Source organism: Silurus meridionalis, chromosome 27, assembly GCF_014805685.1.
Source record: "Silurus meridionalis isolate SWU-2019-XX chromosome 27, ASM1480568v1, whole genome shotgun sequence".
NCBI classification, from domain to species: Eukaryota; Metazoa; Chordata; class Actinopteri; order Siluriformes; family Siluridae; genus Silurus; species Silurus meridionalis.
In genome coordinates, this window is record NC_060910.1 from 14,864,239 (window position 1) to 14,997,066 (window position 132,828).

At 37.6% G+C, this 132,828-nt stretch overlaps 6 protein-coding genes across 7 annotated transcripts; 3 read left to right on the forward strand and 3 right to left on the reverse strand.

Annotated features, from left to right (window-relative positions):
- The first annotated feature begins 20,183 nt into the window (after window positions 1-20,183).
- On the forward strand, window positions 20,184-69,450 carry ank1a (ankyrin 1, erythrocytic a). 2 transcript variants are annotated; one of them, XM_046842093.1, is made up of 43 exons: window positions 20,184-21,124; window positions 23,429-23,527; window positions 23,688-23,786; window positions 23,921-24,019; window positions 24,328-24,513; window positions 24,752-24,850; window positions 24,942-25,040; window positions 25,353-25,451; window positions 25,719-25,916; window positions 26,036-26,134; window positions 26,890-26,988; window positions 27,246-27,344; window positions 27,780-27,977; window positions 28,095-28,193; window positions 28,314-28,412; window positions 28,531-28,728; window positions 29,261-29,359; window positions 30,423-30,521; window positions 30,633-30,731; window positions 31,157-31,249; window positions 33,526-33,598; window positions 33,748-33,768; window positions 35,123-35,219; window positions 35,450-35,519; window positions 35,623-35,738; window positions 36,524-36,748; window positions 37,006-37,160; window positions 37,297-37,508; window positions 39,238-39,442; window positions 41,417-41,513; window positions 46,570-46,798; window positions 47,875-48,003; window positions 48,146-48,265; window positions 48,382-48,466; window positions 48,603-48,677; window positions 48,944-49,075; window positions 49,538-49,675; window positions 54,592-55,222; window positions 55,486-55,825; window positions 60,032-60,115; window positions 61,202-61,342; window positions 63,183-63,280; window positions 64,998-69,450. In XM_046842093.1, the coding sequence occupies exons 1-42, from the start codon at window positions 20,936-20,938 to the stop codon at window positions 63,255-63,257; spliced, it is 5,898 nt and encodes a 1,965-aa protein (XP_046698049.1). In that variant the 5' UTR covers window positions 20,184-20,935; the 3' UTR covers window positions 63,258-63,280; window positions 64,998-69,450. The 2 variants fall into 2 exon arrangements, with proteins under 2 accessions (XP_046698049.1, XP_046698048.1); XM_046842092.1 differs by lacking the exons at window positions 20,184-21,124; window positions 23,429-23,527; window positions 23,688-23,786; ... (34 more) ...; window positions 54,592-55,222; window positions 55,486-55,825 and adding an exon at window positions 57,364-57,839.
- A 2,676-nt stretch (window positions 69,451-72,126) lies between these two features.
- Window positions 72,127-73,797, reverse strand: spaw (southpaw). The gene is made up of 2 exons (XM_046841994.1): window positions 72,806-73,797; window positions 72,127-72,513 (listed from the first exon to the last, which is right to left on the reverse strand). The coding sequence occupies exons 1-2, from the start codon at window positions 73,529-73,531 to the stop codon at window positions 72,361-72,363; spliced, it is 879 nt and encodes a 292-aa protein (XP_046697950.1). The 5' UTR covers window positions 73,532-73,797; the 3' UTR covers window positions 72,127-72,360.
- Window positions 73,798-80,814: 7,017 nt separating this feature from the next.
- On the forward strand, window positions 80,815-85,585 carry sftpbb (surfactant protein Bb). The gene is made up of 10 exons (XM_046841567.1): window positions 80,815-81,059; window positions 81,780-81,838; window positions 82,677-82,751; window positions 82,944-83,069; window positions 83,189-83,329; window positions 83,537-83,617; window positions 83,699-83,882; window positions 84,761-84,894; window positions 84,989-85,069; window positions 85,360-85,585. The coding sequence occupies exons 1-10, from the start codon at window positions 81,002-81,004 to the stop codon at window positions 85,384-85,386; spliced, it is 966 nt and encodes a 321-aa protein (XP_046697523.1). The 5' UTR covers window positions 80,815-81,001; the 3' UTR covers window positions 85,387-85,585.
- Window positions 85,586-86,430: 845 nt separating this feature from the next.
- On the reverse strand, window positions 86,431-100,801 carry usp39 (ubiquitin specific peptidase 39). The gene is made up of 13 exons (XM_046841566.1): window positions 100,611-100,801; window positions 98,876-98,957; window positions 98,694-98,788; window positions 97,802-97,938; window positions 97,457-97,609; window positions 91,294-91,519; window positions 91,088-91,162; window positions 90,857-90,924; window positions 90,151-90,339; window positions 87,167-87,309; window positions 86,902-87,037; window positions 86,735-86,821; window positions 86,431-86,654 (listed from the first exon to the last, which is right to left on the reverse strand). Exons 1-13 carry the CDS (start codon window positions 100,657-100,659, stop codon window positions 86,601-86,603), a joined length of 1,494 nt encoding a protein of 497 aa, XP_046697522.1. The 5' UTR covers window positions 100,660-100,801; the 3' UTR covers window positions 86,431-86,600.
- A 148-nt stretch (window positions 100,802-100,949) lies between these two features.
- On the forward strand, window positions 100,950-107,273 carry c27h2orf68 (chromosome 27 C2orf68 homolog). The gene is made up of 4 exons (XM_046841568.1): window positions 100,950-101,381; window positions 102,071-102,186; window positions 104,964-105,109; window positions 106,303-107,273. Exons 1-4 carry the CDS (start codon window positions 101,272-101,274, stop codon window positions 106,423-106,425), a joined length of 495 nt encoding a protein of 164 aa, XP_046697524.1. The 5' UTR covers window positions 100,950-101,271; the 3' UTR covers window positions 106,426-107,273.
- Window positions 107,274-110,454: 3,181 nt separating this feature from the next.
- Window positions 110,455-117,342, reverse strand: mat2ab (methionine adenosyltransferase II, alpha b). The gene is made up of 9 exons (XM_046842395.1): window positions 117,127-117,342; window positions 116,572-116,649; window positions 116,374-116,496; window positions 114,715-114,827; window positions 114,278-114,421; window positions 113,068-113,286; window positions 112,544-112,726; window positions 112,278-112,411; window positions 110,455-111,340 (listed from the first exon to the last, which is right to left on the reverse strand). Exons 1-9 carry the CDS (start codon window positions 117,215-117,217, stop codon window positions 111,238-111,240), a joined length of 1,188 nt encoding a protein of 395 aa, XP_046698351.1. The 5' UTR covers window positions 117,218-117,342; the 3' UTR covers window positions 110,455-111,237.
- Window positions 117,343-132,828: the final 15,486 nt, after the last annotated feature.

Here is a 132,828-nt window from a genome sequence, read left to right on the forward strand (position 1 = left end):
CAAAGCCAACTAAACACAGTAACTAAAGAAAAACTCAAATACCGATCCCCATTATGGTGACTTAAATTAAATGTACAACATCTAAAATCTCAATTAGAGCTTTTGTACACATATGACAGAAATAAATTCACACTGGTTAGTAATAATTGAAGCTGATAATGCTGTTTTGGGGGTTGTTTAATCATCCTCTGCTTAGATCATGATATATTAAATGTGTTTTCTTTTCAGTTGACTTTATTAATGGCTTTGACCGAAAGTTGTGTTTCTCTGCTCTCGTTTTTCTTTTCTTCAGTGATTCTGCTTTTTTATAGGTGTTCATCACTAACACTTAATCTTCATTTAATTAGTTACATCATTATTTTAAAACCTTCATTACTGCTTCAGTGTCACTTTGACACTCTGTAGTCTGGACATATAAGTACTCTGTTAAAACTGGGGATTTTGCTGTGGGTTCAAAGGAGTTAAATTTGTGAAATAAAAAATAAAAAAATAAACACTGTGAAATGCATTTTAACAGTAATATACTGTACATTTAATTTACAGAAGTAGATTACAGTAGATTACTGGCAACCCTGCTTCTGTAAAATCAAGAATAAATCTGCAAAAATAATGTCAAACCTAACAGTCAAATTCCTGTTGTGTGTTTTGTAGGTTACCATTGTGCAGGAGAGCAGAGCCTGTGTTTACCTCAGAGAAATGTTATTATGCTGCCTGTTGCTTTATTTAAAGGCATTAACTGTAGTAGTTTGCCAATTTTAGCCAACAATCTTCATCTGCAAATAAAGAGTTACCTTGAGTATTTTTTACAGTAAAATTCTGTAATGTAATGAACTATAAAATTAACAGTAAATTACTGGCAACCGCAGCTGCTAGTATTTTACTGTTTATTTAGAGGACAATGTTTTACAGTGTACATTATTACTAGGGGTGCATAATGTTCTTTCAGAGGTACAAAAAAGAAGGTACAACAATTGACCAATGTTTAAATGTACACGGCTCTGCCCTGTTAAGGTACAGCTGGAGCAACAAAGCATTTGTACTCTATTAGGTACATTCCTGTACCTTAATTTTTCTGTGTGTTGGATAGTAATTTATAATGTATGTCGTTTAACAAACACAAACTTTCATATTAGTTAAACTTGTCAATTTGCTAATTCCTGAGAACAGGATTGCTGCCATACAGCACACCCACTTTCAAACTGCATCTGCTAAAAGGCTAGACAGATCTCAAAACAGATCAAGTCTATTACATATGATTTCTACTTGGGTAGATTCTATCGCTTAATTGTGACAATCCTCCTAGAATGTGTTATAGCTGGAAATAAATGATGTGGTTTTATCGCTGCTCAGATTAGCACAGCAGGGTGCATTACAACTGTTTTTGCACTTATCTAAATATTTAACTTTTTTGACCAAGCCTAGAGTAAACCATCAGAAACAAGATCAACAGTTCAACAAGTATTAAAGGGTAACTGTGACACGTCTATGATTTAAAACTGTTCTTACTTACTTACGCTAATACTTCATTGACACCTTTTTGAAGTGGGAAATTTGACTGTGCAATAAATTCAGAAGGATTCATCAGAAACAAGAAACTTGTAGTTACTGTGCTTCATGCTTTGCTTTCATTCTTTGAGTTCTTAATTAATTATCTATTTACTAAAAGAACTGCTGAATTGTTTTATATTTTACTGTTCTAGAATTGTCTGTAGTCTGTAGAATTGTCTTAATGCTCTTTTAAGAAAGATGCAATCCAATGTGATACCCTCATTCTCACATTATTACATAGAATAAGAAACATTCTGATACTGCTGTCTGATTAAAAAAAATCTGATTTAGTCAGATATTACCTCAGCTTCAATACTGAGTATGTTCACCTACGCTGGCAAAGTTTTTTCATAGACATGAATAGTCTGACAGGGGTGTTGGATATTTATAATCATATCCACCTCATTATGAGAATGGAGCACAATGAGTGAGATGAGCATGTAATTGACTACAGTGGAGTCATAGTCATAAAAGACTGTTTAGAAATGACTATTTATATACCTGTGAGTCCTATAAATTATTTTATAGATGCCGGCTTTGTGGAATTGTATCTGAATACTGATTTTCTCTTTATATTGTTGTTTGGTTAAATGTATTAACTTGTATAATGACACATTATTTTCAGAATCAGGAAAACGCTGATGTGTGTTAACAAAACCGAAGTGCAGTGCAAAGCTGTGATGCTGGTAAACTAGGGGTCATCTGGCATTCCTGTTTTTTTCTGACCTGGGGTAGTCAGGCATAGGCAAGTTCTGTACATGTAATATATGTGTTTTACAAATGACCATGCTTGCAACCAGAATGCAAACAAAACCATACAAGCTTTCAGTATATTCTTCAGTGACTTGTCAGTTACTTTCCCCTTCTGGGTGTAACTCTCTGGGGTAATATGAACTAAGAGCTCTGGAGTTTCTATCTGCAATCAGGGAGTGATGTTACCATCAGATCATCCATGAATTCTTGAAGGATGATCAAGTTGGTTGATGGTTGGCTGCTAAACATCACATTTGGACAAGGGGGCACTGGTCAGGGAGCACTCTACTTCTGACAGCATGGCAATATATTCACACATATTTTTTTTGCCAGAGCAAAGAGGTCATTGAAATCATACACTCAGTGGCTTTTAGAATGAAGTAACTGTAGTAATTCTGAATGAGGTCCCTGATCTTCCTTGAACATTATATTTAACCAATGCAGTTTCCAATCAAGTTGCAGGAACTGCCAGAGAACAACAAGGTATTTATGTATGGCACTCTGATTCTATTCTGACAGCTCTATTTCCTGAGCCCCCTTAATAGTAAAATGTAATGTTCTAATATCCCTGCCAGGTTCCAGCTCATATTCCCATGCTCTGTCATTATAGGAGTCATGGTGGTGTTGGTCAAACTCCTACTTGGATCAAGCAAACTCTCAGCCATTTAAACTGGCAATGGTAATGCAGACTGTGCTTTTGATTAAGCTCCTTGTTTCTTCAACAAACCCCATAACCAATCCCCCCTCCATCAACTATTTCATTTTTGCCTGCTGGATCTTCAGGCCATGTGTTTTATCTATGAATATTTGTAGACTTTTGTGACATACTGCACTTGTAGTCATCACTCTGTTAGCTTGGGTCATTTCCTGCATTTCCTTTCTTAAAAGTTATTCCTCATGTGAGATACAGTACATCTTCCTGTTACTGTCATTCCGTGCTCTCTGATGTCTCTCCAACTGTTGCCAACTGCTTGTGGTAGTCATCCAGCCTGTCCCACGATGTCACAAGCCTAGTCAGCTTAGACTGGTTTTATCTATTTTGGGGAAGAACCCTTAGTCTGATCAGAAGGTCATTAGTTCAGATCGCGCTGCCACTGCTGGGAACCTTGCAAGGCCGTTAACCCGCAATTGCTCTTTTGTCTGAATGAAGTCACTCTGGATAAGAGTGTCTCACAAATGACGTAAAATGTAACATACCAGGTGAAATTTGGAGAATTTAAATGGCTAACTAATATATTCTATCTGTGGTAACAAGTCATGTTTTTTTAGGTATGATTTTGGAGCTGGGTTTTAAGTTGTAAATTAGTAAGTAAATTATGAGGATCTATGGGTCTACTGAAAAAAATAATAAAACACTGTAAATAAAGTAAAGCCACCCTTAGTCTAAGTGCAGTTTGTGTAAGATTTGTGCATGTTCTTGTCTATGCCCAGAAGCACTTTATTATCGTTGTTCTCTGCTGATACAGGTGCTGCTGACTTGCTCTGTGAATGTCTGTTAGGATAATTATAGAAGTGAAGCCCTTGTTGTAGTTCCTACAAAACTTTTTGGTTATTTTTAGCCTTATTGTTTAGCGTACTCAGAAGACAACTGCATCAGCATTAAAGGTCTACTCCACTTTTCAACTCTTCAATTCTTTAAAGTTGTGCATTAACAGCAAATGTGTGTGTGTGTGTGTGTGTGTGTGTGTGTGTGTGTGTGTGTGTGTGTGTGTGTGTGTGAGATTTTTATATACTTATATACTGTATATACACTCACACACAAATAAATGTTTATGGTTAAAACAGAATCTGTCCTAATAATCTGTCCTAAACATTAGGGTAAATTTGGTATGTACAAGGTCAAGGACCTTCATAGTCATGCTCATATGAAATGTTTTATTTGATATATATAGCTCTGATGTTTCTAGTTTACAGTCATTTAGCTACATTAAGAGATGTATATTTTGGCGAGGGTCACGCTAGATCCTGAGCATATGTCACCCCGGATGAGACTTTTGCATGTTACTAGTATAATGACACTAGTAGAATGCTTTTGGACAATGCGTGGAACCCATGTGAATGCAGGGAGTTGCAAAAAAACTAAAAGATTACACACAGACAGCAACCCTATCTCAGAACTGAACCACTGAACTTAGCGCTGAGAGTGCTAACGGTACCCACTGCTTTATGATTTTTTAGATATTTAAAAGTAAAAAGATCACAAGGCACATAGACAGCCAATGTCAACTTAGCGCTTAGCACCACACACACACAGAGAGAGAGAGAGAGAGAGAGAGAGAGAGAGAGAGAGAGAGAGAGAGAGAGAGAGAGAGAGAGAGAGAGAGAGAGAGAGAGAGAGAGAGAGAGCATGAGAACAATGTCCAAAAGCTTTCTTTAAGGTTTACCCACTTCAGTGGTGCTAGAAATGATAATCCTCTGTTTGACAATAATTTTATACAACAGTATCTTCAGTGTATCATAGACTATATTGTCACCTAATGATTTTCATGTCCATAACAAGAAGTTCAGTGTAATAGAGACACCCCATGTAAACACTTTTGAGTACACATTGACTGCTTTCCATTTATGTTCAGCTTTACAGAATTTAACTTTAGTAACAAAAGAGAAATCACACAAGAATAGGGATGGCTAAATCTTAGGTCTTTGTTGCATACACAGTGAGACAAATTATGTCAATTTGCCTCTTCAGGCCATTTGTCTCCTGCATGGTGTACAGTGTGGCACAGGGATGTATGCTGACAATCAAGTCAAGTCAGGTCAATTTTATTTCTATAGTACTTTTCACAACAGACGTTGCCTCAAAGCAGCTTTACAGAATTTAACAGTTAAGGTAAACAATGTGTATTTATCCCTGGTGCCATGCCATTTGTTCATGCCATGGTGACTGTGGCAAGGAAAAACTCCCTTAGATGATGTGAGGAAGAAACCTTGAGAGGAATCAGACTCAAAAGGGGAACCCATCCTCATTCGGGTGATATCAAGAGTGTAATTATAAATCTTTAAAACAATACAGAACACTGGAGAGTGAGAACTAGCATAAGCACCGGAGTGTAAGATTATAAGTAAAGTCATTTCTACAGTCTTCTCCATCAAGGAGTTTGTCCCTGGATGGTAGCAAAAATATTTATTATAGGAAAGAGTTGAGAGAGTTGCACTCAAGATATGTAGCTGTACCATTTCTTAATGTAGGATAATGTGCAAAGGTTACTGGTAGAATAGTGAATGGTTATGCCTATTTTATTGCATGAAAAGTTATCGCTTGCCCATGGCTGAGTCTTACAGCAAATTGGTTAGTTTTAGAGGGTTCTGATGTGTTTGCAATAAGACTTACATTAATTAATCCTTAAGAGTTAATGAGGATGTTCCTTTTGTAAAGTATAACATAAACACTCAGAAGTGATTGGATGGTAAGAAGGTAAGAGCATTAGCTTGGCTTTAAGGTATCAATAAATACTGGTGGATGGTGAGGTGTTATTACTCACTTGTCTTCTGCTTATCTCCATCCTTTATCCTAATGAAATAATACTGTAAAAGCTTCTGAGATGAAAATCTGTGCTTTAATGCGTAATTCCAATGCTGAAGGAAGTACTGGAATAGGTATAGTGAAGTATAAGTACTCAGGATCTATAATCTGAACTACACCAGAACAGAAAAAGAGTAAGTATACTTAGCTCTAACCCAAGGCATCCTAGATCCTGTTTCCTAGTTTTCCGTGGTTATAAATACACATATGCAATAACTCTTTTTTTTGTCTATCATCACAGGGAAAACTGAAAAGCATTTAACTCAAAAAAGATAAATGACCAACACTAGTCAGATACTGTGTATAAAATTATTTTAAGCACAATCTGGAACATAATCTTCTGCTATTTACTGCAGTATTGCAGTAATTGTGTATTGTGCAATCTAAACTTTAAGGTTGTACACATTTTGGCATGTTTTTTTTTTGAAGCGTTATGAAAGCTAGTGATCCTAGGTTCCCTGGTGGTCTAGTTTTTAGGATGCGGCGCTCTCACCGCTGTTGCCCAGGTTCGATACCCGGTCAGGGGTTGTACAAGCCTTAGTGCCGGTCCCAAGCCCAGATAAATGGGGAGGGTTGCGTTAGGAAGGGCATCCAGCGTAAAAACATGTGAAAGAAAGTTTATGAAAGCTATTGATCCAGGGCTCCTGTAAAGATGAATTTCTCAAACTATTATGGTGCAACCAAGAGATTAATGCCTTAGAGAGAACTTTCAACAACATGCCAAACATGGATCAAAATCAATGGTTTATGGTAACTTTTTAACAGCATATAAATGTAAATGAAACTAAATATAATCTGCTTATTTTGAGGAACGAAGATCTTTTTATTTTTATTTTAGGAAAATCTTTAATTATGAGTGTTATTGCCATACACTGATGGGTTATTCTGATATTAGAGGATACAGCAATTTTGTAAACACTATATATATATATATATATATATATATATATATATATATATATATATATATATATATATATATATATATATATATATATATTTATTCAACAATTAGTCCACGCTTTTTATTTTGAAAAGCAGCATTTCAAGATTGCATATATTTTGCTTATATCTGTCTGTCTTTGTTGCATAAGATCCACTTATTGTGGAAATAAGTTCATTAAACTGAAACACTTACTACAGGCTGTCACTGAGTCTTGGTATGGCATTGGTCATTTTTTCCTTTAAAATATTTGGCCATATTGTTTCTGAAAGGTTTTTCTATATGCATTTATTGTGTACAGAACTGTTATTCAAAAGCAACATTTTTACCACAACAGCCATTTTTACTTGCATGTTATTACTTAAGTAACCTGCATTTTTGCTTTGGAAACCACTTTAATATACAATTGCTAAAAACAATATTATAAATATGTGTGTGGACTAAACAGAGCCTTGTGTTATATAGGAACACTAATAAACGCATTGATTTCAGTCAGATATTCAGACGCAGGATGTGTACATTTCTGGAATCTAAATAGCGTCATTTAAATCGTTATGAATATGCACTTTGACATGCAGGCAGCATGAGTGATCAATATAAATATATATTAATGTGGGAATTGGGTCTACATGTTCTCACTCAGGTGTTCCTTCATACAAAAGCTTTAAGCAGCATTATTGCCTAAGCACAGTCACAAACTTCTCAAGGGACACTGAAGAATAGGCACTGGGCAGGATGCAGCACTTTTAATGTAAATACTTTTGTTGAGGTTCTCAGTATATAGAAAAGCAATACTAAACACTCCCTGACAAGATTGATGATCTAGTTACCAAATGTAATTAAATAAAATGCACCTTTTTAAGTCACAATCATTCTGCCTATTCAGACTGTTGTGTAGTGGATCCACTCTTGCGTATCCAGCTCTATTGTAGGTCATGCATTATTTTTTTGCGTTGCTGTTTTCTGAAAATGAGCCCTTTCTTTTCTTTACTGGATCGACACCTGCATAGTCTCCCCCACTTCTTTCCCACACAAAGCTTCTGCCAGCCTATTCTATAATCCAGTTACATTCAAAATCTGACACGCTTTACAAATCAGCCCACAGCCCAAACACTACAGCAAGATGTGGTCTGTGTCTCTGTGTACCATGGTGCACACACACACACACGCGCGCACACACACACACACACACAATATTCGTTCTGGCGCTCTTTTTCTAATGCTGTTATAATTGTGAATGGCCACTTTAGACACACCATATGTTTTTATCCTTCTACAGATGATTGCCGTTGGGTTCTTTTTTGTTCAACACAGTGCTGTAAAAAAAAAATTGTTTGTTTTTACATAAAAAAGCAGATAAGAATTTATTTCTGCCTATAATATTAGTTCATGACAATATGTCTAACAATGTTTATCATTATATTGAGATATACAGTGGATGACTGATTTATATAAGAATTATTTGCATTGTTGACTCCTAATTGATTTGAGAAATTAACCATAATAAAACGTGATTGACAAGCTTTAATAGTCATTTATTTAACTATTTTGTACCGTGATCATTTCCCCTTAATATTGTATGAGGTAGTTTTCAGGTGTCTGTCTGGCACAGCTCACTGAGTCTGACATAACCTGAGATTTGGTATTGATATCTTGAAAGGTTGCTCTCAGCCATTGCTGGCTTGTGCAAAGGAATGACCGAGTCTCACTGCTACTGTATGAATGGGCCTAAAGCTAACATTTTATCTCAGTTGCAGCAAGAAGGGGAAAGATTCTATTATCTCTGCTACAAACATTTTCATTCCATATCGTTTTGACCATCTGTGTCTTTGTCCTTTCTCTTTACTTTTTCTCTTCTTTCTTGACATAAAAATGGTTCATTTATCACATTCTCTTGCAATCCATATAAATACATGCAAATTCAATGTACATTTTTCACCTCTCATTGATGTCACCAGTGTGAATGCTTAAGGGTTGGGTTAGTAATCCTATAAATAATTATATAATTGCTAAAATTTTCTTACTGGATTCATATGGATCTTATATTCATATCTATTACAGTATCATCACTTGTTAAAACTCTTGCTAATTATTCATGAAAACCTTAAACTATATTTTAATAGAGGACATATTTAATAAGCCAGTTTCCCACGTGAGAGGCTAATGTAACTAGGAATTAGAAACCCTATAGAAATTCCTATATATGAATTTATATAGGAATTTTTCCTATATAAAAAATGACAGTGAAGGAACACAGATGGTAAGCTACAGTATATATCTTGATTGAGGCCCTGCCCCCTTCTTTCCCTCTCTATTGTCCCTGTAACCTGTTAAGATTTAATGGCCCTCCTGTTTTTATGTCGTGTGTCCTTTTAGGCCCACGCTGTTCACCGCTGGCTAATCGATCAGGACAGTAGTGTGAACTCTGAGCCGCCGGATGGCCAGGGAGTGTGGCACTATGATGAAACAGTAAATATCTGCAACACGTATATCTTTTTTTCATTTTTCTTATAATTTTTTCTATGTGCATATATCTATGCCCATTATGTATCTGCCTCTAGATACGCCTTTGTCATTGTTAGTGCTTTTGTTTGTGTGTGTGTGATTTTTAAAATGTCATTTGCCATTTGGTTGCTTTTTGTGCAGTTGTGTGTAGCTGTAGTTTCCTTTAGAAGTTCTGTGTTGCTATAGTGTGCTGTTGGGCTGGCTAACTTACTAACTTTAGTTGTGGTCGTGGTTTCAAGTCAGACACTTTTTTGTAAGTGTTTATATTTTACTTAGTCATATTTGTGGAACAAATTCAGTTATCTGATTTTGTTGAGATGTCATTTTGATTTTTGCTGTGACTGTGTCATTTTTCTCATGTTTAAACGTGTCTATTCATTATTACACAGCAAAAGAAAGAGCCCATAGGCAAAATATTATCATTTTAACTCTAATATAGTTCCTGCCTATGTGAATGCATAATATGAAAAATCATGAGGAATACAGTTTACGGTCATTCGAATAAGTTAAAATATAATATATTCATTTTTCCTGTGGGTTCTTCAACTTTCCATTGTGCTGTCTTTACACTGTGCTTACACACTTTAGTGTCGTGCTCACACATTGTGAGAGTTTATTCGGTTCTAAACAACAATGCATGCAGTGATGTGTTTTTTCTCCATACAATCTTCATGCTGTATTTGTGCCTAGAAAGAGCTGAATCTGAGTGGTGAGTGAGGTTCAGTTTCATGTCACATTCTTTATTAGTGATTTGGTCATTAAGATTTCATTCCATTGTGTTTGTGTGTGTGTGTGTGTGTGTGTGTGTGTGTGTGTGTGTGTGTGTGTGTGTGTGTGTGTGTGTGTGTGTGTTGTCTGATTCACCTGCTTTTATTGTTGATATTTAATCTTCACTTAAATTTTAAAAACATTGTAGTGCTTTGTCACTAACTGTGGTAAGTGTGGAAATGTCCTGAAAGTTTGTCGAGTTTGTCGGGTGTCCACTAACACTGGGTTGTTAGAAAAGAAAATAACAGCTATCTTAACATGCATCACACAAACATTCGAAAAACATTTTAAAAAGCAAATAAAAGTTTACTATACTTATTTCTCCCAGAAATTCAAATGAAAGGCAATGGTCTGCCATTATGCACTCAGCTGGCTCCCTGTCCATGTGTTTCTCCTAACAACACTACGTGGAGAGGGTCAGGGATAGGTGTTTACTCATTCTCCTATCCAGTCATTTAAGTGCATTGGGCTATGGCTAAATTCATTCTCACTTTTCAGAATTCAGAAAAGGTGTGTGTGTGTGTGTGTGTGTGTGTGTGTGTGTGTGTGTGTGTGTGTGTGTGTGTGTGTGTGTGTGCGTGTGCATGTGTGTGTATGTATGTGTGTGCGTTTGTCCTAGTCAAAGGGACTGAAAATTATAATGTTATAGAGTTCATGCTTTTATATGTGTGCTCTCAATGTACAATGTTTGTTTTGTGTAATGATTTGCAGCAGTTCATTAAATAGTTATTCTAATATTAATGAAAAAACTGAATTAACCATCTAATTCAAAGTTAACAATGAAATATCTCCTATTAATAATTATATATTATTATAATTGTATGCTATAATAGTTAAGTTAATTGCATGAAATTATAAGTATTGTTTTTCATTATAATTATTATTTATATAAGAACAAATAATATTTAAGTTATTGTTAACATCTATGTTGGCTTTAGTTTAAAGACCAGTTCACCAATGATGCATTAAAGCAGATTTTACAAATACCAGTGTGCTGTGGCTGAGGATCTAAAGAAGCCAATTAGCAGACAGGACATGTTTTCACCCTTTGATAACTTTGATATTGATTTAATTGGATTTTAAGTCTTTGTAAAGCTTTTTAAAAGTGTTGATTTTTTTCACAAAGCAGCTTTTCAGCTTCAGCTTTACATAACATACATTCTTCACCAAAAGGGTGAGTTTCCAAACAGAAGGCTGTTGTGTGACATAGATAGAGCAATTATAAATACAGTGGGTTAAGGCAAACAATAATAAATGTATTGATATGGATAAGACATACAATATCTCTTTACATCATATCCAACATTCTATGACCACAGGATAGTCATTATGATTACAGCATTAGTAGTTGCAAGTAGGTGTAAGTCTACTGGAGCAGGAAGGAGTACATGAAGTTCCAGATAAAGGAGCAGAAGTAGAGCATCATGATGACTCTGGCAGGTCTGCAGGACAAGAAGAACCACAGCAGAAGAAGTGTGTCAAAATCTGGTCCAGCATCATATTGGGAAGCCCTAGAAGAATTCGGCATCCAGTCTCTATATAGTCCTCAACTTTATCTAAAGATTTATACAAAGCTGGTTAAATACACACCTCACTCAAGTATTCAGCATAGCCATTTTACCACAATATCTCCAAAGTTCTGGGTAATAATTGTGATTTACAAGATGGTAAGTATTAGTGAATTACAACAAAGTACTACTAATATGATAACCTTTTAAGCAGGTAAGTGTGAGGTGTAAGAATCACTTAACTGCTTTGTTTTGGTTAACTGAAATAAGATATAGAAGCTAATTTGCAGTATTATGTTTACTCTAAATTTCATTCCAATAGCATAAAGTAAAATTATAATTGTGATGTAAACTGTAAGAGAGCAAACAGTTATCTGGTCTGCAAAAATCTAAATATAAATACATTATTTGGATATTACACAAATATTGTACCAATACTCCTAAAATATTTATAATCCAATACATTCTTTGGCACAATTTTGATTACATTTTTTAATTGATATTATTAATTATTTTCCATCATAAAAACAGTGACCAATATTGATAAAGTGTCAAATCTTTTTGTGGAAAATAATCCCTTTTGCAGATTCATTTTTTTCCCTGTATTTTTGATAGAGTAACCAATAAAAAACAATATGAAGAAAAACTAGATGGTTTACTAGATGGGACATTAAAATTCTTATTCATTTAAAAAATGTATATTCAGTGTTTACACTTTATACATGGTTTAATACATAAGCTATTTTAATATAATATAAATATATGTATTTGTGCTAGCTCAGTGCTATTTTTCAATGTTTTTTTAAGAATGTCGTTCATAGACACAGTTGACATTGAGCTTGTAAGTAAGTAAATTGTATATATTACTGCCTGTCTAACGAAACACAATTCTGTGTTTATCTGTTCTCAACTGGAAGTTGGGTTGCAGTCATTTCAAATGTTAACCTAATATATATATATATATATATATATATATATATATATATATATATATATATATATATATATATATATATATATATTTGCAACAATTTAGTTTGAGTTTTACTGCATTTTGAATGCTTGAATAGAATTGATTAGAATTGATAAATCACATACTAAAATCAATTTTTAATTAATTAAAATCAAAACACATTCAGGCCATATTTGATATATACTGTAAATAAATAGAAAGCTGTAAATGTCTATAAAACATGTTTATAGAATTTTTTTGTCAATCTTAATGAACAAACATAAAAAAGAGCATCATTTGCCCTTATATATCATCAATGAATGCAAACTATTTACAAGTAAGTATACATGCAATAGTAATAAATTTATTCTCTTGCTGTTTTTTATAATACCCTGCAGGTAATGTAAAAATAAAATAAAACACTTGTTGAAGAATGTTTATTAATGCTATTAATTCATATTTTTAATCAATCATTTCTAAAAGTACTTACTTGACATGAAAATGGAATATACTTTTGCGTGAGTTTTTCAGTGTAGTATCTCATTGAATACTGACTTTAAAGCTTTTACTTTGGAATATACATTTTGAAAATACAGAAAGCATATTCAAGTTCATGAAAAGAAGAAAATGCACTTCTAATATAATTTACCTACTTGAAGTATTGTCATACTTAAAGTACTATTTAAATGTGCTTAATAGATTTTTACATGTTTAAAGACGATACTTACCTTTGTACTCAAATTAAACACCCAGTACTTTGGAGTGTGCCACATCCTCACTTTATAAAGAAAAAAAGAAGTAACAAAGATTTTTGGTTCAATTTAATGCACTAGTTTAAGTTTATTTATATAGCACTTTTCACAGTGGGCATCGTCCCAAAGCAGCTTTACAGAATGTAAAAACAAGAAATTGTAATATAAGTGAATTAGCACTACACTGGTTGGTCACCTGGAGTTTGCATTAGCTGCTGCAGGATTCATTATTAATTACAGATCAAAGTAACAATTGGGTAAATATTCATTGAAGGTATATAATGTAAATAATATAATTTGATATCAGCCATAACCTTACCTTATATTGTGTAGGCCCCCATTTTGCTGCTAAACAGATCTGACCTGTTGAAGCATGGACTCCACAAGACCTCTAGAGGTGTGCTGTGGATGTTGGCACCACCATCATAGTAACAGTTCCTTTAAGTGGGGCTTTCATGGATCAGAGTCTTGGCATGGCAATTCTTGGTGCTCTTGTCACCATGAAAACAATTCCTGAACAATAGTTACAGTGTGGTTGTGCAGGAAAGAGGAAACTCCTATATACTCCTTATACTTCTATATAGGGGTGAAACGTTCTGCAACGGTAATTAGGTAGGTGGTCTATATGTCAAAATAACATCCAATGGCAGGAAACAAGGCTTCCCAGCAGAATCCTACTGCCTCTGACAACTTACCTTTTTTCAATAGTGCATCCTGGTGTCATCTCTTCCCTAGGTAAGTGGCACATGCGCACTTGGCCGTCCACATGATGTAAAAGTAAACATAATTAATTAGACCAGGCCACCTCCTTCCTTTGCTCCATGTCCTAGTTTTGATGCTTACATGCCCACTGTAGGCATTTTTTGTTGTGCACAGGTGTCAGCATTGGCGTTCTGACACCTTTCTATCAGAGTCAGCATTAACCTTTTCAGCAATTTGTGCTACAGTAGCTCTTTGTGGGATTGAACCAGATAAGCAGACTTTTGCTCTACACACACATCAGTGAGCTTTGGTTATCCATGACCCTGTTCCTTGTTCACCGGTTGTGCTTCCTTGGACCACTTTTGGTAGATACTAACCCCTGCAAACCAGAACCATCCTGGTCTTCAAGAATTAAATCACAATAATTTAGAAGAGAATAAAATCTCTCATTTAGCATACATGATATATATTTCATAAATGCATTACTGAAAAAGTAAACTATTGATATTACACCTAGTTTATTTCTCTCTAACTACTAGCATGTCAAATTTAAACAAATGCACTTACCTTAGTATGCATGGAGGAAACATGTTTACTGTATTTCAATAAACTTCAGCTTGGCATATCTGAGCACTAACTATGTTAAACCTAATGAATTTCAAGAGCGGGGCATACAGTGTATATATCTAATGCAAAGCTGTGTAGGGAGAAAGGGTTTTCTTATTCATTTATATGAAGAACAGTTTGATTTCATCCTCTGCAAGCAGCATCAGCAATAATGCATAATCAGAAGATGGGCACTGGTTTATGTAACAAACAGCAACCTCTTTGCTCTCTGCTATCCCTCAGTAGCGTAATGTCTCTACAATCTTTATTGCATGTTTTCACTCCTTCATGCTAATAATTTGATAAATTAAAGAGTAGAGGAACTGGTGTTCATGTAGTTAGGTATGATTATGGAATAAAGTTTGTGGAAGTGAGACACTACAACATGTTTGTGTCAGTGGTCAGTTTTTAAGCTTCTAGTCAAGGGCCTTACGTAGCTTACTGCCAACAGATTCCTCATTAAAGAGTTTTGCCACAATTTTGTTTATTAAATAAATTAAAAAAGGACAAAATCCCCAAATCACCAAAGTGAGTTGGAAATGCTTACTACTTATTAGGAAAATTAACATTAAATATCCAAAATGCTAATTAATTATGACATTTTCAATAAGATCTCTAAGCTAAAAGAATGCCACTAAATGTAATTTTATACAGTTTTCATTGTATTTTCTACCATATAAATGATTGAAATCAATAGGACACTGATCTTTTCTCTATTAAATATCTGTTGTCCTTCTATGACCTTAATGACTTCTCCTTAACCTTGGACACCAGAAACTGAAAGACTTCTTCTTCATACATACAGTTTTACTCTTCCCACAGTCTAGTGTTGCTGAGCCACAATCCTCAACCCTTCCTCATCTCTCCTTGTATAAAACACGTTTATTTGGGTGCATGCCTTTGGCTGGGATGTGCTTTTCCCAGCGTTGGCTAGGAGAGAGAAAGCAAGGGGGCCTTTTCAACCAAGGAGTGACGGATCTTTTATTAAAAGAGGCCGGGCCCCTTGCACACACACTCGCATACACATCCACCCTCCCTATCCACGTCTGCTCCATTGTCACCAGGCTTGCTCTTGCTGTAGTGCCTCCTCAAACCCCCCTGCTGTGAGCTTTCTCACTGTAACTCCAAGTGCAGAGTGAAATCAGGCAGAACCCCAAGAAATGTGCACACACCCACTACTTTCTCTTTTTTTTCCCACAGACACTTTCTCCACACCATTCAGTGTAGGTCCTTCGCTTGTCAGAATGCATATAGCAGGTCTGAGTAGACGGGATATACATTAGTGAATACATAATACAGTGAGCAAAGAAGTCATAGAAAGAGAGAGAGAGAGAGAGAGAGAGAGAGAGAGAGAGAGAGAGAGAGAGACAGAAAATGTGTTGATATACACAGCTATCTGTTTGAGATAAACCCTTTGGCCCCATAACATCCCCCAACCCCACCCACCTCTCACAAGTACTGCTTAGTCGAGTGTGCGTGCATATATATATGTGTGTGTGTGTGTGTGTGTCGGGGTGGACCCACAGCCCAGTACCCAGACCCCTGCGCCTAAATATTCAGTGCATCACTGCACAGCCGTGAGACAAGAAAGAGACGAAAAGACAAACTAGAGAGAGGAAGCAGGTGATTAGGCATGCCAAGCAAGATCACTTGGGGAGTGAGTAATAGCTTTTATGCTTTCTTTTAATATTTTTTATTTAAAAACATCTTATTTTTTTTGCATGCAGTCAGACCAAATTTTTTAATGCAGCAGTCTGATTGCAATTTCTCATAATTTCTAGTCTTTTTGACATTTCAACCAATAATCCATCACTTTCACAAAAGGTAAACTTTTATCAGGACAGAATTGAAGGCTTACTTGAAAGTGTTATGAAGCAAGTTTAAATAAAGTTTTCGCTATTATTATTATAATATAACGTCATCCTGTGATGTAAATTAAAGGGAAATTAGGGGGTTTGAACATGAAGGCGTTACATAGGAATAGTGGTGTTTGCTGTTTGTACACATTGGTTAAAAGCTGAGTGAGCCTTGTGGATTCTTCACACATTTGTTAAAGTGAAACCTGTAATTTGGATACTTCTGGGTTACTATGGATACAGAAGTATTAGATTGAAAAAATAAACTAGCTTGATATAACTTAAAAATTGTTTTAATGAAAATAGTATCATGTATATGGCATAAAGGTATAATATTTTGAAGATTAATTAAACACATTTTATTTCTTAGTATTGGACTGATTTTTTAAATAAATATCTTTATTATATATATATAGTTTTCTATTCAGAGGTAAAAACAACTGAATGATCTTAGACCTATTTATTATACAGATTTATTATTTCATTTTTGCCAATCCGTTTTACAGAACTACATTACAGTATCAGTAAATACTCAATATTCTAAAGATAAGGAACGGTCATTTCTCACACATATCTAGACAGAATACTATTGTGATTTCTCTACTTTCATTTTAGCATACAATTTAGCAATAATTCATTTTGTTTTACTGCTATTTTTATTGTCTAAGTTTGTTCTCTTGGTTATAGAGAAAAAGGAACAAAAGCACAGTGGCAGATCTCAGATTAAAGACACAAACCTGAGGCCCTCTGGGCCAAGTTAAGTTTTCCTCTTAAACATGGTTGAGACTAAATGCAATTTTCAATCCACTGCTTAGTTACTTAGTTACCTCCCCCCCCCCCAACACACCCACCATCAATACAAAAACAATTTAGTTTTTCTTCAAGTTTTCCTGCACATTGTTATAGAAGCCAGACTGTGTATCCACATTAGAGATAATGTCACCACATTATCTGTGTAAAGCTGCTTTGAGACCATGTTCATTGTTAAAAGCGCTATACAAATAAAGCATTTAATAAATTGAAATGTATTATAATATTCAAGAATTAAGACTCATTTCAAATCAATCTTAGAGTCTCAAAGTCAGCATGCAATGCTTTGTTATTTGTTACACCCCACTGTGAACAGAGTGTCAGTAATAAATATGGTATAACTACTCAAACTTCTCAAACTACTGCAACACTCCACCCATAGACTGAGGGAAGAGAAGGAATGAGTGCGGAAGCATGCAGGAAGAGAAAGGGAGCGGAGTCAGCAGAAAAAAATACTGATGCATCTCAAATCCATCCACGGTCGGAGATGTTTAAATATCTTGCAGAAGAGTTGATCTAAGCCCAAGCGAATGTGATCAGTATTGCCGGACTTCATTTAAATGTGAATGCAACCATAAAGGTAAACTTGTTATTGCACATTTTTGTGTAGTTCATGGTGCAAGGTGCTGCAGTCACTTCCTAAGTGCAAGCTAATCGTTAGTTGCATGTCAGCATTATGCTCAAAGCCCATGGAGGGAGTCTAAATCAATAGCCGGCATCTGTAACTTTATACTTAAGGGGGATGCTGCAGAGTTTTAGTTAAATCAGAAAAGACACGTATTTCTGAATGATGCAGATGTTTAATGTCAGAGCAGATTTGTTTGGATGAAGGGCACGGTCTGGATTTTTTAAAACTTTTTTTAGTTTTTTTGCTTGTTTTTCCTTCAACTTGTTTCCCTTTGCACATTGACATGATCTCATTTTATTTTATGCTGGAAAATCTCAGTTTTTAGAACTTGAGTTTCTGTTCATTTTAATACAATGATTTTTGCTCAATTGTTATTTTGTTGTGCATTGTCACTGTTTACAGCGTCACCTGTTTACTTCAAGATCAGTGTGTCCTCGCTCTCTTTTTCTCACACACTCTATCTCTTTGTCTCTGTCTGTCTTTTCTGCCTGCTTTCATTCAATTTTACCAGCACACACACACACACACACACACACACACACACACACACACACACACACACACACACACAGTTACAGAAGCATACACTCTAGGCATGCACCTTGCACATTCACACATGTATCTGTTACACATGCACTCCTCCTGTAGTACACAAACACACTGCAGTGTGCAGTCTTAGTGGTGATGTCATTCCGTCTGCCGCAGCACTGGTGCACAGAGAGAGAGAGAGAGAGAGAGAGAGAGAGAGAGAGAGAGAGAGAGAGAGAGAGAGAGGGGGAAAGAAAGAGAGAGAGAGAGAGAGAGTATGAGAGAGAGAGAGAACAAAGGGTCTGAACATAACAATAAGAAAGATTTGTTTCAGGTTATGTGATCTATAGGTGCAGATTGAAGGAAAATCATCTGAATGGGTTTAGACAGAGAAGAATGCAAAGAAGAATGTTTCTTAGATTTGGGTTTTTACTGCACAATGATTAATATTCATGATTTACTTCACAGCATGCTGGGGAATTATAAATGCTCACACAGACTAATGAGAGCAAAGCAGCCAAACCTTTTAAAATCATTCAGAAAAAGAAAACAAATGCTTCATTGTCATAATGTTAAAATCGCAAGGAATTAGGTGCGGTGGGCAAGTCTACAGCGCCTTATCTTTTCCAGCCAAACACACTCGTGCACTGACGTCAGCAAACACCCAAATTCGTTCTTCACAAATTAGAACAGCTTAAAGTTATGCCTTAGCAAAACATGTTATTCAACCCAATATTCTGTGCTTAAGAGTATATCATGTTTTTTTTCCCATCTTCCTAAAGTAAATGTTCAGTGTTACCCTTAAAATTCTTAAAAACAGATTGACATGAAACCCTGGGAGTAAAAAGAAATTGATCTGGAAACCATTTAGAACAAATACTGGACCTTCTGAAGTGATGCTTTAAGTGGAGCTTTATAGTGGAGCATCTTAGTAGATCAGAGGCAAGAATATACAGTGAGAGGAAGCTGGCCAGTGAGAAAGTGTGTGAAGTGTGAAGTGTGTGTGTGTGTGTGTGTGTGTGTGTGTGTGTGTGTGTGTGTGTGTGTGTGTGTGAGAGAGAGAGAGAGAGAGAGAGAGAGCACTATTATAACAAATGGGGCCCTAGCAGGTCACTAAGGCGTTACCATGCCAGCTCTTACTGTGTGGCTATGCATGCACTTGAGTGTGTGTTTTTGTGGGTGTGTGACCATCAGCTCTATCTGAACACTTCGCCATCACCATGACAGACTCATCTACACGTCCGTAATCACCAATAAGCACTACCTCTTCAAATCCCTTCAAAAACAGATGCTACTTCAAACCAGCAATCTTTGTTTAGGTCGTTTTATTCTCAAGTACTTTAGAAGCTGTACTTTAATATTGAGTAATTTTGGGGAGTGGTACCTGCTGCGAGTGCAGGATACAAACACCGACTGTATTAAGTGATGGTGAAGGTCAGTGCTAAACATGCGAGAATGTCGAATTGACTGACTTGAACTCAATACCTGTTGTTTTCTAAAATCATGAATGAGCGGTGAAGCAACAGCCCAAATCTATACCCCTTGATCTGCAGACTGTAAATGTGTGTGTGTGTGTGTGTGTGTGTGTGTGTCTGTGTGTCTTCCTGCTTTTGGGGTGCATACTAAATCTTCACTTCCTGGACACTCCAGGAGTCCTTACACTGTCTGAGGGAACCTCTCTACAAGATTTGCTGCCTCAGACTTCTGTAAATAGCTCCACTGATTCCTCCTTCTCCACACACACACACACACACACACACACACACACACACACACACACACACACACACACACCACACAAGCGCACCACTGAAACTGCTCAGTCCTCTGATATAATAGTGCAACCACAGACAGATGTGTATTCTATGTTTGTGCAATATTTTGATAAGATTTTCCTCTCAGGCAAGACCTTTACAGTGAACCTATATCAGTTGTTCATGCACATTTGGGCCGGCATTTGTGTTATTGTTTGTTGGTTTACATAATGAAATGCTGCATATCAAATTATTATGTCAAAGCAAGTGCTTCTTGAATAATTTCTTATTAAAATAAAAGCGTAAATAATGATTGCATTTTGCCAATGCAAATTTGAGCCAAACAATGAATGAAATAAACAAATCAGATTTAACCCTGTTGCTACCAGGGGCACACGCTGGATCATTGTAAGTAACACCCTGACCTTTCAAGTGTGGCTTGGTTTTTTGACTGACTGTTAAGTCTTTAATTTATATGATTCTTCGTGTGGTGTCTATACCAAGGTCTTTCAGAAAAGTACCTTGAGTCATTCTGAAAGCACCTTGTGTTGTGCTCGTGGCTCATTCTCATGTTTAACCAAATACCCTGTGTCTTAATGTTAGAAATAGAGATGATCACACACCTTAACAGTACTGTTTTCTGATGTTTGATTTAATTTTATTGTTTGTGAGTGTTGTGTGGTTTCTGTGAATGTTAGTTGTGAAGTATTGGGTCACCACATCCTAAATGTCCTAACGTTAAATATTTAAACATGTACGAGTTCTTTTGTCTTTGGGATCTCAAAGGTAACGTAACACTATGGGATCCCTTAATTGCCTCACTATTTACACAATGACTTTCACTCTCATTATTCCCACCTCTTGTATGTCTGTATATCTGTCTCAGACTGATGCTGCTACCAGTTTCCTACGTGCTGCCCGCTCAGGTAACCTGGAAAAGGCTCTTGACCACATCAAGAATGGTATCGATATCAACACAGCCAATCAGGTGAGAGTTCCATCAAACCACTAAGCAAAATTAGCTGCTTCATTGCTGTTGCTTAACACTGATGATTCCACTGATCCAGTCTGTTAAGCATGAAAGGTTGCTCTTTGGTTCTTGTATCAGATAATAATATTCTACAACAGAACTCTTTTCCCGCCATGTTTGCTGCTAAATATTTCAGTATGTTGCATCAGTGAGAGTTTGCTGAGCTGAAATACTGAAATCCAGGCAGAGGATTAAAGGAACAAGCAACAATGGAAAGGAAAAACAATGCTTCTTCATAGAAAATGTAAATGCTTATAACTGTTATTGCTGACACACCAAAATACTCCATTTTCATTTTCTACAGCATATTCATTTATTTTTCATTTCTCTTAATCATCTGTCTCAAAGGTTCTTGAACTTATTAAAACATTCCTTTGTTTTCAGTCACAGTGCCTGAGGTTGAATTGTTGAGTTAATAGATAGATCTTGAAATAAGTACAGTTTGGATTACAGTGAACACTAAAATCGTTCACTTAGGTAATGATCTGGGGTGTGACACCTCTTGAAAAAGTATTGAGCTGGTGAAATGGGGAGTTCCCCCATTTCTACATCATAGAGAGCCTCCTGGCACACGTGTGTCGATAAGATGAAAAACAGGGTGTGAGCCTGTGAAATGTAAGTCTTATCATTACTGAGCAGACACACACCATGAAAAAACAAGTCAGAGAGTGTGTGTGTGTGTGTGTGTGTGTGTGTGTGTGTGTGTGTGTGTGTGTGTGTGTGTGTTATAGAGAGATGCCTATATTATTCTTAATGAAATGCTAATATGTGATGTTTGAGCATAGAGCTATTCCCATATATATGTCTAGGTGGATGTGTATATGTGCAATTGTTTTACTTTCACCTCCACCCTCACCATGGCCTTTAAATCTTTGTGGTGGTTCAGCACAAATCTGGAGGGGTTAGAAACCGTGTTTGTGAAGATGAAAACATACAGGTCCTCTGAGCTTTATTCATCTCTGAGCTCATTAATCACACTCTCAGTAAGTACATTTTACAGAGTGGGTTATACAGCCTGTTCACTCAAAGCTTAAACACCTCATAGTTGAAGTGTTCAAAGTGGTCTAGAAAAGAGCTATGCTAGTGTGAACAACAAAACGGAGTTTATGTTGTCTGTTGACTGTAAGCGTCATGCTCAGCAGCAACATAAGTAGCTATCTTAATTAATAAGTAGCATCAGTTAGTTTTAGACTCATTGTATACGCAACGTGCACGCTTAACGGTGTATCTAAAGGGTTTCGCACAGTAAAGTAAAGTAGACTTCATTAGTATGCAGCATGCAGAAGCACATGCTCAATTTAGTACCAGCAATGAAATGAAATCCTCATGACATGCCAGAGACACGGAAACAAAGTATTGACGTTTTCCAAGGTCGTGTAAAAACAGCTGACATAGACGTGTAACTATATACACATACAGTACTGTAAAACATCTTCCTATGGTAAAAATTTTATTTCAAACCATTGTCATCTGAAATAATACGACATTTAAACAGAATGAAAATATAATAATAATTATTATTATTATTGTTATTATTATTATTAAACTGTAAACACTGATTACTTGATGATTACTGAATAATGGGAGAGACAATCCAGACGTTTAAGTGATGATACAATAGTCTTTTTTGCTTACAAGAATAACTCTCAGCATCAAGAGACCCCTTCTGGTGGTGCTCATTTACTACAGCTGCCTTTGATAACATGAAAAGTGCATGTCACACAGCCTTGTTGCTACTCCGGGTTGATCTTCAGCAAAAAGGAACATCATCATTGTCAGCATCTATTATAGAAAGCTGATACAGTCACTGCAGCACATCTGCTTAAATCTTTGCAGATTTTTCTTGGTATGTCTCCATCCTCCCTTTGTTTTCCTTTTCATTTCTTTGTTTTTCATTTCATTTCCTGATGGGGTGAGTGGTCTCTGGACACAGAGGGGGATAATATTAGCGATGTGAGAAAGGTCCAACCTCACATGTCCGGTGTCGATGAAGGAAGGCTGTGTGAGGTTAGACCTATCCCACACGGCTTGTATTCTTCCCGGCGGAGAGACCACCAACCTGCCATCCCACTCTTCATCACCATCACGATCAGCATCCTGGACGTTTATGTCCATGTAGGGAAAAGATTGAATCTTTTGCCAACACCAAATTGTCCCGACAGTACCAAGGACATCTTGTGGATCTGGTTCTTTGGGGTGTGTAATGCAACAAAACGGAGCCTCCACTGTGAGGTCTACTCTGTTCTTTTTTTACCTTTACAGAATGGACTCAATGGCTTACATTTGGCCTCAAAAGAAGGCCATGTTAAAATGGTGCTGGAACTACTGCACAATGGCATTGTACTGGAAACCACAACAAAGGTAAAAAGTCTTCTGCAAAGCCACTCACACTTAAATTAAATAATATTCAACAAATATATATAAAATCTTTTAATTAAAATGTGACATTTCATCTTTAGTTTACTTTAGCCATATGTCTTAGTCTTGTTTGTAAAAACACATTTTGTCTGTTCCTGAGCAGAAAGGAAACACTGCCCTCCACATTGCTGCATTGGCTGGACAAGAGCAAGTGGTCGCGGAGCTGGTTAACTATGGAGCGAACGTCAACGCCCAGTCCCAGGTTAGATTTTTTTAAATGCATTTGTTCAGTAAATGACAATTTTAATGCCCAGATGACAGCTATGGATCAAATATATTCACAGTCAGTATATATAGGCTCATATATAGGCATATTTGTTCACTTGTCTACAACAGAAGGGCTTCACTCCACTCTACATGGCAGCACAAGAGAATCATCTAGAGGTCGTGAAGTTCCTTTTGGACAATGGAGCCAATCAGAGCATTCCAACTGAGGTAAATCTACAGTTTATGGATGGCAGTATTGAAGGGTGCAGTGTGTAGCTTGAGAGTCATCAGTTTGCTTAGTTCATGTTACTGTTACTGTTCCTATGTTTTCTCTGGGTTCTTTGCTTTAATCCCACTTTCTGGAAACGTCAGTGAAATTCCAACAGTGGTGAATGTCTGCCTCATGCTCAGTGTTTCCAGTATAGGCTCCGAATCCATTGCAACCCTAAAAATAAAGCTGTTGATGAATAAATGTATGTTGGTGAAATGCTTGTAAAATATTGATGTTAACACGCTTTTTTCTCGCCGTCTCTTAGGATGGCTTTACGCCATTAGCTGTGGCTCTTCAGCAGGGTCATGAGAATGTAGTGGCCCTGCTTATCAATCATGGTACCAAAGGAAAAGTTCGCCTCCCTGCGCTGCACATAGCAGCACGCAACGATGACACCCGCACTGCCGCTGTGCTTTTGCAGAACGACCCCAATCCTGATGTTCTAAGCAAGGTTTGTGTGTGTGTGTGTGTGTGTGTGTGTGTGTGTGTGTGTGTGTGTGTGTGTGTGTGTGCGTGCACTGTCAGTTTGTTTTTTTCTCAATCCAAGGAAAAACAAATGTCCATGACTAAGCGACAATTTCAAAAACATGCAGCTACGACTGTTCTCAGGTCAAAATTTTTCCTTTTGTCAAAAGTTTGTCAAATTGTATCTGTTTTATATGGTTTTATTTCTCCATGACTCCTTGCAGACAGGCTTCACCCCACTCCATATTGCAGCACACTATGAGAATGTGAATATTGCCCAGCTGCTGATAAACAGAGGAGCCAATGTGAACTTCACTCCCAAGGTATCCTTCTTGACTACAGAACTAAATCTCTCAATTTGTTTTTTGCATTGTGGTTTACGGCATGATCCTACCTGAATTGTGTTTCCTGCAGAATGGGATTACACCTCTGCACATTGCATCCAGGAGAGGGAACGTGGTCATGGTCAGGCTTCTGTTGGATCGTGGCGCTACAATAGATGCCAAGACTAAAGTAATGATAAACTGTTCAACAAAAGCAGAACATGGACAGTGGCTGTGATGCATTACGTTAACAATGTTCATTTATTTTTACAGCATTTGCCTCTCTTATCCAGAGTGGCTTACAGAAACACTTTGTAGTCCTAGTCATAGGTCAGGGAAAGAAGAGTATCAGGCTAAAAAAATGTTAGACAGAGACAAAAGAGAGACACACATATAAAACACAAAGAGTAATAACAGATTCTGCTTTTTTTCTGATCTCAAATGACCTTCATATGATTTTTGCAGTTTATTTAAGATTTCTTTTTTTTTCTTTTGCATACAGGACGAGCTGACTCCGCTTCACTGTGCTGCCAGAAATGGTCATGTTAGGATAATTGAGATTCTGCTGGACCAAGGAGCCCCCATTCAAGCCAAGACCAAAGTAAACATACAGACTGTATTACAGTTTTAACATTCATGCATCAAATACACAAACTTTCATAGTTAATCATCATTTCCTGCATATGATCGTGTGGTAAAGCTGTGCCTGGCCCATTTTTCGTATGTAAGCAGTGAATGCATATTTAAACTTTTTAATGATTTATATAAAGTCACACTGAGTAGAACTGGGTTTCACTAAGCAGAAAATATAATAACAATGCCTACCTTCATGCATGTAATTTCTTTTTCTTTTTTTACCTACATACAGAATGGTCTCTCCCCAATCCACATGGCGGCTCAAGGGGACCACATGGACTGTGTGCGACAACTCTTGCAGTATAATGCTGAGATCGATGATATAACACTAGATCACTTGACACCGCTACACGTGGCAGCACACTGTGGGCACCACCGCATGGCCAAAGTGCTGCTGGACAAAGGAGCCAAGCCAAACACCCGTGCATTGGTCAGCTCTTTTACATTACATTAACTTACACTGCAAATATATACAAGTTAATATAATAGTTTTTAAAACGACAGTGTACATGCTGTTCATATCTACTCCTGCTTTTATGGTATATGCAGAATGGCTTCACGCCTCTCCACATAGCCTGTAAGAAGAATCACATTCGTGTAATGGACCTACTCTTAAAACACTCGGCGTCCTTGGAAGCTGTGACAGAGGTAAGAAATGCGAAAATCTTTTCATCAGTAACAAAGTATTTTGTCCTTAAAGAGCAGGTACAAGCATGAGCTACATGTAGGTTTTAGGATGTCAGGTTTCCATCATGTGCAAAGTGCTGTTCCATAACTGTGGTGTTAAATGGAGCTTTCCAGATTGTTTGGATATGGGATTTATATAAGTCTTCATACACATGTTTCTGTTCAAAATACTCAGTGTAAGTACTGCAATATTATTTTGGACATTGTGTGATAGCAAGTGCCACAGCACGGCCAAGAGCTATAAAATATACAGAATTTTGGCTGATGCTGTAGCAAATTGTTTCCTAGTTTAGGCTGTGGAATCATGAAGAATCAGTAAGTCTTGTCAGGTGATAATGCAGAGTAAAACACCTTTTAGGTCTGTAGATTTGACGTTTTTCGTAGCTGTAGGTGCCTTCAAGTGTATGTGTAAGTATAATAATGACATATCTGATATCATGAGCTATATAAACCCTGGATGTACATATTTATTTCTTGCTATACATTTTAAATTAGATTTTATTTGTATCATTGTTTAATTAATAGAAATGTATTTATATCTTATAATGTTATATATTATATTCATCAAAAAGGAAAAACTACAATGTTAAAACTATGGCAATGTTAACTCTCATGATAAATCCTATTACCTTATAATGTAAAAAGGCTAATCGTTATTGTTCAGTCAGCCATTTTTTTCGCTTGTTTGTGTATGTGTCTGTGTGTATATGTAACAGTCCGGGCTAACCCCACTTCATGTGGCCTCCTTCATGGGTCATCTAAACATAGTGAAGATCCTGCTGCAAAAAGGAGCCTCTCCAAATGCGTCAAATGTGGTGAGTCATGAAATCTCATTATCAAGTGCTATTAATGTGTCTCATTTTGATTATCTAGCAGCCATTCGAAAATGCAAATAACAAATGTACAAATGTACTGCATTTAATGGGAGCTTTTGCTCCTACAAGAAGATTTGTTTTTATTTTGGACACATTAGCTGACAATACTGCAAAATCTGAGCTAACACCCATGCTGTTCAGTCAAAAACTATTGTTTCTTTATCGCTGAACCAGATTATTTGTGTTTATTTTTGTAGAAAGTGGAAACGCCCCTGCACATGGCATCCCGAGCAGGTCACTGTGAAGTTGCAGAGTTTCTGCTGCAAAATGCAGCTCCAGTGGATGCCAAAGCCAAGGTACAGAGATCCTTCACCCACACACATTCCTAATAGTTTTATTTTGTCAGAACTTCACAACATAACTTGTAAAAGCTGGTAAAAATGTGTTCATTTGTTTAGGAATTGTGAATTGCAAATGTGTAATTATAGACAGGATAATACTGACGCCTGTTATAAATATAGAGTTATATATCAATGTATCTTCTGAGTGGCAAATGTGGTAGAAGATACAAAATGTTCACTTGATTCAAAATACTTTATATTTTAATGGTGCCATAATTGACAAATGGAGTCTTCACTGTAGTCTTCACTGTATGTTGATACCAGAAAAAGATTTACTCAGGACTCTGTATTATCTAAGCCTTTTTTCATATTACTAACTGCAAATTCTGGAGAGTATGGTCTTCTATTATATGAAATCCAAATGGTTTAAATTCTCTATTCTTCCTTCAGGATGATCAGACTCCACTTCACTGTGCTGCTCGCATGGGCCACAAGGAACTAGTAAAGCTCCTGCTGGAACATAAAACTAATCCAAATTCAACCACCATGGCTGGACACACTCCACTACACATTGCTGCCAGGGAGGGGCACACACAGACTGTCCGGATTCTCCTTGACATGAATGCCCAGCAGACCAAGATGACCAAAGTAAGCTTCAGCTCCTTCGTGCTCTTTGCAGCCTGTTGAGAATAACAACTGACAAAGTGTTTGTTAACCTTTTTAAATAGCTATATTAATTTACATATACTCATGCTATCTTTGCAGAAAGGTTTTACTCCTCTCCACATGGCAGCAAAATATGGAAAGGTGGATGTAGCAGAGTTGCTTCTTGAGAGAGGAGCAAACCCCAATGCTGCAGGCAAGGTGTGTATGCTTTCTTAATCATTAATGTACATGGAGTTTCATAAGTTACCAAATTACATTATTAATGATCAGGTTTTATGAAAATATACATGTAAAAGCTTCATTCATTTTTTCCCTTAGAATGGACTCACACCATTGCATGTAGCTGTCCATCACAACAACCTGGACTTGGTAAACTTACTGGTTAGCAAGGGAGGATCTCCACACAGTGCAGCGAGAGTAAGCAAATCTTTACACTGACATCAGTAAAGTCTAGAATCAATAAACTTAAATATAAATCTGTTTATCAAGCCACAATGACTTACAGAGAAATAACTAAAGAGTTTTCTTACCCTAGAATGGCTACACTCCTCTCCACATCGCCTCCAAGCAGAACCAGTTGGAAGTGGCCAATAGTCTGCTGCAGCATGGAGCCTCCGCCAATGCTGAATCCTTACAGGGCATTACACCACTGCACTTGGCTTCCCAGGAGGGTCAAGCGGACATGGTTTCACTGCTCATTTCCAAGCAGGCCAATGTCAACCTGGGCAACAAGGCAAATACACTTTCCTCAATATAAATACACTCCTTTCAATATTTTTGTGAAATTTAGGAAAATGGATCAATTCAAATTCTATAAACTATAATCTTAACTTGTTCTCATGAAAAAGTCTGTGTGAATTTTAGCTATTTATATGGAATTTTTTTTTTTTTACAATTTATGTCATGAGAATAGTATAAATAGAATATAAACCCTTATCTTACCCCTAAATTGAACTCCAGCTTTCATATCTTTAACATACTAGGACCTGTGGAAAATTCCCAAAGCTACTAAGTGGATCTTTCAACCCAAATTCCTTATAGAACTGTTCCAAGTGTTCCAAGTTACCTGATCCTTAGACCTCCTCACACAACATAAGTGATCTGAAGCTGAAGCTGAATGAGCACAAATGTCCAGAGCAACACAACAAAAAACACAATGTTTAAAGCAACATTTAGAATGCCATGTACATACATGCATTGTGCATTTGTACTCTATGTCATTAAATGAGTAAGTAAATTTGATCTTTATTGTTGTCTTTCTTCAGAGTGGCCTGACCCCACTTCATCTTGTTGCCCAGGAGGGTCATGTGGGCATTGCAGACATCCTGGTGAAACAGGGGGCATCAGTATATGCTGCCACACGGGTAAGATGTCATGCCATTTAAAGTGAACATTGGCATTGTTATGGACTGTTTATTTTGATTTGGCCTTATAGTACTGCATTTCTCATAAAGCATTTCATCATTCCCTGACAGCAAGAATGTTTGGTCTACATAAAGTCATGAAATAATCCTGGCATTCACATCCTTAATGCAGACTTGTGCCAAGTTTTGTCCTAAGCATCTGTTAACGAAGATAAACACTCAGTACACTCAGAACACATATGGGCCCTATAAAACTATATGGCAAATTTCATTAGAAGAAAAGTAAAAAATAATTATAATCATGTTGCATTTTAATTATAATATATTACTTTAAATACAGGCTATATGTTTAAACACATCCTGAATATGTTGTTTGCTACCAATAAATGCATAAAAACATAAAAACACAGAAAACTGGCCTCAGCTCAGGTGGTGATTTTCAAATTTGAAGATTTTCAAATTCCTCAGTTGCTGAATATTACATTCCAGCACACATTAGTTGTTCATCTAACAAGCACAGCAGCCCAAAATCCAACTCAGTAATCCAAAGTAAAAAAATATGGTGGCTTTGTAGAAAACAATAAACAAAAAAATAAAGCATAAAACATAAAAAAAAGTGTGGCAGCAGCCTTTAAAAATATGAATAATTTGATTGATTGATTGATTGATTGATTTATTAATTGATTGATTTGTTGGTTGATTGGTTGATTGATTGAACTCATTAAAGTTTAAAAATTTGCACTGGGTCTGTGCCATATTTGGGTCAGATATTAAAAATAACATTTGGACCGGCAAAAGCTCTGGACCAACAATATACTTTGTTAACGTGGGCCAGTTCTATATCTGTTTTGGCACAGATACATAAAACACATCAGTTCCAGTATTGGGCTATTGTGCAGAAATACAGCAGGTCAGCTCTGCTCTGTGGATCCATAGTGGATGCAGCACAATAGTGTTTGCCACTAATATGGTGTAATATACATATTTTATCTGGGTTATGTCCTCTCTGTGTGTAGCACTGCCTGTGTTTCTCATTAATGGATTGAATGTCATGTTGTTTCAGATGGGCTACACTCCACTTCATGTGGCTTGTCATAATGGCAACATTAAAATGGTTAAGTTCCTTCTGCAGCAGCAGGCAAATGTCAACAGCAAGACAAGGGTAAAGTTGAATAAAAAGCATTTGGCATATTTTAAAGTATAATTTTCAACATATTTATGTTTGAATATGTTCAAGTTCAAAAGGGACCAAAACCTGTGTGTCATGTTTCAGGCAGGATATACGCCACTTCATCAAGCTGCTCAACAGGGTCACACTGATATTGTGACCTTGCTTCTGAAACATGGTGCACAGCCAAATGAAATTACCACTGTAAGATTGATTTTTTTATTTATTTTAAAATCTTTCAGCATTCTTAAATGCTTTATGGCCAGGTGTACATTGGTTAGTCAGCTATACATAGCAAAGAACAATAAACACTGATACAGATTCAGAATTTTGTTTTAATTTTCAATATTAGATTTTTTTGTGGTAAATTAACAAACTCTTATGGTCAGTTTAGCTAATTATGCTAATTCAGGGAAGTGGTACCTCAGTGGTTAAGGCTCTGGGTTACTGACCAAAATGTTGGGGGGGGTCAAGCCCCAGTATCGCCAAGCTGTGCATCTTGGGCCCTTGAACAAGGCCCCTTACCCTCTGTTATCACTTATTTAAAGAAATAAAAAACCTATTCCATTCTAATTGTTTCATTGTATTTAAAGCAGCTACAAGATTTTCATATTCTGTTTCCCCACCAGAATGGCACTTCTGCACTGGCCATTGCAAAACGTCTCGGCTATATTTCTGTCATTGATGTCCTTAAACTGATTACTGAAGAAACAGTGACCATGGTGAGTGATCTGTTGATTCAGGATGCTCGAGGAATAATAACAGCAGAACTGTAGTTGCATTTGCTGAAATTCTCAGCTTCAGTATAAATCATTTTGAAGCTCATGCCTGAAAAAAGAATATACAGTATATAGATGTTAATTAGATTTACTTGAGGATTTTTTTCTGCTTTTTTAAATATGTATTGTAGTCAGCTCTAAATGTTATGTGCATGTTTAGAATGCTCCATCAATCAAGTTCCAAATCCCATAATTATCAGTCAATGACAACATCACATGACACTCATTCAAATACTTGTTCATGCAAATCTCTTAATAATTACATATATAAAACTTGAAAAAGAAATCTGTGCAAACTATTGTTCAGGCATTGCATGTGAAAAGCTGCCGATCACTGCCTGTTTGTCTCATTGTTTAGACCACTTTTTGTTTACACAGTGTTTGTTTACAAAGTGTAATTCCAGCATGTACAGTGAGGAAAATAAGTATTTGAACACCCTGCTATTTTGCAAGGTTTCCCACTTAGAAATCATGGAGGGGTTTGAAATTGTCATCGTAGGTGCATGTCCACTGTGAGAGACATAATCTAAAAAAAAAAAAATCCAGAAATAACAATGTATGATTTTTTGACTATTTATTTGTATGATACAGCTGCAAATAAGTATTTGAACACCTGAGAAAGTCAATGTTAATATTTGGTACAGTAGCCTTTGTTTGCATTTACAGAGGTCAAACGTTTCCTGTAGTTTTTCACCAGGTTTGCACACACTGCAGGAGGGATTTTGGCCCACTCCTCCACACAGATCTTCTCTAGATCAGTCAGGTTTATGGCCTGTCGCTGAGAAACACAGAGTTTGAGCTCCCTCCAAAGATTCTCTATTGGGTTTAGGTCTGGAGACTGGCTACGCCACGCCAGAACCTTGATATGCTTCTTGCAGAGCCACTCCTTGGTTATCCTGGCTGTGTGCTTCGGGTCATTGTCATGTTGGAAGACCCAGCCTCGACCCATCTTCAATGCTCTAACTGAGGGAAGGAGGTTGTTCCCCAAAATCTCGCAATACATGGACCCGGTCATACTCTCCTTAATACATCGCAGTCGCCCTGTCCCACATGCAGAAAAACACCCCCAAAGCATGATGCTACCATCCCCATGCTTCCTAGTAGGGATGGTGTTCTTGGGATGGTACTCATTATTCTTCTTCCTCCAAACACGTTTAGTGGAATTATGACCCAAAAGTTCTATTTTGGTCTCATCTGACCACATGACTTTCTCCCATGACTCCTCTGGATCATCCAAATGGTCATTGGCAAACTTAAGACGTGCCAGGACATGTGCCGGTTTTAAGCAGGGGAACTTTCCGTGCCATGCATGATTTCAAACCATGACGTCTTAGTGTATTACCAACAGTAACCTTGGAAACGGTGGTCCCAGCTCTTTTCAGGTCATTGACCAGCTCCTCCTGTGTAGTTCTGGGCTGTCATTGAGACCCCACGAGGTGAGATCTTGCATGGAGCCCCAGTCCGAGGGAGATTGACCGTCATGTTTAGCTTCTTCCATTTGCTAATGATTGCTCCAATAGTGGACCTTATTTCACCAAGCTGCTTGGCAATTTCCCCGTAGCCCTTTCCAGCCTTGTGGAGGTGTACAATTTTGTCTCTAGTGTCTTTGGACAGCTCTTTGGTCTTGGCCATGTTAGTAGTTGGATTCTTACTGATTGTATGGGGTGGACAGGTGTCTTTATGCAGCTAACGACCTCAAACAGGTGCATCTAATTTAGGATAATAAATGTAGTGGAGGTGGACATTTTAAAGGCAGACAAACAGGTCTTTGAGGGTCAGAATTCTAGCTGATAGACAGGTGTTCAAATACTTATTTGCAGCTGTATCATACAAATAAATAGTTTAAAAATCATATATTGTGATTTCTGGATTTTTTTTTTTTTTTACAATATGTCTCTTACAGTGGACATGCACCTACGATGACAATTTCAGACCCCTCCATGATTTCTAAGTGGGAGAACTTGCAAAATAGCAGGGTGTTCAAATACTTATTTTCCTCACTTTATGTGGATCATATAACAAATTTGAGAATTGCATAGTCCTTTTGGGTTCTTTGTCATGACTGTATCAAATATATAAAACAAAACAGTCCCTTTTTTTTCCAAAAATCACATGCAACACATTTGGCCTGTAATTCACATTTGTATAGAAATAATCATAAAAACATTTAGGCTTTAATCACTTAAACATGTGTTTATATCCAACGATTTGTTTTGCAGTCGACCACGGAAAAGCATCGAATGAGTTTTCCTGAGACAGTTGATGAAATCCTGGATGTGTCTGAGGATGAAGGTAAAACAATGTTGGGTTTTTATATGGGGATATAGGGATATTTGTGTTTGTTGTTTACTGGAAATAGAAGTATTATTTTAACTGAAAGGCAGGAACACATCCATCACAATAAAAAAAAACCTAAATTGTGCTCCTTTTGCTTTTCGTAGGAGTTGCACAGCTAACGCTAGGTATGAATGTCTGTCATCTTCTTTGTTCTGTGTATACTCACCATTATACCCTTTCAATCACACCAATATAACAGACTTGTTCTCACTCACATTCTCACTAAAGAAATAATACAGTTGTTATGTCATTGGCATGTGTCCATGTACCAGGTACCTTTAGCACTAACCTGACACTAACCTTCCACTAAACTACTAGATCTCCTGCTTCAGTCTTCAGCCCTAACTACCATGTTGAAGAAGAGGAATGTTTCTTTAACTTAATGCTGAATGTCAATTTTTTAAATAATATAACTATGATTTTTGACTATGATTATAGTAGGATTCCATTGTAACACATAACAGTAAAATTACCTCACCATGTATCTGTTGCTAAACACACTGTAACAAGTCCTCTTGCTTTTTCCGATAACTATATATAGATCTCAGATTTGTATTTTATCATAGTATAAAAGTTGATACAATTTCTTTTGAACAGGTAACTCATTTTCTTTAGCTTATCATAACTGAAGCACAGGTAAGTGGGTCAGCAGCAGCAGACTTAAAGAGCATAGCACTTAAAAACTAGTACAGAGTGGCATATTATCAGCAAGTCATTCTTTTGAATTTTATGTGTTTGATTACATTACAAAAATGAACAAATAAAAGTATGTGTGAGATGATCTAACTGCTGAAAGTTAAAACTCTATATAGATCTGAAATCTGAAGCTGAAAGACGTGATGTTGTTTATTTGTCTATGCTTATATGGTCTGGAATCTCTGGGATGTTTCTGGAGTTAAGATGGTCCTGATAATTCTATCACCTTTTTATGATCTTTGTAACAATGCTAACAAAATTAGGATTTCGATTACATCACAGTTAACACAATATTCCTTGCACAACAAATTGCATTATAAGAAGATGCATTCATTTCATAAGATTGTGTATGTAACATGAATGTTACAAAGCACTCCATCATTGTCCTGTGGTTAGGTATTGGATAAGGCCTCATTTATGAAATAGAAGCAGATTGCTTGTAAATGTATACCTTGCTGATATTATATCAGTATATATATATACAGTAGATATTCTCAATCAACAAACACATTATTGCTTTGTTTATTTCTTTGTATTTATTTTACAAAGAAAGCAAGCATATTCAAAAGCTTTTTCACGAATGAGGCCGAATGTGTTTGTGTTGTGCTTGTGTTGTGTTTCAATCTCTCACTTTACAATGTCTTTACCTGCGTCTAACATTTTCTTCCATTCTTACTCACTGGTTACTCATAATCCCTTTAACTTATCTTCTGTCATTTTTCCACTTTTCATGCTATTTTACGGATTGTGTTTCTTTTTTTCAATTCTTTCCTCATGCGGCAGGCGAGGAGCTACTGGGAACAGAGTTAGCCAGGTATTTGAAGATGGACGGCATGAGGGACCATGATGACGATTTCCTTTCCTACAAGGCAGTCACTGAGTATGAGAGAGAGGGCTGCAATAATGTTGTTGGACATAGTTCAAATGTGATGTGAGGCACAAGCAAAGTACAGCAGAAGATAGGAATAGATGCTGAATTAATGTGTTGAAAGAAACTTTTTAGAAAAGGTTTTGAGTCAAAATTATAGTGGGCAAGTGGGAACGGAGAAGAGATTTTTAGCAGCATATCACCATTGGACCTAATTTCAATTTCTACTTTTTGTTCAACAGAAACTACTCACCTGCTGTTCCAAGGATCCCCTGTGTTTCTCCTGAAACTGTTCTGCATGAAATGGACCAGGTGAACATTAATCATACATTTGTTCAATACAGAAATTGTAAAATTAAATATTATATTTTTGCCAAAAAATAAATTTATATTTTTTCTAATTCTTCCATAACAGCATCACACTCCTATCCCAATGCCCAAAGAGTACGATGATGACTCTCTGATTCCTAGCAGTCCAGCAACTGAGACCTCAGATAATGTCAGTCCAGTGGCCAGCCCTATCCACACTGGGTAAGTACAGATTTCTCATAGCAATCTAATAAATATTATACATTTTAAAATATTACAATATTACCATCTAGTACAAAATCAGCTACTACTGACATAAGGCATAAAAACACAGGTAATTCCTTACCAGTAACAGTTTAATAATCAATCATTTCCTATAAATATCCCAATATTATATTCTTATTTTACCACAGCAATTTGACATTTGTGTGCTAATATATTTCAATATATTTTTAATTCTGTATTGTTCTAGCTAATTCCTGTTATAGCAGCTATAAAACTTTGCTTCTGTTGGTTTCTATTTCTCTTGATTAGACAAAAAATGAAGCTTGTCATGTAACCGAGAATTTAAAAAGTCTTCTGTCTAAAAGACAGAAAAAGTCTGTAATGAAGCACTGAGACTCCTACTGCAAAGGTTAAACATGCACAAAGCACACAAACAAGCATAGTTTATGTGGATTACGTGCAGTACATTGACATCTAAGAGCAAGTACATTAATATAAACCTGTGAATTTCCAGAATATATTTTAAACCCCTTGGCTCTCAAAATTGTTCAAATTCTAATGTGCAAAATTGGATTCTTTGCTGAATGTGCTATAAAAAGTCTGGCAATTTGTAATGAACAGTGGCTCATTTATTAACATATGTAAATCTAAATATGTATACAGTATATTTAAAATTAGACCAGTAATGATACTTGTTGTATCGTAACATTGTAATGTCTATTTGTTTAGGTTGGTTTGTGTTTAACTTTCTATTAAATAATGTTTGTACTGTGGACTTGCAGCTTCTTGGTTAGCTTCATGGTGGATGCACGAGGAGGTTCAATGAGAGGAAGCAGACACAATGGTCTGCGTGTTATCATACCACCACGAACATGTGCAGCCCCAACACGTATCACCTGCCGCCTGGTGAAGCCACAGAAGCTTTCCACTCCACCTCCTCTGGTGGAGGGTGAGGGTTTAGCTAGCCGAATCATCTCACTAGGTCCAGCTAGCATGCAGTTTCTGGGGTGAGTAAATGATCCTGACCACCTTTTCCTAAAGACTTTAGTATGGGTTTGGTTTACATTATTAAGATTATTTGTAATTGCTTGCAATATTAGTTAAAATGTTTTAATTCCCTCTTGTTCAATCTGAATTCTTGTTAATTTCTGTCATAAATCTTCACATGTGAGAAATGTCTTTAAAAAAATACTTGAATAATTAATGTGTATTGCTATAACTTTGATGCAATAACTCAGTAACTTACCAAACTCTGGTTTTGCAGACCTGTGATTGTAGAGATCCCTCATTTTGCAGCACTTGGTCGGGGAGACAGGGAACTGGTGGTCTTAAGGAGTGAAAATGGCTCTGTCTGGAAGGAGCATCGGAATCGTTACGGTGACGAAGTGTTGGAGACTATTCTCAATGGCATGGATGAAGGTGGGTGCCAAGTTTGGTTTAGATATCATGTCATATCATGTCGTAAATAAGTTGCTCCTACAAGTTTCGTATTTCAATCATGAATTGATCACTCATTATTCGAATCATTTACATGGTGAAACAATATTTTATGTAGAATTAGAAAGCCAGGAGGAGCTTGGGAAGAAGCGTATCAGGCGCATCATCTCCACTGATTTCCCGCTCTACTTTGCTGTGGTTTCCCGCATTCAACAAGAGAGTGACTTGATTGGCCCTGAGGGAGGGCGTTTGACCAGCAAAATTCTGCCACTGGTTCAGGCCAGTTTCCCTGAGACATCTGTCACCAAGCGTGTTCGCCTTGGACTGCAGGTGAGCTTGGATAAGGAGGATAAAGAAGAGTTAGGACTATTGTCACCATAACACATTACTGCTTGCCATTTTAGCCATTTAGTCACATGCTACCATTTCTGCCTTAAAAATAAACTGAATTGAAAAATGTCACAAATTAACCTTTAAAACTTTAAAACATGAAGTATGACCATAGTTATATAATCAGGCTGAGTTTGTGGAGGATTGATATCAGTATGTATGGTATGTCCTGAGAAGTACGGTGTATTGGTTAAATAGGAATGTCAGAATGAAGGAAGGCATGAAGTACAGCACTCATGAATGCTTAATGTATTTACTGCATGTGATGTCTCTCCGGCTCTGCTGAGGCTTAAATAAATGCATTCACTGCAAATGTAATGAAATTTTGCAAAGATTGGAATTGCAACTCTACAAATATTTTAAGCCTTTGTATCGAATGCAATAACACTACATCACCAAAAGTTTATGCACACCTGACCATCAGACTTTTTGTGCTTCTTGAGCTTCTTGTTCCACTCCTTGCTGAATTTGACAGTATCTTCATGGAGCTCATGTTGTGCTCAAGAACACTGTCAAGATGGAACAAGGAAGCTGTAAAGCTACAAAGACAGAGATGTTCTTTGTGATTATGTGCTTCCAACTTCGAAGCAACAGTTTGGGGAGGAACCACATATGGGTGTGACGGTCAGATCATAAACTTTGGATGCTACTGTATTCCTGTTTTGCTGCACTGAAAGAGATTTACACTTTGCCTTATTGAGCTGAATGATGGATGATTTGATTAGCATGTCAAAGTGATTTTTGAGGAAAGTGAAAGTAAGTGCACAGAGATGAAATATGGCTGGTTTTATGCGTCTGGAATGTGCCTTTGTGATAAAGCTTAAAATGGCTTATGCCTTAGAAACAGATTTTGCTAGTTTAAATGTAATGAAAAGTGCCATACCTTTAGTTTTAGATTTTTTAGGGTTTAGATTTTTCATACGTATTTAATTATAGCAGGTTAGACTTAGTTTAAATGTATGCATGCTCTTCTTCTGCTTCTGTAACAAGCTGAAACCAAAGTTGTATACTTTTTTATGATGAACTGAACTGAACTGCACTTTGCATTATTTCCTTTCTTTGTACACATTACTATCCAAACCCAGTACAGCCGTTGTAACTATAGTTGAAACTGATCTTTGTAAATAGATTTAGGGGTGACACACACTCATATTTGAAGTTCTTCATAATATAAACAGGGTCATATATCACAGGGTTAAATCTTTATTCTTTGAATGTGAATGAACTATTATATTAAGGTTTGTTTAAATGAAACATTTTTGTAACAATTTCTTTTTATAATAAATATTGCTATCTGACCAGTTCATTTGTGTCCTGTCTGTTGTTCAGTTGTAATATGAATTATCATTGCTGCTGAGAATATATTCAAATTTTCTCTGTCTTTTTCCTCTGCTTCATCCATTATTTTGTCCCATTTGACTTCTTCATTCTGGTTTCTCCACCAATTATGATTTCATCTTTTATCCCCAAAATGTGCGATTTTTCATTTGAAAAAATGTTCAATTATGTGCGCACATTCTGCATTTTATCTTTTCCCTATGTTCTGCTTCTCTCGTTGGCATTTACATTTGTTTTCCTTTGTCAACATCTCCTCATATTTCTCTTTTACACACATCCCTGAACATCATTCCCTACACCCTTTTCTTTTACTGCTATACCTGGTGCTCAGGCCCAGCCGGTCCCTGATGAACTAGTGGCCAAGCTGCTGGGGAACCAGGCCACCTTCAGCCCTGTGGTGACAGTGGAGCCGAGGCGCCGTAAGTTCCATCGGCCCATTGGCCTGCGCATCCCACTGCCTCCATCCTGGAAGGAGAGTCCACGGGATTCTGGCGAGGGGGATACTACCAGTCTTCGTCTGCTCTGCAGTGTCATTGGTACGACAAGACAGTTCTAAGGGAAAAACTTTGTTAAGATTCAGAAGGGTTCACGTAAACAACGACAACGGAGATAATAATAATAAAATAATAATTACTATTATTATGTTATTATTAATATTATTATTATTATTATTATTATTATCGCAATTTAAACAGTGATAATAATAACAATCATAATAATTTCATTTATTATGTTATTATTATTATTATGTTTTTTTACTTCACATTATCTTTATTTGCTCCATTTTAACATTTAAACTTAATTAAATAAATCGTGTATTACATGATAACAGATTTAGGCATGTAAAAACATGTAACATTTAACAAATATGGTATACAATAACACATTTTATAATAATAAATTATATAACATTTCCATTTTGTAAACAATATTTTAACAAATATTTAGTTTTCTCAGAACGATTTTGATCAAATATGCTGGCACAGTAATAACAGAATATATCATTAGCAGAGTATATAATTATATAATGTTATGATCCTGCCTTGTTAGTCACAGTAGCTAGCCACAGGAATGACTTGATTTAAACTAAGAATATCTAATGACTATTAATCAAAAAGGTCAGGTGTGGAAATTAAAAAAAATGTTCCTCAGTCAAAGAAACAGTTCAGTATCCACACTGTAAAAGAATCATAAATAAAAAAGAAAATAGTTTAAACAGTGAAAGAATGTAAAATAATGACAGTAAAATCCTGTAAATTATGAAACATAAAATTACTGTTTATTTTGTTTGTAAATATAAATCAACGTAATACTTTTTTGCATTATTGCTTTGTAAAATTTCCCTGCATTTATTTACTAGTTTAGTCCACTTGACAGTGTAAATGAAAACAAATGAGTGAATTCAGACACTGATGAACGCCTGCTGTTAAAAAGCAGAATCACTGAATAAAGAACAAGAAACAAAACTACATACAGTTACAGCCTTAGATGAAATCAACTGAATTAAAACAGGATGATTAAACAACCCCAAAAACAGAATACCAGCTTCACTTATTATAGTTTGACTTTATTTCTGTAAAGATTTCCACGACATTCTTTGAGACTTAACAGGGGTTTATATTTATTTAAAATGTTTCATTTGAAAATGTTCACCATTTTTGAGATCAGTGTCTGCTGTAGTTGGGCTCTTGATCCTCGACTCTTTAACAGCAGGTTTTTTTTTTTTTTTTACCATACATTTGACATTATTTATTTTACAGTGCACTTTATCCAGTGGTTGCCATGGATTGTACCCCAGGAACCTTAATTGTGAGGCAGGATGGCAATAGCTGTGTTTCATATTTATACACTTTCATTAAAATGTAATTCAGTCAATATAAATATGGCCTAGGAAAACTGTAATACAGAATCTCACAAAAGTGAGTACACCCCTCACATTTCAGCAACTATTTTAGTATATCTTCTCAAGGGCCTTTTGTCAAGCAGACAAAAACATGAGCATGATGAATAGGACATGTGACTTTGCATGGTTATACGACGTACAGCTGTTAACACTTTTGTAGCCAGTTATTTCGATAATAATGGCTGTATGTTGAGTTATTTTTAGAGGACAGTAAATCTGTACTGCTATACAAGCTGCACATTGACTACTTTAAAATATATCCAAGTTTGATTTCTATAGTATTGTCCCTTAAGAAGATACACTTAAATGGTTGCTGAAATGTAAGGGGTGTACTCACTTTTGTGAGATTCTGTAAATATACTCACTCGTAAAAGCACTCCTCAGCGATACTCAAATTTAGATTGAAATTGTCTAGACCTGTCCTTATGCTACGTCCCAATGATCTTGTGTGTGTGTGTGTGTGTATAACTGCATGATAAATGCAATGGTATATCCTATACTGTTTGTTAGTGCATGTATAGTATAGATATTTTTAAGATTGGCCTGTTGGTCTGTTTCAATTTGTAAATTTTTTTTCAGTTAACATCAGCTATTCTACATTTCTTAGGTGGCACTGACCCAGCACAGTGGGAGGATATCACTGGCACAACCAAGCTAATATATGCTAATGAATGTGCCAATTTCACCACCAATGTCTCTGCACGGTAAGATAACAATGGGCACGTTCTTGGAAGATGTTTTTACACAGAGACAGATAAGACCAGGATATAAACAGAAACACAAACATTTAAGGCTTAACATTGTGAGTCCTCTTAGTTTTTGTCAGTATCATCATGTCACACTGAAATCCATAAAGGTGAAAGATTCTGAAAGTTCCTGAGATAGAGATCAGCTTGCTGCTTGTTTACTGGTGGTTCCCACTTAAAATTTGTGCAGACAAGGCCATAAACACACACTGCATCTGAACCACTTATCAATCACTCATCTGACATGGCTGGCTGATAACCAATGATGCACTGCAATGTGACAAATGAAACAAGGCATTCTGCCCACATTCTGAGATTTTACAGCTGCCCCCTGGTGGTTTGGCACTAACTGTGCAGATCCTAGAATTGTTCCTTGTATTTTTCTTTAGATTAGATTAGATTAGATTAGATTAGATTAGATTAGATTAGATTAGATTAGATTAGATTCAACTTTATTGTCATTACATATATACAAGTACAAGGCAACAAAATGCAGTTTGGGTCTAACCAGAGTGCAATAACAGCATACTGTCTATAGATAGTCTATATCAGGTTACTGGTTTTAGAATAGTGACTACAGACAATACCAGATTCTTACTTGGATGTTCAGTAACTGGATCAAATATGTGTGAGTAACACAACATTTATCAGTCATTATCTTCAGGAAATTTCTGCAGCCTGATATGCAGTGAGACGATCTAAGAAAAGGACCAAATCACCATTGCCAATTAAGTGTTATTAGCTTCATAAAGAGATTTGTGACAAAGTCAACTAAATGTTGATACCCTGGCCATTGTAGTGTGTGACTGGTTGTAGTCACATCAAGTTAACTGCTAATTATTATGCCAAATCTAAGAAGTCAGATCATAGCAAAGTTGGATAATCACTGTGTGTATGTATGTCCATATTTGTGTAAGTGAATTGAAACCATAGATCAGAGTCAATGTGACTAACCATTTCCACATTTTTTTTATTTTATCAACCCCACAACTGGCCCAAAAGATGTGTATTTTGTCTGAGTGAAAGGTCCCTTAAAGCCAGTGTCTACAATTCCCCCCAGGTCTGCCTGCTGTCAAGGATTTCCTAGTTGACAATCAACTTGGGACAGCTTACTGTGTTCATTTTAGATCTTGGGCACTTCTCTTTGCCAACACCCTGATGCTTACTTCAAAGACTACCATCTAAGCACAATGGGATTTTTGTACATGATGATAAATATAGAGTGTTTTGAAAAATCAAGGAGGGCGTGCATGTGGAAACTGAAGTTCCTGATAATGATTAGTTTTTGTGAACTCCCAGAGCATAGCTTGATTTCAGCTGCTTGCATTTGGCAATAATACATTCCCACATTCACAGGTGATAGAACACAAACCAAATAGGAGACAGTGGTAAGATGAAACTGACACTTTTCTACCATCACACCCATTTTGTTTTCCACCAACCAGTTCAGAGTAGTCTTCAAGTGATTTAAATGCTGGAAGCCTACACTAACATACTGTCCAAACTAACATCCCTGAATGACATGTGTTTTGTGTTTACTGTTTACTGCAAGACCATTGACATGAATATTGACAGAACACCTGTGGAGCCTTTCTTTCTGGAGACAAAACTCTTGCATCATTACCAGAGAAGACATTTATTTAACATTGGATTCATTTTAAAAAATATATTATTATTATTATTATTATTATTATTATTATTATTATTATTATTATTATTATTATTATTATTATTTTATCCAAACAGATCTTTGGTAGGACTTACCAAAACGATTATTTTAGTTTGAGGTCCTGCAATGCATGCATAACCCAATATCGGACTCTCTCTATCAATTTCATGCATTCTTAAGTACCAGTTGAAGACCATTAGAGGATCTGGGTACTAATGATGATTGTATCTTTTTTGTTCCAACTGCCAGAGGTGTAACGTGAAAATCATACATGAGTAAAAGGATAGATACCATGCTGCAAAAATTACTCCATTACAAGTTAAAAGTCACCAATTCCAATATGACCTAAGTTAAAGTCTTAAGAGTATCTGTTTTGAACAGTACTTAAGTATTTGACTTATATTGAACGTAGGCTCAAAGATGCACTAGTCCTCGAGACCAAGGTACATGTTAGTGAAAAGCAAAAAACGGTTGATTTTTAAAGTTTTATTTTCTAAAATACAAAACAAATTGTACACCTCAACACTGCATTAAACGAGATCAACACAACAACCTTTTCAACATGCCAGAATGAAACCGGCTAAAACATGCAGGTCATAAAAGGTATCTTCAATTAATAAATACAATTACAATATCATGTCACAAAGTAGAAAAACCATTTGTATTGAATGGACAAATAAAATCAATGTAAATACGACCTTTTCTGCAGAAGAAATAAGTCACGGCAGCTGTCATTTGTATTAGTCATTGTCAATAAAAAAATAATGTATGTTTAGTGTAATAATAAAAAGTACATATATTGAATCATAAATGTAGTTGAGTAAAAGTTGCTTAAATCTTTGATACTCAGTATAACTACAAAGTAGCCAAAAAGTTACTTAAGTACAGTAACAAAGTAAATTTACTTATATTCTTTAAACCACTGCTGTTTGAAGCCAAAGGCCATGGTATGCAAAATAAACTGTGTACAAGACTATACAGGGAGTGCAGAATTATTAGGCAAGTTGTATTTTTGAGGATTAATTTTATTTGAGGATTTAATTTGAACAACAACCATGTTCTCAATGAACACAAAAAACTCATTAATATCAAAGCTGAATATTTTTGGAAGTAGTTTTTAGTTTGAGCTATTTTAGGGGGATATCTGTGTGTGCAGGTGACTATTACTGTGCATAATTATTAGGCAACAACAAAAACAAATTCATACCCATTTCAATTATTTATTTTTACCAGTGAAACCAATATAACATCTCAACATTCACAAATATACATGTCTGACATTCAAAAACCAAACAAAAACAAATCAGTGACCAATATAGCCACCTTTCTTTGCAAGGACACTCAAAAGCCTGCCATCCATGGATTCTGTCAGTGTTTTGATCTGTTCACCATCAACATTGCGTGCAGCAGCAACCACAGCCTCCCAGACACTGTTCAGAGAGGTGTACTGTTTTCCCTCCTTGTAAATCGCACATTTGATGATGGACCACAGGTTCTCAATGGGGTTCAGATCAGGTGAACAAGGAGGCCATATCATTAGATTTTCTTCTTTTATACCCTTTCTTGCCAGCCACGCTGTGGAGTACTTGGGCGTGTGTGATGGAGCATTGTCCTGCATGAAAATCATGTTTTCTTGAAGGATGCAGACTTCTTCCTGTACCACTGCTTGAAGAAGGTGTCTTCCAGAAACTGGCAGTAGGACTGGGAGTTCAGCTTGACTCCATCCTCAACCCGAAAAGGCCCCACAAGCTCATCTTTGATGATACCAGCCCAAACCAGTACTCCACCTCCACCTTGCTGGCGTCTGAGTCGGACTGGAGCTCTCTGCCCTTTACCAATCCAGCCACGGGCCCATCCATCTGGCCCATCAAGACTCACTCTCATTTCATCAGTCCATAAAACCTTAGAAAAATCAGTCTTGAGATATTTCTTGGCCCAGTCTTGACGTTTCAGCTTGTGTGTCTTGTTCAGTGGTGGTCGACTTTCTGCCTTTCTTACCTTGGCCATGTCTCTGAGTATTGCACACCTTGTGCTTTTGGGCACTCCAGTGATGTTGCAGCTCTGAAATATGGCCAAACTGGTGGCAAGTGGCATCTTGGCAGCTGCACGCTTGACTTTTCTCAGTTCACGGGCAGTTATTTTGCGCCTTGGTTTTTCCACACGCTTCTTGCGACCCTGTCAACTATTTTGAATGAAACGCTTGATTGTTCGATGATCACGCTTCAGAAGCTTGGCTATTTTAAGACTGCTGCATCCCTCTGCAATATATCAAACTATTTTTGACTTTTCTGAGCCTGTCAAGTCCTTCTTTTGACCCATTTTGCCAAAGGAAAGGAAGTTGCCTAATAATTATGCACACCTGATATAGGGTGTTGATGTCATTAGACCACACCCCTTCTCATTACAGAGATGCACATCACCTAATATGCTTAATTGGTAGTAGGCTTTCCAGCCTATACAGCTTGGAGTAAGACAACATGCATAACGAGGATGATGTGGTCAAAATACTCATTTGCCTAATAATTCTGCACTCCCTGTATGTTATCTAAGATATTAAAACCAGAGAAATCCAGAAATGATAAAGGGTCAACATGAACAGAGCTGATGTTACTGATAATAAATTAGTAATGGTTGACAGTAAGGAAGTAAAAGTAATTACTGTACTTTAGTAGCTTTTCCGTGTATCTGAACTTTACTGAAGTATTTCCATTTGGGGAGACTTTTACTTTAACTTCACTACATTTCAATGTCAAATTTTTAGTCAACTCCATTTTGCAAATTAGTCATTCCTTATATAAAGACAAGCCACCAATCAGGGTAGAACTCTTTACAGCAATACATGATGGAAGAAACTCTTGGACTTGCCACAATACCCGTGGCCTTATTTCCATGATTTTTCTGAAGTCATTAAAAAAAAGGTTATGGGCTCATTATTATTTAAAAAGATATCAATCAGAGTCTGATTAAATAATATCATTCCTTTAATAGGGTGGTGTGCTAAAAGTAACATTAGAGTCTTTTCACATAAACTGAGTTGATAAAGCAGAGAGTTTTGTGACAAAAATGACAGCCATAATAAATCGTAGTACTTTGGATACTTAAGTACATTTGAAGGCAAATACTTTTGGATTTTTGCGCAAGTGAAAGTTTAGAGCGAGCACTTTCGCCGAGTGTATCAATTTGACTCAAGTTCATGGGGTGTGTACTTTGTCCACCACAGGTTAAAATTATTCTATGGAAATCCATATACCTCTGGAAACCAGAGTGTTGGTTGTATTTTTTGCAAACACTTTCTATCCAACAAATTCCTTTGCTCTTTTTGCTTTCTTTTCTTGTTTCCCTCAGTTTTTGGCTAGCAGACTGTCCACGGACTGCAGAAGCAGTTACCTTTGCAAACCTGCTGTACCGTGAGCTGTCAGCAGTGCCATACATGGCGAAATTTGTGGTGTTCGCGAAGATGAATGAAGCTCGCGAAGGTCGATTGCGCTGCTACTGCATGACTGATGACAAGATGGACAAGACCCTAGAGCAGCATGAGAACTTCACTGAAGTGGCCCGCAGCAGAGACATAGAGGTTAAAAGTTTTACAGTATGTTAATTAGAAAGCTGGAGCTAAAATAGAGATTCATGTTAATAAAGTGATAGCTCCTGCAGAGAAACTCACAAGCTAACAATAAATACAATATTAACACTACTGTAGAATTGATATAAAAATCAGTAGGAGTAAGACACAGTACATGTTTGTGAATGGGAGGGAGGGCAGTGGAGTGGTGCGGTTGCAGGGAGAAGAGGTGGAGAAGGTGGAGGAGTTCAGGTACCTGGGGACAACAGTGCAAAGTAATGGAGAGTATGTTAGAGAAGTGAAGAAAAGAGTGCAGGCAGGGTGGAGTGGGTGGAGAAGAGTGACAGGAGTGATTTGTGATAGAAGAGTATCTGTGAGTGAAAGGAAAGTTTATAGGACTGTGGTGAGACCTGAGATGTTGTATGGTTTGGAGACAGTGGCATTGAGTAAAAGACAGGAGGTTGAGCTGGAGGTAGCAGAGCTGAAGATGTTCATATTTTCATTGGGAGTGACGACGATGGGTAGTATTAGAAATAAGTTTATTAGAGAGACAGGTCATGTAGAATGTTTGAACAAAGTGAGATGCCCGATTGAGATGGTTTGGACATGTGCAGAGGAGGAACATGGGGTACACAAGTAGAAGAATGCTGAGGATGGAGCCGCCAGGAAGGAGGAAAAGAGGAAGGCCAAGGAGGAGGTTTATGAATGTGGTGAAGGAAGACATGCAGGTAATTGGTTTGTAAGAGGCAGCTGTAGAGGACAGAGTAGTATGGAGACGGATGATCCGCTGTGGTGACCCCTAATGGGAGCAGCCGAAAGATGAAGACTGTAGAATTGATACCTTGAACTGCTAAGCTAAACTTAAAGACTGTACTGTGCTTATTCCAGATCTTAGAGACCTACGTATGCAAGTATATAACTATTAATGTCAAGATTCAAGACACTGTATTAGTTGTGGTCACGAGACTGATTTACATGAATGATCTGGGTTGCTTTTAAAGTGGCAGTTGAGAATATTTGGGACCTGTGTGACTCGCTTGAAAACCATTATTTAATGCTACTCTGTAATACTGTGCCATTGCTCACAGGTAATGGAGGGCATGCCATTACACTTGGAGTGCTCAGGGAACTTGATTCCCATAAGGAAAGCTACTCAACAGCCTCGTTGTTTCAGCTTCCAAGCTTTTAGAGACAACAGACTTCCGGTCTCTGTGAAGGTACTTTTGCTTAAAGGCAGCTACACAATTACATGTCACTTGTATCTAAATAATTGTTCTTTCAGACTTCATATGTACTTCTCCTGGGATTTAAATGCCTTTTAAAGGCCTTATTTCACAAAATCTTCTTTTTTTCTTGCAGATAAGAGACAGTAGTAAGGAACCCTCTGGCTTTTTGTCCTTCCTACGCAAGTCTACCAAGTATGAGGACAGTCAGCAAGTACTCTGTAACCTCAATATTACCATGCCGCCATGTATAAAGGTAATCAAAAACATCTACTCAAATGTTTATACGCATTTATTTTTCAAATGTTTATAGTGACTTATGCAAATGTATGACCATTCACTACAGTACTGATTAATATGTATTAATATTAGATTGGAGGGGGTGAGGACAGAAGGAGGACACTTACCCCTTTGGCTCTTAGAGAGAAATATAGTGCTCTCAATGAGCCAACTATAGGTAAGGACAGGCCTGAATATAGCTATTCTGCATGGCTATCTTAAACGTTCCATACTACTTTTGCTTGATCAGTAAGATTTGAGCTCTAGCATTAGACTGCAGAAGGTCTGAGTCAATGATGGTCTGATTTCTGCAGCATCAATGAGCTCCATCGAAAGGACAGAGTTAAAGATGGCATTAATAGCTGAGCAGCTGGGACTGAGCTGGGCTGGTGAGTGAGTGACTGATTGACTGATTGTTGTATTGGTGAAAGAATCATATTTTTTAATGATTATTAAGGTATTACATTTCATCATTATTTATATACATCTATTAAGGCATTGCATTTATTAAATTTCAAGGACTTTTTAATTAATTCATTTTAAGTTATTTCAAAATATAATAATAAGATGCTTTAAAATAAATTAAGATAATAGTTCTTAAGAGTATGACATGAATCATTATTGCTATATAATATCATTTCTAATCCCCATGCAGAGTTGGCCCGAGAGCTCCAATTTAATGTGGATGAAATTAATAGGATTCGTGTGGAGAACCCCAATTCACTCTTGGAACAGAGTTCCACACTGCTCAATTTGTGGATTAGCCGTGAAGGCAAGAGGGCCAAAAGTAAGTTCTCCATCAGCTGTAAAAAGTAGGATTAAAACCTGAAGTCCTTTTTGACTTCCAAATGATTTGGAAATAATAGCAGCTGTTACAGTGATCAAGGTTTGATCAACATATTGCTAATTCCTTCTGTAGTTCATAGGGTAATCTCTTATTTGTATATCTAGAAGACAAAGACCAATATTTTAAGTATATTAGCTTAAAAAAGCATAAATAAATGAATTAATAAATGGCTGAATGAATGAAATTAGTGCTAAACTATCTTTCTGATAAACATACTCACCACTGTCTGGCCCATGACATATTTGCCAACCACATTGCAATTTCAGCATAGAACTCAATAATAACAATAATATCAATAATATTGAATAGCACTTTTAAATTTTATTAGAATAATATTTTAGATCACATAAATCTAAAAGAAAGATTTTAAATCTTCTCTCCTGGTTCTCTGCCATGCTGCAGTGGAGAGCCTGTTCATGGCACTAAAGAGCATTGACCGAATGGACATTGTAAACATGCTGGAAGGTCAACAGTGTAACCAGGAACAAGAAAGGCGCAGACACAACGACCGAGACCACCTTTCTCTTGGCATATCAAATGGTAAGAGATCCTTTAGTGCCTTGACCCTCCATAATTCCCTTTCCCTTACCCCATGTGAGTCCTTTTACCCCGAAACCAGGCTTCTCCTCACCTCCAGCTAACAGCCGTAGCCATTCCCTGTGTAATCGCTTATCCTGGATAATGTAGCTGAGAACATTTACATCATCAATTCTGCTGTCACCAGAACCAGGACATCCCTACAAACCTGCTTACATCTTTCTTTATATGTTTGATATCAAATTTCATGGCATTATTTCACCCAGCTAACAGCTGTTTATGTGTTCTTTCAAATTAATAAACACGTAATAACTTTGCTCATAATAACTTTCATTTACAAGGAGTTTTGACTGTCCCATGAACATTCTTTGCTATGTCCATACTTTACCAGTAAACAGAAATAGCATATTCATTATGAACAACAGTTATACATTCTATTGTGGTGCATTCAGAACTGCATAAAACCGACTGTGATGATTTGGCCTGCCTCATGTTTGTGTGGTCATTATTATAGCATGACCATGATGGAAAATGCAGAAGTGAAGGAAGTAGACAAACAAGATCTCAAATCTGTGCTGAGTTGCGGTGTTGTGACAACTGGTTTAAGATCAAACATCAGTTAGGCCACTTAATGCTTCTAATGCATAATACAATATATAAAGTATGGTGAAAAGCAAAAATATAATATTGCATAAGTGTCATATCTGTTACCCAGTTTGTAAACACCATTGAATAGCTTTTGAGTGCATGTACATACAGAATAATGTCCTTGTCTTGTCAATGTAGTAGCTCTTTACATATCAAAACTCTGAGCTACTTCTGTTTATTTCGTCCTGTGCGATAACCTGCCCTTTTAAGAAAAAATGGCAAACCAAGTTATTCGATTCCAAAAATCTCAATATATATATATATATATATATATATATATATATATATATATATATATATATATATATATATGAGAAAACTCATATAAGTAACATATAAATCATTGTGCTAAATAAATCACCTTGAATGACCCTGAATTTGTTTTTTAAAGATTAAGAACATACAGTCTGGCACACCAGTTAAAGGCATACCGCAAGTCCAAACAATGTGTCATCCCTCTTCCCTTTGACCCCTCTCTTTGTGATCACTGGACATATCATCTGCAGCCTAGCCTCTTCCTCCTCCACCTCCTCCTCCTGCTCTGACCTTTGACCTCATACAGACATCATGTTGACCTCTGGCCCCCACCTCTTTATCCTTAGGCCTGCATTTTTGCCTATTCCTTTTTCACACAAACACGCCACCAATCTTACTTTTTTTTTTTTTTTTTTTGTCTCTGATTAAAATTCCCTTCTCATTAGCTGTACACTCAGTGTCCACTGCAGGAGGGAGGTGTTTCTGACCCTGTCACCTTCTGTGTCTGTCTCCTGTTCCCTCTCTCTGTCATCTTCTGCTGTCCTCTATCTTTCTCCTTTCCTGTTCTGTTAATTTTCACCTACACACCCCCTGCTCTCCACTCTTCTTTCCTTGATGCCTGAATGCATGCACTTGAGGGCCATTGCTGTTTTGACTTTATAACTGCTTGTGCATGTAGAGGTTGAATGCAGATCGATGAAGTTTTTTTATTGTTTTTAAAGGGTTTTGCCTGGGGACTTAATAACACATTTAGCCTCCTCATACTTTAACATAAAAGCCTATATGTCCACATGTATACAGGTTATGTAAACACTCAATAAAAGCCTGCAGATGAGTGACATTAAAGGAAAAACATGAATATTTCAATGCATAAACAAAATAAGTACAGATGCTTAAAGGCATATTTAATACAATTCATCAATGTAAAGCCATGCTTTGTGATACATGCCTCTAAAAGCCTATTTGACTGTGAGTTTGACTGTGGATCAACATTAAAAAGGCATTCATTATTACAAAGCTGTTTAACTGGCCATGTTTCAGAAGAAACACTGACTGACTACAGTGATTTATTTTACGTTGAGACCTATGAAAGAGACGTCAGTAAATAGAGCTGGACATATTGCACATTTAGTGAGCATTGCACATCGACTTGTGTAATAACATATTTAAGAAAAAAAAAAATCGGGAGACCGGGAATGTAAATGCAGAACATAATCATCAGACTGTCAATAAAACAACTTAGACATTTCCTAGTGGTTTTTCCTTTCATTCTCCACCCGTCTGATATAGATTTTGAATGGATTAGTGCTGTGTGTACTCTATGGAGACTGGTACACAAGCATTGCCAAGAGTGTTGTATCCTCATCAAAACCACTCTGTATGTTCCTAATAATTCTAAATTAACATAGGAATGCCCTTCAAATAATGTGCACGGTGGCATGCTGAATGTTTTGCATGTAGAGATGAGCTGAGTTCGCTCAGCACGACATGCAGTATAGAGACTAAAAGCCTTTTTTCCACTTCTCCTGCATTAAGAAGAGAAAACAAAATGGTGTTGTGGTTTTATTTAATGCTTTTCGGTTCCTGTACTGTAACATTCTTTGTTTCTTGTCTGTCCTTTTTCTGTGACCTGTGCATTACCAAAGCCTTAATTATGTCCTTTTGTGTTCCATGCTAGTAATAAATATCTGTTATTTTGTACTCATGGCAACTCCATTAGCAGTTTGTTTTGGTTCGATATGCAAAGTGTCCGTGTGTGTATGTGCTCAGCAGTCAAACCTGTGTTTGTGGTTCAGTGGCTGTGTTTAACTATTTATTTATGTCGCTTTGTGTTTGTGTGTTTATCTGTCCGTGTGTATATGTCTGTTTATGCACAAGAAGCCCAAATGTCCACTGCAGTCCTACATATGACGTTACGCCACATTATTACATCTTATTTGTATGTTGTCCATTCTATGTTCTTAGTTAGAAGAACTAACGTTACCTTTCCTCAGCTGCATATGTTACATGAATCTTGTCGGTATATAAACGAAAACATTCTGCTATGTTAAAATCATTATTTGATATACCATTTAGAGGATTGGCAGACACTGATCAGATGCAGCAGTATCTCTGGAGTGAGAATGTTGCCAGCTGGTGTTACTAATATCCCCTGCACACTCAGCATATTCCTAACTACCAACTGCATTACACTCATGTTCTGTTTCTGATACTAAGAGACGAAAATACAGTAGTCCACCACTGAGCAATCCCTCATATACCTCCACTACCAACACACACACACACACACACACACACACACACACACACACACACAAAAAACACATTTACTACAAATAAACATACCAAAAGGAATAAAACTAAGCAGTGTGGACTTACAGTCCTCTGAACTTCCATCCAACACATATTTCATTTGAACAATCTACTTATATCCTTAATGACCATCTTCTTCTTTATTTTAAATGCCTAATCATACTGCCTTTTTGTTATTATTAGAAATATTACCATTTAGGTAATCAGTGTAATAGAATTGACATTTATAGTGTTTGGCAGACACCCTTATCAAAAGCAATGTACTACTGAGCATTTGAAGGTTAAGGACCTTATTCAAGGGCCCAGCATTGGTAGCTTGGTGATGCTGAGATTTGAGCTTGTGACCTTCTGAGCCAATGCCTTAACCATCGCGCTACCACCTCTTCTTTAAAAAAATGAATAGAAAGCATTTGTACTTTGGAGAAATCTGTAAAAAAAAATACTTTGAACTATTGAGTATACCAAAATACAAAAAAGTATGCAGATTAATTGTGCCTAGGCCTTTTTTTGGTTCTTGTTACATTTTTTTTCACAAAATAATACAAAATAAATGCAACTTTGCTTAGACATTGAGGTCATGTGAGAAAGCATATTCTTTCACTGAATTCGCATTCCAGGGCCATGTGGTAAACGAAACCTTGTGTTGTGTATTGGACAAAGTTTTATCAGCACAAGGCTGTAAAACAGGTCAGGGGTTACAGACTGGTCAAACAGTTCAATTGCTTTTTTAGTGTTCTCACATTCGGTCACCCAATATACAAAATGTCCTCTGTACTTGTATAATTATTTTAGAATGTGGATCTTTGAATTGTAAAAAACTTTTAAAGAGTTTTATTCCAGTAAAAATGTATTCAATGCTTTATTAGATGCTTAGTAGTAAGACTTTGTTAGATGCTTTTTATCTACATTAGTGCAGTTCGTTCATTTTATGTCATATGTATTCCAAAATCATATCCATGTAATTCATATTGCCTCTTGTATGTTTTATCAAATGTGTAATGAATATGACTTTAATGGTAAAGTATATTAGATCGTTATGTCAGTTTAGATTTTCCATTTTTGTTCTTTTTTTTTTTGTTTGTTGATGGTGACGGCCATGTTTTTCAGTCATTAGTTGTTCTGTTTCTGTTTGGTTACCAAAAAAAGATTATTTCACTCAAATTGGCATTTGGACAGTTTTAACATATTGTGGGGGGAAACCAGACAGGTAAACCTGAGTATATGATTGCTTGCATGCATGCTCTGCAGCTTGACATTAATTAGAAATTATATGACTTGAAGAATAAGTGCATGACAGCATTATGCACGTGTGTCTATAAGCAGGTGGTGTGTCCCAGGTCTGTAGGGGTGTCTTTGCTTCCTGGTTGCTAACAAACAAGATTTAACCTTCTGCCCTTTTCTCTGGTGGCAGTAACCTGTAAAGTGTCAGACAGCGGAACAGCCTCAGTATTATTAGATAACAACTTGTGTATTGAATGCTGTTCTCCCGCTGCCTGTACTCTTGCTGTTGGCTGGAATGGCTTGCAAGAACTTTCCCATCCCATCTTTCCCTCCCACAACTTCAGGTTATCCTTACCTTTTCCCCTCTTGTGACCCTTCCTACCCCACCCTTCCCTGGTTCAGAGCACACCCCTCCTAGGGCCCTATGGAGGGGATAGGGTGGGGAGGCGCATGTCAGTGTGCCTCTCTTTTTGTCACTCCAGGTTATGGACTGGTGGTTCAGGACGTGTTGGTCTCACCAGCCTCATTGCAGCACAGCCTGGCCTCACCAACGGGGCTCGAGCCCTACTGGCAGGAAGTGTCTAGCATGGAGGGTGCTCCCATAGCCACCACTGAAGAAGATACACTCATGGAGATGTCCGAGGTGCAGGTGTGGCCATCAGGCAAAAGCCCATGTCTGGTGGCCGTGGAGGACTCCTCACTTGAGTGTAGCAACGCTGAAGACTCAGAGGGTCTGTCCTATGGGAGTATGGGCAGACCAGGCAGTGCCACACCATGTACAGGGCGTGGTCCCATTGGGCTAAGTGGGTCCATTGAGCTGCTGGAGGACCAGTCGATTGGGGCAGACTCAGAACCCAGTGCCACCTCTCCTGGAACAGGGGTCAACATCAATGGGCTGGATGGAGGTCGAGGGTTGGAGTCGGATGAGAAGGCAGTGGAGGTTGCGGTCGGTGCAGGCAGCAAAGTTTCAGAAGGAGACACTGGAGGTTTGGGAGTAAAAGATGACACAGGCTTAGTGGAAGGCTTGTCTGTCATTGCAGGACAGCAGAGGGTTTACGCTCGAATGTGTGAGTCTCCTGGGCTTAGCCGATTGGCTGATCGCAACGGTGACAGGTGAGTTGCCACTGGTATAAATTTTATAATAATTTTTTTTATTTTATTTTTTTTACTTTCTGTCAATATTTAAAAGTCTTACATTTTGGGACACTTCCAAAATGAAATTATTGCCCTGCTTTGCAAATGAGAAAAATAAAACAAAACAAAAACTTTTAATAATGGCTAAAACAACTTTAAACTTTAAACTCAAGTGTATTGACATTTGCCCAAACAAACATATGTTGCCATTGCTTTTGTTAATAGTTTATTTTTCTTCTTAGATCAAGTGGTGGTTCTTTCCTGTCCTACCTCCAAGAGCAGACTGGCCCTGGATGGCATCCCATCCCAGATCCCACACAGAACTGGGCAGGAACCTCACAACCAGCCAATTTCAGACAAACCAAGGAGTCAATGATGTCATCAGTAAGGGCAACAGTGGATGGAGATTTGAGCCAGTCACACTTGTCCCAGGAAGCTTTACTCCAACCAGTGCGAGACATGGGGCACTCTGAGATCCTGCGTGGGCATTTTTGGGGAACCCAACCATTTGAGAAGGGCCTAGGCTTCCCACACAGAGTTCCTGATCTGCGAGGATGGGAAGATATGCGCCTCCGAGGACAAGTAAGAGCTTTGTTGGGAAGCAAACACTGACATAAAATAATAGGGTTTGGGGAGTTACCAGATTAAAAAATAATGCAGCCATAAAGTCATCTGTCAGTTCACTTGCACTTCTTTGGTTTAGTTAAATCGGAAAGTCTTTCCAAGGGACAGAGTATATTATACTGGCACACATTACCTGATGTAAGTGACTGAACTTTAATGGTAGGCAGAGCATTTAGCACATGGCTACATGTTTTGAATTGTCAGGAATGATGATTTTGTTCGGTACTGATGTGAAGTTGAGGTGTAACACTTGGAATGCTGTGTAAGAGGTACTTGAATCTGCAATCTGTGCAATGATGCTGTTCCCACCTGGGCATGTTTAACATGCAAAGTGGGAGAAAACATCCCTTTCTTTTCTTATTTAGTTGCTCTGCCAGAGCATGTAAAGCTCATAAAAAGCTCATACAGCCTCAGATGGCTATTCTGTACTGATCTAATGTAGTGAACGTAAAACATTCATGTGCCATGTTGACTTTAAAAAAATTTACAGCAAAGTGGACAATATTGACTAGCATTGCGGACACTAATATATAACGTTAGCAATAAGCTAGCCAGATAGCATTAATGATAATATTGATGACTTGTGTTTTGTGTAATGTTTTAGATTTACCAAGATATCATGTCTGCAGTGGTCCAGGAAGAGGAGCAAAGGTCATTATTTAGCCATTTAGCCATGATTAGCCAGTTTGACTACTAACTTGGATTGAATAGGTTCAATCGAAACCTTATATACTTAAAATTGCTATACAGGATGTAACAAGAGCCTGATGATGTCAGTAGAAACAAACTCTGTCTCCATTTGAATAATGAGTCCACATTCAAAATAATGAGTCTAATATTTCACAAAACAAAAACATGAACTCTCTCTCTCTCTCTCTCTCTCTCTCTCTCTCTCTCTCTTTCACACACACACCCACACACACACACACACACACACACACAATCACAGACATCCCAAGAAGGACAGGAGCTGTTGGTGCCAGATATAGCATCTGTCATTTTGCCCTCTCTCACCCTCACTATGGCCACTGCTGCTACATTTGCTGTTGGGGGAGGGATTATATAAGATATATTTAGATTTTAATAAATAGAATGGACAATAAGGTCATTAAATATAGTTGCATCCAGTTGAGAGGATAAATGTTCTATTACCAAAATTCCTCATGAGGTTAACGCTACACATAGTCGGAACAAAGCCGGAAAAAGCTCACCTCTCTTGTCATAACTGGCTTTGTTTCAACCATGTCAGAAGGTTGAATTTGATGTTTGATATTAGAGACAGTCCAGAGAGTACAATTAATATCTACAGTACATGTTATTTCTGCTTCTGTCCTAAAGATACTAACAGTCTTACTGAGCCATTCAGAGGTGGTATTAAAAAGCTTCTTGACTTCTCTAAAAGTGTTGCTGTAGATCACATGTGCAACTGGAGACAGGGGGTTTGGGGGGTGGGGGGTTTTAAGAGAGAGAGAGAGAGAGAGAGAGAGAGAGAGAGAGAGAGAGAGAGTGAGTTTGTTCTTTTTTGGGTAGACACTTCCCACCACCCAGCTGAGGGAGCTCAGAGGAAAAGAGGGACGTTAGACCACCAGGAGCGAGAGAGGGAATGGACTCTGACAAATGACCCTCACAGCCCTTCAGATAAGAACAGTAATGAGGAAACGGAAAAGTTAACAAACCCGTGGCATCTCTGGGGTTGGAAGCAGTGTGAATTGAGCAGTTACCCTTGTATGTGGCTGTGATTGTGCGAGACGTGATGTGGACTTTGATTACCGAGCTGCTCTTCAGCTTTGTGGTGCTGGCTTTCTTGGTGCTCAGCTGCCAGAGCGTGTTGCACATTGCGAGTGGCACCGTGAGATCAGTGCTCACTTACATTCACAAGCAGCTCGATCGTGAGTTGGGGGAGGATGAGAGCATGCCAGACCAAGAGGAGAACGTCACCACTCGAGTGGTGCGCCGCAGAGTTATTCTGAAGGTATATCAGAATGTGTGAAAGGGGAGTGGCGGAGGTGGGAGATCGTTAGTATGAAGTAAAGCTTATTGCTTATTCTAAAAAAAATGCATGAAGTCAGAGCTAGCAGGAAATCTAATACAGTACTATAATATTTCTAGCTGCTAGTGATGTTGGGATGATTTTTTTTAGAAAAACAGACTAAGGAACATATAAGGAGATATTAGTTGGACAGGAATGCAGAAATGGAGTTGGACTGTACTGCATCACTCTTACTAGGTCACTACACTACACAGGTAGTTGAAACAATGTTATAGGAAACTGTTACCCAGAGTGAAGCAGACCAATAAAAGAATTGAGGTTTGAAAAAGTGTTAACTCAAACCCCAGTCTCTTCAGGGGTGTTGTGTTGGGTGTCTTATTGAGACTTTATTCAATTACAAATTAGAAATAATTTTAGTCTTCACCTACCATCGCTTTAGAGTCAAATGCAGCGTGTCGCTCATGTGTGATGTTGCTTTTTTGATGCTTTGTGTCTATTGTTTTTTCACTCCTCAGTAAAAAATAAACAAAAAAAATCCACTGAAATAACAAAATAATAAACTTAACACAGATTAGCATAGGGTCTAATATAATAAATTGAATATTAGATATTATTTAATCTTAGATAGCTACGTGAAATCCGACCTGAATGGCATTTCTACACTCTAGCAAAATAATATACAAATGTACAGTGTTTCTCAACCAGAGGCCTACATATTTCTTGCCATAATAGCAGAGGGAGATAGGATTGTTTCTTAAATTATATAAATAATGTATGTGGTATTGTATATCCTGAGTGCTATTTTAAAAAATGTATTTTAAAATACATTTTTAATCATCAATTTTAGTGCCTGAGACGGCTCAGATTTACTGTTTGTTAACCTTTATGCATAGTCGTAATTCTATTGAACTGCTCCAAATGTTATTTAGCTTACTTATTCTGAAATGCTCAGGATGCCTGTTTGCTGTAATATTCTGTTCAATGAAACAAGCATTCAGAGATAATATAATTATTGGGGAAGTAAATATGAAAATGAATTAAAAGTGTCCATATTTTATTGAATTTCATGTTTAACATTCTGGAGTGAGTGTGTATGGCGTATTCATGCAATATGACTATATGTCAATTTTCTAAAATAAAATAAAAAGTCAATGTCAATAGTACATCAAATATATTATATACAGTACATTTTACACATAACATACATTATAATCATATACTGTTGGTCCATATGTGGGATGGCGATGATGATCTATGCCCAACATGTTAGGGGTGTGTTGATCAGCAGAGGGTTCTAGTAGTAATCTAGTAAACTAACTGGATTAATTTCATTAATTAATAAACAATATGGAATGCAGGAGCCCCCAAAGCAGATTCAAATTAAAGCTGTGTAAGAAGTAAAGATTGAATGTGTTGCTTTTTTTTACCCATTTGGCATCGGTTTTAATTACAAAACAATCTGAGATGCTATTGCAGGTTGTGGATGCTGATTAGAAAGATCAGTGAGGGACTCTGGAGGGATTTCTTTTTTCTTTTCTATTAACAGTGAGTTCTTAACTGCTCATTTAGATTCTTATTTTATTATTAGGTTAGAATGATAGTGATGTAGTATTAATGTCTGTTAAAATAACGCCTAGTTATGTCAGTTAGTAAGAGAGTGATGTAGTCATGATTCAGTTGTGGGAAAGGTGAGGGTCTCCTACCTTAGACACTTAATACAGTGTGCAGTGTTTTAGTAGTACACATCAAAAATGCATTATAATGTGTGTTTCACCTGCCATGTTTTCTTTCACTGTAAATGTTTCTCATTCTGGATTAATCCAATAACTGGAGACATGACGTGAATACACCTCAGTGGCTTTATCAAGGAAGCACTATTTGCAGTTACAAATGACAAAAGAAAAAATATGTACACTGTGTTTCTCTATAATGTGAAATTTTTGACATCTAATGGCTTTTGCATGTTCAGTATATTATACTCATCTTAAAAATGACACAAACCATCAGCTGAGCTATCTTAAGCAAGACAGCACTGCATTTGGCTGGTACACTTGCTTTGGAAACCGAGGCATTCAGTAGCTTTTCTTTTTTTTCTGATCTTCCTCCCGAGGCTGTTTTTTTTTCTATTACTTTTGGATTTTCTCACTGCTTATATGCTGTCATATATTACATAGGGTGATGAAGCTGTGGATCTTCCTGGAGAGCAAGTGAGTGAGGAGCAGTTTACAGATGAGCATGGCAACATCGTCACCAAAAAGGTCAGCTTTCCCATCCTACTGCCCGTTGCTTGCAGCAAAGTCACTTCAACATTCATTAACTCAAATGAAAGGATCGTCTTTGAACAGCTCTGACAAAATGATTATTGCAGTAATAATTGTTTTGTTCACTGTTAATCTGTTCTGTTAATCAGTGACTGAGTGACAATTTCAAATGTGTCTCCACAGCTGCTATAATTACTCATCCAATGCCTGGTCCACACTAAAATATTTATAAAGGCTTCAAATCTAAGTGGTCCCAATTACCATGACGGATTTTTGAACCTGGGGAATGAACCTGGGCAAAACCCCACATTAAAAAATTCACCCACTATTCTCAGAAGGTCCAGTCACTGATCCTGATTAAGTCCAGCAGAATTTCTCATGCAAGCAACAAACAACAAATACACCCAGCAGTTCAGTGTAGCTGTTTTATTTTTGTTTTTGTTTCATGCACGGTCTATTGTGTTTTTACATCAGATTTTCTGCATTCCTTCACACTACAGAAACTACACTGAACATATAAGTTTAATATTTGTTATTTTAGATCTACTGTAAAATTGTGACTTCAGGTTCAGTTTTTCTCTAGTGTGGCACAGGCATTTATCAGCCCTGCAATGTAGAACTGGCACTGATGCGCCTTTTGCCACGTTTCAAACATTTTGCTGTATCATTTTCATTTCTCTTTGCAACTGTTTGTCCAATCAAATATTGCAAAGATCAAGAATGCCAAAGATGACATGCTAAGAGCACCATGGCAAACCCGTTTTCACTTCCATAGTTCAGATCTAATAAGAATGAAAGAGCAAGACAGAAGGGTGTGACTATAAAGAGTGGCAGTACGGTCAAGGCATTGAAGAAATGATTCTTTTTAAATGATTTGAAAGTAAGTGAGAAAGGGAACAAGAGGTTCCTGTTTAGAGTCCTCACATCCTCTTGAACGCAACAAAACGCTGTTTTAGATTATGCCCATTTCCATTTGTACCTTTATTTTATGTAAAACTTTTAAGTTTTTGTCATTTCATCTATTTCTCTTGTTTGCTCCCTTTGTTTCCACTTCGATTCCATGACTCTCATCGGGTGGCGTAGGTCGTGAGGAAGGTGGTTCGGAGAGGAAAAGGTGAGGGTGAGGGTCAGGAGTTCATTATAGATGGGCAGCAGGAAGATGATGAGTTGGATGCTGATGCAGAGCAGTTCATGGGCTACGCCATCCTTGGCCGGGAAAGCAAGGTGGGCTCCTGAGCAAACCTGGATCTAGCTTCCAGTTATGGACAAACCTTAGCTGCCTTGAGTGGTAATAGCTAATAGCTGGGCATGTTGGAAAAGCACAGCAATATTTAGTCTTTATTTGCTTTGAAATTTGATTTGCTTCAAATAGAAAATAGTTAATAGGTCAGTTTTTAGAAAAGAACATCCAAGTAAAAATGTGTTTTATTTATTACAAAGGGGCTTTGTGTTATAAGACATACAAGCATAACGATTACAAAGATCATATACACTCAGCGTCCACTTTAGTAGAAACACCTGCACACCTGCACATCTACTTGCAATTTTCTAGTTAGCCAATCATGCATGTATGCACTGAGGAGATTCAAATAAACTTTCACTAACTAGCAGTTCTGCAGGCAATAACATCTTACTGATGAGAGAGAAGAGAATAACTAGCCTCTTTTGAGCTGACAGGAAGGCTAAGGTACCTCAGATAAACACTCTTTATAACCATGAGCAGAAAAGCATTTGAGAATGTACATGTCTCTTGACCTGTATCTGTGTGAAATTAATCTGTGTGGCTGCTGTGTGATTGGTTGATTAGATTAGAGACCAAATGTGCAGGTGTTCCTGAGTTCCTACTAAAATTGACAGTAAATTTAAGATAGAATAAAAAGCTGATATGAAATAAATATTTTGCCTGTTCTGTTTGACTGTGTGGTTTTTATTTGGTTTCACAAATTAAAGCTAATTTGAAGAAAACCTGTCTTTCCTAATTAGCTAATTTATTAATGCTGCCTGGAATAATCAAAAGCCCTGAGAAACTTTATTTCCAGTGAGGTACTTATGCTTGTTTTTACAAATATTTAGTTTGTAGATTTAAATGAAAGAAAAAAGACCAAACAGAGTTATGTAATAATATTGAAATCCCTCATTAACACACACAATATTTCACTTTTACCAAACATTGCTGAAGTGAAACTTAGCATTGTGTGAATAGATTCTTAAATCCCTAACCAAAAAAACATTTAATCCGTTTTAATATGACCGTTTAAAAATTTTCCTAAACATCCCAAAGCCATTATGGTCATGTTTTCCCCAGCATGCTTCTGCCATTCATTTTTCATCACCTCGTTTTCATTCTGTCCCAAAAGGAGGAACCTTTTACAGCAAAAACTCATAACAAGCATATTTTCAAATGGTAAAATATGTTACTCAATAAGACTGTGGACTCAACACTGTGTGTACATTATGAATAAGGCAAGGGAGTCTTAAATCTGCCTCCTAAAAGACAGTGAATGTGAGGTAATGACAACAAGTGACCTTATTTATTCATAAGTCTATGAATCATGCATTATACCTATTGTGTAATAATGGCATCTGATTCTTGTTTTTTAATCATAGATTTTATTCAGTTAATCTGTTCAGGTTCCTCTTTGTGGGTTTTTATTTCCAGTGTTCTTCATTAAAACTCTTCTTTCTGTAAACTATAAATGTGTTTGTCCTTCTGCGTGCAACACTGCTTTTTACCTGTACACATTTCTGATGCTTCTTCTTTCTGTCTCTCCTATTTCCTTTCCCATTTTACGATGAACTTCACAATTTCTCTATCTTTCCATTATTCCCTTCTGACCTTAACTGTATCTTTTGGCTTCACCTCTATTTTCCTGATGCCTCTCCTTCTTTCTTTTTCCAATTCACATACTTCTTCATCAACTCTCCAATTCTGCATCATTTATTCCACTTTTTCCTTGACCCCCTCCCCCCCACACACTTTCTGGACTGTCCCATCTGCTGCTGCTGCTGTTGCTGTTGCTGTACTCCGCTGCTCGTCACCCCACCTCTTCCTCGCGCTTGATAGCCGGATGTTGTGGATGTGAAGAAGGGAGGGGCTCAGATAGTGAAATGTGCCACTTTGCGGAGAGTAAAGCAGTGAGCGGCGCTTGTTCGGCCGTCCAGGTACAGGCTAAAGGCATGCCACTGGTTTACTTAATCCTGCTAACCATGGGGATTAACTGGCCTACTGTGTACAACCTGATGCATATGTTTACGAAATTATTACAGTATTACAGTGGCTGCGAAGTGACTGATGCTGATTGCAAATTACACCACCTTCCAAATCTCAGAATTGCTGACACAACACGAATTTAAATGTGTGATCTTGTGTTTTGGTGTATCTACGGAAGTGCACACTACATGATCGCTTGCATAGGAGGCACACATACTACACAAACTACATATTCAGGATGCAACCTTCTAACAGTAGGTTTCTGGAGCTTCCACTAAAAGTCACATAAGTGTAAATGTTACGCCTTCATCTGTTTATTAACATGAACCTAAATTTTAGCTCCATTTACTGACTAATTTTGGAGTTTAGTGACTATCATAATCTAATGGTACCTAGGAACTTAAAAAATCCCACGAAACATGACAAACAAAAGAAGATTCTTATAAAAATGTGTTTTTTTTTTGGCCTGTAATAACATTCTTCTCTGACTCCAACCGCTGCATTCTACACACTTCTCTTTTCTCTGTTTTCCTATAAAATAAGGACTTTCACATCATAGACAGCTTCCTTGTTTATTTGTATTATTAGCTGCACAACATAGAAAACACCTAATGCTAGTAACCTAATAGTTTTTTGCTTTTTTTCTATTTCCGTGTCCATATTTGTTATATATATGAAGTGTCATTTTGCAGTGACAAAAAACGTTACCCATGCACAGTATTAAGAATGAGAAGTGTTTTTGTAGCATTGCAGCATAATATGAACTAAAGAGGAAATTAGATGGTACTATTGTCCAGGCACAGCAAACCACTTCCCATTAACACATGGGAATTTAATCAGGTTTCAAGCAGCAGCAATAAACCTACAAGAATACTTTTACAGAATAAACCAGATGGGATGATGCAGAGATAATTACTACTAATTAATTAATTTAGTAAAATTGTCACTAAACATTTTAAACCTATTTCTTTGTTCTTTTAGATGTTTTATTTTATCCAATGCAACATTTAAATCATTACAGAAAATAATTCCGTTGTTTTTGTTTTCAGTGAATTTTAATGAATGGTGAAAAACAATACCTCCTAAAATACAGTGGGGTTCAGAAGTCTGACAGCACTAGTGAACTTTGTTTTTGTTTTTGTTTATTTATTATCTTAGAGTTTCTTGGTGTTTGGTATGTACCCTTTTTGCTTTAATGACAGTTTGAACTTGAGCTAGCATGGACTCCACAAACATGTGTTTCCTGTAGGCAACTTTATGATCCATTTTAGATCAAGTGTCCATCAGAGTTTAATTAAGAATATCTGGACTTTTGTTAAAAGAATGTGTTGACATGGACAGTTCTACACTCAGTATTTACTTACATTTAAAGTACGGACCTAGAAATAGTGTAGAATCCTGAATGTAGGATTTTTGATATGATGCAAAAAAAAGACATGGATAATCACATCCCCATTGTGGTTTGTAGCCAAACCATAAATCTCAATAAGGATGTAAAATAATTGGTAAGACTGTACTAAATAAAGACAATAATTAATAAAAGTGAGATGCAGACTGTCCCTATCATTTTTTAAACGTATATATTTATTTATTTGTTTAAAATATTGGAATTATTACATATTGCATATGTTTAATGCCTTATCTGAAATCTTTCTCTCTTCACTTTAGGACTTGTCTCCCACACCCAAACCTTCTCTCATAGACACATGATGAGCATCAAGAACTGCAAGAACGTGGAAAACCAAGCAAAGGACATCATTGCCAATAGATGGCTTTTAGGCTTCTTTTTAAAGCAAATCTACAATGAGAACTAGGCTAAAAGCATGATTTCATATAAAAATGAAAATGAAACCTAGAAGAAGAAAAAAAAAAAAAAAAAAGCATCCAAAAAGTGCTTCCTGTAATCCCTGTATCAGCATGCGAGAGTGCTGTCGCATGGCCTGCCTTTATGTGCACCACAGAAAGCAATGGATTTTGGGGCTCCTGGTGTTATAAGGGGCATGAAATGCAGGAAGAGTTTGTTGATATGGGGTACACTGAACCCAAAGCTCAGCCCTGAATACTGTATTTCAGAACACTTGTGGTTAATAACATATATGCAAAAGCCAACACACATGTGTAGTCACATGACACAACCGTTTCCCTCCAACTCTCACAGATTTTCAGTCTTCCGATACAGTGCGTTATTCATAAAAGTTCGATCTACAGATATGATCTCACAACACAATGGTTTTTTATTTCAGTACTGGTTTTGTGCATAATGCGGTATATGCACTGAAATCTTGTGTATGTGTGTTCTCTCTGTGATTAACGTAACAGCCCAAAAGAGGAACAGAAAAAAAATCGCCAATGTATGCAAACATATGCTGCTACTGATATCATTATTTGATCATGCTTTATTTTGCCAGATACATCACATTTATAATATCAGTGTCAAAGCGTCAATGTTACACCAAGATGATTTATATTTTCCTGGTTTCTTTTCTCTGATTCTTTTTTTCCATTGCTGTCTCTCCACTCATGGAGAACAGTGGAGCTTTTGGCCTTCGATAAATTTTTATTTTTGGTATTAACAGATTATTGCTTTTTTATACCTGTCATCTTTGGGGGGATTTATGACTTAAGACTTACTGAGGCACTATAAAATGCTCATGGCATAGTGAATATGACTGAATGCCAGCCGTTAACCGTTGAGTGCACACACACACAAATACACACACACACACACCTGCCTGACTTTTACACTTGTGTTAAGTGCAAATGTAGCAACCAAGTCTTCCATTTCAAATGATATCACTAGCTCAGGATTCGTTTTGCTGTAAGATGCTGTGGCCTGTTTATGAGGGAAATGCCTTCTCCAGGAGGCTGGAGTTTATTTCCCTTCCTTATTCATCTTTCATAATTTATTATTTAATGTGGCATACAAACATTTTGATCCCTCTTTAGAGCTTCTATCACTTTAAATCTAAATCCTCTTGTTATATATGAATACTAGGAGCTAGGAATTATAGTGACGAGAGAGCCGTGCACACACAGTCTAGTCTGGACACAAGATCCCGCATAAATGCTACAATAACCATCAATATGAAGCAATAGATATGAATTTTTAGGTGTACTTTTTATATCCATCTTTTAACGGTTTGTCTTCAGTAATTCCTACTACTTGTGCATGAATGAACGTTATGTCAGTAAAATGGAAGAAGAGGAGTGAAATTTCCTGAAATTCCCAGGCTGGGGTGAAATTTTGCTTTTATTCTGACGCTAACTGAACCTTATTCTGCAGCATTCTGGTGTCTTCTGGTGTTTCTGTATGCGTGGGACATGTGGCGAAAATCGGAATTGGAACAAAATTCCAAAAGTGTTTCGCCAAAATGGAAACTAGAGAAAGACAATTGACAATAATAACCCGTTTGCTCGCACGTGCAAAGCAATAGACACCTGACAAAGGTTTCTCTTCTGTAAAGTGGTTTCTAGCTTTGTACTATGGTTTTTGTTTTGCCACATAGTTTAACCAGCCATTATTCAGGACAGCGAGTTTCAAGGATGATGTATGAACAGAATATATTAGATTTTGTGTAGTCGTGTTCAGAGCCCAACAAAGACACTTTGAAACACTGTGATTAGACTGTAGCACTGTCCAAGCAACTTTCCCAAGTACACATAAACACATGTTCCTGTTCACTGGTTCATTTAATACTGAAAATTTTGACTGTATGTTTCAAACCTAGAATAGATCTTAAGGTTACTTGTTTAAAGAAGATGCACCTAAACCCAAAAAGACCTTTTTTGCTAACTGCTTCTCAATGTTGTAGGCTGAACCTATATGGTGCATTCATGAATGTCTAGCTATAGTCTTTCAACTTTTTTATTATGTCATAATGGTATTGTTTACTCAGCCCTTGTGAAAAAGACAAGATATAGCTACACATTTGCCGTGTCATTGCAAATTCACTGAATTCAATCAATTTCAATAATAATGCCATGACCTTACAAGCCATTATTTAACCATTTCCAAGCCCCCGATACAGATCCAATTTAGATCCCAGTCCCAGTTTTCAAAGTTTCTCAACCACCTGTATTTTTGTGTTAATTCCAGTCATCAGCCAGATAACACAAATGAGTTAAGTCAAAGACAATGTATTCTTTTAATTAATATGGAGTATATGGATTATAAATACAGATCAATCTTTGCTAGCAAAGATTCTTACAATGGGTCAAGTTCATAAAATGAAGTGTGTCTAAGATCATCACAACTCATTAGAGATAATAAAATAGTGTCAGAGAGAAATGTAGTATAAACATATCATGGTGTGAATCTGAAATGAGCAAACTCTCAGAATATTATGCAAATAATCCACTATCATGTGGTAACGTAGCATCACCCGGGAACAGAAATGATGATGTCAGAGATATTTTGACCAATGCTCGTTTTTTTAGCATCATTCCTTAAAACACAAAGCTTAATTTGCATATTAAAACATTTTTAGTTATCTTAGTTGAATGACATTTAAAGACTGTGAGCTTATGTGCTTGTGTCATTGTGTATCCGGTGGAATTCATAGCATTTTAGCTGTAATGTAATTCCAAAATAGTTTTGGGATTAGAAACACATTATAGAAAACAGATATGATATCAAGATCAGTCAAATCAAGATGCAGTCAAATGTTATTCAAACCAAAATGCGCCAAAGTTTACGGTTAAATATTTTAAAATACACAGAAGTGTATGGTTCCTATAAAACTTACCACTAACAGCTATGCCAAAAACTATTGTTGAATAATATATATAATGATTTTGCTTTTTTTTTTTTAAACATTATTTTACATTAGACAACCCAAGACATTACCACACAAAAAATGTAAAAACGTTGCAGAAGTGTGATTAATTAAAACAGTTGTAAAATGCAGAGAAATCTATATATGAACTTATAGAAACATAATATCTGTAAGTCTACCTTTACAATTTCCACAAAGTTTTCAAAGTATTTTAGTGAATTCATTTGCAAATGGTTAATTGATTGTTGTCATTGTTATATTTTATTTTTGAAATGTTTTATTTTATTATTATCTTATTTTCATTATATAAGTTGAATTGATGTCTCAGATGAAAAGGCCATGAACCAGCAATGTGCAAAAATATGAGCCACTGTTGAGATTACTCAGTCATTTTGTAATGTGGTAATGTGGTATTTATTCTCATTGTCTCGGCACGTGGGCCTCCACAGAGAGTGAGATTCGGTTTGAATGCCATTTTGGTAGCAGTGTTTAGTAGTATTGATTAGGAGCTAAAGAACTATACATCACCAGAAGCAGCTCTAAATGGTGCTTGCTTTTGATGGATTTTCAGACGTTAGTGAAACACTGACCTGGGGTTTGAAACTAGTTGATGTGGCAGTGTACGATTTGAAATATCTAATCCTTGTGTTCAGTAGCTTTCTCCTTAAATTCATTTCTCTGTATTTTTTATTTTAAAAAAAGAAAGGAAAACAAAAAACAGTCGCATGTGAAAAGTAAGACTGTTAAGAAAGTCTATTATAGTGTAAGAGAGGGGGGATTCCAAACAAACTACACAGTTGGTTGATGTCATTGCAGTGATCAAATCGATGAAATACAAATAATGTAAACTGTTGCAAAAACTAGAAACACTTATACTCGTAACTTCTAGAGAACGGATTAAAATTAGTCACTCAGTAGCATATTAACCTCGAAAGGAATGCGAACTGCACACATGCACAGAACATGTTTTTGATATATACAAAGAAATATATATATATATAAAAATATATATCCATATTTATTTAATTAGAATGCTTTGCAATTGCTAATGGGGATTTATAACCTACTATTGGGGATTACAGATCTATTATGGATGCACTTGTAGCAACTGAGACTTCAGACGTATGCCTGCAACCTGGGAAATAAAGAGGCCTTGTGGGTCTTTTGATTTGTTTTATCTTATTTTTATTGCTGTTGAAATGGAAAACAATTAAATGGTACCTATACACAGGTCTATGGTTTAGAACCGATGGGACCTGAGATATACTGTATGTATAGATGACACACCCTGTACACCAGCTGAAAAAAAATATTTACAGGATTAATAAAGAAATGATTACTCACAATCCCTTCGTTGTATTTTATTCCAGAGATACATTTTCTCATTTCCAAAAAACCCAAAGCACACACTCAGGTAACATGGTCACCTACGTTAATTAAAACATTTTGATATTGGTCAGAGTGAATCTGCATCAACACTGCAGCCTGGAGGTAAAGTCCATCACCAGGCGTTGTGTAGATGTGTTTCTGGGAGGTGGGAAGAAAACCAGAGAACCAGAAGAACATAGACATGGGGAAACCTTGCACACAAGCACCATACACACTCCCAAACACATTAGGAAGGAACTTTGAGAGGAACCAGATTCAAAAGGACACCATCTAAAATCTTTATGTGATTATGTCTTTAAGACTTTAAGAGTCAAATAGTGCAAAGAGTGTTGAAAGGATCTTCTGTGCGAGCATCAGGTTGATTGAAGTCCAAAATAAAGTCAGACACTCTGTCAATCTTCACAGTTTCAGTAAGATAAATGGAAAATTGCCCACTGGTATCACACATGGTTTATTATGACTCCTGTTTGTCACTTTCTGTTACAACCTTTTCCCAGACCACCCAACTGAAATAATAACCACTTTCTACGATGTTTCACACACCTCCAGATACCACCTATTCTTCAAATGCTGCTAACACCTAACCCCCAACCCCACCCCCAGATTAACAAATGTTTACACCTTCATTGTCTCCAGGCTCTGGGTCATTTTGTCAGGATTTGCACTTGGCTCTGTAATCCTAGACACTGACACTGTGCAAATGGGACCTTTAAAAAAGACTGACAACCTTCAAAAAGCTTCAAATACCATTAAACAGTAGCTTTGACACTTGCCAACAACAAACAAGTTCAATGCGGTGAGTGTTGAGCTGCAAGTTTTTGTGTTGTTTTGATTTCTTTGTCACTACTTTAATTGCCAACAGTTTGTAGAGGATTTTATTTCACAGAATTGACCTTTTGTTTAGTGGCTTCCTGTGAAAACTGCTCACAAAACTTTCACTTCCTGTTCCTGTTCGCTTATCTGTTCTTGATTTCTTTTAGAGTACAAGGTCAGCTGGAGTTTAAGAGGGCTGCAGTTAACCGAGTTGGCAGGGCCAATCAACATGTGTTATTGGGGCATTCTTGACAGATTTATAGCTATAGTCTAGCATATACAGGCACTGGTGTCTTCTTGGTTCCAGTATTTACAGATTCCAGATTTTGTTCCCTGATTGCTGTATGAAACACATAATTTATTTTGCCTCCTCAGCTCCAACAGCTTAAATATCTCTACTACATTTGGGAATTAGGGAATTATGCTCATTTGCAGTAAATGAAAATTGTCATGTTTTTCTAATTAAATTTTAGTAAATTGCACTGCTTTTTAGGTCACCATTTATAAACAAAGAGACTGCAATGAATTTGTAAAGGTTTTTAAATATATATTTTAACAATGTAAAATATTAAACAATGATACATTTAAAAAAATCTGAAAATGTATATTTGGGATGTTGATTGATCATCTTGCTCGTATAACCTGCTGTCTGAGACAGAGGTTTTTGGCCAGGCTTGTCTGATCTGTTAAAGTGGCTGTTCCAGCTGTGTGGGAGGGGCCGGGGTCTCCAGCATTTTGTGTATCTGCTCCAGTTTGCAACATGCTGAAGGCAGGTTTTTCCAACCAACCTTCTTTTGATAAAAGTGACAGCTCATCAAAAGGGTCAAGAGAAAGGAGCCACTATTTATTAAGCGTCCATCCAGTCCTTATTCACAGTTACATAATATTAAAATTCTGTCTAAATACTTTGTAAATTAGTCCAAAAAATGCATTTTTGCTATTAAACAGATATGAACCCGATGATGTGCTGATTTGTTTACGTTGCTAGATTTGTGTTGTGCTTGTGCAATCATAATGCATAACACCAGAGTCATTAAGGAACCTGAACAAGTTTCAGATTTCTGCTCTACTGGGGTCAATGTGTTGGAAAGAATCGACCAGATTGGATTAGTTTAATTATACCCAACAGCTGCTAAAATCTTGATTGATACCTTGTTATATGAATGAGATTCCCAACAATGAGGATGTGAAAAATGTTTATATTGTAATATATATTACAAACGTTGGGTGTGGGACAGGGGAAGTGTGGGTGTACAATGTTTGTACATAGGTTAAGAAAAAGAACTCTTTATCCCAAAATAATGATTAACTGTTCAAGTTGGTTTAAGATATATTGTGTGGTTTTTAATATGTGGTTGTGGTTGGGCTGAAATAGTTAGCTGAAACGCAGTTGGTGTTAATTATATTACCTTGATTACAGTTGAACTAAACAACTAAAAACAAGCTTCTGGACTTGTGTTGGATTCCCAAATGTTTTTAACTGGGTGACTCCCAACCCAGTAATAGCCGACATATAATAGACAATTATATGACAATAGAAAATTATGATGGACTTCTGGCTTAATTTAGAATAAAGCTATATGGCTGTTCATGCTTGGATGAATTGAAAAGTTACACAAGCTTCACAAACAAACATAAACCCTACTTATAGATCACAAATGTTTCAAGTGTCATATCAAGTTTCAGTGTCTCCATGTTTTAACTTTTAATTTATTCACAAAAGAAGTATCTTGCATTGTACAGACAGTATATAATAGATGTTGACAAAACAATATAAAAGAACAGAAACATTTACAAAGGAAATATTTTTTTATTAAAATATATATATTTTGTTAGTATGAACTAGTCGTATATACATTTTGTACACATATAAAAGATTATAGAAATGGTTCCACGTCCAAAATAAAATATTAAACATTTTATTTAAATATTAAATATTCAAATTCTCTCAGTAGACCAGTGGCTTTTGTCTTGACTCCATTTAATCACAATTGCACAGAAAAATCAGCATCCAAGAGCGCAAGAGCTGAAAAATTGTCTTTGTCAGTGCAATTTCACTGGCAGCCACATTCATCCACAATCATGTCCTCGTGATGACGCAACACTACGTCATCACCCTCGTAATACAGCATGGAGAGCGAGCTGAGGCGCGTGGGCGCGCACGACGCGCAGGTCACGCGCTCGGGATGGTAAAGTTTCAGCAGGCTCTGTTTTACAAAACAAATAGAAATAAAGTCAGAAAGAAGAAATAAAGTTAAATTTAACCATTTAATAATGTCTTACAAACAGCTATCAACTCTAATGCAGGATAAATAAAGAATCGTAAATTTGTCTACAAATGACGTAATGGTTTAAGAAAGAAAGAAAGAAAGAAAGAAAGAAAGAAAGAAAGAAAGAAAGAAAGAAAGAAAGAAAGAGTTAAACTGGCCTTGTTTGTTGGCTCAAGTTTTTGTTATTATTAAATCAGGTTTTAGATGAAGGTGAAGGATGAAGTCTCACCTGCATGTAGGCGTGATTCGTGGGTTTGAAGGTTTCATCCAGGGGAACTGGACAGTCTCCTTCACATCTGTACGCATTGTAGCGTTTTGGATGCACAATCCACTCATTCCATCCGATCTGATCAAAATCCACCCACATGTCCACGCGCCTGCACAGCGGTTTGTGTCCGGACTCTGCCCCGGTCATGGTTCCGTTTTCACTCGCCACCTCTCGGACATGTCCCGGTTCGACCCGGTTCCGTTTCTGTCTCCTCGTGTGAACAGGTCTGTTGAGAAGGACGTGTTTGGAGTGCTGTACTGTTTGTAGTAAACTGGGGTTGATCTGGTGATCCGGAGACGAAGCGCTCTTCAGGAACACCACAATCAGCACTCGGTCCGTGGTGAGGTGTTGAATTTTGCGGTTTGGAGAAGATTCAGGACCAGCATCACTGCTGCCCTCTTCCTCAACGCTCAATGCATCATCTGATTTGTTGATCAGCCGCTGCTCTTTGTCTCCATGTCGCAGCCAGTGTGTGAGGAGATCAGTTATGTTCAAGACCTTCCAGGAGGAGGAGGAGGATGAGGAGGAGGAAAGTCCCGGAGTGACCCTGATGGTTCCGACGTAAACGCGTTGCTCAGGTGCGCTGCTCCGCGCGTGATAGAGCTCCACCACGGAGGCTGAGAAGGAGCGCACGCGCAAGCGGAGTTCAGAAAGACGGATTTCTGGGCTGCCCGAAAGTGAAGACATGTCGAAAGTGACCTTCCACCTCTCACCGACATGATGACAATCTGATGTGGGGGAGAAAAATCATGCAAAAGTCAGACAAGCAATCAAAGTTTTCACTTGGAGAAACCAAGAAACCAAAGCACGAGCAATAAACATGAAGGCAGCTGAAGTCCAGCTTCAGCTCGAGCAAAGAGCCTGTGAGCCAAATGTGAGCAGGGGGGAGGTGGAGGTGGAGGTCGAGTCGGGGAGGGATGTGTATTTGGTGTCTGATGGTCTAATACACACACTCGAGCACATAAAACAGAGCGAGTCTTTAAAGTGAATCAACACTGACACTAGTGAGATGTTAAAAGGGGAGGATCAGACAACAGATAACGTGTGCGCGAGCAGCTTCACGATACGCGCCGTGCAGTTTCTACCAGGGGTCTTCAGACCACCAGAGACATAAAGAGTATCTGAAAATGGCTTTAGAAATGCGTGAGTCAGAATACACATTTATTTGACTATAGAATGTGTGGTGTCTGACTGGGGGGCTGCACTGAACACAATCAGAACCTGGTGAAGGAACTGTGCAGCAATGAATTAAACACTGAATGAGTTAAAGCAACAACTTTACAGGAATTACATTATTTATCCAGTAGTTTTACACCATGATCATGCAGTCTCTGAATGCACACAATGTGAGTGACGTCACAACGTTTTGTGAAATTAAAATAAAGTAAAACGTACCTTTGGCCACTAAACTGAGTACAGAGTCAGTCTGGTGCACATCATCAGGCTTTGCACTGGTAGTGGTCTTCCTCATGCTCACTGATCTGTAGTCTCGATAAAGCTGCAGCATGTAAAACGGGTAAGTGTGAGGATGATCTCCTCCAACCCTGTCCCCGGGGTCCCTGTGATGATGCTCGGCATGACGGCTTTGCCTGCTGTGCTGATGTTCGACCCCCAGGCAGCTCAGACTCATCAGAGCGAGGACCAAAACCAGAAGAAAAGTCTGCATGTTCTCAAAAGTCGATGGTTCTCAGAGAGAAGGTTTGCTGCAGTGGTCTGATCGGTGTTGAGCTCTTCTCAGCAATGCGCGTTTTTGTGCGCAGTCCAGGTCTTACACAGAGCTTTTAAAGGGTCCAGGTGGCCTTTGATGACCCCTGTCATCCTGCAGCCTCCGAAGAATCCCTCTGATCCTTGAAGCAGATCTGAGGAGGAACACGAGACGAGCTGTCAAGTTCACCGTCTCTCGAAACCGCGCAGGTTTTAATATGCGCGAGGCGCGAAGCTCCACTGGGCTGCTGGAGGCTCTGGGACCTGGTTTAAAACGCGACCACCCAAAGACAAAGCAGAGCAATTCTGCAAAGCACTGAACACCAAGTGTCATTAAACAAGCAGGACAAACTGCTGTATAAATCGTGTTTAGAGAAGCTAGGGTGAAAAAAACAATTATTTGATGAAAAACTCCCAGTATAACTCCCAGTATAACTCCCAGTATAACTCCCAGTATATCTGAATAAACTTACTGAAAGTTTTTATTATTATATATTTCAGCATTTTATTTTATGCAACTCACAGTATATGTGAATAGATATGCTGAGAGGAAATATTCTAAAAATAATAATAATTTTACCTTTTTTATATTTTTATAAAATAAAATCTCTGTAATCTGCAGATTAAAAAAAAGATTGATTGGTACATTGTGAAACTAAAGAAGTCAAAAGTAAAAAAAAAAAATTAAGGATGGATTTGGACTTTAAATTATATGGTCAATCTACACACAAACATAGAAAGGTATAAGAAAATACCTAAAAGAGTACAAATGCTTTGTCACTTGATCTGTATCCTACAGTACAGCAATGTATCTCTGAACATTGGTAAATTATTCTACCTTTTATTTGTAGCTCTTAAAGAACATGTATGCACCCCTATACATTGTAACAAAAAAAAGGTGTAAAAAACAACCACATTCTGACTGTAACATGCTGTTTTATTACTGAAACAAAAAAATCCTCTATAAAACAATACATTGTGAGTAATTTAGTTTTTTTTTTTTTTAGTTAAAATACAACAGTATATTGTGAATTACTCTCACATTATTGTGAAATTCACTCCCAATGAAAACCTCAACATCTTCGGAGCTGGAGGTAGCAGAGCTGAAGATGTTGAGGTTTTCGTTGGAGTGATGAGGATGGACAAGATTAGAAATGAGTTTATTAGAGGGACAGCGCATGTAGGTCGTTTTGGAGACAAGGTAAGGGAGGCGAGATTGAGATGGTTTGGACATGTGCAGAGCAGGGACATGAGTTATATTGGTAGAAGAATGCTGAGGATGGAGCCATCAGGAAGAAGGAAAAGAGGAAGGTCAAGGAGGAGGTTTATGGATTTGGTGAGGGAAGACATGCAGGTAGTTGGTGTGAAAGAGGCAGATGTAGAGGACAGGGGGGGTGGAGACGGATGATCCGCTGTGGCGACCCCTAATGGGAGCAGCCGAAAGAAGAAGAAGAAGAAGAAGATATTGTGAATTACAAAACTGCATCTGACATACAGCCACAGCCTTAAACACAATTAACTGAATAAAACAGGATGATTAAACAAGTCAAAAAACAGCACAAGCCACCAAATCTGTGACTTAACAGAGGTTTATATTTGAGAAAGTCTCTTTTGACTTGTCATTTTGGAGATCAGTGGTTGCTTTAGTTCTGCTTGTGACTCTTTAACATCAGTGTGTCTCTGGGGATTGTGGCTGTATTTGTAAAACACGTGAAATAAAAAGTCAAGAGAAATTATAACAGATGGATGATGACATCTGTAGACCTTGTGACATGATCTTGACCAGTGTGTGATGAGTAGCTTCTAATTCATTTAATATTATAATCTGAGTCTCTAAGAAAAGCTGTGGACTTTTTAAAACTGTTAGAACGGATTACAAATATTTCACGGAGAAAGCAACAGCATTATTTAGACACACACCAGGAGTCAGCACACAAAACTCAACCATGGCAGCTAGTAACAAACTTTTAAATCTCCCAGCATGCATTGCAGCATGAATAAATGATGTAGCTGAATGTTCTTACTATTTGCTTTTATTCTGGTGGTGTTTGGTTTGTTGTGACTTTTCACAACACATACTGTAGCGAATAACATCTAACAATGATTTCTTTTGGGTTTTTCTTACAATAAAACCTGCACTTAATAACCACTGTTACTATAGCAACCAAATGAACGCTAATTTTAGAATGTCATGGTCTAAGAGCCCAACTACAGCAAACACTGTTCACTAATATGGTGACTTTAATTGAAGGTACAACACCTAAAGATATATTTAGAGCTTTTGTATACATATGACAGAAATAAAGTCACCCTGGTTAGTAATAAGCAAAGCTAAAAATGCTGTTTTGGGGTTTGTTTAATGCTGAGATCATAAAATATTGAATGTGTTTTCTTTTCAGTTGACTTCATCTATGGCTTTGACTGTAAGTTGTGTTTCTCTGCTCTTGTTTCTCTTTCCTTCAGTGATTCTGCTTGTTCACAGGTGTTCATCTTCTTCTTTCGGCTTCTCCCATTAGGGGGCGCCACAGCGGATCATCCGTCTCATACCCCTCTGTCCTCTACATCTGCCTCTTTTAACCCAACTACCTGCATGTCTTCCCTCACCACATCCATAAACCTCCTCCTTGGCCTTCCTCTTTTTCTCCTTCCTGGTGGCTCCATCCTCAGCATTCTTCTACCAATATATTTCTCTTTTGTGATCCGCATATTCGATTTGGCACATGTTTTACGCTGGATGCCCTTCCTAATGCAACCGTCCTCCTTTATCCAGGCTTGGGACCGGCACTAAGAGTGCACTGGCTTGTGCATCCGTAATGGCACTAACACTTAATCCTCATTCAATTAGTTACTTCATTATCAGGAACTTCATCACTGCTTCAGTCTCACTTTAACACTCTTTAGTGCGGACATATAAGTGCTCTGTTAAAACCAAAGATTTTGCTGTGGGATTAAAGGGTCTAAATGTGTGAAATGCATTTGAAATTTATTTTAACAGTAATATGCTGTACATTTCATTTACAGAAACAGACTGTAAAAATACAGTAGATTACTGGCAACCCAGCTACTGTAAAATCAAGAAAAAAACAGCAACAATACTGAAACAGTCAAACTCCTGTTGTGTGTTTTGTGGGTTACCATTGTGCAGGAGAGCAGAGCCTGTGTTTACCTCAAGGACGGACAGAGAAACGGTATTATGCTGCCTGTTGCTTTATTTTAAGGTAGTAATTGTGTATTTTATAAACACACGCAGTTGGTCAATTTAAGTGCACAGTTTCAGCAAATAAAATCAGTTAGCTGGAGTTTTAATTAGGAGGTATTTTAAAAATAAATTGCTATAAAGAAGAAGACAGTAAAAGAACTATAAAATGATTTGCAACTTAATTACAGCTCTTGAAACTTTTTGTCAAAACTAATATGCTTTACAAACACAAAAACAACAAGCAGAGAATAACATTAACATTAAAGAGGCAAGGGTCATGAACCCAACTAATGCAACCAATGATCTCCAAAATGAATAAAAAATGTTCTATCAAATATAAACCTCTGTTAAGTCTCAAATAATGTTTTGTAGATATATGAGAAAAATAAACATAATTTTATAGTTCTTTACCAGTATTTTACTGTTTATTTACAGGACAATTTTTTTTTACAGTGTAGGGGTGTATAAATGTAAACATTTTTCTGTAAATAAACTTGTAATCACTGGGAGCTGCAGTTCATTTAGTCTAACTGAGATTTTAGGTGTTGTACCATAATGTGTACCATATGTCACCATAATGTTGATTGCTGTAGTTGGACGCTTGAACCTTGACAATTAAAAAGTAGTTTTTCTTTGGTTGCTTTAACTAATTGTGTTTATTAAGCACAGATTTTGCACCCAGCATGCATTGCGGTATTCAAAAAAGGTCTCTTTCAAAAGTCCTTAGAGAGTCATATTACTATCAAACAATTTGAAAGATTACACACTAAGTGAGATCATTAAATAAAGTCATTAAATGATAATTATATCACTTTCAATTATTACCCAAAGCTACTTAATTACAATTTCTCTTGATTTGTTTTGTCTGAACAATTAAGCTTTACAAATACATTTATAACAGCCAGAGAAATACTAATGTTAAAGAGTCAATGGTCACAAAACCAACTAAAGCAACCACTGATCTCCAAAACGATGAGGTCAGACCAAACATTTTTAATTAAATATGAACCTCTGTTAAGTTTCAAAGAATGTTTTGTAGATTTAAACTGTAATAACTGAATCTGGCCATGCTGATTTTGGATTTATTTAATCCTCCCCTGTGTTAATTCAGGTGATTTAATAAGGATGTGACTGTATGTTAGATTTTAGTTTTATTTTACTTGTTCTTTCCTTCATTTATCAGTTCAGTTGTTGTTTCCTTTCCTGGTTCCATTATATTTTTATCATGTCTGAATTCAATCATTTGTTTTCGTTCACTCTGTCAAGTGGACTATATAAGTACACTAATGTAGGGAATAGTGAATGAGGGTGTAGGGTGGGATTTCAGACACAGTCTCTGAGCGTCGACTCTAAACGCTTTTAATTCACACTATACTGTATTCTCTTTATGCTTTCTCGAAAAGTACAAGAGTACTCGAAATGCATTGAGTTTTTTTTTTTTAACAAAAAAGCAGCATGTTACTGTGGCAGTTTTTTTACAGCAATTTCTACAGTGTACCTTTGTGTCCTGGTGTGTTTTAAAATGACATCCTGATATTTTTCCAAAGCATTTCACTGATGTTCTGTCTGCAGGATGTATGATCAGACTCTAATGTTAAATCATACCAGGACACAATGAGGATGGGTTCCCCTTTTGAGTCTGGTTCCTCTCAAGGTTTCTTCCTCATAACATCTAAGGGGGTTTTTCCTTGCCACAGTCGGCACAGCTGCTCATCAGGGATAAATACACATCGTTCACCTTCACTGTTGATTTCTGTAAAGCTGCTTTGAGACAATGTCTGTTGTGTAAAGCGCTATAGAATTAAACTTGACTTGACTTGACACAAAGGTACATTTCAATCACTATAGGGGGCATAAATGTTCTTTTAGAGATACAATTAAGAAGTTACGACAATGTACCAATGCACAGAGCTACAGTACATTGCATTAAAAAATAAAAAAAAAGTCAAAAATAAATTACAGAATTTTGTTCATAGTTTGTTTATAATTTAACTGTTGATGATTTGCACATGTTTTGCAGCACAGGTTATGTTTACCTAAAATACAATCATTTGAGAGAGGAAAAAGTGAAAGGTAATAATTAATACAGGACTGAATGCATGAAGCAGGTTTAACACTGTTAATGAAGCAGAAAAAAGTTTTTCAGTGAGTGTGTTTTGGGTTCCGATAACTGTATTTGTAATGTTGCTGAACCTTTATAAATGGATTATATAATGATTTCCTTAATAACTTTTTAATTATACACATTATATTGTGTACAAAACACATAATAAAGCATTTTGAATTAAACGCTTTTGGAATCTGGATGTTTTAGAGACGTTCTAATGGTCCCTACTGGTGTCCAGTAGATATCAACATGTGGTCTTATGGTTTTCTATTGGAATCCACCAGACATCCATCAATAGAAGGTTTACTCTATAACAGTTATAATATATTTCAGTGTTTTATGTGTTGATAGATTTTTGTTTTAAAATGAAAAGAAAGCTTGGAGAATATGGAAATTTATAAACTCGCAATATATCAGAATTCAGACTATTTTATAAAAAAGAAAAAAGAAAAAAGAATAGCATAGTTAATGTGCATGGGATTGTGAAAGGATGTGTTCCTGGAGGAAGCAGTCACAGAAAACAGTTTTGTTTTAAAACATTAAAACAAAACCATGTACAGTTTTAATGTACTGTCTGTGTTTATTTCTCTTTTACTGATTTAATGCAGATTTCATATTAGTCTGCATCTGATTGGCTGGAGGAGCCTTAAACCCTGAGCCAAACACAGTTGTGCTTCCTCTTCCGGGTGTGTGTGTGTGTGCGAGAGAGAGACAGACAGACAGACAGACAGAGAGAGTGTGTGTGAGAGAGAGGGAGAGAGAGAGAGAGAGCGTGTGTGTGTGTGTGTGTGTGTGTGTGTGTGAGAGAGAGAGTGAGTGTGTGTGTGTGTGTGTGTGTGTGAGAGAGAGAGAGAGAGAGTGTGTGTGAGAGAGGGAGAGAGAGAGAGCGTGTGTGTGTGTGTGTGTGTGTGTGTGAGAGAGAGAGAGAGTGAGTGTGTGTGTGTGTGTGTGTGTGAGAGAGAAAGAGAGAGAGAGAGAGCGTGTGTGTGAGAGAGAGAGAAAGAGAGAGAGAGAGCGTGTGTGTGTGTGTGTGTGTGTGTGTGTGTGTGTGTGTGTGAGTGAGGCGCAGCAGCAGCTCGTGTTTTATCACTGCAGTGTTTTCACATTAACGCTCACAGATTCTCTCAACCTCCAAACAAAAAGCTTCATGATGCCTTCAGCACCTGCTGTCTGCTTCTTCCTCCTGTCCTGCTTCCTGACATCCGGTAAGATCATTTCTGCACGTGTGTGTTGTTATTATGATGCGTACAAACAACGAAAATAAAACACAATAACAATAAAACATCGGAATAATTGAGGTTTCATCAATCTGCAGGATATAAGTGTTAAATATAATCACAAAATACATATTAAATGATCATAATTTTTTCTTCTTCTTCTTTATTTGATTGTCCTCTGGACCCCTCCCAGTGCTGATGGAGGCTGCACTAAACAATAAACCTTTGTTTGTTTATATATACATATATTGTATTGTTTTTTATTAAAGACAGCTTTTTAAATGTTCCTATACTTATATTTTAAGTGGATTATTGTGAGATACAATTTTACTATAAAAAAGGCAACATTTCCTATGATTTCATTGATTTATTAAATAATTGAGTTTATTAATAATGGATTAGTGCAGAAATAAAACAGACGCATGAAATACGAGCCAAAAGCATATGAAAGTGTTGTATATTGTGTCTACATGTCTGAGACTTTATTATAATAAGTGATTCTGGCTTTATGTATTGAAAACCAAAGTCCATGTTACGATTTAATGAGTTTATCATAAACCTGCATTTGTTTACACACTTTTTGGTAAAACATATATTCTTTCTTTAAGTGAAAATTCGTAAATGTAAATAAGCCAATTTTCAGTGTTTATTGACACCCATAAAAAATACTCCATATCCTCTGAGGAACGTTTCCTTTTTTTGATACAGGATATGCAAGAATCATGGGGTCTCACCCTCCACCCCTGAAAACCTCCAACCTTTCAACAGTACGTCATTTTTGCTGTTTCAGCTCTCTTCATGAATATGACTCGACATAAGGAATAAATTAACGAAGCCCTGTAATTAACTCACATGAATAACGCTGCGGTTCTTACTTTCTCAGATGATCAGATTATCTCTTAATTTCACAGAATAAATCTTAAATAAATAATCATGAACATTGTTCATCATATTGGGGTGAGACAGAAAGAGTTTCACTTCCCATGGCGTGTTTCTGTGGTATAATGGAAAACACTGGTGTTGGTTTTCTCACAGCAATAAAATAGTATTTTGAAGACCTGAAACCTTGTTTGTGCGATGCAGTTTTCACACTTCTACATTATTTCCGTATCTGAAAGAAGGTTGTGATACTTTGCCATCTCATCAGAAATATCACTGCTGCAATGGCACACTACACATTTGCGTTGTATACAATTTACATTTATATTACTTCCTAATTTGCATGAATAGGTTACAACGATCGTGATAGAGTAAATAATTCACTTTGTTCGTGTTTAAACATGCGCCAATCCAGTCACTACAAATGATGTGTTATGGAAGTGTCAGTAAAAAAATATCAGCCCAAATGGAGATCATTCATTTTTTCCAATGATTTAATGATCCGAAAAATGTAGGAATTTCTTATCAGTTTAACACTTTTCTTCCCCCTGTTTATTAGATACACCTCTATAACGTTTACCAGCAAACTGAAATCCTGGTACATATAAAAAAATAAAATAAAACAACAGTATGCACAGAGTTGCCAGTTTATTATAAACGTAATTAATGCATACTATATAATGATTGTATATTTGGGACCAAACTGATATTATGCTCTTTTTGCAGACCAAAAACATGTGCTCTGACTGTGCCAAGATCATAGAGCTTTTTTCAGATATGCTCTCCCAACCAGGAACAGAAGTAAGTACAAACTATGTGTTTGTGATCAATTATCTTGGTTGTGCATGATTAATTATGTTGCACCAGGTTTGCAGAAGTGAAAATGTTGTCTCTTCTAGGTTTTAAGGAAGTGCAAGTAATGGTGAACCTATTTTTAAAACTATGTAACTTGCAGTATTAGTTTTATACTCAGTGTCACACTCTCATATGCAGGACCTGATCCTCGGGAGTCTTAAAGAGATTTGTAACCGTCTCCCCAGCGGCCGGGCTCTTAACGACTGTTTGAATTTCGTGGAAAAGTATCTGCCGATAGTGATAGAAGGATTCGTTAAATTAACCGTAAGTGGAAAAACGATACAGATTTTTGGTGTATTTAAACAAATTTTTTAAAAACAGTCATGCTGCTCTAAAATCTGAAGGTTTGGCCTAAATCCGTGTCTCTTGTTAATAACAATCAGGCACATAAGGAGGGGGAGATATGCATGGTGCTTGGACTGTGTGTTGATCAGCGAGAACACCAAGCTCCAGAGTTACTTGGTGTTAATTTGCAGAAAGCTGGCTTCCTCCAAGTGCAACCTTCAACAGGAACCAGTCATGAGGTATGCAGCTGAATTATAGAGCTCTTCCACCTCTGCAGAACGTGCAGGAAGGTCAAATTCACTGTTAAAATGCATTCAAGTGTGTGTTGGTGGTGATGATAAAGAGACAGGAATTGTGTTGAGAGAATATTTACAGCTCACACCCGATGTTCCCAATAAACTGTTTACTGTAGAAGATTGAATGCTTGCAACTTTTTGCCCAAACAGTTACAAATCAGCCCTCAGTGCACCTTCTGCCTGTTCTTCATCAGAAAACTTGAGGACTTGTTGCCGAAAGAGAGAACGGAAGTAAGACCAATTCAATTAGTACTCCTGCAGGCTGCTCAATGTAAAATGCAACACACATTAAAAACATACCGTCTGTTTTAGGAGAGCGTGGTGAAGCTGATGGAGAGAATTTGCGAGTACTTGCCCGAACACTATAAAGAGAAGTGCAACGATATGGTGGAAAAGTACGGCAAGCAGATCATTGACTTCCTGCTCAGTTCTGCTACGCCGCACACGATATGCACACTGCTGCACATGTGTTTTGGCCAGGACACACCAGTTATAGGTAATCATTTTACACCAAGTGTCAAAGCGAAATGTACTTCCATTTCAGTTTATTTTTCAGCCTGTTTGTTCCTCAGGACCCCAAGCTTTTATATAAAAAACATAGTAATGATCCGTTGAATGCATTCAATAATGTAACAGATGCTTTTACAGCCTGCCTGAACTCCCAACATTACATGGACAAGCATTTGAGATATTAACAACCATGTACCTTTACAAAAAAAAAAAAAGGCCAAATAAGTAAACTTCTTAAATAAGTTTAATTCAATTAATCTTTATTATATAAAGGGGTAATAAAAGGACGTATACCTTATCGTAATAAAATAAAGGAATGTATAAGTTCAGAGGCAGCTTAGTAGAACAACAGTTATATCATAGTTATCGTAAAACAAAAAAAAAAACGAGTATATTTTTCTTACTTTTAAATAAGCAGCTATTGGTGCACAGTGTTTTGGATATTTTAGGAAGACTTCAATTGGAAAAAAAGAAAATAAATTAATGGTCATCTGGACTAATGAATAAAAAATGAATAAATACTACTACAGACTACAGCAAGACCACCGAATTAGGCAAAATGTAATAAAAAAAAAAAATCATCAGTTTGGTCTTATTCCACATAAAGAGACCAGGAGGTGAGGAAGTTATCCCAGAATATTTAGAACACACTATACAACAGCTAATATCAATTAAATTAAAGTGTTATATACAGGATCTTGTATAGCACATGTACCTTAAAATAAATAGTAATAGAAATGTGGAATTACAATGCTTGATTGTTCCTAAGAGTGAGCACTTCACTGCATTACCCCATTAAATAACAGCAAAATCTCATTTAAAGTTTATAAGTACACAATCCTGCATAATACTTCTTTATCCCAGTGCCATCAGCCTGTAAAACCTGTAAGAACCTGATGATCCTGACTCAGACTCACCTGGGCCAGAATGCTAGCGAGACTCAGATGACGTCTGTGCTGTGGAAGACGTGCCAGCGTCACCCAAACACTCTTCCAGGGGTAACGGTCCTGATAATGTCCATTTGTTTTTGCACAACTGCTGACTGCTTAAATGAGTCATTCTGATCGAGATTCTCTCTGCATGTTCTCTTAGTGTGAGCCGTTCATCCAGAGTCACTTTACGGCCCTATTGAACATTCTGAGCAAACGGGACGAAGCTGTGAACGCGTGCCAGGTGATTTCCAATGTCCAATAATCTCCTTCTTTAGTTTGCTACAATGTATATATAAAAACCATACATTAGGAAAATGATTCTCTTTATGATCGACACTTCAATGATGCATTGTTCCTCAGAGTGGGACATCATGAAGAACCATCTTTTAAAAATTGCTTACTGTTAGTTTACTTTCATACCCCAGCTCTGCTTCCTGCTATAAAACAGAACTAAAGACAAGATGTCATTTATAATCTCTATGATGAGGCTTAATTTGTTCTTACGCCGATTTTCTTCTCTCCTTTTATTAGAAGTTCTTCTGTGTGGGACACAAATAAAATGATCGACCTTCAAGCAAAGAACCAGTGTTTTTAAAATATAAAACTTAAACTGAAGTGAATGCCTTCTTTCTTTCATACACAATGAGAACAATCATGTAACTAAACTTTTACTTGTAAAATTGTCTTTTATCTGTAAATGTATACAAGCCTGCACTGATGTGTTTTTTTTTAATAAACCCTGATTACATAATCGAAATGGCAATCGCACAGTCTATTCAGAGAATTGCCACTGCTTTGATATCTGCTGTTTGTTTGATCGTACACAATGACATCGTGGAAGTTTTTTGTATATTCTGTGTAAACTATAGAGATTGCAGTGGTGTGAAAACCCAACAATGTCAGCGGTTTCTGAAATACTTGATAAATACAGTCTTACCCCAACAACTTTGCCACAGATCAAACATTTTCTTCATTCTGATGATTGGTGTGAACTGATGCTCTTGACTTGTATCTGCTGGAGTTTATGCAGTGTCCTGCCTGTGGATTATTATTTTCATTGTGATGTCATTTTCTATAATTCATACCATATTTGAGATTTACATGGTTTATTCTGCTGCTATGGAGGAATCAACATCTCTTTATATTTAGGTTTGGTAGACTGAGGTGTAAAAGAAAAAGCAGCAGGTCAGAAAATCCAAACAAAAAAAAAAAGTGGGATTTTTATAAAAGGGAACAAAATGCCTAGAATATGTTTGCAGTGAAATAGTTTGGCTCGATGTCACTTGTAAATATAGACTTTTCCACATTTCCTTGTATAGGAGTTCAGACCTTTATTACTATCACACCTGACCTTTGATTTGCTCAACAGAAGCACATGTGTGTGGAAACACCTGGTAAATGATAAACTGCTTCAGATGGCTGTAGGAGGTGGTGAATTTCATTCAGTGTAGAGTTCATTTCTTGCGAAACCCATTTTTGTTCTTTATTTGTGTATTCTGTTGTGATATTGGGAATTATTTGCACAATTACGCGTCACCGATTAGAAATCCTTTTTTTTCTTAATATAGTCACTGGAATAGAAATAGTCATACACTTCACATGTATTATTAAAATGTTTAATGAACAAAAGAAACAAACCTGCAGAGCACTCACAAAGAAATACACATTTAATTGGCGCAAGAATGAATATTTATATTACTGAAGACTGAGGTGAAAATCTGGTCCAGTTTTGCTTTGTCATAATGTCATCATGGGTTTTTGAGGGTCGATCATCACGCTCCTGTATGGCTGTTTCCCTCATCGTCTGTTTCTCGTCTCTTCCAGATCTGAAACGCAGAACCATTTAAAGTCTTTCAAACTCTCAATGCACTAGCGATGTTTCGTATATATCTCTGATGACACTGACCTGAATGTATGCTTCTGACAGTGTGATCATCTGAGGCAGGATATCCGTCACCTGCAGGTCTTGGAGCTCGTACCACTTCCCTGTGCCCTGTGAGTGTTCAGAGTTCAGACAAACACATCCTACATTCAAAATGCTTGAACATGATCGGATGGTTTCGAAGCACTCACATGATGTAGAACATGAATCCTGTATGCTCCCTCTGTCGGCTTCCCATCATGCACTACGTTGGCTACTAAGTCATAGGTTGTGTTCCTCTCAGTGGACTGGGCTTCTTCCGTTAGATATTCACGCAGGTCGACGTTACTAACGAGTATAAAAATACAGGAATAAGAACTCAAATGATAAGCAACTCAATGACAAACATTTCAACCCACAAATTCTAAATCTTAGAGCTCTTTTTGAATGTTTATAGGAAAAAAAAAAAGTACTCACGTGATCGGGAAATTGACGATTGTGGGATTCTTCTCGACGAAAAAGTTATTCTTTGTGAATCGCTTGATGTAGAAGATAAGGTATGGAGGAAGGCGGATTAACTGGAACCTTTTAAGGAAGTTTTCTTTGTATGTTTTGTACTCCTGTGACGGGGGAAAAAAAAACAAGCAATTTTCATAACCGAGATTATAACATGTTCAGGTAGGTGTGAAGAAATGCCCATTCATTTCAATTGTTTATCAATTTACAAAACCCTTTGGGTCCACCTGCACACCCTGTACACATGCACAAAGTCAGGGGTTTTTGTAGGAACAGAGTCAGGTGTCTGATTAACCAATTATACAAAGCAGGTGCTAATCAATTTTATAAGTGGGTTGAAACACAAAGAAACAGCAATGTTGAGGAGCGTAGATGCAGTGATCAGCCAAGGAAACTTAATCCAGCAGATGATCATGCTTACTTCCCTTCAACATCAAAGATGTCCAGCAATGTCATCAGCAAAGAACTGGCGAAAACCAGTGGGACATCGTACACCTATTTCCTGTTGGGAGATGTGTGGCCAAGGGTCTTCATGGAAGGATTGCAGGCAAAAAGCCAAACCTCCAACATGGAAACAAGGCTAAGAGACTTAACTATATGCAAAACCATAGGAACTGGGTGCAGAAAATGGCAGCAAGTGCTCTGGACTGAGGAGTCAAAATCTATAATATTTGGTTGTAGCAGGAGGCAATTTGTTTGCTGAAGGGCTTGAAAACGATACAATCATGAGTGTCTGTGGGCAACAGTGAAGCATGGTGGTGGTTCCCTGCAAGATTAGGGTTGCATTTCTACAACGGATTTGGAGATTTAGTCAGGATTAATGATGTACTCAATGCTGAGAGATACAGCTAGATCCTTTTTAATCATGCAATACCATCAGGGAGGTGGCTGATTGGCAGCAAATTTATTCTGGAGCATGAAGAATGGTCTTCAGAGTAGAGAACAACAATATTAGTTTATCTCTGGTGGGGAAGCCAGTGGCGACTGTGGCAAGGAAAACCTCCCTGAGTAATAGTTTTGACTCCCACATAGTCCTGATCTGTCTGGGATTCTACAGTATTGTTCAAAATAATAGCAGTACAATCTGACTAAGCAGAATAATCCAGGTTTTTAGTATATTTTTTATTGCTACGTGGCAAACAAGTTACCAGTTGGTGCAGTAGATTCTCAGAAAACAAACAAGACCCAGCCTTCATGATATGCACGCTCTTAAGGCTGTGCAATTGGGCAATTATTTGAAAGGGGTGTGTTCAAAAAAATAGCAGTGTATGCCGTTGACTGTACAAACTCAAAACTATTTTGTACAAAGATTTTTGTTTCTAGGATTTAGCAATCCTGTGAATCACTAAACTAATATTTAGTTGTATGACCACAGTTTTTTAAAACTGCTTCACATCTGTGTGGCATGGAGTCAACCAACTTGTGGCACCTCTCAGCTGTTATTCCACTCCATGATTCTTTAACAACATTCCACAATTCATTTACATTTTTTGGTTTTGCTTCAGAAACAGCATTTTTGATATCACCCCACAAGTTCTCGATTGGATTAAGGTCCGGGGATTGGGCTAGCCACTCCATAACATTAATTTTGTTGGTTTGGAACCAAGACTTTGCTCGTTTACTAGTGTGTTTGGGGTCATTGTCTTGTTGAAACAACCATTTCAAGGGCATGTCCTCTTCAGCATAAGGCAACATGACCTCTTCAAGTATTTTGACATATGCAAACTGATCCATGATCCCTGGTATGCGATAAATAGGCCCAACACCATAGTAGGAGAAACATGCCCATATCATGATGCTTGCACCACCATGCTTCACTGTCTTCACTGTGTACTGTGGCTTGAATTCAGAGTTTGGGGGTCGTCTCACAAACTGTCTGTGGCCCTTGGACCCAAAAAGAACACTTTTACTCTCATCAGTTCACAAAATGTTCCTCCATTTCTCTTTAGGCCAGTTGATGTGTTCTTTGGCAAATTGTAACCTCTTCTGCACATGCCTTTTTTTTTTTTTAACAGAGGGACTTTGCTGGGGATTCTTGAAAATAGATTAGCTTCACACAGACGTCTTCTAACTGTCACAGTACTTACAGGTAACTCCAGACTGTCTTTGATCATCCTGGAGCTGATCATTGGCTGAGCCTTTTGATGGTTGTCTTCCGTTTTCTTCCACGTCTCTCTGGTTTTGCTCTCCATTTTAAAGCATTGGAGATCATTTTAGCTGAACAGCCTATAATTTTTTTCCCCTCTCCAATCAACTTTTTAATCAAAGTCCGCTGTTCTTCTGAACAATGTCTTGAACGACCCATTTTCCTCAGGCTTTCAAATGCATGTTCAACAAGTGCTGGCTTCATCCTTAAATAGGGGCCACCTGATTCACACCTGTTTTTTCACAAAATTGATGTCCTCAGTGATTGAATGCCACACTGCTATTTTTTTTTAACACACCCCTTTCAACTAATTGCCCAATTGCACAGCCTTAAGAGCGTGCATATCATGAATGCCGGGTCTTGTTTGTTTTCTGAGAATCTACTGCACCTACTAGTAACTTGTTTGCCACGTAGCAATAAAAAATATACTAAAAACCTGGATTATTCTGCTTAGTCACATTGTACTGCTTTTATTTTGAACAATACTGTATAAAGAGATGGGAAGATTTGAGGGAGCCTACATCCAAAGAAGATCTGTGGTTCATTCTCCAAGATGTTTGGAACAACCTACCTGCTGAGTTCCTTTGGAAACTGGTGAGTCACATCAGTCAGCGGGTCAAACAGATTGATTTGACTTGGAATAAAAAAACTATTAACACTCTTGTTTGAAAGCAATGTCTTGAGAGCATCGTTTCACACCTGCCTTAAATCTTCACACAGTTCTGTGCATTATAATATTTACTCATTTACAAACTAGTGAAAAGAAAACACCGTCTCATTCTGCTCTTATAGCCAGTACCTTTTCAGTGATGCCGTTGAACTTCGCCAGAATGTTGAAGAGAGGAACCTGAGGGATGATCAGTTGCTCTTTCTCGTCCTTGTACAGCGGTGCTGTAGGCAAGTCAAGGGTGAGGTACAGAAACGTGGACTCCAGCATCTCCTCCTGATATTCCTCCTTCTGCAGCAGTGCTTCTTTTTCCTCTGCAGGCTGTTATGAAGAGAAACACTTTTTCGCTGAACCTTGTATGCCAGCACTCGATTTGAAAGTTAGCAGTGAAACCGGAACATTACTAATGAGTAAAATGAAACCTCACAAATAAAATGAAAATCTAAATATCAACTGTATTTGAATTATATGAATATGAATTAATTAATTGTGGCAGTATATAAATTAAATTTGTAATTATTTTATTTAGTACAGCGGTATATGGCTTTTCTGTAAATGCATTAAAAATACATTTTGGATTTATCCATCTTTCAGCATTTAATCTCAAATGAAATCTAATCTTGCAGTATGCAACAAAAAAAACCTGTTCCGACCCTCGGTGTAGGAACCGATCACTGTATAAAAACTGCCTGTAAACAGCCTGAAATCTGTAGCTGTTCCTGAATCCTAACACATTACAACTGTGATGCTGTGCTCTAAATAAAACACAAAACATTTGAACCCATGAAGCCATTTATTTACGACCCTGTTACTCAGAAACCACTCAAGTGTAACTCACCAAATCAGGGTGAGGGAGTTTCTTTGAAAAGATCCGCATGGACCCCTGGAAGACTTTTGTTAGAATAGCTAGAAAGTGTCAAAAAGTAGGAACGGTATATTCAGCAAAATCAAGCAAAAAAAAAAATGCTGAATTGCATAAAACGATCAACAAAAACATCTGCATTATATACAAAAAATATATTGTAGTTTGTGATGTTTTTTTTGTGTTTAATTCTGTCTCAGTGCTCACATGGCTTCTTCTTGGTTCCACCCAGAGCTCCATGCAGTGCATTTAGAAACCAAGAAAGAAAGTCCACAGCATCCCCTACAGGACAAATAGAGCATAACAAATACCTCATAATCTTCCTTTTTGACTCTTAATTTCCATGTGAACAGAAAGAGCTAGTGAAAAGCTGAATCAGATTCTCCTCATGCCGTCACACTGCAGTCTCGTACCTTGCTTGGTGATCTGGAAAGTCTTCTTACTGCAAAGCACTACAGCCTGCAGCATTTCATGTGGTGAGACATGGGCTTTAAAGTTGCGTGGGTTCCAGAGCTTACGCATGAGCTCCCCGAAGCGCTGCACCAGCAGGAACATGATGTCGCCCGGAGGCCGCCGGATCCCACGGTAGTTCTCCTCCTCCAAGAAGTAATTGCGGAGAGGAGGCACGTTGCACAGAGCCTTTAGGAAAATGAAGGGGTAAAGGAAAATGTATTTAATAATAATAATAATAAAAAAAAAAAAAAAAAACACTACACTGGTTTATATAAACCATCATGTTTAAAAGAATTAAGTCCTCACGTACAATATCAAATATCACCTGCGAAAGTGTAAATGTGGAAAAAGCCCGGTAAAAAGATTGAAATAAAATGTAGAGGTGAAAGGTGCTTATGTACAGTGTGATAATCAGAGTAAATTTAATACAAATAATAAAGTGGGTCATGAGGAAATTAAAAATTAAGTTAAAAATGTATGAATTAAATAATAGTAATTAGAAAGTCAATCTAAATGGAAACTGGGTAATGGTGAAGGACCATCGTAACCCTCTGGGTCCATTTAAGATGCTCAGCTTTTTCATCTTGCAGGAAAAAAGTTCTCGTCCTTCCTGTTTTAGAAATTGGTGGAACCACTAAAAAAATCATTTACGATGAATGGGGGAAGTATTTTCACCAACATCACCAGCAACTAATCATTTATGATGAATGGGGGTAAATTAAAAAAGCCCTAGAAAAATAGATGTACATGAGTAGTTACAATTATTTGTTGTTTCCCCTGTGATCATAGTTCTGAATGGACACTGATGTTTTCCTCTCTTCCCCACAGAAGATTACAGGAATGGTAGCAGCTTAGTGGCATTGGCATTAAGGCATTAAACTTTGGATCTGAAAGTCACAAGTTCAAATTCCAGCCACACCAAGCTGCCACTCCTGGGCCCCTGAGCAAGGCCCTTAACCCCCATATCTGCTCAGGGCATCAGGGGAGAATGGCATCTGTTTAATTGTGTAAATGTAACCATTATTTTGATTGGACAAACATGAATGATTTTGCAAGCAGGTGTGTATCCCTATTTTAAAATCAACAAACAATAAATGGCTTGAAATGTTGCGGTTAACATGGGACTGCACTTCATCCTGCAACATCTGTACAAAGGATCCGGTTCGTGGACTTCAGTTCGGCCTTTAACACCATTATCCCGAATCTCCTCCAGGCCAAACTAACCCAGCTCTCTGTTCCTTTCTCTACCTGTCAGTGGATCATCAGCTTTCTGACAGACTTTTCTGGCAACAGCTAGAGAGACTGGAACAGCCGTACTATCAGCACTGGTGCCCCCCAGGGATGTGTTCTCTCCCCGCTGCTCTTCTTCCTGTACACCAATGACTGCATCTCTACAGACCCCTCTGTCAAGCTCCTGACGTTTGCAGAGGACACTACAGTCATCGGCCTCATTACCAACGGTGTTAAATCTGCATTTAGAAGCGAGGTTCAGCAGCTGGATGTCTGGTGCAGTCATAACAACCTGGAGCTTTATACATTAAAAACAGTGGAGATGATTTTGGATTTCAGGAGAAACCCCCCTGCACTCCCCCCACTCACCATCATGAACAGCACTGTGGCAGCAGTGGAGTCATTCAGGTTCCTGTGCACCACCATCTCTCAGGGCCTGAAGTGGGACAATCACATCGACTCTATTGTTAAAAAGGCTTTCGCCAGCTGAGGAAGTTCAACCTGCCACAGGAGCTGCTCAAACAGTTCTACTCAGCCATCATGGAGTCTGTCCTGTGACCTTCAATAACTGCCTGCTCTCGGCTCAGCAACACAATCAGACATCAGAAGACTACCGAGGACGGTTTGAACGGCTGAAAGGATTATTGGTGCTTCTCTGCCCAATCTACAGTAACTGTACACATCCAGAGAGAGAAACGGAGTTTAGAAAAACACCCTTTTGCCGTCTGGCCGACGCTACAGAGCACCAACACAGCAGACACAGGAAAAGTTTCTTCACTCAGGCAGTCAAACTCAAACACTTCAAACGCTCTGCCCATCGTGCAAAAAAAATAAATTACACGCACAATACCACTTTTATTCATCTAAATCTGTACGTTTTTGTGCAATAATACACTTACCACTAATACTAATACTAATACCACTAATTATTATTTATAGACCCCCAGGGCCCTACTCTGATTTTCTGATAGAATTTGCAGATTTAATTACAAATTTAGCTACTTCTTTAGACAAAGCATTAATTGTTGGTGACTTTAATATTCATTTTGATAATCAGGAAGACTCCTTAAGAGCAGCAGTTGTGTCCATTCTAGATTCAGTTGGAATTAATCAGAATGTTATAGGACCCACTCATAGTGGTGAACACACTCTCGATTTGTTGTTAACATTTGGATTAAAAATAAAAAACTTAGTCATAATTCCACAGTCTGAAGCTACTTCAGACCATTATCTAATCTCGTTTAAAATTTGCCTAAGTCATTGCATTTCTACCTCACCACGTTACCGTGTTAAGCGTAATTTCACGTCAGCTACAGCAGCGCGTTTTATTAATAATCTTCCCGAAATTACGATATTAGATAGATCTCCGTCAGACCCCGCAGAGCTCGACTGGGCCACTGAACATCTAGAAACAACGTTACGTTACACTCTAGATGATGTAGCTCCTTAAGACCAAAATGATCAGGGAGAAAAAATTAGCACAGTGGTATAATGATCATACGCGCACCTTAAAACAGACCACTCGAAAACTAGAACGTAAATGGCGTCAAACAAAATTAACAGTATTTCAAATAGCATGGATGGAGAGCCTCTTAAATTATAGAAAATCTCTTAGTGCTGCTAGATCAGCATATTTCTCCACCCTCATAGAAAATAACAAGCATAATCCTAGATTTTTATTCAGCACGGTAGCAAAATTAACAGGAATAAAAGCACTGCACTAACATGCACACCATCAATAGGTAGTAATGATTTCATGAACTTTTTTAATAATAAAATTGAAAACATCAGGCAAGAAATCCAGACGGTTAATATAAATCCAAATTATTTTGCAAGTAACCCTGTAGACAGCAGTGTCACTATAGCAGACAATCAACTACAAAGCTTCACTCCTATTCATGAGAATGACTTAATTTCATTAATCTCCTCATCAAAATCATCAACCTGCATTCTCGATCCCTTGCCTACAAGTTTCTTTAAACAGATAGCTCCAGAGGTAATCAAACCTGTTTTAAAAATAATTAACTCTTCCATTAGCACTGGTTATGTACCAAAATCCTTTAAACTGGCAGTTATCCACCCCCTTATTAAGAAACCTGACCTTGACCCATGTCAGTTGTCCAACTACAGACCAATAACAAATCTCCCCTTTATATGCAAAATTTTAGAAAAGGTTGTAGCACAGCAGTTATGCTCACACCTACTTATGAATAACATTTTTGAAATGTATCAGTCAGGATTTCGGCCTCATCATAGCACAGAGACGGTGCTAGTTAAGGTGGTAAATGACCTGTTATTGGCCTCTGATCAGGGTTTTGTCTCCTTACTTGTTTTGCTCGACCTTAGTGCAGCTTTTGACACCATTGATCACACTATACTGCTTGCTAGACTTGAGAACGTTGTAGGAATAAAGGAACAGCTCTCTCTTGGCTCAGGTCTTATTTGACTGATCGCTATCAGTTTGTGGATGTAAATGGTGAGTTCTCCACACTCTATGAGGTAAAGTTTGGTGTTCCTCAAGGATCTGTCTTAGGCCCACTGCTTTTCTCTTTATATATGCTGCCTCTTGGTGAAATTATTCATAAACATAGGATTCGCTTCCATTGCTATGCTGATGACACACAGCTGTATATTTCAGCAAAGCCAGATGAGAGATCAGCTTAACAATGTTGAGAAGTGTGTAAAGGACATTAGACAGTGGATGCTTAATAACTTTCTTCTGCTCAACTCAGATAAGACGGAAGTACTTTTACTAGGACCACATGCAGCTAGAAGTAAACTTTCCGATTACGTAGCATCTCTGGATGGTGTTTCTGTTTCAGCATGTACGGCTGTCAAAGACCTTGGTGTGATTATTGACCCAGTCTTTCCTTTGAGTCTCACGTGAATAATATCACCAGAATCGCCTTCTTTCACCTTAGAAATATTGCTAAAATTAGAAATATGATGTCGTTACAGGATGCAGAAAAACTAGTTCATGCTTTTGTTACTTCTAGATTAGACTACTGTAACGCTTTACTGTCTGGGTGTGCGAGTAAGTGCACAAATAAGCTTCAGTTAGTCCAGAATGCAGCAGCAAGAGTCCTCACTAGATCTAGGAAATACGACCACATCACCCCTGTTTTAATCAGTCTACACTGGCTCCCAATCAAATCTCGCATTGATTATAAAATATTACTACTGACGATAAAGCACTTAACGGTCTCGCACCACAGTATCTGAGTGAACTTCTGTACCAGTATGATCCTCCACGCCTACTTAGATCAAAAGGTGCTGGCTATCTGTTGGTTCCTCAAATAATGAAGACTACAGCAGGGGGCAGATCTTTCTCTTATAAAGCCCCACAGTTATGGGACAGCCTTCCAACCAGTGTTCGGGACTCGGACACAGTCTCAGTGTTCAAGTCGAGGTTGAAAACTTATTTATTTAGTCAAGCCTTTTATCAGTAGATTTTTCTTAGGTAAAGGCTCAGATCTAGAGGGAGCATGGATATAGAGTGTTTGGTGAACTGGTATATTTGTATGCTGTCGTCCCCTCACATTCACACGTTCACTCAGGCTTGTTGACAGTGGTGTGGTGGGTCGTCTCTTATCCCAGAGATCCCTCATGTCTGTGTTACCTTCTGGTTCTCCCTTTTAGTTATGCTGCCATAGCGAGTCTTGCCTGAGTCCAAACTGCACAGTGACATTAACTTTCATACACCAATAGTTACACTTAATAATCCATATCCTTCTCTTCCCGTCACCCCTCTCTCTCTCTCTCTCTCTCTCTCTCTCTCTCTCTCTCTCTCTCTCTCGTTAAACATGCTCCTGAGGTTCCAGTGACCACTGTTCCTGCCCCTCTCCCCTCCGTGGATCTTCACACTTCTGTGCAGCTTGGGACGGTCTCTCATCAACACCTTGGGTGGTTCCATGTAATTCCGGAGTAGAACGGGTGCTTTGAGGACGGATTGGACTGTAGTTGGTGTCAGCGGTCTGCTGCACTGACTCGGGAGTGCAGTTTGCTTCTGATCGTCATCACTGTACCCCACAACATTGTATATCTGCTTCAAATGGACATTCGGTGCAACCCAGATGAGGATGGGTTCCCTCTTGAGTCTGGTTCCTCTCAAGGTTTCTTCCTTATGCCGTCTCTGGGAGTTTTTCCTTGCCACAGTTGCTCATCAGAGACAAACTTACAAAGAACATATTTACGTTTAATCACCACATTATCTGTGTAAAGCTGCTTTGAGACAATGTTCATTTTTAAAAGCGCTATACAAATAAAAATGAATTAAATTGAACTTTCTTTCATAAAAAACGTGCAATAACTTTATACTTTTAGTCTTTTTCATTTATTTAGCTTTTTTTATTTCCATGTGCAACCAAAAGCTTCAGGTCACCAAAACTAATTCTTTCTAAGTGCAAACATACTTGGCAATAAGCTTTGATTCAAACTTTTTCTGTGTATCCCAGCGATGTCAGGATGCTGCAGGTCACAATGCAGAATCAGCCACGATACAGCGCTCCTGGAGCACAGAGGGTTAAGTGCCTTGCTCAGGTGCTGATACTTGGGCCTCAACCTTCTGATCAGTATCCCAGAGCCTTAACTACCATTTTCCACAAAGTAGGTGAATCTTATTCATTCTTTATTACTAACAGTATCTGTGTACAGCTGCATCCACAACACCTATACTGGGCTCCCATTAGGACGAAAACCTCTTTGTGATTTAAGTGACGGTTATGATGTCAAATGAAGTCAATATATTATTAAGATCTTTGATAATGGACTTTGAGATGCTCAGAATGATGTAAATCGTGCAGAATCTCATCTCTCTTGGTCATTTACAGTGAGACATTAATAACAACACTAATGATTTCCATGCAGGTCTGATTAAAGGTTTATCACTCCTACCTGTAAAACCACATTGGCGTAGTCATTGGCCTTGATGTTATTGAGACCCACAATACCCGGCAGGTAGGTGGTGCCATCATAGGCCCTGTACAGCTTCCCCTGCTTATCCAAATGAGCAATGTTCTGTTTGGTGAACGTTGGCTTTAGCACATACTGCAGAGAGAACGTTTGTCAACACGTTAAAAATATCACTTACAAAATAATAATAAACTAAGAGTTGACAGAGTTGGGCTCAGATATGGGTGTCGCTCAGTCCATGTAATAAAGTTTTATATCCACTGAAACTTGAATGTCTTTATTTTCAGAGGGCAGCTGCTACTGCTGCTGCTTTTCCTTATTACTCACGGTGATGTCCTCAAGGGATGAATCGATGATCTCATAATTATCTGGTAGACAGTAGAATTTGAGGGTGTGAAGATTTAAGAAGACGTGATGTGTAAACTGAACACTGTGGGTGTAGGCATGAGACTTCAGTCCTCTCCCTGAAACACAGTCGCAAACACAATCTTTATTAGTAAATAATAACATTTTGGATTCTATGAACTTGGGCCTGAAAACTTGAATTTTCAAGATACACAATTTTCAAGATACACAATATTCCTATTCATTAGTTGTTTTTTTTCTACGCCAGTATGCTGTAGTGATTAAATCTGTGCTTCACCCAGAAAATAACCTTGTCATTTTTTTCCTCCTGTCATCTCATCTCCATTTACAGTGTTGCCTCTGACTTGCTCATAAAGAATCTAAATCATCAACAACCAGATATCAGAAAAGCCACTCTGACAGTGTCTGCTGCTAAAATTGATCAAGAAAGAAAACAAAAATGAAATGGTATCTCAGCAGTTTAAGCATTGGACTATGGACCAGAAGGTCTTTAGTTCAAATCCCAGCACCACCACTTTGCCACTATTGGGCTCTTAACCCTCAATTATGTAAAAAAGGTTAATGTAAGTCACTCTGGATAAGAGCATCTGCCAAATACCATGAAGAATCATAGTTTATATTAACATTAGTTCTCGTCCTACTAATCTCAAGCTCCCACACTTGTGTTTTAGCTCCAGCTGTGAGCTCCAGAACTCGTTACAGCTGATTACTGAGTTCATGGAACTCCTGCAGAGAGATGCTGGAGACTTCTGCGCTCACTAGCGGTGATTATAAGCAGAGTTTATCACTTGCATTTGTTGTAAGAATGGCAGTGACTTTACTGTAGGATTCTGAACACTGTAAAAGCTCTTACCTTGGAAATATTTTCCACAGATGAGACAAGCGTAGACGTTAATGTGCGAGAGAGAGATCGAGCACAGTTTCTCAAAATCAAAATCCAAAACACTCCTGTGAACAGAGAGGGGAAAAGTCTTTGCAGATCATGGGCATCACGGTCAGGCTGGGAAATAACGATTAAACGTTCAACACTCGAACCTGTTGATTGTGTCGAGGTAGGGACAGTGTCGGCTTCTTTTGTCTTCAGTGTCGTGAGAACGAGGCACTTTCGCTCGCACCTCTGACGATCACAACACAGACACAAACAGTCATGGATTTTACTCAACTTCCTTTCAGCCAAGTGTTTACACTGTGCACATTTACACCATATTCATTAAACAACTCGGAAGCACAATAAATACTGCTGATGTGTGTAGCGAATCTGGCGGTGGATTAGTGGTTAAATCATTGGACATTGGATCTGAAAGCTGTTAGTTCAAATCCCAGCCACATTAAGTTACACATTCTGGGACCCCGAGCAGAGCCTTTAACCCCATAACTGCTCAGTTGTATGAACGAGATAAATAGAAGTCGCTCTGGATAAAGTATTCTTGATATCCCTGCTAATGCAGTTACAATGATGTTTAATGATCAAGACAATGACCAGGTTTCATTCATTAAATCAGACGATTTGTGTTTTAGTGTCTCAGCTCCACAGGAAAGTATAATTCTGAGTATATTGAGGACAGAGTCTTGTATTGTTCAGAAAGATGAATGTCACACAGAATCTGTATAAGCTGCATTATTTAAACATGCTACATGTTTATTTAGTTGAGCCGACTGACAGTAGGTTTTTAGGAGATCTGGAGGGGTCATGGATGTTTTGTTTTGTTGAACTGGGATGATGTCATCCCCCTACTTTCACGTGTTCACTCAGGTTTAGTGACGGTGGTGTAGCGGGTCGTCTCTTATCCCAGAGATCCCTGGTGTCTGTGTTACATTCTGGTTCTCCCTGCTGTTGTAATTAGTCTTGCTGCAGTCCCTATTTACACCCTGATTACACTGTACAGTGTCTTTAACGATATGGACACGTAATAATTCATGTTTCTCACTACTTATCTGTCGAGTTAAACATGCTCCTGAGGTACCATTCTGCTTTCCAGAGCCACCTAATCTATTCTGACGTCCTACCTCTTCTGAGACTCTGCTCACCTGAGGATGGTTCCACATGACGGACTAAAGATCCAGAAAGTTACTGAGCAACTCCAGAACCATGAGGATGGATTTGGACTGTAATTAATATCATCAGTTTGGCAGAATGGCTCAGGACTGCAATTCAGTAGAACACTTCTGCATTTAAGCAATGATGGATCTGTAATAAATGGACATTCGGTGCCACCCAGATGTGGACGGATTCCCTTCTAAATCTGGTTCCTCTCCAGGGTTTTTTCCTTAAACCATCTGAGGGAGTTTGTTTCTTTACCATCGTTACCAGTCATTAGGGGTTTAAATGAATGGGCACTAACATATAAATTCATATTTAATAACCGATCTGTAAAGCTGCGTTGGGACAATGTTAAAAGCACTATACAAATAAATCTGAATTTAATTTAAGTATTAAACATTCATTACTTATTTGCTGATTTTCTCTTCACTATTGACATGTTTTTGAAGGCAAATACGTTCGTGTTGCGGTACATCCGGGTACTACACCGTTCATTAGGATATAATCAAATAATCAAATACTTTCTAGATGTACTTTTTGAATTCGTATAAACATAAGAAAATAATAAAACTAATCCATGCGCTGTAACTCGTTACGTTTTTTATTAAACCTGCTGTATAGTCACAGCCTGCATGCTTGTTTGTTAGCATGTTAGCCACGTTTATTTGAATAAAAACCTGAAATTGGCTTATAAATATAGCACAAATTATCACTTATATATGATATTACCTTCCTCTTCTTCATAATCGATATCCCTCTCGCGTTTAAAGTTCGCCATTTTCACTCCCTTTTATCACAACCTAATAAACGCTACAAACTCTGGGGACACTGGATTAGCACCGCCGGATCTTTTTCCCACCCACATTCCGCTACTTCTACTCCATGCGCTCGCATTGGATGATAATATCCAACATTCCGTCCGTGGGTTGGTTTATAAATTTACATCCAGTCCTTTATCCAATGGGTGAGCTCGCTGTTTTGGCCAATCGGGTGATTAGGAGGCGTGCCATGTCGGAAAACGGGTACGGAATAAACGTCGAGAGGGTTCAGTTCGAATGCGCTACGATTTCCCGGCTACTCCAGGAAGGCGAAAAAAAAAAAGAAGATGGACGACAGAACACTTACCTGAGATCTAAATCAATTTAATACTATACAACTTTTATTAGTTAGACCTCTATATAATTATGTATACTATCAAGTCTCTTTGTATTAATATAGTGAATAAATAAATTAATCATTAACTACTGCGATATATTTTGTATTGCTTTGTTTTTTCCTTTGTAAAACTCCGAGTTAGTTTTTCTTGGCCAACACATTAGCTCCACTCACTGAGGATGTACAGGAGTGTTTTGGTCGGTTCGGTTCTTTTTTGTTTGTGACGCTCTGGGATATGGAAGTTTTACAAAATGACGAGGGGGAATCGCATAAATATAAGCCGGGGGGTCGCCTGGACATGACTCATGGTTTCCTTCACCATATCCGGAGAAATCAGATTGCCAGGTAACAGATGAGTGAGTGACGTTAAGTAATAGTGTTAGCTTGCTGGCTAACGTTAGCCTTCTTAAAGAGCTTCATCAGTCTTTTAGTTTCACTGCATCTTTGATTTATATACTTCTATATAATGTTTATATATACTCTTATATACCTGTATATAATATTGTATACTACTATATAATACTATAAACATCCTTATACTTCTATATACTACTATAAACTTCAATATACTTATATATACGAATTAGATATTTTTATATCCGCCTTTTTACCACTGTATACTTCTATTTAATTATAATTACTACTATATAATACTATAATGGTTCTTATTTATACTGTTCTGTATGCTTTATATACATCTATATACCATTATGTACTACTGTATACTCATATATACTAATTTATATGTCTGTATACTTCTATATGTTTATTTACTTCTATTTACAAATAAATACTTCTGTATATAATTATGTATACTACTGCATGTGTGTGTGTATATTTATAGCATGCATACATATGTTTACTGTATACCGCTATATACTGCAGTATTTAAGCTTATATGTGTGAACATATTGCATTCATGCTAATTCATCACTAATTATTTATCACTTATCATTTAATATTCATAAAAAAATCTTTAATCCATGTTTATTGTGTTTTTTTGCCCATCCTGTGATCACTGTGTTATTTTGAAGGGATGATTATGACCGAGAGGTGAAACAGGCCAAAGAGCAGCAGAGGCGCAGACACACGGCAACCCCGCGGAGACCCCGCAGACCGGACCGGGAGGTGTATAATCCCCGCCATCGCAGTAATATCCTTACTTTCATCTACTTCTTCATACACACACACACACACACACTCAGCTGCCACTTTATAACACTACCTGTCATGTGGGTGTACAGACTGTGGCTGTGTGTTTATGTGCCCAGTGCCTTTCACCAGCCATCAGAGGAAAGTGTTTATAACCACAAAACTTTTGCTATAAGCAGCAACACACTTTTCCATCTACAGTATTCTCCATGTTCTTGCCAACAGCGGCCTCAACAAACCCAGTTAGGGGAGATGCCCAATATATGATGGTGGTTTTTGCGGTAATGATATGAATAAAAGAGTAAAATTCAAAGCTTTCAACCACAAACATTAATCGACTTCTGAGCTTTACCAAATACTACATTTTACCAATTAGATAAACAAATATATATACATTTCATTCACACACACAAATCTAGTGAAAATGCAAACTTGCAGATTTCATAATCTTAAAAAAAACTATTAAATGTGTAATAATTACTGTAAAAGTGCATATAATGTTTAAATAGTGCAAAAGTAACAAAGCCAAAATCCATGCTGCAAAACATAAACGCAGTAAATAAACACTAATGTTTCGAGGCGATGTGTGAACATTAACATTGTCACGAACTCTATGATAAATGCTGTATGAGGACAAATACTTCTTATTTTCCACGACTTCAATTGCTATGGAAAGTTTAGCATTTTTCTCAGGTTTCCTTTCCCCCTAATCCCACCTCAGGGAGTTGATCATGCCTTGTTCGATAAACTTATAAAGGACCAACACAGAAATGCAGAATTATATTCATAATGTATATATTTCTGTAAAGCTGCTTTGGGACAAAAATCACTGTACAAATAAAATTGTATTGTATCAGTGTATCACAGACAAGACTTAAACCCAGTCAAATATTTCAGTCAAGCCAATGCTGTATCATGGCTGACCATGTGCACTGACCCCAGCTTCCTAAAATTCTGAGATGTACGAAGAAAGAATTTCACTGTGATGTAATGTAAAAGCATCTTAATCTGTATTAAATATAATGATTTATAGAGAGAGAGTTTTGTTATTCATAGTTTTTATTTATTTAATTTTCTATATTGTCCACACTTTTTGTGTGTATGAATATGACCTGCTCTATACCTGCTATAATACTTTCATTTCCCTGAGAAACAATAATTCAAGTCTCTTGTCTTCTTTTACAGCCTAAATTCTAGTTATCCATGAAAAGGTAACTGTTGCTACCGTTTAGTGAGAACACAGAAGTACTGAAACGATTCCTCAAGTAACTCGAATACAAAAACTAAAGCTGTAAAAGCCAAACTCAGAAACGCTCAGGACAGGTAACACAGAAGTCTCCGCCGAATGAAACACGGAGGAATGGCGAGAAAACGGCGAGAAGATTCAGGCCAAAGAAAACGCTGGAAAGTACATTTCAAAACGAAACATAACGTAACCTGAACTCGGTTATTATATTTTTATTGCAAATTATTTTTATGTATACATTTGTACTTTCATGTTATATGGCATTTAAATGCATTACATTTGTTTCGTTTTCACAGATATTCTTGTGTGCGGTTTCAGCAATAAAAATTGAAATTTTTCCAAAAAAGAAAAGAAAAATCACGTTCATTTAAAAAGACCCGTCTTATTTTCTCTTGTATATTTATTATTGCTCTTTAATAAAGAAAACATTCTTCTTATCCGTTTAACTGATGCAGTAAACAGTAGAATACTCGATTACTAAAATAGCCGATCGCTGTAACCGGAGAACACAAGGCATTTTATTTAAAAGTGACCTTTACGGCTCTGCTGTAGACTGTCAGAGTATCAGCAGTGTCACTTTCTGCCCACAGCAGTGCCACAGGTGAAGGTTCAGGGTTGGTGAAATATCACTACTGCTGCTGGTTAATAGACTTTCTGTTTCTAAATACTGCCTACAAATCTCATGTACTTGTGAGTAAAGATGGTTCTCAGAAGAGCATTTCACAGTGCATCCAAAATAGTACTCTCCTTAATAAAGTAATGTTTCTTCACAATGAGGAATTTCTTTGAAATTAGCACCAGCATGGAGTCAAGTTTATTTCTATAGCGCTTTTCACAACAGACATCATCTCAAAGCAGTTTTTCAGAATTTAAGAGTTAAGGTAAACGGTGTGTATTTATCCCTGATGAGCAGCTGTGGCGAAGAAACGCTCCCTTAAATGTTATGAGGAAGAAACCTTGAGAGGAACCAGACTCAAAAGGGGAACCCATCCTCATTTGGGTGACATCAAGAGTGTGATCATAAACATTTAAACAATACAGAACACTGGAGAGTGAAAACTAACATGAGCACTGGAATGTGTGATTATGAGTAATGATCCTTCTACAGTCTTATACAGTCATTTGAGGTTATGGAACCAGGAGCTACTGAGCAACTCATAAAATAGCTCAAAATTTGTGATCATCACAGATCCAACACCAGCTTCTCCATGCCAGAGCCTTTAAACACTCAAAGAGTGCAATGTCAAAACTCTACATGAAGTGGGATCCAAAAAAAGAATGTTTAAGACTTTTGTACAGTACTGTGTAGTGCTGCGTTTATACTTCGTTTACGCTTCAGGTGCTGAAAAATGGTCATTTATTGGCATGTTGTAACAATCACAGGTTACTGTGGAAGATTTGTTTAGTAACTGCTTCACTTCACAGCGTTCTACAAAAACGATATTTTAAACATAAACGTATTCGTCATAACGTGTTGGAAACAGATTTCTTGGTGAGATTATCAGTAGTATTTTCATGCTGGACTGCAGGTGGCTCAGAGGCTGGGGCGGGTGGAGAGGTGGAGGAGTGGAACGAGAGCGGCTCGAGCACAGAGCAGGAGAACACCGGCACTGAGCTCTTCTGGCTCGACTACCAGGCTGACAATGGGAACGTAACGTCTTTCCTCGTCTATAAGGCAGGTACTCGTAGTCCCGTAGCGTGTTATTAAAATGAAAACACTTTGAATTAAGATTGTATATGTATGATTATCTTTAAAATTCCTTTTTTTTTTTCTTTTCTTTTTTTTATTGCCAGTCAGTCAGTCCATCAATATTTTTTCCCAGATAAAGTAGTAGATTGTAATGCGGTTGCAAAAAAGTAAATAAAACCAGAATGCAATGATTTGCAAATCTCCTAATTCATATCTGATTCACAATAAAGCACCAAATAAAACATAAAATGTTGAAACTGAGAATATATACACCATTAGAAGGAATAACCGAGGTCATTTTGAATTTGATGGATTTACAGGATTCGAACAGTTCTGCGTGTCCGTTTTTTATTCTATAATGTGCCAAATGTTTTTGAACAGAGAAAGGTCTATCCAGTGGTTCAGGGTTAAGCTTTAGATCTATCTGTCACCTTCTGTGGAAAGGAAAAAATGTATATAACCAAAAAAAAAAAGAGAATATATAAAATTTGATAGAAAAAAACAAGGTATTTTAAAATTTGATGGCTGTAACAGCTCTTGAAAAAGGTGGGACGGTGCCATGTATACATCCAGGAACTGAGTAGACGAGTTACTGAAGTTTTGGGACAGGAATGTGGTTCTATATGTGTCTGATACAGGATTCTGTCTGCTCAACAGTTGTGGGTGTCCTTTGTCGTATTTTCTGTTTCATGTTTTTAAACGGCTCCACTGGTGTGATATAATGCTGAATCCAGGTGTAAATGTTGGTAAACCATCCAGATGAGATGTTATTGGTCATAAACTATATTTTGATCATGCAAAATATTGTTATATTGAACATTTTGAATTTGATGGCTGAAAGAGCTGTTACAGGATTCTAACAGTTCTGCGTGTCCTTTATTGTGTTTTTCATTTCATAATGCGTCAAATGTTTTTGAACTGTAAAGGATCTAGTCTGCAGGCAGGCAGTTCAGCACCCGGACTTTTCTACTACGTAGTCATGCTATTGTAATAGATGCAGTTATCGGTGCTTTGCTCAAATATGCAAGGCCTTCCCTGAAAAAGACGTCTTCTGGATGGAAGCATTGATGGAGATGTTCCAAATGTGCAAGCTGTCTATTGCATTCTGTTTTTATTTACATTTTACACAGTGTCCCAACTTTTTTGCAATTTCAATTGTATTTTTCTGAATTGTGCAGGAGGATGAGCCAGAGAGTGTCGTCAAACAAGTGGAGCAGAAGAATGTTCTGGACTCGGCTTTGAGGGCGGCGCTGTTGGCACGCATCAACAGAGAAATGGATAAGCGGCGAGACAAACGCTGAGGGTTGAAAGGAAAGCAATAATGGACGACTTCATATTTACAATAAAGACTGTTGTAATGTGTGAGATACAGACCTGCATGTAACACACACAAACCAACACACACCACTGAGCATGATGGAAACTGATTGGAACTACAGAGCAACAGTGCAGATGTTTATGCAGATGTTTGTTTCTGTGCGCGCACACACACAACAGAGGTGTTGTGAAGAAAAGTGAGGGAAGTTTCACAGTGCAAATGAGCAACTTTTTGGAATAAGATATAGATATAATGTATCATATGTGTTCTCCTGGTGTTAGAAGGGGTTACGCTGAAAAGAAAAAAGCAGAAGGAACGACATTTCAAACTCTGATCACATTTCGTCCATTTACATTTGGAGTTTCACAGATCCGCCCAACTTTTTTTGTACATTTTCCAAGGAATTGTTGCATGAAATATTCTGCAGGTTTGTAGTGTTTAGCCCAGGATTAGACGCAAACGATTTCACAAACTAGTTGATATAGATAGATCAACAGAAACCTGCCACGGTTTTTAAAACCAAAACTGTACGTCACAGAAATAAGATCGTGGTTCAGGTCGAGGTAGAATGAATCGTGAAAGAGGTCATGTTTTACACACATTTCATACACAGGTGTGTTATTAATGTTTATTTATGATGCTTTATGCTGATTTAAGGAGACCTTTTGTCTTCTTGATTTCTTTTCTGCAGGAACGGTCAGTCTAAGGACAACTGTATAGACTTTTTCTTAATGACATTCTCCATCATTCTTCATCAGAATTTCTTTTGGTTGCAGAAAGAGATTTTTATTTTTGTGTCTGTTCTACTACATAAAGCATGCTAAAGAATCACCTCGTCTTGATTCTATTTGTGTCGATTGATGTCTGTTTGTGTCGTGTGTGTGTGTGTGTTAAAGTGTGTGTTTATGATTTTGGCCTCCCAGTGGGTCAGGGTTAAGCTTTAGATTTTAAGTCACCTGCTGTGGAAAGGAAAAAAATTTATATAACAAAAACGAAACTATATAAAATTTTAAGAAAAAAAACAAAACAAGGTCATTTAAAATTTGATGGCTGCAACAGCTCTTGAAAAAGGTGAGACGGTGCCATGTATACATCCAGGAACTGAGGAGACGAGTTACTGAAGTTTTGGGACAGGAATGTTGTCCTATATGTGTCTGATACAGGATTCTGTCAGGATACAGTTGTGGGTGTCCTTTGTTGTATTTTTTGTTTTTAAACGGCTCCACAGGTGTGATATAATGCCGAATCCAGGAGTAAATGTTGGTAAACCATCCAGATGAGATGTTATTGGTCATCATGCAAAATATTGTTATATTGATTTACCTAAAATATACCCAACTTTTATCAGAGTATCTTCCAATCTTGTATGCCATTAAAAATGATCTAATCTAATAATAAACAAAGAAAACCATCATCGTTGATTTGGTGACGCTATCAGTAAAGACTCTTGCTGCCTCCTGATTCCTCTGTTTTTGTCTAATTCACTTCACAAGAGAAAACACAAAGACTGCTGTTTATTGCTGTTTATTTAAACAGAAAGACTTTATTGCTGCTGTAATAGACGTTCCACAGCATTAATACTATAAAGTTGTTTAAAAATTATATAAATCATTTATAAATGTTTATAATGGAAAATTGCTTTAGTGTAAGAAGAACATACCTCATCACATCACATCATTACCATTTCTTTTATCAGAACAGCATGTGGTTTTGCTCCTCACATATAAGACTCGGCATTCTAAGACCATACATTTGGATAGCAAAGACAAAAACAATGTCCAACATCACTACAACATCTCAAATTGAATTACAATCAGGCTGCATGTGAAGGTCATTTGTTGATTAGTTTTTTCTCTTGGGGCTTAAGTTGGCTACATGCTGAGAAGGTCTGTTCCATCTTCCCTATTCCCAGGTCCTCCTGGAGGATCCCCAGACATTTTCATGCCAGTTGAGTCTCTCTTACATTGGTGCCCTGGTCACCACCTGGTCACCACCTGGTCACCACCTGGTCACCACCTGGTCACCACCTGGTCACCACCTGGTCACCACCTGGTCACCTGCAGACTTAAATTGTCTTAAATTTGGTGAGCAATTATGATGTAAATTTGAGGTTTTGGCTGAAGTTTGCAGGTCCTGCTGCAGAGGGCAGCATTTACTAATTACACACTACCCTGTGACTCGTCTTACATTTCCATGTGTTTTTATTCCAATTATATAAGATTAGAGCTGCTGTGGCGACCCCTAATGGGAGAAGCCGAAAGAACTAGGATATAAGATTAGATCTAATATTTAGCAGATGAATCTGAATTCCATGAGCAGGACATGATTCAGTCATGATATATATTGTATTGTTTTCTCATGCAAAAATAGACAAGGACAGTGTAGAGACTCTCTGAGCTCTATTAGCTCATGTGAGTGATTCTCCAGGTGATCTTTGGTCTACAGAGGATTGAAAGCAGTGACATCACAAAGACAGCATGAGTGAACTTGTGTAGGTCTGTATTTCACCGAAAACCATTCAAAAATGAAAACTTCCATTCATTCACAGAGACTATAATAAAAAAGAAAGAGGCTCGTACTTGTCACGTATAAATTTCAGCACAGTGAAAGTCTTTCTTCGCATATCCCAGAGCCTTAACCACTGAACTACCACGTCCCCATTAATGATAATAATAATAATAATGATAATAATAATAATAATAATAATAATAATAATAATAATAATACATTTTTACAACAAAAATCACTGTGCATAATTCTAACCTAGGTATAAAACATCATACATAATATATATATATAATTTATCATTAGCCAGAAAGCTGTAGGAGTGGGATGTAGTTCGTAACGTAGTGCCTCTATGATGACCGTTTGATAAAGAGATGTTTGGCCGGATGTTTGAAACCAGTAACAAGGTTTTTTTTTTTACATTATTTCCCAAATGATGTACTGGTCTGTGATTTTGCTGAGTTTCCCAAATGATGTACTGGTCTTCTTAGCTAACCACACTGAAGGGTTCACTGCAGCTGAAAGATGCAAGGTCAGCAGTTTCCCACAGTTCCAAGGCATTCTGGAACATGCAGTAAATGCACACTGATAACTCAGTCATGTATAGAAACAGGATCAGTGAGAATTTTTAGCAAGCAGGAAGAAAAGTTAGCATGATTCTAAAAAGTTTTAAAAAGAGTTTTAAATGATTTTCTTTCTCCTCTGAAGGTCATGGTAAATGATAATAGTAACGACAATTGATTTACTTATTAGTTTGTATAGATGTTTTTTTAATAATCTTATTGTTCATTGGCCCCACATTCTCTATTACTGTGCCGTATCATGTACTTTTTACTGTATGATGTATGAGCCATAATCAGCTGACAGTCGTGTGTGTGTGTGTGTGTGTGTGTGTGTGTGTGTGTTGGCGGGAGGGGGGGGTTGTTCAGTTGAGATTGATAGTCATGACCTTATTCACAGGTTACTTGATCTCAGTTTATTTATAGCTATGTGCTTGGACAGTACTTTAACATGACCCCATCTTATTTCACGCACATCATTCGGTGTGGAATTAATCGTAGTGTAAGCTCTGATCCTACTACAGATATGACTGATGAGACACTAAAACTCTGAAGCATTTGGTTAAAAAGGCTTCAAGTCACTTTCCATACGTTTGGACGTATTATTATCCACACGTTTGGAGAATCTGAAAGGACCCACCAGCAGTGGTTATACACCCAGGCCAATTCTGATAAAAATAAAACACCCCTAGGACATTCAAACCGTAAGCCTTGAAGGAAGTCACATGAGAAACCAGAAACGTCTCTTGGAAAGCAAAACATACTGTAGGGACACCCATAAAACCCAGTTGGTCCTTTAGTGCAAATGTTCTACCACAAACCTTTTTATTCCAATTTGAGGTTTTTGATTAAACCAATTTAATTATCTCCATCTTTATTTCATAGTTATTTATATTTGTGTGTGTGTGTGTGTGTGTGTGTGTGATTAATATTAACACAGACGACTGTTGGGAGAACGCAAAATATTTTATTGTTCATTGATATAAATAAAAGAACAGGATCAAATAAAGAGTAAAAGACACCTGGGACATGTGAGACTGCATGTAAACAAGGCTAGTTTCTCTGTAAAACACTAGCCACATTTTCAGTCTCAACAAAACAAAGTAAAAAAAAAAAAAAAAATGAGTGAGAAAATGCCTGTTAAAAAAAACTAGAACTACAGTTTCATTTTCCTTACATAAGCACCATGTTTTGTCTGCAGTACAGTTTGAAAAATCGGAAAGGAAGCAGCTTGGCTGAGTCTGGGTTTATGTGTATGTTTTTTCTCAAACATGAATATCTGATGGTTTTGACATTGTGGGGACATTTGCCTACTCCCACAAGAAAGACTTCTGCGTGCAGACTGCGGCACGGGTTTCCATAGCGATTATTAGTGGTATTAGCAATTCGTATTCATGGAAAGATTCACACCTAAGAATAGCAAACGATTGTTTTTTTATCTTCCAATGACAATTTGTGTGTGCGCGTGTGCGCAAGTGTTTAATCCTGTTAAGGATAAATGTTTAAATTGTGATGAGTCGTTAATAGTTCATTCATTATAAATACACCTCGTTGCCTGATGAACTATGCATTGGTTATTAATTAAAATCTACAGGATGTGTGAATATATCTGTAGAATTAAGCATTTTCAACCCCCAAACCCCCCCGACCCCCACATCCCCCCTTGCAGCTATGCAGACTTCTCTGTAGTTTACGTCAGCAGGCCTCAAGAGGGGAGGTCTAACAGCACTTTAGTACTGCAGCTTTTTGGGAATCTCCCATGGGAAGGAGTCACGGCCGAAGTGGCCGTATGCAGCTGTCCTCTGGTAAAGGGGCTTCTTCAGCTGCAGTTCCCTGGAACACAGGTTTAGCAGCCGTCAGAGACAAAAACAATACACATGACAGACTAAACCTGAAGTACAGATTACAGATTAAGCAGCAGTTTATCACCTAAATAAAGTGGCATTTCATTTGCTTGAAGTAGAAATATGACTATTACCTACTAGTTTGTTTACTAGTGAATTCACTCATTAATTATACTAAATGACACTATTGCTATGACCTGTTAAGCTTAAACCCCTTATGCATGTGATCCTCTAAGATCATATAGAAAGTTTAAGGGGAAAAAAAAAAAATCTTGCTTTAGATCAAACTAGGGATGATGAGAGACACTCAAATTAAACTTTCTTTTGGTCGCCACAGCGGACCATCCGCATGTTTGATTTGGCACGTTTTTACGCTGGATGCCCTTCCTAATGCAACCCTCCCTATTTATCCGGGCTTGGGACCGGCACTAAGGCTTTTTCTAAACTTTTAATTTTCTAAACTTCCCACGTTGCCTTAATACCTACCGAAATGTCCGATCTGCTTACCAGCTTCTAGTTAATACTTTTGAGTTATATAGAGTTTTCAAAGTGAGATGCAGCCTATGACAACAATCATAATTATGGTGAATAAAGTCATGAAACATTTTACAGTTCGACCTGGAAATCAACAGCACTTATTTGGTTCTGATGTGCAATTATGGGATGTTGATCTTAATATTCTGAAAGAGCAACCATGTTGTGGACTGTAATGTTTGGGAACCACTAATGTAGACATCGGCATCAAGTTTCTAGTGTCAAACATGATAGCGATGAATATGTTAAATGCCGTATGATATGCTCAGCATAGGCTGCGTTTGAAAACTCCACTGTAAAAAATATAATCCACTAAAAAGTGAATAAAAGCCATTATATCCCTGCATAGCTAATGTTAATACTACTCAACAAACGCATTTATTTATTTTTACCTCACAATGACTCCTGGACGAAGGTCAAAGTTCTTCCTTACAATCTCTAACAGCTCCTTCTCACTCTTCTTTGATGTGCCATAATGAAAAATGGAGATGGACAGAGGATGAGCCACGCCAATTGCATAGGACACCTGGAATACATGAAAAAAACATTTACAATAACACCGAATACATAACGCTAATTGATCCGTACTCGTTTATTATGGTTTATTTGCATTGAAATAGCACAGAATTGTACAGAAATAGCAAATAATTTCCCTCACTTGTACGAGCACACGCCTGCAGAGTTCGGCTTTCACCAGAGACTTGGCCACCCAGCGGGCAGCGTAGGCAGCTGAGCGGTCGACTTTGGTGTAATCTTTCCCAGAGAAAGCCCCTCCACCGTGGGCGCCCCATCCTCCGTACGTGTCGACAATAATCTTACGACCCGTTAATCCAGCATCGCCCTGTCAACACAACCAGAAAGAAAATATCTTATTGAAATGTTTGCCTTTGGTTCATTTATACAAAATTTTTATCTTATTCAGAAATGCACAAGAAAAACATGCACATGATCACATCACTGCTGTTCTAACAAGAAATTCGATACGGGTACCTGATATCTTTATATACTGATATATATTTATTCACCGTGCCGCAGACACTCTATCGGCTGACTGAATAACTACATGAATGTTCCAAATAAATTGGAATTTGAGTGAATATACCAACAAAGCAAGTAATACGCTATTATAGAAATCCGACTGAAATGAAAAGGCTAAGCGTCAATGATGTACACAAACATCACCTGAGGTCCTCCGATGACAAAACGTCCGCTCGGCTGCAGGTGGTAAATGGTGTCATCGTCCAGATAAACACAAGGTACCACTGCTTTAACCACCTTCTCCTTCAGAGCATCACGCATTTCATCCAGGCAAATGTCCTCATCGTGCTGCACCGAGATCACTATAGTGTGCACACGCACTGGCAGCATTGCACCATGGTCCTGCCTGTACTGGACAGTCACCTGAGAACACAAAGAGAGTCTTTCAGGAGTTCATAAAATAAAATGATGTTCATAATGAAGGCATTGGGCAGCTTTTATGAGCTGACTTACATAGAGTTACAGTCATAAAGTGTTCATTACGCTCTGATACTCAGCATGGAAATGAGCAAAGGGTAAATAGTTCTAAAGGACAGCCATTTTGATGGTTCTCAATTTATCTGTAGAACCGTGGTCACATATGTAAGATTCAATTCTTACATATAAATTGCTCCCAGGTTTATTCTGCATGTGCTTGGTGTTTCCACTGATGGTGGTTTTGGGGGAAAAAACAACAACATGAAATGTATTAAAGAGAAAATATGGTGGCTCTGTAATGCTGAGGCATTTTGCTCCCATGGGTTGGTTCTACATGTCTTATTAGATGGACAGGTCACTGCAAACCAATATAAAGTTCTGAGTGACCACCTACACCAGTATGACTCCACCCCTCATAAAGGCATGAGGCCTTATTGAATAGCTTGATGAGGATGAAAATGTTCTAAATCTTATGCTATCTTCTGCACACTCGGCCTAATTAAACACCAATGGGGAGACTTTGGAGTGATGCATTAGTTCACTCTCCCTCCATTTCTAAAGCTGTTCTGGCAGATCATGTTGGTTTGACACTTTACTAACTTTCGTTTACTGCTTTCTCCTCATCTGTAGGTAGAATCCAAACATGTGATTTTTTTTTTTTTTTACTGTTATGAGATTGTAAGCAGTTTACTGATTGTAAATCAGTTTATTTTCTGATTTATAAGTGGTTTTGTTGAATGACTAATTTTCATTATCAAAAAATTAAATCTCTTTAAACAGACACTATATTTTTCTTCATCTTTTCAGTTTTTGTTTTTAAGAAAAAATTTTGAAGACCGATATGTTACGATTGTTACTGAATTATAGGATACAGATACTAAAAACACACCCAGCAGCAATAAATCATAAGTGTGTCCCATCAAAACGTCAAACTCACCTGGGTCTTGGAGTCCGGTCGAAGCCAGGGCAGGACACCGTTGCGACGCAGTTCAGCCATTTTGGCATTAAGCTTATGGGCCAGAATGATGGTGAGGGGCATGCACTCTTCCGTTTCATCTGTGGCATAGCCAAACATCAGACCCTGCAAAACACAAGCACGTGAAAGGTTGAAATGTACAGTAGCTCACAGTATCCTATTACTGTCCTCACAGTGATCATCATTAAGCTGGCCCCCATAAGGAGATATTCCAGTGTGTATGTCCAAATCAAGATCTAAAAACATGTTCACACCCAACCATGGAAAACTTCAGTTACAAATCTGCCACGCTGTTATAGTGAGGCAAGACATATATCACCATTTAAGCCCTTGAAGACTTGTCAGTTCTACCATGCTGTACTGAAATCTAAGAGGGACGTCCATATTCAATAACTGACCTGATCCCCTGCGCCAACATCCTCCTCGTTACGGTCCAAGTGAACTCCCTGGGCAATGTCTGGAGACTGCTGCTCCAAAGCCACCAGCACGTTGCAGGTCTTATAATCGAAGCCTATGAGCAAAGAAGATCAAAAGGTCACGATCGATCATTAGTATCATGATGTAACAATTATCAATGGTATATTAAGCAATATACTGATAACACTACAGTATCAGCCATTATTATGTGATATACACAGAAGGGCAGCATGAGGTGTTGAAATATCCCAAATAAGCATAATACAAGAGCTTGCAATAAATTATTTTAATACTTTAACAAACTCAGATAAAAAAAAAAAAAAAACAGAATGTGACTCTCTCTCTCTCTGTGTGTTTCTCTCTCTCTCCGTGTGTCTCTCTCTCTCTCTCTGTGTGTGTGTTTCTCTCTCTCTCTGTCTGTGTGTTTCTCTCTCTCTCTCTCTGTGTCTGTGTGTGTTTCTCTCTCTCTCTCTCTCTCTCTCTGTGTGTTTCTCTCTCTCTCTCTCCGTGTGTCTCTCTCTCTCTCTCTTTGTGTTTCTCTCTCTCTCTCTCTCTCTGTGTTCTCTCTCTCTCTCTCTGTGTTTCTCTCTCTCTCTCTCTGTTTCTCTCTCTGTGTTTCTCTCTCTCTCTCTCTCTCTCTGTTTCTCTCTCTGTGTGTGTGTCTCTCTCTCTCTCTCTCTCTCTCTCTCTCTCAGGTTGACCAGTGATCCTGCAGTGACACTTTTTGCACCTGAGAATGATTTACACACAGCAGCCTAAAGACCCATTAAGTTATGGAGCAACTCAAGAACTTTAAGGCTGGATCTTAATATAAAACAGTCTGTTACAATGGCTGACTCCTGCACTTTGCGATCGGTCAACTCCAAACACGACACACACACACACACACACACAAACCGAGACGCGGGAAAAAAACTAAAACAAAGGCCGGAGAACCCGCGTGCCTGTTTAACCCCGCGCACGCGCAGTCTCTTCACTCTGCGCGCGCCGCATAGACTATGGCGCGGGAGGGAGAAAAAAAAAATCCGCGAGTGAAATCATTCCATTTTTTCCAACAGTGGGCGGGGCCAAGTGGCGTTCCCTTATAACTCAACTACCATTGGCTAACGCGTTTGTCCCCGGAAATGAATTCTGATTGGCTGCCCGACACAGTGACTAAGCGCAGCCACAGTATTGCATCAGTGAGTCATTTATATTGTTTTAATTTGGTGAAGGTTTCCGACTGAACATTATGCAACACGTGTGCGAGTTTCTTCATTCGTTGTTAAAATTTAAGGAAGATCTTAAAATGGTAATAAAAGCCATATCCATATTGTGCAGCATTATTATGCACTATAATGGAATAAACATTAAGAATAAATACTACAGTGTAATAAAGTATATAAAACACATCATAACACTGTAACTGTCCTGCTACTACAGTGTTATAAAACAGAAAGTAATGAACTGATCATGAATATCTGTAAGAGTGTATGATGTGTCTGTCATGGTTCCTTGTGATGGAAAATCATTGTGTCACTGAAGATCTATTCCTGCCCTGAACCCAGTCTTTCCAGGATCTGCTCCAGAATATTCACTGACCAGTGATTGTACTGTGAATTTGCTCCCCATTCCAGTTCATCCTCAGTGCTGACAGATACCTTTAGACGAGTCGTCATAGCCGATGTGCTTGACAGTGTCCCGGACAATCTTCTGGTAGTCCACGGCAGCGCGAGATGTCACTTCTCCTACCAGCAGGATCATCCCGGTCTTAGCTACTGTTTCTGTACGAGAAGATACATGTTCAGGAGACACAATCTGAGACACAGAGAGATTTTTATGTCAAATGCTTTATTTACCGCAAGCCACTTTGGCATCTGGGTCTTGTTTAAGATGGGCATCGAGGATGGCATCACTAATCTGGTCACAGATCTTGTCTGTAAAATGGAAAAAGAACAAAACAAGTATAAGGCAATAGATTATGAAGAGTCTCTAGAAAGTTCAACATGGTGAACTTGGACATGAACTAGTTAAAGGTCTTCTCAGGTTTAGTGAGATGGTCAGTTGGCACTATTTGGCCTTAATCATAAGAGTAATGGATGTTGAGAGACTCTGATGTCCTCACAGCTGTTACACACTCATTTATATACACAGACACACAGTGTTAATATTACTTAATGTTAGAAGAGGAACAAATCACGACCATTTCACTCGACTTTGACCTCAACACAGAAACATGCACATACAATAAAACGCCTATTTTCTTTTCGATCTCTGATTATGTGTAATATTGAGTAGGAAAAAGAAAAAATTCAGGTCACAGCCACATGCTAGCGTGTTTAGCTCTCAATGCTCCTACAGTGAAGCGCGGAACAACGTGGTTCCAACCGACAGTCGGTGTGATGAGGACTTACCCGGATGTCCCTCTCCCACCGACTCGGAGGTGAATAAGAAACAGTCTTCATCAATGAAGCCGTTGTGATAGCCGTTCATTTCTCCGTTCATGGTCTGGGATCTCCCAAGTTTCGCCTTTAGGACCGGCTCGTGTTCCCGACAATCACAGCGATGCCCCTGGCCTCGTGCAGCAGTCCCGCGTGCTCCTCCTGCAGACTTTTAGCCCGGTCTTTCCTGACGTCATGAATTCCGCTCCACGCTCCACCCCATCCACTGCTAGTAATGGCGACACCATGAAGCGTTTCAACCACGTGTGTGCTGATTTTTACTCGCCCACAGAAGGCCCCTAGTGGCCAAAATAATAAATCCTGGGTAGCATGTAATCATACCATCGATATACACCGATCAGGCAGAACATTATCACCACTTTTGGTCCCCCTTTTTCTGCCAAAACAGTCTTAACCCGTCGAGCATTGATAGCATGAACTTCTTCAGCGATTTAGCTGCAGTAGCTCGTCTGTTGGATCAGACCACACAGACCAGCCTTCGCTCCCTACGTGCATCAATGAGCCTCGGTCACCCATGACCCCACTGTTGCTTTCTTGGACCACTTTTGGTAGATACTGATCATTGCAGATCGGAAACCTCCCACAAGACCTGCGGTTTTGAAGATGTTTGACCCATCCGTCTAGCCATCACAATTTGGCCCTTGTCAAACTCACTCACTCAAAGCAATTTTCCGGCTTCTAACACATCAGCTTTGAGGACAAAATATTCACTGGCTTCTTAATATATCTCACTAACAGGTACCATGGTGAATATAATGATGTTGTCTTATGATTAATATAATGATGTCTTACCTCAGAGACCTCATCACATCTCGCACTGCACCATGCTGTCTGAGATCCCATAGCACTGCTCGACTGGTACCACCTTCTCTCAGAATGAGAGGTAAGTACACTTCAAGGCTCTTCTCTGTTCTGGCACCGAGGTGGTGGAATGAACTTCCCCTAGATGTCCGTACAGCAGAGTCCCTGACTATCTTCAAACGACGACTGAAGACCTACCTCTTCCTGAAACACTTCAATTAGCACTTTCCAAGTTTGTAGAATTCTAGGGTTATATTTATATTAAGTTGGTAATCTGGCGTACCAGTGTAGATTTATTCATTATTAGAGATTTAAAGCACTTTTGTACGTCGCTCTGGATAAGGGTGTCTGCTGAATGCCGCAAATGTAAATGTAAATGTAAATGTTGTTATGTGTTATTCACGACACTGGTCATAATGTTATAATGTCATAATGTCATAACGTTATAATGTCATATTGTTATGCCTGGTCAAGCAAGTGTTTACACTTTTATACAAGTCCTACAAGGCCATGCATTATATTAGTTTTTCTTTCTTGTTTTCTTTTTACCATCACAACTTTATTTTCTCGACATAACAAAAGTTGTTTCCTTGTGATCGGTACTTAATTTTTCTAGAGGCAGCATCTTAGCAGCATCATGGATGTTTGCTTTTACTTTGATCAGGGACTCAAACTAAAATGGCATCCTTAACAACAGCAAGTGGTTCTAAATAATTAGAGAGTTTTAACCAGTTGTAGGACTTTAGGATGAATCAGTCCAGCCCTGATAGAGAGAAAGAGAGAGAGAGAGAGAGAGAGAGAGAGAGAGAGAGATCAGTAAATATGCTTACTGTCACATAATAATCAAGGGTAATGTACACAGTCAATACAGAGTACAAGTTGATACACTAAAAAGACTAGCTATGACAACATAATTAAAAGGTAAGACAGATGTGAGGGTGCTCTGGGACATAAAGCAGCCACCCCACCATCATATTACCTAAATAAATGAGTGAATGCATAGGTTTGAAAGAGTCATTTGGGGCATCCTTTCTCAAGAAAAAAACTATGCACAAATATTTGACTAAATAAATTTGCTTTTAGCCTAAACATAAACACTGAGTCAGTGTCTGAGTCCTGGACATTAAATGGAAGGGAAGTGGATTTTGTAAGAGAAAACTTTACCGCCTGCTGTAGCCTTCACTATTTAAGGTACCAACAAACAGCCTGCACCATTTGATAAAAGGTGGAACATAATCGACCAAAAGTTCACTAAGGTACTATGGTGCAAAATCATTCAGTGCTTTATATGCCAGTAGTAATATTTTCTAATTGATACAAAATTTGAATTGAAGCCAGAGCAGTGTGGATAAGACAGGGGTGGTCATATTTTCTGGTTCAAGTAAGTACTCTGGTTGCTGCATTCTAGACTAATTGGGACTTACTTACTTTAAGGTGAGTAAATAAACATTAAAGGCATTACAAGTATCCTACCTATAGTTACAAAAGCAACATTATCCATCAAAGAGAAATAGTGTGATAATTTGTGTAAAGTTGCAGTAAGGTCAAGCAACTCAAGCAGAGAGACACAACCCTGAACAGAGTTCAATAGTAGATCATTTACCATTTTTACCAGCGTTGTGTCTGTGCTATGATGTGTTGTAATCCTGACTCATATTTTTCATCATTATTATTTCTTCGTGTGTGCTGTTGCGCTACAACTTTTTCTACAATCGTTAAGATAAAGGGATGGTGTGATATTGGCCTATAACTGACAGGGGTCAAGGTCAAGATTTTAAATTGGATGTTTTAATAGGAATTGAATTTTAGAAGAGGTTCAATTGCTTCAGGTATTATCTGGTCAAAGAAACATGTAGGTACATCTAGTAAACAAGCACATGATCTCAATACCATCAAGCATCTGTGGGATGTGCTGTGAGATCCACCTCACAGCTCACAGGAAAACAAGGATCTACTGCTAACATCTTGGTTGTTGGATACCTCAGCACAAGTTCAGAGATTTTGTGAAGTCCATGGCTTGATGGTTTGGGGAAACAAAGAGGAGCTACACAGTTTAAGGCAGGTGGTGTTAATGTCCTAAATGGCCAATGTAAACAATATCAGATAATGTCCTGGGACCAAAACCGGAAGTTTTATATTATACATATGGCTACTGTGGGCCATGCAGTGCTTTTTTAAATTTTTTTATTTATCCAGTATTTTTGTATTAATGCATTTTTTCTCTCCTGTTTGTATACTTCAAATAAAATGATTAACCCTTTTTAAAAAAAGAGGATTGTTCAATAAAAAAGCTCTGTTAATAATCATGAAAGCACTAAATAACCAGCAACAACATCAAAAAGTTTTCAATGCATCTATATTTTTTAATAAAATCTTTAAAAAATATTTCCACACTGGGAAATAATGTATTATTGGCAGTTTAAAAACTATAAGATCGTTGACAACATTCCAACAAATGATGAATATATTGTGTATTGTTGAAAATAATATATTTGGTTAGAGGTCATTATCCACAATTCTTGATAATTGGTCGAGTTAAACATGCTCCTGAGGTCTCAGTGACCACTGTTCCTGCTCCCCTCCTCTCCTTGGATTTGCCCACCTCACCCAGGGCTGCCTCTGGATAGTGTTCTCGTCGATTGGAGGCCACTCTGTGTAGCTGGGGATGTTTCTTATCAACAGCCTGGGGATCCATAAACTTATAGAGTAACACGGGAGCTTTGAGGGTGGATTTGTACTTTACTTAATGTCAGCAGTCTGCTACACTGACTCAGGACTACAGTTTGCATCTGATCACCATCACTGTACCCCACAACATCGTTTATCTGTAATAAATGGACATTCGGTGCAACCCAGATGAGGAAGGGTTCCCTCTTGAGTCTGGTTTCTCTCAAGGTTTCTTCCTTATGCCATCTTGGGGAATTTTACCTCTCCACAGTCGCTCATCAGGGACAAACTTACACTTAAAAAAGAACTTCTTATTCATTTTTATTACCACATTATCTGTGTAAAGCTGCTTTGAGACAATGTTCATTGTTAAAAGCACTATACAAATAAAAATTCATTGAATTGAATTGAATTGAATTGAATTGAATTGAATTGAATTGAATTGATACTGAATTTCCTACTCAGACTCAAAAAAGTTGTCTTCTCAACTATAGTTCAAGTGATGTCAAATAAGTGCAGTGAACATTTGTCCAGTCTATATTTGTTTTGAGGAGAAAAATATACATGTTTTAAGGCATTAAACTGGCATGCTTGTAATTAAATTAAACATTATGGAACTTTTGGGAATACTTTGTCAACCCCTGGGGGATAAACGTGGGTCTAGATAACTATTTCTGCTCCAGTGTGCAAATATAATTTAGCCAAGTCTCCATTTTAGGTATAGTCTGTCCTCTGTAAAAAGGCCAGGTCATAATCTGTGTCTTTTAGATTAGATAACAGAATAGAATCACTTTACTTAGGGATGGGAACATCACCTTTCTGTCAAAAACTAAAATCCAGTTACGTGAAAAAAATCTGTTCCAGCCCTGAAGGTTTCCATGTTCCGTATTGTTCTCAATGCAATCTGGTCTATTCTGCTGTACGCCTGGTTCGTGCATTTCATGTAATTCTCAGCAAACGTAGCAGTGCCGCTGTATTTATAGATAAAATGCTGCTTGTGGAAAGGAACAACAGCCATATAATATAATCTCTCTCTTATCTGTGTCCTGTACACATGCAATCTGTAGTCCACATGATAGCTGGTGTCCAATCGACTTTGCCTACCTTTGTCCAACTCACATCACACACAGCAAGTCTTAAGATAACATTTTAAAGTTTACTGTTTGCAGAGAGTGTTAAATGTGAGGTAATGTTGCACGTATGCAGTACAGGCAGGATAGTTATAAAAGCTTTTAGTGCATTGTATTAAACTATTTGTATCACTGACACACTTGTGCTTAAAGAGCTTTTTTTCGCAATTCATGCAACCATATTTCAGTAAAGATTTATTTAATTAATTATTCAAATATCAAGGTCACTAATTAAATATGTACAATAATTCATATTTTGTACAATAACACATATTTAAAATAATAATTGCTGTTTTTAGAGTTGAACTTTCCACTAAAAGAGCTAAAAACACTAAAATTAACATTAATAGCGCCTCTAATTTATTCGTTTTTGACAATTGAATTAATCATAATGAGTTTAAGTTCACACCACACTTCACAGTTTGTCCTAACATGAATCTTAGACAGATGGAAATGTGAGTATGGACCGTTGATAGACAGTGCAAGCAAATAATCCTAAACAGTATTCCTGAGCAAGTTCAAAGATCTGAAGGTCAGGTGATCAAACTGTATACAAAATCACTAAATGACAAGAATCACTGGCGGTGTTAAAGACTTGTGTTTGTGAGTGTGTGTGCAGGGATGGGCAGTGTTTATGATACATGTATTTCAAATATAAAATAGTATTTTGTAAATTGTATTTGATGGGGTTGATGAAAACGGCTTCATATTTTGTATAAAAAGTTTTGGGGGATTTTTTTGTACTTATAAAATTGTAGTTGTAAAATACTTTGTAAGAAGTTCTACATGATGAGATCATAAAAATGCTGCCTCTGATTGGTGCCTACTCAGTATTTCACCCAGACTTGTTGAGATCAAAACAGAAAATTGATCCATATTCAAGAAGGTGGTGAAGGTAAGAAACTTGCAGTCTGTCAGCTTTCAAATAGGTGATTGATAAAAAATATTTGATTGCTGAATCCCTAATACCCTAATTGAAGAAGCTGTTTAGTAGGATCATAAATTCGCATCCCATCGCATGAATGACTGCCTGACAATTAATATATTATTATATTTATGATCAACAATCAAATAAACTGTCAGTCATCAAATCATCCGTATATGTTACACACACTATTGCTGCTGTATATTGTAGAAAATTTTAAAGTAACTCTTTATCATACCTGACACACAATACTGTTATTTACACTACCATGCACTCTCACACTTTATATACAGTACAGACCAAAAGTTTGGACACACCTGCTTATTCAAGTCAAGTCAAGTCAAGAGGCTTTTATTGTCATTTCTACTATACACAGTGGTACACAGTACACAGTAAAAACGAGACAACGTTTCTCCAGAACCCTGAGTTTTCTTTATTTTCATGACTATGAAAATTGTAGATTCACACTGAAGGCATCAAAACTATGAATTAACACATGTGGAATTATATACATAACAAAAATCTGTGAACTGATAATATGTCATATTGTAGGTTCTTCAAAGTAGGCATCAAGAGAATGCCAAGAGTGTGCAAAGCAGTAATCTAAGCAAAAGGTGGCTACTTTGAAGAACCTACAATATGACATATTTTCAGTTGTTTCACACTTTTTTGTTATGTATATAATTCCACGTGTTCATTCATAGTTTTGATGCCTTCAGTGTGAATCTACAATTTTCATAGTCATGAAAATAAAGAAAACTCTTTGAATGAGAAGGTGTGTCCAAACTTTTGGTCTGTACTGTACATCACTGATCTGTCATATACTCTGTATTCCTATTTAATACTCATACTGTATATATTGTCTCACATTGTCTGTATTGTCTTGTATAGTCCAAGCTGAAGGTATAGTGTTATTTATGTCTGTAATTTTGAGAGTCACTAACATCAGGAACCAAATTCCTTGTTTGTGCCAACACACCTGTGTGTGTGTGTGTGTGTGTGTGTGTGTGTGTGTGTGTGTGTGTGTGTGTGTGTGTGTGTAAAACAGGTGAGTCATGTTAAAGGTTTCGTCAATGTCGACACTGAAGTGTGTGTAAGTTCTGGGAAGTAGAGTCCAGTGTGGTCATGTTTGTAAGTCAATGTGCATGTTGGCAAGTAAAGTTTGTGGACTGGCCTGACCTGACAAATTTAGATTGGTTAATAATTAGTAAAATTCATAATTTCCTAAATACATTTCGGATAATAGTTTTGTGTGTTTTATAACAACATTAAAAACACCGGTTTTGCATCAGACAGCTCGCTCTGATAATCACTGTACAAATGCATACTCTATTTTTGGTTTTTAGTATCACCCCGTAATATATATATAGTGTGTGTGTTTTACCTCTGCTACACTTGAACATATGGATTAATAGGTGAGAAAAGTTTCTGGAGCATGAGTCTATAATGAATGTAACTCAAGCTTAGTATTGCATCAGAAATGAGCCATAACAAACGCACACTTTCCAACCCTCTTTAAACACTAAAATGTTGCTGACTAAAACATAATTACACCAAGTTTACTGATTTGTCTTTGGTAAAAAAATCAGCAGGCAGGTTTACTAGATTAGATGTTTAGAAGTTATGTTTTAGTTTAATTAAATTCCATTCTACTATTTCCTTCATTGCACAATTATTTCGCTCTTTTGAACGTCACTTTAACTCTGGACTGGCACAGCACAGTGTCACTTTATGTCACCTTATACCAGCACATGAACACTTTAAGGACAACCACACTGGATCACTTTAATCCTGACCTTGACCCATGTCAGCTGTCCAACTACAGGCCAATATTAAACCTCCTCTTTATCTCCAAAATTTTAGAAATGTTTGTAGCACAGCAGTTATGCTCACATCTACTTAGAAATAATATTTTTGAAATGTTGAGGAGTGTGTAAAGGACATTAGACACTGGATGCTTGATAACTTCCTTCTGCTCGACTCAGATAAGACGGAAGTACTTTTACTAGGACCACGTGCAGCTAAAAGTAATTACTTATCCGATTACTTAGCAACTCTGGATGGTGTTTCTATCTCAGTGTGTACAGCGTGCCCTGGCCCACCTGGCGTAAATGGGTTTGGGGCGTCAGGTGCCACCCTTGGAGGGGTGGCAATTTATATATTATATATATATAAATATATATATATATATATATATATATATACACAGTACAGACCAAAGGTTTGGACACACCTTCTCATTAAAAGAGTTTTCTTTATTATATATAATAAATACATATATATTGTAGGTTCTTCAAAGTAGGCATCAAGAGAATGCCAAGAGTGTGCAAAGTAGTAATCTAAGCAAAAGGTGGCTACTTTGAAGAACCTACAATATGACATATTTTCAGTTCACTTTTTTGTTATGTATATAATTCCACATGTGTTAATTCATAGTTTTGATGCCTTTAGTGTGAATCCACAATTTTCAGAGTCATGAAAATAAAGAAAACTCTTTGAATGAGAAGGTGTGTCCAAACCTTTGGTCTGTACTGTATATATATATATATATATATATATATATATATATATATATATATATATATATATATATATATATATATATAAATAAATATTGCTAAAAAAATAAATATGATGTTACAGGATGCAGAAAAACTAGTTGATGCTTTTGTTACTTCTAGATTAGACTACTGTAACGCTTTACTGTCTGGGTGTGCGACTAAGTGCATAAATAAGCTTCAGTTAGTTCAGAATGCAGCAGCAAGAGTCCTCACTAGAGCTAGAAAATATGACCACATCACCCCTGTTTTAATCAGTCTACACTGACTCCCAATTAAATCTCGAATTGATTATAAAATACTGATACTGACGTATAAAGCACTTAAAGGTCTCGCACCGCAGTATCTGAGTGAACTTCTGTACCAGTATGATTCTCCACGCCTTCTTCTTCTTCTTCTTCTTCTTCTTTCGGCTGCTCCCATTAGGGGTCGCCACAGCGGATCATCCGTCTCCATACCACCCTGTCCTCTACATCTGCCTCTTTCACACCAACTACCTGCATGTCTTCCCTCACCACATCCATGAACCTCCTCCTTGGCCTTCCTCTTTTCCTCCTACCTGGTGGCTCCATCTTCAGCATTCTTCTACCAATATAATTCATGTCCCTTCTCTGCACATGTCCAAACCATCTCAATCTCGCCTCCCTCACCTTGTCACCAAAACATCCTACATGTGCTGTCCCTCTAATAAACTCATTTCTAATCTTGTCCATCCTCGTCACTCCCAACGAAAACCTTAAATCTTCAGCTCTACTACCTCCAGCTCTGCCTCCTGCCTTTTACTTAATGCCACTGTCTCTAATCCATACAACATCGCAGGTCTCACCACAGTCCTATAAACTTTCCCTTTCATTCTTGCAGATACCCTACTATCACAAATCACTCCTGTCACTCTTCTCCACCCACTCCACCCTGCCTGCACTCTTTTCTTTACTTCTCTAACACACTCTCCATTACTTTGCACTGTGGACCCCAGGTACCTGAACTCCTCCACCTTCTCCACCTCTTCTCCCTGCAACCGCATCACTCCACTGCCCTCCCTCTCATTCACACACATGTACTCTGTCTTACTCCTACTGACTTTCATTCCCCTTCTCTCCAGCGCATATCTCCACCTCTCCAGGCTCTTCTCAACCTGCTCTCTACTCTCACCACAAATCACAATATCATCTGCAAACATCATAGTCCAGGAGACTCCTGTCTGACCTCGTCCGTCAACCTGTCCATCACCACTGCAAACAGGAAAGGGCTCAGGGCCGATCCTTGATGCAGTCCAACCTTCACTCTGAACCAGTCTGTCGTACCTACTGCACACTTCACTGCCGTCACACTGTCCTCATACATGTTCTGCACCACCCTTACATACTTCTCTGACACACCTGACTTCCTCATACAATACCACAACTCCTCTCTTGGCACTCTGTCGTATGCTTTCTCTAAATCCACAAATACACAATGCAATTCCTTCTGTCCTTCTCTATACTTCTCCATCAACATCCTCAAAGCAAATAAGGCATCTGTGGTGCTCTTCCTCGGCATGAAACCATACTGTTGCTCACAGATGGTCACCTCTTCCCTCAGCCTGGCTTCCACTACTCTTTCCCATAACTTCATGGTGTGACTGATCAACTTAATTCCCCTGTAGTTACTGCAGGTCTGCACATCTCCCTTATGCTTAAAGATCGGTACCAGCACACCTTCTCCATTCCTCAGGCATCCTCTCCCTTCCAGAATCCTGTTAAACAATCTGGTTAAAAACTCCACTGCCATCTCTCCTAAACATCTCACGCCTCTACCGGTATGTCATCTGGTCCAACCGACTTTCCATTCTTCATCCTCTTAATCGCTGCTCTCACTTCCTCCTTACTAATCCTATCTACATCCTGCTTCACCAACTCCACATCCTCCAACCTTCTCTCTCTGTGATTTTCCTCATTCATCAGCTGCTCAAAATACTCCCTCCACCTTCTCAACACACTCTCCTCACTAGTCAACACATTTCCCTCTCCATCCTTTATTGCTCTAACTTGCAGTACATCCTTCCCAGCTCGGTCCCTCTGCCTGGCCAATCGGTATAACTCCTTTTCTCCTTCCTTAGTGTCCAACCTCTTATACAGCTCCTCATATGCCTTTTCCTTGGCTTTCGCCACATCCCTTTTTACCTGCTGCCGCATCTCCTTGTACTCCTGCCTACTTTTCTCATCACTCTGTCGATCCCACTTCTGTTTTGCCAACCTCTTTCCCCTAATGCTCTTCTGCACTTCCTCATTCCACCACCACGTCTCCTTGTCTTGCTTTTTATTTCCAGATGTCACACCAAGTACTTTTCTAGCTGCCTCCCTCATCACTCCTGCAGTAGTTCCCCAATCATCCGGCACCTCTTCACCACCACCGAGCCCCTGTCTGACCTCTTCCCTGAACCTCACACTACACTCTTCCTCCTTCAGTTTCCACCATCTTATTCTTCTTTCAATCCTTACATTCCTCCACTCTCACACGTTCACTCAGGTTCGTTGGCGGTGGTGTGGTGGGTTTTTGATGAGCAGATCTGGAGGGATCATGGATATCGAGTGTTTGGTGAACTGGGATATTTGTATGCTGTTTGTTGATGGTGGTGTGGTGGATCGTCTCTTATCCAAGAGATCCCTCATGTCTGTGTTACCTTCTGGTTCTCCCTTTTAGTTATGCTGCCATAGCGAGTCTTGCCGGAGTCAAAACTGCACAGTGACATTAACTTTCATACAACAATAAGGACACTTAATAATCCATATCCTTCTCTCCTTGTCACCTTCTTCTCTAAAAGCTAAACGCACTATACAAATAAAAATAAACTGAAAAAATGTAATTGAATTAATCGGTACTTCTGTCAATATCTGTCATACACATATAAAAAAACATATGTGTGTGTGTATATATATATATATATATATATATATATATATATATATATATATATATATATATATATATATATGTGTGTGTGTGTGTGTGTGTGTGTGTGTGTGTGTGTATATGTCCAGATGACTTCCTGCAATCAGCCTGAATTAGGCTTATCTGGAATCACAGTCATGAGGAGAAATGTTTTTTATATATATATATATATATATACACATAAGCCAATATATGTTTTTTGTTTGTTTTTTCTAGTGTATATATATATTATTTTATTCTTAACCTATTTTCATATTTTTTAATTTATACTTTTCATTTGAATACTCTTTTATAATGTATACTTTATTTCTATTTATTTGATCCTTATATTCTATTTCTATATTTCATGTTTACATGTTGGACAGTCGTAAAAAAGCAGAATTAGAATTTATTTCATTTTATTTGTATATTACATTTTATTACATTATAATTGACATGGTCACAATGCAGCGTTACAGAAATCAAAACATTTTGAATATTTATTTTTATTTAAAATTGGTCAGTAATGAGCAAACCAGAGGCAACAATGGCAAAGAAAGATTATAGAAAATAGAATTACAACATGGAAAAAATAGGGGTGATGTAGTCATATTTTCAACATGAGGGCTGTTGCATTCTGAACAAACTGGTGCTTGTTTATGCACTTACTAGAAGGCCCAGATAGTTCAATTCAATTCAATTCAATTCAATTCAATTCAATTCAATTCAATTCCATTTAATTTTTATAGCAGTTTTCACAATGAACATTGTCTCAAAGCAGCTTTAAAGATTGTAAAATTATCAAACAAAATTCACTTATATTTAAATTTGTGTGTTTATCCTCGATAAGCAGTCTGGGGTGACTGGGTCAAGGAAAAACTCCCTTAGATGGTATGAGGAAGAAACCCTGAGAGGAACCAGACTCAAAAGGGGAACCCATCCTCATTTGGGTTACACCAAGAGTGTGATTATAAATCATTCAAATATTACAAACACTGGAGAGTGAGAAATATCATGAGCACTGCAGTGTGTGATTATGAGTAATGTCCTTATGCAGTCAGATGGAGTTGTGTAACCAGGTGCTCCTGAGCAACTCATAAATTAGCTCAACATCTGAGAACATTATAGATTTAACACCAGATCCTCTATAAAAGAGCCTTTAAATGTTCAATGGTGTAGAAACAGCATGTGTAGAATGTTGTTTTGAGTATTGTTTAAGAGTTTGTTCATCCACAAAGTCCAATGTCTGAAATCACCTGGAGCTGGTGCATCTCTAGATGGCTCGGGACCCTCGCAAGGTTAGCACCTTCTTTTTGAAGGTTCGAAATCCTTACGAGATGGCATACTACTGGAGCTTGATGTGAAACCATCCCCAGCTGCACAGAATGGCCTATAATCGAAAAGAACAACATTTAAATGCAGGCCGGGATGAAGTGGGCAGATTCGAGGAGAGAGGCAGGAATACTGGTCACTGGTACCTCAGGAACATGTTTAACTTGACAGAGAGAGAGAGAGAGAGAGAGAGAGAGAGTGACTGGAGAGAGAAATATGAATTATTAAGTGTCCTTATTGTTGTATAAAAGTTAATGTCACTGTGCAGTTTTGACTCTGGCAAGACTCACTATGGCAGCATAACTAAAAGGCAGAACCAGAAGGTAACACAGACATGAGGGATCTCTTGGATAAGAGACGATCCACCACACCACCGTCAACAAACAGCATACAAATATCCCAGTTCACCAAACACTTGATATCCATGATCCCTCCAGATCTGCTCATCAAAAGCTTGACTCAACTGTGTCTAAGTCCTAAACACTGGTTGGAAGGCTGTTCCATAACTGTGGGGCTTTATAAGCGAAAGATCTGCCCCCTGCTGTAGTCTTCATTATTTGAGGTACCAACAAACAGCCTGCACCTTTTGATCTAAGTAGGCGTGGAGGATCATAATGGAACAGAAGTTCACTCAGATACTGCGGCACAAGACCTTTGAGGGCTTTATACGTCAGTATCAGTATTTTATAATCAATGCAAGATTTATTTGGGAGTCAGTGTAGACTGATTAAAACAGGGGTGATGTGGTCATATTTTCTAGATCTAGTGAGGACTCTTTCTGCTGCATTCTGTACTAACTGAAGCTTATTTATGCACTTACTCACACACCCAGACAGTAAAGCGTTACTGTAGTCTAATCTAGATGTCTCTTCTGGCTTTACTGAAACATACACCCATGTGTATGTCATCAGCACAAGAGTTTTCACTAATACCTAATGCTAATATCATGTGTACAAAAAATATTTACCCAGAGATAATTCATGAAAAAAGCAGTGAACCAACCTTAAACTAAATACACAAAGAAAAAATGATCATTTAAATCTACAAAGTGATAATAATTAATAAGCCAGGATCTTTCCTAGGGTCTTTCCCTCATATCCAACAACATTTTTAAGTCTATAAAAAACAGTATGGTTTTAAGTCAAGTCAAGTCAAGTCAAGTCAAGTTTATTTGTATAGCGCTTTTCACAACAGACATTGTCTCAAAGCAGCTTTACACAAATCAACAGTGATGGTGAATGGTGTGAATTTGTCCCTGATGAGCAAGCCGTGGCGACTGTGGCAAGGAAAAACTCCCTTAGATGTTATGAGGAAGAAACCTTGAGAGGAACCAGACTCAAAAAGGGAACCCATCCTCATCTGGGTGACATCAAGAGTTTGATCATAAATCTTTCAACAATAAAGAACACTGGACAGTGAGAACTAACATGATTACTGGAGTATAAGATTATAAGTGATGTTCTTTCTGCAGTCTTATACAGTCTATATGGTTAGTAGCTCCGAGTTTTATGAGCTCAGCATTTGTGATCACCACAGATCCAGCATCAGCTTCTCCATGCCAGAGCCTTTAAACACTCCAGGAGGTCCAATGTCAAAACTCCACACATGTAGCGGGATCCAAATGGCACTGGTACGTCTCTAGATGGTTCGGGATGTTTGTGAGTTCGGTATCTACTTCTTCAAAGGTCCGTAATCATCACGAGGTGGGATGTGACTGGAGCTGGCCAAACCTCAGGGTGTCTCGGGATGGGGAGAGAAAGAGAAGCAGTGGAGAGGAATTAGCGTAGCTGCTGTTCATGATATTAACAGCACAAGTTGATAATGTGCATGTGATCAGATGTTCTGGAGCACAAGGTTATGATGTGAGACGTATGTTATGTGTAGGCTTTGCTAAAAAGATATGTTTTTAATCTACACTTAAACTGGAAGAGTGTGTCTGAGCCCCGAACACCGTCAGGAAGACTATTCCAGAGTTTAGGAGCTAAATGTGAAAATGACACACTAAGGTTAAGCAACACAAAGATGGAGACCTGACACTATTTAGAGGCCAGTCGTAGGTAAATTACCAATTGAACCTGTGCTGTCTCTGTGCTATGAAGTGTCCTTCATCCTGACTAATACATTTCATGAATGTTATTCGTATGAAGGCTAGGTAGGCTACGTATATAGTTCGACAGGTGACTGAGTTTAAGGTCAGGTTTTTAAAGCAGGTATTTGATAACTGCTAGTTTATAGTATTTGAGTAAATAACCAGAGATAACTTAGAAAGTGACTGATTGATAATTCAAAGTTTACATTAAATGACAATTTTGTAATTCTTTTTCTAGTCATTTCAAACACATTATTGGGAGTTCTGTTATGAGTTATTTGTTGGTAAAGAAACAGGACTTTAGATAAAAACACCAAACCCATGTGGTAACAAACTCAGATGTAAAGATAACTTTTAAACCACTGATGATATATGGTGGGTTTGATGTTTTAAAACAAAAATGTAAAAGGTTCCTTATGCTTTCTGTAGTCTGAGGCGTCCCTCTAGTGGTGCAGCCACTAAAATGACTGGTGACCATGATGAATGTTCTCAGTATAGCACAATCATGCACATGTATACTTTATATTATTATATACAGTGGTGTGAAAAAGTGTTTGGTGGTTTTTTTTGCATGTTTGTCACACTTTAATGTTTCAGATCATCAAACTAATTTAAATATTAGTAAAAGATAACACAAGTGAACACAACATGCAGTTTTTAAATGAAGGTTTTTTTATTGAGGGAAAACAAAATCCAAAACTACATGGCCCTGTGTGAAAAAGTGTTTGCCCCCTGTTAAAACTGTGGTTTATCACACCTGAGTTCAATTTCTGTCGTCACATCCAGGCCTGATTACTGCCACACCTGTTCACAATCAAGAAATCTCTTAAATAGGACCTGCCTGACAAAGTGAAGTAGACCAAAAGATCCTCAAAAGCTAGACATCATGCCGAGATCCAAAGTAATTCAGAAACTAATGAGAAAGAAAGTAATTGAGATCCATCAGTCTGGAAAAGGTTATAAAAACATTTCTAAAGCTTTGGGACTCCAGTGAACCACAGTGAGAGCCATTATTCACAAATGCCAAATCAGGAAGGGGCAAAAATTTTCACACCACTTTATATAGTAATATACAGTATGTTATTACCTATTGCACCTTCAGTACATGAATCACTCTCACCCCTGTACATATGGACCCATACCCTCATTTAACATATTGCTACTGTACTTATTGTAAACAGGCCACTTATGCACGTTTGGTTAGTTGCTCATACATGTGACAATAAAGCTGAATCTAATCTC

What these genes read in the sequence shown, in the direction of transcription:
- usp39 (XM_046841566.1), bottom strand. Translation starts at nt 100,659, where the DNA reads ATGGCGAACTTTAAACGCGAGAGGGATATCGATTATGAAGAAGAGGAA. An exon ending in TTTCCAGATCACCAAGCAAG is followed by an intron (nt 91,163 to 91,293) that starts GTACGAGACTGC and finishes TTTGTCCTGTAG; the next exon opens with GGGATGCTGTGGACTTTCTT. An exon ending in TGTCAGAAGCATACATTCAG is followed by an intron (nt 86,655 to 86,734) that starts GTCAGTGTCATC and finishes TCTGCGTTTCAG; the next exon opens with ATCTGGAAGAGACGAGAAAC.
- ank1a (XM_046842093.1), top strand. Translation starts at nt 20,936, where the DNA reads ATGGGATCCCTTAATTGCCTCACTATTTACACAATGACTTTCACTCTC. An exon ending in AGCAGACCAAGATGACCAAA is followed by an intron (nt 27,978 to 28,094) that starts GTAAGCTTCAGC and finishes CTATCTTTGCAG; the next exon opens with AAAGGTTTTACTCCTCTCCA. An exon ending in GCCAGCCCTATCCACACTGG is followed by an intron (nt 35,739 to 36,523) that starts GTAAGTACAGAT and finishes GTGGACTTGCAG; the next exon opens with CTTCTTGGTTAGCTTCATGG.
- sftpbb (XM_046841567.1), top strand. Translation starts at nt 81,002, where the DNA reads ATGATGCCTTCAGCACCTGCTGTCTGCTTCTTCCTCCTGTCCTGCTTC. An exon ending in TCTCCCAACCAGGAACAGAA is followed by an intron (nt 82,752 to 82,943) that starts GTAAGTACAAAC and finishes TCTCATATGCAG; the next exon opens with GACCTGATCCTCGGGAGTCT. An exon ending in AAGCTGTGAACGCGTGCCAG is followed by an intron (nt 85,070 to 85,359) that starts GTGATTTCCAAT and finishes TCCTTTTATTAG; the next exon opens with AAGTTCTTCTGTGTGGGACA.
- c27h2orf68 (XM_046841568.1), top strand. Translation starts at nt 101,272, where the DNA reads ATGGAAGTTTTACAAAATGACGAGGGGGAATCGCATAAATATAAGCCG. An exon ending in GTATAATCCCCGCCATCGCA is followed by an intron (nt 102,187 to 104,963) that starts GTAATATCCTTA and finishes GCTGGACTGCAG; the next exon opens with GTGGCTCAGAGGCTGGGGCG. An exon ending in CGTCTTTCCTCGTCTATAAG is followed by an intron (nt 105,110 to 106,302) that starts GCAGGTACTCGT and finishes TGAATTGTGCAG; the next exon opens with GAGGATGAGCCAGAGAGTGT.
- spaw (XM_046841994.1), bottom strand. Translation starts at nt 73,531, where the DNA reads ATGTCTTCACTTTCGGGCAGCCCAGAAATCCGTCTTTCTGAACTCCGC. An exon ending in CGAATCACGCCTACATGCAG is followed by an intron (nt 72,514 to 72,805) that starts GTGAGACTTCAT and finishes TTTGTAAAACAG; the next exon opens with AGCCTGCTGAAACTTTACCA.
- mat2ab (XM_046842395.1), bottom strand. Translation starts at nt 117,217, where the DNA reads ATGAACGGAGAAATGAACGGCTATCACAACGGCTTCATTGATGAAGAC. An exon ending in CTATGACGACTCGTCTAAAG is followed by an intron (nt 114,828 to 116,373) that starts GTATCTGTCAGC and finishes CTTTGCTCATAG; the next exon opens with GCTTCGATTATAAGACCTGC. An exon ending in GACCGGACTCCAAGACCCAG is followed by an intron (nt 113,287 to 114,277) that starts GTGAGTTTGACG and finishes TTGTGTTCTCAG; the next exon opens with GTGACTGTCCAGTACAGGCA.